General features: G+C 31.6%; 6 protein-coding genes across 7 annotated transcripts; 5 read left to right on the top strand and 1 right to left on the bottom strand.

Annotated features, from left to right (window-relative positions):
* Positions 1-27,035: 27,035 nt before the first annotated feature.
* LOC131851201 (salivary glue protein Sgs-3-like) lies at positions 27,036-36,423 on the top strand. Its single transcript, XM_059201656.1, has 4 exons — positions 27,036-27,203; positions 29,956-30,986; positions 33,507-33,597; positions 34,392-36,423. Exons 1-4 carry the CDS (start codon positions 27,137-27,139, stop codon positions 34,607-34,609), a joined length of 1,407 nt encoding a protein of 468 aa, XP_059057639.1. The 5' UTR covers positions 27,036-27,136; the 3' UTR covers positions 34,610-36,423.
* A 4,801-nt stretch (positions 36,424-41,224) lies between these two features.
* LOC131851314 (uncharacterized) lies at positions 41,225-45,091 on the top strand. Its single transcript, XM_059201801.1, has 3 exons — positions 41,225-41,234; positions 43,210-43,491; positions 44,868-45,091. The coding sequence occupies exons 1-3, from the start codon at positions 41,225-41,227 to the stop codon at positions 45,089-45,091; spliced, it is 516 nt and encodes a 171-aa protein (XP_059057784.1).
* A 7,199-nt stretch (positions 45,092-52,290) lies between these two features.
* Positions 52,291-72,873, top strand: LOC131851283 (uncharacterized). The gene is made up of 3 exons (XM_059201766.1): positions 52,291-52,471; positions 70,368-70,550; positions 71,673-72,873. The coding sequence occupies exons 1-3, from the start codon at positions 52,414-52,416 to the stop codon at positions 71,876-71,878; spliced, it is 447 nt and encodes a 148-aa protein (XP_059057749.1). The 5' UTR covers positions 52,291-52,413; the 3' UTR covers positions 71,879-72,873.
* A 2,493-nt stretch (positions 72,874-75,366) lies between these two features.
* On the bottom strand, positions 75,367-78,038 carry LOC131851285 (uncharacterized). The gene is made up of 3 exons (XM_059201767.1): positions 77,896-78,038; positions 77,658-77,819; positions 75,367-76,592 (listed from the first exon to the last, which is right to left on the bottom strand). The coding sequence occupies exons 1-3, from the start codon at positions 77,945-77,947 to the stop codon at positions 76,363-76,365; spliced, it is 444 nt and encodes a 147-aa protein (XP_059057750.1). The 5' UTR covers positions 77,948-78,038; the 3' UTR covers positions 75,367-76,362.
* An 881-nt stretch (positions 78,039-78,919) lies between these two features.
* Positions 78,920-80,399, top strand: LOC131851296 (uncharacterized). The gene is made up of 3 exons (XM_059201781.1): positions 78,920-79,124; positions 79,205-79,387; positions 79,842-80,399. The coding sequence occupies exons 1-3, from the start codon at positions 79,076-79,078 to the stop codon at positions 80,057-80,059; spliced, it is 450 nt and encodes a 149-aa protein (XP_059057764.1). The 5' UTR covers positions 78,920-79,075; the 3' UTR covers positions 80,060-80,399.
* A 3,212-nt stretch (positions 80,400-83,611) lies between these two features.
* On the top strand, positions 83,612-125,727 carry LOC131851210 (probable G-protein coupled receptor CG31760). 2 transcript variants are annotated; one of them, XM_059201665.1, is made up of 17 exons: positions 83,612-83,964; positions 111,795-111,923; positions 116,488-116,671; positions 117,274-117,469; positions 118,033-118,191; positions 118,625-118,760; positions 119,411-119,543; positions 120,457-120,589; positions 121,074-121,227; positions 121,549-121,658; positions 121,902-122,046; positions 122,329-122,398; positions 122,530-122,668; positions 123,184-123,289; positions 123,565-123,708; positions 124,209-124,376; positions 125,214-125,727. In XM_059201665.1, the coding sequence occupies exons 2-17, from the start codon at positions 111,828-111,830 to the stop codon at positions 125,241-125,243; spliced, it is 2,103 nt and encodes a 700-aa protein (XP_059057648.1). In that variant the 5' UTR covers positions 83,612-83,964; positions 111,795-111,827; the 3' UTR covers positions 125,244-125,727. The 2 variants fall into 2 exon arrangements, with proteins under 2 accessions (XP_059057648.1, XP_059057649.1); XM_059201666.1 differs by lacking the exons at positions 124,209-124,376; positions 125,214-125,727 and having other exon boundaries at positions 123,554-123,633.
* Positions 125,728-128,098: the final 2,371 nt, after the last annotated feature.

The raw sequence follows: 128,098 nt of genomic DNA, 5'->3' as shown, positions 1-128,098 counted from the left end.
TATTCCAATAATGTAAAAAAATAGTATTCGGGATGGCTGATAACAAGATAAAAAACCAGCAGTACGTAGACATGGGTAATTTCGCTTAATACTAACTGGCATTGAATAATTATGTAGGATTGAAAGACTTGTCTTATTGAATAGGTAAAAAATATATTTTAATATCTATTGTTGTTAATAATCGCTATCGAAAATATACGATATTCAATATCAGCATTGATACACTTATAATCCACGTAGTATGTACGAATATCATTGATATCAAGCAATGTCTAATCTATTCTCTAGCTGCGTTAGCGTAGCTGAGTAATGGATCGGTATATAAATATAGTTAAATAGAATTGCGAACTATCCAAAAGAACAATATGAGAGAATGATACAATAAAGTGAAGTATATCAAATAACATGACATATAAAAAAGAACTCTTCAAAAATATAAATTTAATAATAATAAAAATATCAAAAGAGTTTGTGGCGGTCGATCACCAAAATATCGGGCCCCCAGTGGAACACTAATTACCGGTAGTAACCGACCGCGGCTCTGCTTTCATTAAAGTGAACTTAACTATGAGCACCACATTGCCTCGACTATGGTCCAGCCCGCGACAAAAATGTATACTAATAAATACAAATGTATACGACAAAACCTACATACTTTTTTTATTTATAAACCGATTAGAATTTAACAAACGAAATAAGAGATACTTTAGTGAAAAGTACACACATATTGAATATGCCCATTCTAGCTTTAGCGCGTGATAAGAGAAACAGACAAAAATTGAAATAAATAGATTCAGATAATACGCTAAATTGCATTGAATGCCAGTGCGTTGTTATCTATTTGTAGACATGTGATATCTGTATTATGGCGCATTATCAAATTCAAATCCAAATTCGAAAATCATTAATTCATGTAGGACATTTTAGTCGCTCATGAACATCAAGTTTTTACATTATAATTTTTTTTCCCTACCGTCCAGTTCGGTATATAGATCCAATTGAGTAGAACTGGCAAGAAACTCAATTGAATTTTTTTTTTAAAAGCCAGTTTATTTACAATGCATAGGTATTTATATAGGTGTCTATGTCTAACATTAAATGAAAATCCCGTACATGAAAAACTATTGCCATGCACGCTCATCATTCAAGTAATCGTTTAGTGAGTAATAGGCCTTGCTCAGTAAATATGATTTAACAGATGTTTTGAATTAATTTAAGGGTAATTCCAATATATCCCTAGATACCCTTGGTATCTTATTGTAAATTTTTATACCTATTCCCATAAAAGACCTATTGACTTTTTCTAAACGATACTTGGGAACAGCAATTTTGTCTTTAAATCTAGTATTAATATGAATATCTATTAATTTAATATGAAATCTAGTATGAATATTGCTGTTTTTTGGAAATAAGTCAAGATTTTTATGAACATATAGGATATTTGAATATATAAATTGAGAAGCAACGGTGAGAATATTTGCATCTAATACATTTAATACATGTGTATATCAGTATCTAATACACGTGTCGATATATAGATTTCGTAATATTAGTATGCTTAATATTGCCCATGCAATAGTGACAGGCGTTTCATACTCAAGGTTGTCATAAACTCTCTAGCATTGTCTCCAATTCGATGTTGACCTTAGGAAATCGAACATAACTGTAGAACTGTAGTTACAATAATTTATTTATTTTTGATAATAATGATCCATAACATGTTAGTATATATAATACTCACTGATTAAGTTGGTGGAACATAAATTCATTTGCGTCAGATGAGTCACAGTTCACACAACTCACGCAACGAAGACTCTCATAACGAAATATTTTTTCCCAATTTTACAAGTAGTGTTATCTTATATAGCTATATACCAACTTCACCCGACGATAAGCGCGAGTGCAGATGTCACTACAAACTCGCGAAAGGACTTACAGAGCGGCTGAAGGCCAACTCCCGTCTGACGGATACGACGGGGCACTGCTAGGGGTTCGAACCTCGGCTCAGATCGTCATAATTTCGATTTGAATTAGATGGGAGATCGTTCGGATGTCATTTACTTGTTTAATAAGAGTCTGTCTGATTTTCTTGATCAGACGACATACTAGTTGATAAGTGTTAAGTTTTCCATATAGCACGCAAATGATAACTGTGTTTACTTCGTAATGTCTTAACGTAAATCTGAGACATTCAAAGCTGTCTAGTCTGGCACAAAGTAGTTAATCATTTACAAGATAATTAAATTATATCATTATGCAAATTACTATAACAATAATATGTGTAATGTCAATTTTATTATAGTTTCCGAACTAAACTAGATGTAATTGATAACTTATGATTGATGATTAGGTACCTGAACAAGAAGCATAATAGTAAAAAATTATATCGTTTCCAGCTATGAAAATTAAATCAATCTATTATTTATAACAGACAGAGGTCTGTGCATACGCCATAATATTGGACAGTACAGCAAACCAATATATATAATAATATATGTCCCTATAAAGTATAAATTTACAGTTCTTTATTTCCTAATATTTAAAGATGATAATGAACTTATAATTTTCAAAATATAATATTTTCTTTACATGAAACAGAGAGTTCTTACTATACTCCACACCAGAAGATAATTAATTAATCCTTACTAATATTATAAATGCGAAAGTAACTCTGTCTGTTTGTCTGTCTGTCTGTCTCGCTTTGACGCCAAAACTACAGAACCGATTTAAATGAAATTTGGTACACAGATAGCCTAGACCCTGAGAAAGGACATAGGCTATTTTTCATGCGAAAAAAGGGCTGTAAGGGGTTGAAATTGGGGAAGAAAGATTGTATAAAAGAATCGTCATTTTTGAAGCTAGAAGCTTGAACCTTATTTTTGAGGCTGTTGATTAAATATAAATAAATAGGCCATCAAAGTTTGTAAAAATGTTATCCTTAAGGTTAATATGAAATAGGGGATTTAAATTTTTATGTAAATTCGTCATTATTGAAGTTAGAACGATGAAAGTTTTTTACTGTGAAAGCAACTCTGTCTGTCTCACTTACACGCCAAAACTACTGAACAGATTTAAGTGAAATTTGGTACACAATTAGTCTAGATCCTGAGAAAGCACATAGGATACTTTTGAATGTAAAAAAAGGGTTGTAAGGGGGTTGAAATGGTAGATGCAAGGTTGTACGTAAGAATCATCATTTTTAAAGGGAGAAGTTAGAAACTTATATTTTAGGTTGGTGATTAAATATGAATAAATATGTTATTTTTTTAATGAAGTTTTTAAAATTTAATAATATCTATGAAAGTAACTTTATCTGTCTATTTGTCAGTCTCACTTACACGCCAGAACTACTAAACCGATTTAAATGAAATTTGGTTCATAGTTAGTCTAGACCCTGAGATAGATAGACCATAGGCTACTTTCTGAAATATGTATCATAGTATGTATGTAATATGAAGTATAAAATGTTTGTGTGGGTTTCATGTAAGTGTCTATATATGTTTGAACCTGTTTGTGATGATGATTTATTCCATATTATCAGCAAAGCTGAGTGATTGCAGCTCAGATGATGATGATAATCAAAGTTGATAAACATATGACTATTACAAAGATTACAAATAAAATACCAATGATAAACCAAATTTAGTCACATAGAATCTGTTAATTTCTTTATGTCCTGTTCATAACGTATGAAATGTTGTGGTGCACCTTCAGTTTTCCGAAGAAAAATCTTTCCATTTGACACCCAGCAAAAAGCATAGCCATTTGATTTGGCATAGTCACGGGCAAGGTAGAATAGTCTTTTCATTTTTTGGGATAAATTTTCTGATATAAATATTGGCTTAACTTTCCGTGGTTAATTTTCAAGGCCCTTTGTTATACTGTCTATATTTATGGATCAGCTTTTCTTTAGTAAGTACACTAGTGAAGTCAACAATTACAGTTTTAATTGAAGGATCATGTGTGTTTACACGAAAGACATCTTTTATTTCATATGATTCAATATTACTATCGATTTTCTGTGCAATAGAAATTCCTTTCTTTAAAAGTACTAGTTTGGATTCGCCTTTAGCTGGAGGAATATTTTTAATTTCAATGCAAGTCGAGCGACTACTGCTCTCATACTTATCCAATTTTTCTTCCAGAGACGTAATATACAACTGATTTTTACGGCATTCAGAATCTAATTTTTCTACTTGAATCTTCATGCACTCATATTGTTCGGACAAAAAGTCAACTGAATTTTGAATAGATTTATTTTGAGTTTTGATCTCTTCCATAACCACACAAATATTTTCCATTTTAATATCCTGTGTCTCCTGGCGAGCCTTAATCTCTGAAAACATTGCCTTCATCTCGGTCATGTATTCCGACATCCTTTCATCCATACAATCACTCCGTTTGCGTTTAAAGCAGTGAATTAAACCAAGATTTGTATTGTAAGTTTCATTGTTAAGTGGTGTAACGTTTAAATCTGGTTCAGAAGCACAATGGTGCATAGAATGTATAGACGTAGTTTGTCCATCTAAAATATTTTCAACAGTTGACGCCTGCATGCATATTCGTAGTAGTTACGGACTGCGACTGTGACAATGGCGGAGTTCGTTTTAGAGGCATGTTAATACTGTTTAGCCAGTCAAAGTACCAGGAATAGATAAAAATAGATAAAAGTTCAGCTCAATTTCTAAATGACATCGAGGGGTCAATATAAATGGACACCGATCGACAATTTCATACAAAAATTGGATCCGTCCAAGTAACCAAGAGCTCCGGTGCAAAAATTCTAATGAGCGAATAACCATATAATTATTCAGTTGCTGATTACTGAAGTTAGAAAAGGATAGTTATATTTGATTACTTCATGATAAGATGCACTCACACTAGGAAGACGTTTCTTTTCACAGCGAATGAGAGGTACACTGCACTTATGGACTCCTACTATTTATAATTTAATTTTGCTTCACGAATTTAACGCGTTATTTAATTTTAACACAACACGTCTGACCCGTTCAGATGTCCAGAGGGAAGGGGATATTGAATGTAGATAAAATAATATAATAAAAATAATAATATAATATAATAAATAACAAATAGAATATGTAAAAAGATCAATAATAAGATATGTTTACATATAAATAGTTAGTAAGTGCATGTAATATTCTTGTCATTTTAGGAAATAAAAGGCTTTTTTATTTTATTTTTATTTATGGCACCTCTATTATATTTTGTTTGTGTCAATCTGAACTTATGTTTTTATATAGGTGTCTTTGTTCCATTGCATTTTGTCATATTAAACTTTTCTAACATCTTGTCTATCTGTCTTATCTGTGTTATTTTAATTTTATTATTAACTTTTTTAATTTCCATTCCTAGGAATTTCTTTATATGACCAAGACTCTTAGCTTTAAATTCTACATGTAACAGTTGTTTCATTGTTTCGACTGATGTATCTTCTTCCATTAATAAAATGTCATCGACAAATAGCAATAACCATATATTGTTTTTATAATATAAACAAAAATCAAAGTCTGACCTTTTAAGTCCCATTCTTAAACCTAAATTATTAAAACATTAATTCCAACATTTTGGGCTTTGTTTTAAGGGGCACACCTAGAGTGACAACCTAAAAAAAATTTTTGGGAATTAAAAAAAAACTAGTGAATCCATCTATTTAAAATTTTGAGGGTATATTTATACATGTTTTGAGAATACACTGTAAAATTTTTGAAATAAAATATTAAATTTTAAAATGACACGCGATCCCCGGCACCGGTGCCAAAAAAAAAGGTCCTCCACTGAGTGATTGCAGCCTTCTCTGTTGATAAAACCTAAAAAAAAATTCTCGTTAAACTAAAACATATTGTCTGTACGATGACCCTCGAGCGAACAAAAAAATCAAAAATTGACAAAATGGCGGCATGTTGAAAAAAAAAGTTAAATTTTTCCCAAAATTTTGGTCGTTTTTGGCCTGCCAAAATTCGATTTTTGATCAGATCATAAAACTGAAGGGTCATCGTATGGAGAACTATATAGAGGAGATGCAAAAAAAATTGATAGCGATCGGATCATTTGTCTCCGAGTAATCACTCCAGCAAATTCGAAAAGTGCTGTTTCGAGAAAAACGCGTTTAAAGATAAAATCGTTTTCACTGTTATAAATGGATTAAAATCATACTTACAGCTAATCTGCTATTCCAGGCCCATATAATTCACCTTCCTCTTCCTCAAAAAGTGCTTGTTGAGCTAAAGAAGCTCTTCTTCAAGATGATCGACCCTCTTTTGAACAAGCCCGTTGGCGATGATCAGCGATTCCTAGTCTCGTCTCGTCCTTAAGAGCTGTATAATCTCTTGCTGCAGGTCCAACTTTTACTCCCATTACATTAAATATCTTTAAAATTGAGGAGTAACCGTCATTGAATATTGAAGTTGCAAAAAAATTTGCTAATTCAATAGTTTTCAATCCATTATGAAGGTGCTTTGGTGAAAAGTGCCAAAGTAAACCGTTGTAACTTCTTTTGATCGGTATCTGGGAACATCGTGAGTTCCTTTTTTATCTGAATAGGAAGATTGTTCACTCATTTTAGAATAAATAAAACGCGCTAACTTATGAAGTGCGCGATACAACGGTCACAATAAAACTAAATGTATCTGGCTCCGAAAATACGTGACGTGGCAGTAAACGAAAAATATACCGAAATAATTATACTTATATACTTCTGTATACCTGGAGACTCACAATAGAAACCGGAATCGTATTACAAGGGTTGGAAGAGACGGCAGACTCCGAACAATAGCTCAGGTATATCCCGTAGCCAATGCAACTATCTAATATTGTAATAATGTCCATATTTATTTATTATAACTGTATTTTGTGTAAATGTTATACTGAATCCTTTTCTTGATATTACATCAAAAATTGTAAATTATGAGTTAAATTTTTCACTATAACCGCTTCAATTCTAATTTTTTTTATTGTTAATAAAACATTTCAAAACACCTTTTTCATTTGCAATAAGCTTTTCTCCATTAGCAATATATATTTCTGTTGGCTGTATTTTCTCAATATTATTCATATACTCTTTCATGTTCGTAGTAACCATATGATTTCAACAAATCATATGGACTCGAGAGTCCAAGATAAAAATATTCTCATTATTTATCTGTCTTGACACGGCATTCATGGCAATGAAGTTATAATATAATCCCCTTCTATTATTAAAATTTCCATATGATCTACCTCTAGCTCTATCTCGAGAACCACGGTATACCAATCTACCTTTAGATGATAGATAGATAGATAGATATATCGTTTATTTGTTTGTTACTAGTCACACACATAACATGTTCATAAGAATATAAAAATACATAATACAACATAAGATTTATAAAATTGTGTTATTATGTGTGATCTGTAGCAATACAAAAAGGTCGAAGCTCAGCGTGGAACATTGTTCAGGGAACAAAACACTGATTTTCAGCTTCAACCCATTTGAGGGTACGTGAAAATAATAATTAAAATAAATATAAAATAAAAAGGAGCAATATTATTAGTGATTGTCTGTGTGGTGTGTTTATAATAAAAATAATGTAAATAGTTCAGAGTTAGAATTTTAACTGAGTGGTAAGGATCAACAAAAAGAAAAAAAAGAAAATATTAATAAGAGTAACATAGAGAAATAAAAAAAAAAAATTTTTTTTTTTAGAACCTTTACCGGAGATTACAACCGCTAGCCAAGAAATTTCTGTGGAATGCCTAAAATTTGTTTTTCTAATAAGTATTCTTTGTGATGTTTTTTAAAACTGTGTACGGTAGTCAGATGCCTAAATGGTGGCGGGATGTTGTTCCAACATTTTGTTGCTTGGTAGCGGAAGCTGCCAGTAAATGCCACAGTTCTGTGTACTTGAAATGATAATTTCGAACAAATGAATCTGCATCCATACATACGAGAAGAGAAATTTAGTTTTTTAAAGAGATAAACTGGCTGTTCACTTTTTATTACATCGAACAATAGACTAGCCAGGTGTAACTATCTTCGCGATTCCATATTTAAAATTGAAGCATTGTTTAAATAGGGACTAATATGGCTTCGGGGGGGAACATTAAAGCAAAAACGACAACATGCATTTTGCACTCTTTGAGTCAGGCGTTGAGTTCTGGCCAATAGTCGTGGCCCATACACAATGTCTCCATAATTAAATTTGGATAAGATTAATGATTCGCATAGTGTAATACGAACTCTTTCCGATAATAAATTACGAATTTTATATAGGACCTTAAGGCGATAAAAACATTGTTGTACTACATTTAAAATATGCTTTTCTAATAATTATTATATTTCTAATTCGTTTATTACATTTTCAATGTCAGCACAATAAATAATGAAAAGAATTGGCCCAAGTATCGAACCCTGAGGTACTCCACGGTCTACCAGCTTAGGCTCCGACACTGAGTAGGAACCATCCAGCTTTTGTATTTTTACCGATTGGTATCGGTTGCTAAGGTAACTATGAAACCATCCCACAGAGTGCCGATCCAAACCATAATATGTCAGCTTAGAAAGCAAAAGAGGTACATTTAAACAATCAAAAGCGCGAGAGTAGTCGAGTAAAATTAAAATAGTACCATTCCCAACATCTTGTGAAGCAAGAATATTATCTACAACATCCAGTAAAGCAGTGGTAGTGCTTTTACCTTTACGGAATCCTGACTGATACTTTGGCAGGATGTTGTTTGTTTCAACGTATTTCAGCAACTGAGTATGAACGGCTTTCTCCAAGACTTTGGACAGAAAGGATAGTATACTTATAGGTCTGAGATCATTAAACTCGACAGGATTATTAATTTTGGATAAAGGAGTAACCAATGCATGTTTCCATTGACTAGGAACTTTTGACGTAACAATAAATTTATTAATTATGTTGGTTATAATTCCTAGTGTACGAGGAAGAGTCAGTAGTATAATGTCTCTACTCACCCGATCACTACCCAATGCATTAGATTTTATTGCCGAGATATACCTAGCGACATCACTCTCTGACACCGGCTGCAATTGAAAAGTAGCTGTACCATACCTATGAAACTCAAAGTAAGTGAGTTTTGATAAAGACACATTATTTGGTCCAGGTACATTTAAAAAATGTGCATTAATGTTATCGGGGTTATTGAAAAAGAACGGTAGTATGTCACTTTTAGTGGAGTCCACGGAAATATTTTCCTTTAACTTTTTCCAGAAAATTTTATTACTTTGTTGAGAGTTTATATGATAATTATAGTAAGCTCGCTGTTCGCAAGATCTGTAGACATTTCTTTGGTTGTTATTATGGACATGTGCTTTAAATATTTGCTCTGACGACTCTGTACTCATTGTTTCATTATTTTTAATTTTTATTTCTTCGTCTAATAATCTTGATTTAACAAATTCTAATGTGATTTCTGTGTTTAGGGTTTCTATGGCTGTTATGACATACTTTATTTAAAGTTAATAATAAGTGACATATTTTGTCCTGTTCGTCAATTAAATTTTCAATATTTTCTAATTCTCTTAAAATCTGATCAAATTATTGAAAACGGTCTTCGAGTTTTGTGCATCTCTTTAATTTTAATGATAGTAGTTTTCTTTTTAATGTTAATTTCGAAAATACACTTTTTCTTTCAAATATGGCGTCCAATTTAGGGAACATTTCTTTGGCGGATTTACAATCTTGAACATGATGCAAATATTTATCAGATATGCGCTGTATGATTATTGATTTTGCTGTCGCCTCTCTTCTTATTCTAGTACATTCTTCATTTTTATCATCTTTAATTTCATCATCACTTAAAACATTTAAAACTTGTTTTTCGTCCAACAAAGCCCGTAATCTGAATTTCCATTAAGCGTAATTGTTGCCTTTTAATTGTGGAAGTAAGTTAACACTTGTCATTTTTTCTATATAATTTTGTTAATTTATTTATATTATTTATATATCTGCCCATAACCTTTGTTGTTGTGGGAATTTAATTTTTATTAGAATATCTAATAACTTTACTACGTTGTTTTATTCATTTCTCTTTTTCCACAGTAAATACTTATATATTGTTTTAATTACCATAGACAGGGTTTATGTAAAAGCATAAAGCTATACATTCTTAACACTTTGGTCTATATGGCGCTGTGTAAATTGTCCTGAGAGTATTATTATTACTGATAGGTGTAACACTGTCTTCATTAATTCATTCTCATATTTAATATTTTACGTCATAAAAGAGTGTTTCGAAGTGTCACTGTATGCCTACTCTGAATCCTCACCGTCACAAATGCTTATATTTTTGACACGATATTTACTTAAGACTTTTGCAATCATAAGGATGTAGGTATATAGACATTTGTACTTTTCTTATATCTGCATAAGAATGTACACTTTTTGTATGTTTGTTCGTATTTTATGGGCTGTCATAGCATTTATCTCATTGCGATAAAACTTATTGCTCATACTTTCGGGAAGTTTACAGTATACCTAGTACAATTAACTTACAGTATATAGCGGGCATGTCGTCCCAGTAGATGTATTTAAATGAAGAGTATTTTCGTTTAAGTAATTAGAGGTTTGATAGTGTTTACAGCAGCAATACCCCAAGTACCAGATAGTGTTTTATAAATAAAATAGATAAAATTTCCTGATAAAATAATATAAATCCCTTTTATGTACCAAGATAATTTTCATTTAAATGTGATAATTCGGCATATGTCATATTATACTTGTAACAGTTACACATTGCGATACACGATTAGAACAGGAAAATATTGAATGAAACTAAAATGGAAAAAACATTCATTATTTCTTTCGTCATACTGATTTGTGCATTTTCTGAAGGTAAGCAAAAGATTTCTTTTATATACGTATAATTGTAAAAAATGTGTATTAGCTATACAAAAATATTGTAATTTAACTAATAAGTTAAATTACAATATTTAATAATAATAATATACTCTTATAACTTTTGTCCATTAGTCTGACGGAGTAGTTAGAGGCATTGTTAATTTCACATGTCCATATGATATGCTGCATATATTAGAAACCAATCGGTAGAAAAAGACCCTATCCCTTTTTTCGGATTAATTTGGTTTTGTACCACTGTTTCCATCACGGAAGATTTAGTCAGAAATACAGTAAAAACACGAAAATATTTAATTTTGACCAAATTGTAATTTAGGACTTTTAGACCCAAGTCGATGACATAAATCGCTAGGCTTCGATGCTTACTCGTTTATGTTATTTTGACAAAAACTATTTTAATACGAAAGGACATATTTAAAACAGTTTCACAAATGACGAAGGAAAAGGGTAATAAAAAATATATATAATGTTAACAGAAGCACTAGTAGAAAATATATTTCGTCATTTAATAAACGAAGTGTTCAGATATCCGTATCTCTCTCTCTCTATCTCTGTCCCTAAAAGTTAACAGTTACCTTCATACTTTTGTACAAGTCCTTTTTATTAAGCTATTTAATAAACTTATATACATATACAACTTAACTGACTAGTATCTTCTTCCATTAATAATGAAATAATAACTTCCAGTTTGTCATTGAGAAACTTCGCATTGTATTGCACTTAGTCATAAATGTTTGTCAATGTCTACACAGTTTTCAATTGGTGGTTGATAACTTATCATAAAACATATTATTATTTTTCAACTAATGCTTAGAAGGTGTTAAAACATTATAAATATTTTCCCATTGTCTATGCCGATACCGATTCATTTGTTGTGTGATCTTTAATGTTTTTTAGAACTATTCTAATACTGTTGGCTCTAGCTTTACAGCTTCGCCAAATGAAAATGGGGGCAAATTTAATAGGAACTCCAAATTCGAGGAAGATCTTATGAATCGGCTGAAGGTTAACTCCTGCTTAGATTCGATTAGATTAGAGGATAGATTAGAGTGTCATGAATATGTCACTATCTACCTAGAAGTCAGGGATTTAGAATAATTTGATACCTCGCTTATATATTAATATTATGGTGTGTTTATTCTTACCTTAAAGTTTTTTTCAGTCAGTAGCTTACAGTGTTATATGTGCAGAGATTGCACACAAGTAAAAAATGAACACCTGCGTACTTGCGGAAATTTAATCCAAATTACGACACCAACACCAAATATTACCACACCCATATATAATAATACAACTCCTATATATAATAATACAACTCCCGCATACAATAATTCAACTCCAATTGAAAATGCTACAAATCCGCTCTCACATGCTGTATACAACGCGCCACTGGTCAAACTTGAAACTGAAAATAATGGCCGTTGTTTATGTAAAGACGTAAGTATTATGACATTAATAGCTAAATCCCATTTGTACTTTTTCGCATATTCGTGACTTTAAACTCTCCTACTTTCGATTTAATTCATTCAAAGTGAGACTTCTGATATATATTTTTTAGTTTAGCAAACAATCTAATGGCGCACCGTTGCTTATTATACATAAATTGAGGCCGAACTGTATATCACGGACATCCCGTCATATACAGTTCGGCCTCTCAGAAATTGCTTTTTTGGTTCTGTTTATCGTTTAACGGAAAGGAAACTTGATCAGAGATTGCGTTTCTGACAGGTCGGTACCGAATGAGCGATGTAACTTTGCGCTGACGTATAATTTACGCCAAAATTTTAAATATCTTTAACAATGATTACAACTTCCAACAATAAAAGTATTCATTTTGGGCTAAAATTATTAATTATACTACTTAACATCAAATATGAAGACAATAGTTTTTAAAAGACAACCCACGTCAAACTGCACTGTTTCAAGGTTATTTGGTCACATCACTACAAAGACAAACAGTTGATTGGTTTGCTATCCCGACCTGTCAGAAATGCAAACTCTGAACGGCCGGACTGTAGGGACGCCCGCGATGCGCCTCATGCGTTGCCATTACGGAATAAGGTGGCATCCTAAGACTTCACTGCTATACCTGACATCAAAATCGATTCACAGCTTACAAAGCATCTTACTTATCGGCTGAATCATTTAAGATAGATGTACCTACACAGACGACTTTGTATAAACTTGTACTTATCTGGGTTTCCCCGCACTATAGGAAACTACTATATCTGCACAGGTGTTTAGATTACCTTCTTCTCTTTTTTTCGAATTCTATCTGTGATCAGCTTTTATCAGATTTAATTACTTTTCATTGTGGTTTTGACTTTACACACACCCAGTGATGTGGATTCTGTGGTTTATATTAAATGTTTTACGAAATTTATGTTTTTTTTTCATACTAAACGCTTTATAATATATCTAATTACAGATAAATAATTGCAACTGTAATGAACCATCTTCTCGAGTAGAAAGTGTTCAATCTACCTCCACTGTATCATTTGTCTGCGTTAGAGAACAAATAACTGGTATGTTTTATCCTTAGTATACAATATAATTAAATACATTTCAAACCCTGTACCTTAGAGTAAACAGTCGTATCCACAGTTATATTATCAGTCAATCCTATGTTTTAACAGAAATAACGAACTACTAAGTAGCTGAAATTTATTTATTTATTACTTGACAATGTTTCGCTTATAAATTAAAATCGTTATTAAAAAATAGGGGTTGATGGTAGAACGGTGGAAATTTTGGGTTGTATATATTTTTAATGCCATATTATAAAAAATATAGGAAATAAAAACATTGTCGAAAAATTAAAAAAGAATGTTAGGAGTGGACAACCCTTATTACTTAGAGATATGCAAGTAGCAAAGATAGCAGCTGATTCTCAGACCTACTGTATATGCTTATAAAGTTTCATAAAAACGGTCAAGCCGTTTTGGAGAAGTATGATAACTAACATTTTGACACGAGAATTTTATATATAAGATTAGCATACAGACACAAAGGGACAAAACTAGATTGTTATTATAATTGGCAAGCTAGTAGAGTAGTGTAGAGGACTTCGTATAAAATCTACATTTATACATATGTCCACACAATGTTTATGAGTCCTTCATAGAGAAGATTAGTATTAGCACATCATATACAGTTACCTATATTGTAATAAAACCTATCTAACTATATTTATCTCAAATTGTTCTTATTTTATTTCAGAAAGCGGGAGGACGATTGTAAATAGGGGTTGTGCGATTTTGCAAAACACAACACAGGCAACATGTTTAGGCGCATACTTCACATCCAATTGTACTACGTGTAACGTTAACAGATGTAACTCCGCAGTATCATACAAATGCTCATTGATTGTTCTAATTACCACATATTTGTTATTGTTGGTACAATTTTATTAATTACTAGCTGACTCGCAACTTCATCTGCATAATATAAACTTGATATTTATACTTATATTTCGCCCAATTTACATAATATATTTTTAAATTATAGCCTAGGTGTTATTCTGATGTAAAAGCTATATTACTGTAAAATTTCATTAAAATCCGTCCAATAGTTTTTACGTGAAAGATTAACAAACATCCATCTATACTCACCAACTTTCGCGTTTATAATACCTATTAGTAAGATTAAGACATTTTTCTTCTTTATTTATAATTTACGTAAATATGATTACGTAAATTATAAATAACTACGTATTATATACTAATTCATTGATAATGTATAATTATGTATGATATGGCTTATACCTCAGTTATGCACCTTATGCACTGTCAATAGTATTATGCTCATTAATAATAATAATAATAATAATAATCATCTCAGGACAATTCACACAGCGCCATCTAGGCCCAAGTTAAGCTAGCTAAAGCTTGTGTTATGGGTACTAGACAACTGATACAAATAGATAGATATTTTTTTTTGTAAATATATACATATTATACATAGAAAATACCCAGACCGATACAAACAATCATACTCATATATACAAATGTTTGTGCCGTGCGAGGAATCGAACCCGCGACCAAGGGTCGTAAAGCGGTGTGCTAGACCGCTAGACCACCGAGGTCGTCAAACCAATCATTACCATTGTTACTATTATTATTTATATTATGTGGTACTATATATCTATCTATTCGCTCATATTTTGTTGTAAATATATATATAGCTGACTAGATTTTAAATTTGTGTGAACTATTTTCATAAAAAAAGTTCTAACCTTATATAATAAATATGAAATAAAAATCGTAATGTAGTAATCCTTATGTAATATTTTTAAGTTTGAATGTATTCTTGGTATTTTAAGCGTACGAAAAATTACAATGTTATACGCATATAGGATTTATATGACATTGTCATTTTTTATACAACATTCTACAATAATTGAATAGATTTAAATAGGAAAGTAAAATATAATCAAGTATATCTTAATTAAAATTATAATAAAGATAAGAAAATTTTACATTACTTTCACGAGGTATTAATAAAATTTGTTTTATATGTACTATTATTTTATTTTAATTATATTAGAATACCTAATATATCTATTTTAGATTTATGTAAGTATCTGTTGCAAAAATAAAAAATATATAAATAATACACATTAAAATAAACGTACTTAAATTCAATGAAAGTTCTCCTTGAATGAGCATTGAATTTTAAATATTCATACGAACATTACTACAGAAATATAAGAGATATTGTTAATTATCTGTTGTGTCGTTGTGTATTATCCTTAGGGGATTGGAAATAATCACACACACGTAAAATAATTTCTTAGTAGAAGTATGTGATATTATGTTATCTGTGGTAGTAGCATCCAACTATGTCTACTCATTGCTTCCATATAGAAGATAATCGCTAATTGCTGAGTTGTGTGGTTGTCAATTTTTACCAGCTACGGAGTGCTGTTTTGGCCGTTTCAGTTATTGAACGTTTTATTTCGTCAATATAAGAGCTACTACAACTACAGACAATTCTATAGACTGCTGGATCTTCGTAATGTAGGTGATACTTTGGAGAACGTAAATTGTTCGTCGTCGACACATAATATAGTCTTTATTAAGTATTTATGTATGTAAGTATTTCATGTATGCTGGCATGCTATACATTCAGTGATACAAAGATCTCTGTTTGTGAGAGTAGTAACTACTGATTTTAGGATTTGGGGGTGATGGTGTAATGAAGCTGGAAACGAAGAGAGAAAGAGATTTATACGTAACGATTATTTAATAACTCAGCTGCTAAGTGTTCGCTAAATTAATATCTAAATAACAAAGTTTTAATAAACTTGTTGGTGAAAAATCTTTTTAAAGAGGAATTATAGAAATGCTATATTTATTAAGACACTTATGTGCTAATAAAAATAATCTGTGTTAATTTTCTTTCAAAGTGTATACATATAGATATAAAACTAACAACGCAAAGTTTTGTTAAAACACATAATTGCCAGTAAATAAAGTTAAGGTGTATTGATATTTAATAATAATAACAATCTCAGGACAATTAACACAGCGCCATCTAGACCCAAGTCAAACTAGCTAAAGCTTGTGTCATGGATACTAGATAGCTGATACAATTACATAGATATTTTTATTTGTAAATACACACATAGAAAACACCCAGACCGATATAAACAAGCATACTCATTAATACAAATATTTGTGCCGTGCAAGGAATGGAAGCCGCGATCATGGACGTAAAGTGATGTGCTAGACCGCTAGACCACCGAAGTCGTCAAATTTATATTTGTCTGATATATTGTTACATGACGCGTCAGAACAGAACAGGTTTAGTGATTTAGTAAGGTAACGTGCATACTAGTATTGTTTAATGTGTTGTTTTGGCTTCTGTTGTGTCTCATCATTAACGATCCCAGTTGAGTCAGAGAGTATTGATTTAAATTTATATTCAAGGCGATATATGAATACTTGCTCAAGTACACGCCATGACACGATACGTCACGACACATCAGACAGATATAAATCCAACTTAATTTTTTTTTGTTTTGCACGATCTTTTTTTTACACTTTTGTATAAATTAAAACTTTTGTATAATATGCCAGTCCTATTGTACCTTAAAATAATTAACTACTTCACTTCACCAGGATGTTTCCTTAGTAGCACTCTCACAAGGCTCGGCTAAAATACGTTAAGTGACATATTAGTACATTGAATATGTTTACTTTGGTGTTGACCTAATTCTCTGTCATCCTCCATTGCTCCTGACACACTTCATCATATACGGAATGACGAAGAGATGAATGTATGAAAATCTAGAACGAATGCAATTTTTTCTTTCTGATCGCAGAACATAGAACACAGTACCAAATTTCCTTAAAATGAGATATGGTATCAAAATGATTTTATAATATCTCAAACACGATTCGTCCAAAGATTTGCATGAAATAATACTCTGCCATTTAGGTCCACTGATTTGGATAACTGATCTGCTCGTTACCATTTATATCTATATGAGATGGAATCCACTGAAATTTCAGGCTGTTCTGATTACACCAAAAAAAAAATATACATAGATATAAAACTATCAAAGCAAAGTTTTATTACCGCTTAATTGCTGTTAATAAAAGTGTACTACGTTATATTTTTTTCTAAATGAATAGCAACTAATTGAGGGTTACACGGATCTCACATGACAACTTGTCGTCCTTGTTGCTGTTTACGAGTTACAGTTGCGATTACTATTGTTACCATACCAGTTACATAGAAAAAATACTTGCGTTCACAACCTGACTGCATTGGCTTCTTAACGTAAAAATTGGAATGTAAAATGGACTAAAATTAATACTGACACTTAATGAAAAAACTCTTATGTGTGGGTAGAAGCTGTAATTATAGAAATACAGTAAGATACTACTCTCAATGTAGAGCCAGTCATATCTAGAAGCTTTTGTATCTAGAGATCTTCACTATAATATGGGTATATAAGTATCGATGACAAGTTTAAATTCTTAAATTCAGAAAACTACAAACCCACATTAAATTCATAGTGATAAAAAGTCAAAATCACTGAATCAAAAGTCAATAAGAAAAATACAAAAAGTCAAAATTACTTAATCATATATTATTCCGTGAAATTATGAAATTGAAAAGGATGTTGGCGGGAATCGCTTACCATCAGATATTTTATATAAAAAAGGATGTGGCATAACATCCTAGACCTCTAAAATGGTAACGCGTAATTGGTAACATGGGCGTCACGTAATAATGTGATGTCGTAATACTGTTAATATATATATTCGACTGTTACCACTTACCATATTATTATTATTTTTATAGATGGCAATGGTGATAATGGAATGGTCACCCGCCTGCGCTAATGGCAAAATAGGATGGGATATAGGATATAGGAGGATGATAAGATAAACATGAGGTCAGGTCAGTTATCCGGTCATGAGGTCAGGCCCATCGTAACCAATTCACCACGAATTTATCACGATGGTTTCCAGGTAAAACCGCGTGGAGATCAAGCTGACATCGCACATTGCTAGCAATAAGATCATCAATTCACATTACAAACAATCTCCTTTCCACCCTACTTAAATATTACAACCTTACGTGCCCTTAAGAGAAAACAGTTTCCCACGACACAGTTGTAGCATTTGGTTACTGTAGATACGAGAGGTCCGATCTAGATGCCATAACATCCACATCTTCTGAGATTCTATAGTGCTTTTCATACATGTTTATTGAAATAGTCCAATCAATTTAGGATTTTTTTATATTATTTAGGTATATTTATAATTTATATAGTTTTGGAATTTATACTATGAATAAAGAACAACAAAACAAATCGCGTACCAGATAACATATAATAACTATGTATGATATTGTTCATTTTGTATTGTTGTAATGTCTGTCAGAATTCGAATTACTCAACAAAGGTAACTGTTAATAAAATTGTTACATACTTAACATCTTTTAAACTTTCATTTTATCGACGCGGCGACGTAGACTTTCAATAAAGTGGTATCTCCCATTAACATATATCAGCTGAAAGCAGCTTGCCTTATAAACTGTGTTTCTGGTCAAAGCTAAATTACATAATATCTATGAAGGCATGACATCTTAAACTTCCAGAATGGCACCAGAGGGGTACTACGAGCGATAAATGATGTGATATTTGTGATGCTGTTGTATGTAGGACTAAGTTCGCTTGCCCTTCCATTTAGATAAAAAAGTTTAATACACATAATTATCAATGAAGTACATTAATCAAAGTATGTATTTTAAACTGATAGGGCATTTTTTATCTAAATGATGATAGAATGCAGACGCCCCTGAATAAACATTGTACTCTGGCGCCAGTGAAGTATGAAAAAATGACAATGATATTAAGTTATTTACCAGGTACCAAGTAACGTTCAAATGCCCCATTTGTATAGCGGTTTAGCACACGGCTTTACTTCCGATGGTCGCGTGTCCGGTCGCGTTCCCCGCACGGTATAAACATATAAATATTGTATTCATGAGTAGGAATGTTTGTATTAAAAAAAAATTGTGTCAATAAATCAGTTCATCTAGTACCCTGCTAGTCACAAGTTCTGCTTAGCTTAGACGTCAGACTACATAGCGTAGTGTGATTTGTCCAAAGATATCATTATTTTTATTGTTAATTCAGTTACCAGGAATTAACAGAATTGGTTGGTAATGCGAACAACGTGATATTAACCCAGTATTATAATAATGGTACTCAACTTCATCTATTTGCAGAACGCTCCATAAAGGAAACCAATCACTACATATACCTCGGTTCAATTATATGTAGTGATGGGGCAATACATGCAGATATAACCCACCGCATATAGACCGGATGGATGAAGTGGAGGGAGCTCTCTGGGGTAATCAGCGATAAAAGAATGCCCATTCACACTAAGGGCAAAGTATATATATAGTATATAAAGCAGCAGTGCGTTCGGCCATGACGTATTGCGCTGAATGTTGGGCACTAAAAGGATACAAAGAATAGAAACTCAATGTCGCAGAAATAAGAATGCTAAGATGGGTTGGTGGCGTAACAACGCTGGACATAACAAACATCCACGTTCGAAGTAGTTTTAAGATGACATCTATACTGGAGAAGATTTTGGAGAGCCGTCTAAGGTGGTACGGTCATGTCATGCGGCGACCAGCATACCACATGACAAGATCAGTACTTAACATAAGTACCCAGCCCAGAAGACGCTGCAGACCCCGTCTCATATGGATGTCTGTTATTGAGAGGGATTTAAAAAGCGCGGAAATAACACCCCAGACGTTCTAGGACAGACCGTCCTGGCGAAGACTGACCAGACCGGCCGACTCCATATAAATGGGACCAAGGCCAGGCAAAAAAAGATTATAATAATGGCACTATTTATAGGACATGATGATCCTCATTTTTTTTTATTAATAATTATTTATATTTACTGATAAAACCTAGCTTAGCTACTCGTACTTATCTAGTGATTTATATACTATTGTAAATATTTATTTTAGGAGGACTGTATTTAATATAATGTTCTTAAGCTTTATTCTGTCTATCCTCCGTAGCCAGCTCCTGCCGTGACTGTGCCCTTGTCTTTCGTATTTGAACGCCCTTTTTGGATCAACCCTGAAGGCGAGCTAATCCCAATTTTTTCTTTTGCCCACGCTAAAAAACAAAATAGGGTTATAAATCTTTATTGTTAAATTTTAACTAATTAAAAAATTTGAATTTAAACAGTTAGTTCTACTTTATCACTTTTATAATAATCCACTTATATCATGTTTTAAGGGATTGTTCTAATTGGAAAGAACCTATTCTTTCCTAAATGCCTTATTACAAATATGTCTATCTATACCTATATAGCAGAAAAAATCAGAAATAATAATTAGTATAAGATAAAATTGAAGAGTCTACCTCTAGATCATAAATGCAAATTGGTGAAACCATAATGTAGCGAAATGGGTCAATAGATTTCCTAAAATATGTTTGAACGCAAACTCAAACTCTGAAAACTCAGATGATGACTGATTTATTTCGGTACTCAAATATCATATATAGTTATATTTATTTACTTCTCTCAATCTTGCTATTTAGTAGTTCGTATCTGTACAAAATCTTAAATATGTAATGTAAACTGAACAACATTTATTTAAAAGAGCAATACGCAACTATTTCTAGTAATGTTTGATTTGGTCTTATTCTGAATGGGCGGTAGAATAAATTAAGATTATTTAATTAAAGATTTATTTCTATTAAAAAATATATGGAAGAGAAGTAAAATAACGAATCTGTAATTATGTAATTGCAGTCTTGTAAATTACCTGAATGATATGCCGCTTATTATTAAATTCTATGCAACAATAAAGTGCGGTGTGACGATTACAACAACAGGTTTGTAGAAACTGTCCGTGCGGCACTTCAAAACCCGCCGCGCAGAAAGAACCGGAAAAATATCTATCTCTACCCTCAAACTCATGGATGAAAGGCGAAGTATGGTCCTGCAGTCTCCGACTGACGGTTCCCAGTATCGGCAACTTAGCAGGCAGATCTCTAAGTCCTTGACTCGAGACTTACGCCACTTTAACACAAATTGTGTAAAGGAGGCTATTGAGAGAAACAAGGGCTCAAAAGTCTTTAACAGGGATCTGGCTGCCGGACAGAGCCAGCTGACGCGACTTAAGACGGATGACGGCAGGATCGTATCGTCTAAACCCGAACTTTTGAGGGAAATTGAGAAGTTCTATAGACAGTTATACACGACAACACGGGTACCTGTTAACAACACGGCGAAAGACCCTAGAGCCAAATTAACCCGACACTATACCGAAGATATCCCGGACGTCAGCCTGTACGAGACAACAAGGCGCCGGGCGATGATGGAGTTACTGCTGAGCTTCTGAGGGCTGGAGGTAGACCTGTTTTACGAATCCTCCAGAAGCTATTCAACTCCGTCATCCTCGAGGGCAGAACGCCTCAAGCATGGCAAAGGGGTGTGGTGGTTCTGTTCTTCAAGAAGGGAGACAAATCTCTTCTGAAGAATTTCAGACCCGTAACACTGCTGAGCCATGTTTATAAGTTGTTTTCGAGAGTCATCACGAATCGTCTCGCGCACAGGTTTGACGACTTCCAGCCTCCCGAACAAGCCGGGTTCCAAAAAGACTTCAGTACCATAGACCACTTCATACGCTGCGGCAGGTAATTCAGAAGACCGAAGAATACAACCTGCCACTTTGCTTGGCGTTTGTGGACTATGAAAAAGCCTTTGATTCGATCGAGACGTGGGCTGTGTTACAGTCTCTCCAGCGGTGCCAAATTGACTATCGATATATCGAAGCGTTGAAATGTTTGTATGAAAACGCCACTATGTCAGTTCGCCTCCATGACCAGAATTCGAAGCCTATCCAACTGCAGCGAGGTGTCAGACAAGGCGATGTCATATCGCCAAAGCTGTTTACCACTGCGTTGGAAGATGTCTTCAAGCTTCTGGACTGGAGCGGGCTGGGCATCAACATTAACGGCGAGTACATCAATCACCTTCGATTTGCCGACGATATCGTGGTCATGGCTGAGACCCTGGAAGACCTTAGCAAAATGCTCGAAGACCTCAGTAGAGTCTCACAAGGAGTAGGTGCCGAAAATTATGTCAAAAGTCCATGTCGTACCTTTTCCCGTAAAAATCGGAGATTCTACACTCGAAATTGTCGATCACTACGTATACTTAGGGCAAACAATCCAGCTAGGTAGATCCAATTTCGAGAAAGAGGTCAATCGTCGAATCCATCTCGGATGGGCAGCGTTCGGGAAGCTCCGATATATCTTTTCGTCCAAATTTCCGCAGTGTCTCAAGACGAAGGTTTACGACCAATATGTATTGCCAGTAATGGCTTACGGAACAGAGACGTGGTCGCTAACTATGGGCCCCATCAATAAGCTCAGAGTCACTCAGAGGGCAATGGAGAGGGCTATGCTCGGAGTTACTCTGCGTGATCGAATCAGAAATGAGGAGATCCGCAGAAGAACCAGAGTGACCGACATAGCCCGAAGAATTGCGACTCTGAAGTGGCAATGGGCAGGGCACATAGCTCGTAGGACAGATGGCCGTTGGGGCAGTAAAGTCTTCGAGTGGCGACCACGGACCGGAAGACGCAGCGTGGGAAGGCCTCCAGCAAGGTGGACCGACGATCTGGTCAAGATCGCTGGAAGGCATTGGATGCGAGCAGCGCAGGACCAATCGTCGTGGAGATCTTTGGGGGAGGCCTATGTCCAGCAGTGGACGTCTTCCGGGCTGCGATGATGATGATGATGAATAAAGTGCGGAAGTTACATTATATTACCTAATGATATACATGGCATAAAAGATAGAGTAACTTGTAAGGATGATCCGGAGGTTATTAAATTGTTGGAAGCAACTTGACCAACATGAAAATCTGATCCAAAATTACGTAAGAATAATGGGAACTATATATTTTTCATTAATAAGTGTATACTTATTGTACTGTAGCAACAATGTCTAGTGATGTCAATTAGATATATTGTTATTATAGTACAGTAGAAATACTGATCTAATTATCACGTCAAAAGACATAAATATTTGTTTTGTATATCCCATAATCATCCTGTTTAATGATAACATTAATCATAAACAGGCCTAGCTGTGCGTGCTTGATATAACACACATTGAACGAATATAAAGCGAAGTGACTTTGCCGTATATATAATGAACAAGAAAGTTCTATAAATGCATATTGCATTACTAGAACTTAAAAGGCAATAATAAATTACGATGTATAGTTAAGTAGCTGTGTCCGCGAATTGGACGAAGACGTATTTCTTTAATCATTAATTAATGTAGGTAATTATAAAATAATGTATTATAATAAATAAGGATGAATCATTGCTACCTAGGTGTATGTATAGATTACAAATTATAATACATACCAAAGTTGATAATCTTAATATATACATATGTATATAATTGGTTTAAAAGCGTCTTTGGACCAATTTTAATGAAGTTTCGTGTATATTTTAATGGGTTCCTAAATGCTTTGAAAACACAATTGAACCCTCTGGCCAAGTGAACCGATTGCGCTATGTACTTTTCCTGGCCGGACGAAGTATGCCGGTTCTACTAATATCGGTGTAAACAGTTCATGTACTTTACACATTACCTAACAACTTTATTTTAAAATTTGTTATTAAACTATACTGCAAATATAATTTCGATATGAGTTTATTTCTTATCTCTTGATGTTTGACGGCTTCAATGGTCTAGCGATTTAGCACACCACGTTGCATCCGATTGCCGCAGGTTCGGTTCCTCGCACAGCGCGAACATTTGTATTCATGAGCACGATTGTTTATATTGGTCTAAAGAATATGTACAAAATAAATATATTCAAATATTTATATTAGTTGTCTAGTACCTATTACATAGGCCCTGCTGGACGTATGACTGGATGGCGCTGTGTGGATTGTCTAGGATTATTATTATTAATGAATACGATAATCTTTGTAAAAGCCATATGTAGTAGGTATGAAAAGAATGTTATATGAGGACGGCGTATGTGCTCTAAACTAGTTAAATTGTAAAATAAATGTTTTTTTAAAGTCGTTTGAATGGGTAAACAAGCTAACGGGCCTCATGGTAAGCGTTACCCATCGCCTATATACTACGGACATCACGTTATCATGTAACACCCTTAATACCATGTGTAGCATGTTGTAATTTCTCTACCTAATCTGACTCCACAACCGAAACACAGCTTTAAAAGCGGCTGAAAAAAGTGAGACTAAGAATGCAGTTAACATTTTACAATCTTCCTCTTGTGTAATAATACTATTTGCTGAAACGTGCTTATCTAAATATGTTTGCTTGAAATTTTTAAAATATCTTTTCAATATATTTTGCATGATAAAGTCCATATACCGATACGATAAAATCAATTATCGATACTTTATCACTGCCGGCATTCATTTATTCCGGTTTGATTTAATTCTATATAATTCCATAAATACATAAATGAGTAACCTACATGACTCTGACCTAGTAAATAATAGATATTAGAGCGTTGAAAATTTATTTAATTAAAACGAAATGGACACGTCTTAGCACGAAATGTGCACGAAATAGGCATGGTTTCCTACTGCCCCTTATACCGGACGGTCGAGAATTTAAATCTAGTAGACACCAAACTTAGTGTCAATATGACGCTCGATGTTGTTTTTCTGCGTGAGTGGCGGATGGCACAATACTGAAATCTGACTGAGAAACATTTATTTAAAATTTTCTTCTTCTTCTGTAGTTTTACAATTTAATTAGAGAAGCATGTAATTGTTGTCAAGAAGAACGAATAAACAGAGAGTGTAGCCAGCTAGTTTAGTTGCAAGTATAAATATAGCAATGCCAACATAACTGATTTTCATGATAAATACCGACCCGATTAGAATAGTTTTACCCACCGATTAGAAACCAAACTAAATCTAAAGACGGTAGCTGACGAATTTCATGGCGCATTGAAATATGAATATATTTATCGACTTATGAATACTTTATAATTTATAGCCTATATGTTATTCTGATGTATAAGCTATATTACTGTGAAGTTTCATATACATTTGACGTAAATTGATGGAACATGGACAAATATTTTGGTTGACTGACTTACACAGGAGAAAGCTACATAGAGCTCACCGTGCGAGAAATAGCTGACAGTGATATCTACGCCCGCAATACGCAGCGTCTGTCCTTGGGTTTCGTTAATTGACACGTCTTGGGTGTTACACAATACAACAATTTTTAACAAAAAATAAGAAAAATCCTGTGCATTTGTGTTTCCTGCTTTTCACGCCCTCATGTTCACAGTTAAGTGCATCTTTGTGATTTGTCGCCAAAGGATTGAGGTCTTGAACCATGCATTTATCTCATCGGTCTTTGTTGCCCGTGGCACTACTGTCAAAGTTTGTTTAAAATCCCCATAAAACAGCATCATTTTCGTTGTGCCATAGTGTACTCTTCCCAGATTATAAAATAGTATTCGTCTTCGCCTAACTTAAAACCTTCGATTTATCACTATATGTAGAGATACCACAGTCAGGATGTACACTTGTGTCCAAATCTATGGGGAATTTGAACACTGTACAAGCAGTTTTGCCGCCGGGTAACAAAGTGGCCGATATTCTAATTTATTTCAATAATATTTTAGCGAGAAAAGCTTTTCCCATCCAACCGGGTGCATCTAGAAAAAGAATTTCTGCTATGGCTAATTCCACTGGATCATAGTTTATTTGCACAGCGTATCTTGTATGGCAACGACTTCAACCCTGAAGAAGATTTTCGGTAGAAGTCGAATGTATTGTTGTGAGAGACGAAAACACTGTGAGTTCATAAAATTAATCTAATGATTTTTTAGAGAATATAGTTTATAATGATTAGTGTATTTGAACTAAATAATTTGATTTAAAGCCTATTTATTATAATAATTATTGCAATAATAATGTCTCTTTTTTTTACTAGACTTGGGAAACCCATCAATGTAGGGTTGAAAGTTGAATACATACGTATCTATTTATTATGTCTGCGAATAATGGACCAAAATTAACAAAAAACGTGTCTCCTCGCCTTTGCCTTGCGTCAAAATTACTTTAATAGATACTCTTTAATTATTTAAAATTAAAAGTATGTTTTTTTAAGTAGTAAGATGTTGTTGACCGGGAGTAAGCTACCTCCACGCAAAATTTCATTTAAATCTGTCCAACAGTTTTGAAGATTAGCCAGTACATAGAAACAATAAATATGAAAAAATCTACATGTGTTCTATTTCACTTGTAACATCCCTTTGACTCAGTTTTTGGTTTTTTTTTCTAAGTACGGTCATTTGTCCTATACAATTTTATTATGTGTATATATATGCATGAGTAGAAAAATATATTTAAGTCGACAGTTGACATTGCCTCTGACTATCCCATTTGAAATTACTGTCGCGAAGGTGTCGTGTGGTCATCATATTTGCGAGTGACGCGTTTTACAGAGATACCTAGCCTAGGCACATAATGTCACTGGACGACTTAGGTAATTGCAATCCTTTTATCTCTGTCTAGTTGAGATAATATACCTGTATAAAATTACTATCAAAATGCCACAATATCATTACCTTTTCCGATATTGCTTCGCGCAGTGTGAACTTATTTATCTATTAATAGATTTACATATATTGTACAAATTACCTTTCTATATTGAATAAGCAAAACGAAAACGGAAATGTTGCGTGTTAAATATCTTTTATGTGTCTTTGCAGTTTTTAGTGTCATTAATTTTAATGGAAATAGTGAGTATACGCAAGTGAAGTTAAATATATCATAAATTAAGTGAAAATGTCATAATCTGTGTAGTGTAAATTTGTGGTTATATTGAAAATGTGTGGTAAATATACCTCCGTCATTGTAGTAGAGAATTCGAAATTTATCAACAACAATCGAAAGAGCATTGGATTTTCAGGGATCAATGACCCATTAATGTCCCATAATCATCCCATAGTACACGATTTTCACCATGATTAGTAGTCTCGTGTAGCGATCATGTACTTAGACACTATCTACCAACACTATTCTTTGAAAGCTAATACATAGGGCAAAGGCATTATTATTAAAATAGACTGTTGACCCTATTGCTAGCAATGTACCATGTCAGGTTAGGTTTCAGTCTAAGAGTTTCTGTTCAGTCAGTGTTCCAAGAACGCATTCCTTTTATTTAGTTCTTTGTTATTATATTTTAAATTTTAACATTGATTACATACATCTTTATTGAATTGATATATAATAATATAGTTTTCTATAGATAAAAAAATAATTAACAACGTTTATATGTACATTAGGTATGTTAGGTATTTTTTTTAATTTCTCCATTATGTTGTTCCTAATGGCTAAATTTAAAAAAAACTTCATACATTCATAATAACATACTATTCTCCTTTATAATATTAGTATATAACAAAAAATATTTATAATTATTATTAGATATTTCCGAGATTCCTCCCTAAGGTAGGTACCGAATGTCCGCTTCGGTAAACTTCTTTTTTTAATTTTTGTATTTTGTTACTTCATATATATTTTGATTATATTGAAGCAATTTATTTTGTCACGATTTATATCAATTTTGGAAAGATAACATACTAACTGATACACGGCATATTGAAGCCGCAAAATAAATAATTGTGCCACTGTTCAAGCTAAATCATTTGAAATGCTGATTGACGTTTGCTATTTATCATTTACTGATTACATATTTATTATTAATATTTAAAATATGATAAATGGAAATAAAATATTGTAGAATAACAAATACATTGCCACTAGGGACGGAGGGGATTGCAAGTAATGGAAACTAGTAGCCACATTCCTCGCAATATCAGGTCATAAACAACTGTGTCTAGTCGACCTCCATGGACCCAGGAATCTATCGTAGTTAATTCGTCACTGGTATGAAGTCAGGTTATCCAATCATCCTCCACTGGCGGCCTGCCAGTTTATACCTTTAACGCAGGAGTGTGCATCAATCTATTGTTTACCATGAAAAAAATACATTCCCACTTCATTCGGTACATCTATTATAAGAAGTAATAATTAAACATAATTTTATGGTGGTGGTTAAAAATGACCGAGGCAGACTTTGTAGGAAGTAGTTTGCGTAGCTAGCGCAGTCTCGCCTATTTCAGTCGGTAAGCAATTGTAAGCTGTTTCGATTCGATGGTGAGATAGGGCAGAGAAATTACATGGTAGAAGCATAACGTCGTATTTCTCCGGAAGGGCAACGTATGAAAAATGCCACGGAAGTTACACGGTTCTATCCCTTTTCTGTATAATATATAAGCAACCGTCACCACTTGCGTTACACTTATGGATCACCCGATGGTAATCAGGTGATCCATGGACTTAAATTAGGTCAGGCCATTGCAATTTCACAAAAAAAGAAATACAAACATATATAGATTTTTACATATTCGATTATTTAATTATCTGTATATATGCCTAAGTTTAGGCTAATATTTCATGTGAAAATGTAGTGGCCTTTCAGTTCATACTATTTATCACATATATACTATTAATGTTATATAAGAAATAAAAAGTATCAAATTACTTATAGACGAAATATGTACTCCCCCGTCTAAAAATAATAACAACAAATAATAGCATATATGAAACGAATGATAGTGAAATCTGGAAATGCTAAAATAATATATATTTCATTATTATTATAAGTTGCCCGCCCCGGCTTTGAACGGGTGCTTTAAACTTTGTAGGTTCAGTACATGTATCTATACATATAAATATTATTGAAGTGTCTGTTTGTAATATTGATATAAACGTTTTTTACTACATGCATATGAATATAATTACGGTACATACACCAAAATAACATTTTTTTAAGTTTTTGGATGTCTGTCTGTCTGTTTGTTCTTAATCAATTGGTTACTAATCAATAATAAAAAAAATATGTTTAACAAAATAGCGTCTATTTAAAAAAAATTGTTGTTGTGACTTATAATAAATAAAAACTGTTTCTATAAAAAAATCATAAAGAGACTTTTTTTATTCCTCGCAACTGCGTATAACCCCTTAATTATACACTTAAGATATGAATACAAGATTTTTTGGCTTTATAAGAGGGTTGTCTTCCACAGCCTTCGGAACTTGAAACCGCTAAACCAGCGCAAAAGTGAAGTTAGCACGAATTGAACGAATAGTTAGAATAGGTTAAACCGATGCTCTTTCATTTCATGCGATAGAGTCTTTACTTTAAACGACTAATTACACAACATTAGCAATTGATGCCTAGTTACACGGACATTTTTACTTGCACCATATAGAACAAATACATGTACATATATTATTTTTAATTGCATCGTTATATTATTATCAATATTTTAATATTGAGTGATATCGATCATTTTTCTAATCTAATTGTTATCTTTTAATCAAGTGTAAATTTTTTTGTTTGTTTTAGATACCTACGGCTTCCGATATGTTAATTTATCGTACAGTACTCCATTACTAATATTTTAATTTTCTAAATATTTGCAGCAAGTGCTTTGGAATGCTACGTCTGCCGCGGATGTCACGATGTGACTGAAGACGATATTAAGACTTGTTATCCGCGGACAACCACGCAAGCACCAACCACAAAATCTACGACCACGGAATCTACGACCACGGAATCTACGACCACGGAATCTACGACCACGGAATCTACGACCACGGAATCTGCGACCACGGAAACTACAACCACAGAAACTACATCCACGCCTACGACCACGCCTACAACCACGCCTACAACGACGTCTACCACCACAGAAACAACAACCACGCCTACAACGACGTCTACCACCACAGAAACAACAACCACGCCTACGACCACGTCTACCACCACAGAAACAACAACCACGCCTACGACCACGGAGTCTACGACCACGGAGTCTACGACAACGGAGTCTACGACCACGGAGTCTACGACCACGGAGTCTACGACCACGGAGTCTACGACCACGGAGTCTACGACCACGGAGTCTACGACCACGGAGTCTACGACCACGGAATCTACGACCACGTCTACCACCACAGAAACAACAACCACGCCTACAACGACGCCTACGACTACAGAACCTACGACCACGTCTACCACCACAGAAACAACAACCACGCCTACAACCACGGAAGATACGACCACGGAGTCTACGTCCACGTCCACGACCACGGAGTCCACGACCACGTCTACCACCACAGAAACAACAACCACACCTACGACCACGGATGATACGACCACGGAGTCTACGTCCACGTCCACGACCACGGAGTCTACGTTCACGTCCACGACCACGGAATCTACGTCCACGTCCACGACCACGGAGTCTACTTCCACGTCTACGACCACGGAATCTACAATCACTCCTACGACCACGGAAGATACGACCACGGAATCTACGTCCACGTCCACGACCACGGAGTCTTCTTCCACGTCTACGACCACGGAATCTACGACCACGGAAGATACGACCACGGAAGATACGACCAGGGAATCTACAAACACGACAGATACGCCACAAAGTCGGCTCTTGGTGAGTTTGTTTATCCTACATACGCATAAATAAAAGTTTTCTAAAATAATAAAGACAGTTTGCAATTAATCTATGAAATAGTACAGACATATTTTTTTTATTTTTAGAATAGGAACCATGCCATTATAACGTAACTAAACTGTATTAGAAATTTATAACATACTATGTATATATGTAGATATACCCTCGGTAGTAGATATAGTGGTCGATAGCACACCTCCTTACTTCCGATGATTGCGGGTTCGATTCCTCGCATAGTATAAACATTTATATTCGTACGTATAAGTATTATTTTTTGTATCGTAATATTGCGTCTAATAAAATATACTCAATAATTTAAAATGTTTTCGTATATTCTATTTCAAGTAACGGCTTTTAATTTTTTGAAACAAAAATATACAAAGGTTACAGTTATCAATTGAAGTGTTAATATAAATAAAATATACAATATACGTTATGAATAAAATATGTCTACGTTACTACTAAATAGTCTACGTTTGAAATACCTATAAGATAATGAGACTGTCTTATCATCATACTTTACAATTACATCAATACATATTAATAGTACACAATAGTACATTAGTAACAGATAACCTTGATAAAGGGAGAAAATGTCTCTCTGTTTTCATGGATTTGAAAAACTATCTCTCTACCGGTCCTTGTGAAGAAACTGGAAAAGATTGGTGTTTTTTGGATTGTGATTGGTTGGGGTTTACAACTTTCTATATTCAAACATTACCTATACAACAGAAAACAAAGGGTAAAACTGGAGCAATATAACAGCGGAGATGTAAACGTGTCATGTGGAGTCCCGCAAGGAAGTGTCTTAGGATCTACTTTATTCCTTATTTATATTAATGATCTCTTCAACATAAATCTTAAAAATGCCAAAATTTTATCCTATGCCGATGATACTGTCATTGTCTTCACTGGTCCTACCTGGAGTATTGTAAAAAGGAACACCGAGCTTGGTATGGCTAAAGTTGCTAAGTGGTTAAAGTACAATCTTCTTACCCTAAATACTAGTAAAACAAATTGTGTTTGTTTTTGGTATTTATAATAACTCGCAGCCAGAACAAGATTACAATATAAAAATCCATAATTGTAATTCTTACTCTATTGATATTAGGTGGTTCTGCTATTTTCAACACTGCATCTAAGTCGCCGCGATAAAGTGTAGTTGCCCTACTATAAACAAAGTGAGTAATATAAAATACTTAGGTGTTATAGTTGACCATCGTTTATCTTGGTATCCCCAAATAGAACAAGTCTCCACAAGGATTCGGAAGTTTATTTGGATTTTCAAAACATTGAGACATATAGTACCAAGTAATCAGACATCCCCACACAGCTCACCCAATCTTTTAAATAAAATATATATTGCTTTGATACAATCCATAATTATGTATTGTATTCCTGTATGGGGCGGTGCATTCAAGTCGCGTTTCCTAGAAATACAAAGAGCTCTGCTCAAGGTAATGTACTTGAAAAACCGACGATTTCCTACTGATGACTTATACCGGATCACGGATCTATTGTCTGTGAGAAAATTGTACATATTAAACGCAGTTTTAAAAAAGCATAAAGAATTTACATACGACCCAGCTTTAAAAAATAAAAGAAGAAAACTTAAAGTTGTATCAGTGCCAAAAACAAAAACCAAATTCGTGAGTATAAAATGTGAAAAGCAAACTGCACTCTTGTTTAATACAATAAATGAAATATACCCTAAAAGTTATCGTGAGTGTAAAAATATACTGATAGATTGGATAAAACATTAAATTATAATGAAACTGAATTACTACTGCATCATTATCGTCACTGCTAAAACTGTTATGCAAGATTACATACACACACACACACATATGTATATATATTCCTATAATGTATGTATTTAATATTGAATTATATAACTAATTATAGTATAATAAACAAGAAACATTTTACAAATGTTTGATGTAAGCTATGGAAGAGTGGAGCCTCCTGGCACAGGTATCTTTATGCTTAAAAGAAGTCTTCAACAACTGTAAAATGTAATTGTAAAATTGTGTTAACTAAATAAAGAATTTTGAATTTAGAATATATGAATTTTAAACATATATATAAATTAAATTTTAATATTTTTATATCAATTAAATAATCATAATAAATATCATAAAGAAAGAAAAATTACCATTTGCATAAGTTCCCCATTACTCTCAATATACACCATCATGCATGGTATTGCCAAGCATTTTATATTTTAATTCATTAGAATCCTCCAGAATGGCAACCTGTCCAGTCCTTAGTTTGTCACTTAAATTACTGCCTGTCTGTAAAAGTAAACTATTATTGTTTTCACTTTTCATCAGATAGGCCGCCAGCTTGTTTGCCATTCTAGTAATATAAAAGAATTACATGAAACACTCTATTATCTAGCCTTGCTGACAATGTAACAAAATTAATAATTCGTAATTCGAATGAGATAGGGTATATAAAGGTAAAAGCCTTTGTTATAATTGCGCCTTCTTGTTTCAGCGCCATGTTCGTTCTTATTCAAGAAAAACTGTATTAAACCGAGAAGAAAACGGCGACAATGAGCCACGATGCTTTGTTTCAGTCTTCCAAAGTAAGTAGATTAAGTAGATTGTTATCGATACATACTTACTATTTATATCACAAGAGCGATCATAGGATACTTTTGAGCCGAATTCATGCTAGCAACGTTGCGGGTATGATTGTTACTCTTTTACTCAATAATAACTAAACGGATAATATTTGGTACACAATAGATACCATAAACTAACATGTCGGATAATTTTTACCCGATTTCAAGTATCAAGTCCCACAAGATATAAGTTGCAGAAACAGAGCAAATGTGTTTTCTAGTGAAATATAATTAAGTTTATCACAATAACGGCCGGTCCGTAACACTTGTGATTGGCTTCTTTTTGTTTGGAGTACAATTCCAATATTACCTATATAAACAGAACAATGTTATTTATAAGGTTTCGATATTTGTCGCGGATAAACCAGCGAGAAATATCGTATATAAAATATTTATAACAATGTTTCATTTCTGTAGACAACTGTAACATTCAATTCAGGGCATCCCTATGGACAATCGGGATGGAATATTACAGTTGTAATGTATAATACGTAATAATTTCAGTGTACATTAGTAATTCAAGTGTAAACTCGTCTACAACCTGATTTCAACTTTATTTTTATAAACATTAAGTTGAATGTATATATGTCATTAAGCTTTAAAATGTAGTCAAAATTTTCGCTTTCGAGAATATTTCGAATTTATGACAAAATATGACATAACAGTGTCAAACTTTGTTACAATTATTCCAGTATGTCATAATTTATGAATAGCCCCCAACATGTCTGTTATTTCAATAATTAATCTTATTTCAGTAAACGGCGAGACTGATGTGATCCGTGGCTGCGCGTACGCATCTGATGTTGATGAGGGTGACAATTCTCGGTGTAGCCAGGCATTACTGGAGGAAAACCTCAGCGATGCGGATTTGCAAAGTTGTAGAATTTGCGACGAAGGTCTTTGCAACAGATCCACGAAAACAGTCATCGGTTTCGTGATTCTTGTTGCCAGTAGTCTAGTTCACTTTTTATAAATTAACATTTAGAATAATGGATTTAAATCATGTGCGTGTCATTTTAACTATGAATTCGTTACGATACTATATCTTAAATATCGTACTTCCGAACCGCGTGGAGGTCGACCTGACATTGTACATTAGGTACTATCAATGGGGTCCTAGTCCTTACTTACTATTACAACTAACAATCTCTTTCCTCTCTGCATAAGTATATCTGATTGTTTGTTATCTTTTCACAAGTATAACTCAAGATATTAATAAAATTTCACGAGAAACATACATAAAAACTTCAACTTCTGATTTTTTAAATATATTTAAAAAAATATATTATACAGTCATAGATTTCATATAAGTAACGGATACTTTCCACATACACAAATCTTAATATTAAGTAATTATTAGTGTTTCTACAATATAAGACACGACACAAATATCAATCTCATTGATTTTTGTCTAGAATCGATATAGAGATTATGTATTTATTAATAAAAACTATGAATCATGGAGGCATTATTTATCTATGTGACGCAATTTAACGACAGTAATTTATTTCATACATTAAACTGTTTATGTCCTCTTTTTTCAAACTACGTTCTTTATTTAAAAGAAAGTGACAAAACATTGTTTCACTTTTTATGAACAAGATAGAGATAATAAATCTTCTTGCAAACTCTTTACTTTTAGGAAAAAGATCACTCTCTGGTGTTATACAAATATAGTATAGTAGTATTTAAAACTAACAAATGTTACCTGTGTAAAATATGCATACATATGTATTTAAGTATATAACCCGTACATGAAATACAATTTTTGTGTGCAGTCTCTCTTTTATCTGATACGTTAATAGATACATTATACCTCAATGAAAGTAATTTTATTATCGTCGTATTTTATTTATTTATTATAAATAATTTATATTACACTTTATATGAATAAGTGTATCTATAAATTTATTGTTTGCCATCACTTAGTTTTTTAAAACATATTAGTTAAATGAAAATTAGTGCTTGTTGCAAAATACGTGTATGTAAACATATATGTGAAAATGAATACCGACAAGAAATGTTATCTGTGTATACGATATCCAATAAGTTTGTACCCCTTTTTAGGATAATTACGTGGACGAAAGAGTACAAAAATTAATTTGGTACAGTTGAAGTTTATGTGGAAACAGAGTGCAGAAAGTTATATTTTTTTATTAATAAAAAAAACATCCACACACCATCATAGAAATAGAAATAGAAATAATCTTTATTCAAATAAACTTAATATAAGCACTTTTGAATAGTCATATATTTTTTAATTATTCGGAATGCAGACTCATCACAAGAAGAATGAGCAATAAACTTCTGGTTTCTTTTTTAAATAAATATTGTTTTAATTAGATTTGCATTAACAAGGATTAGGCATGCGGCAATTAACATAGAAACCGCTATGCACTTAATCTCTGTTAAGTTACATAATAGTTTAGACAAACTGACAATAGAACTGTAATATCGATCAAACATAAAATTTTATTAAATTTCCACCACTGGTTATAATTATTCTGCCCTAATTGATTAGCAGCTAGTGACAAGCATGTACTATCAAAACAATCTCATATGTGACAGTCAAACATTAGATAACAGGTACTTACATATAAAAGGAAGCCAAACCAAACAAAGGAAATCACTAAGCTTGTAAATCAATTATCATTAATGTATACTTTTACGTAAGTATAAAAAGTGGTCTGCGTGGGTACCTCAGTCTCACCTATTTCTATATTTGTAAATTAATAAAATAATTTAATATATTTCTTTATTTTAAAATATTTATAATAAGTATTGAAAATGGTAATGAATTTTTTTATTACATCTAATTTATGTATTTTATTTTAACTCCTATGAATAGTCATAAGAAACATTGTTTGTCATTATTTATTCTGTCCGACCGAAGTCAAATTATAAACGATGTGATAGTGAGGAGCAATCTAGATCGCTTCCTGTTTCACTATGTGCGTAGAGCAATCTAGAACGATTTTTATGAGCTAAAAAAAAGGCCGGCTGTAAACATCTCTAAGAATGAGTCACCGCTACAGAAGTGGCGGTAGAATGCAAAAATACTTCCCGTGGCTTGCTTACTTGATGTACAGATCAACACCGTGGAGTTTTAGTAAGTAAGAATCTCACATAAGATCTCAAGAAGATTTGCTCTACGTTAGAAAAAGGTCATTTTTTTGTTGGTGGATGAACGTGAAATGACTGAGCCGCCTGTGGTAATGGTATACACTGGCGGTTAGATGATGGAATGAAGTTAGGTCAGTCAGTCCATCAGCAGAACTGATAGGTCACATTGTGCCAACACGGGAGCCGCTAGTCCTTATTACTAACAACCAACCCCCATCCCCCCCCCCCCCCTATTCAAGGACGCTTTCTCATAGTTTCATTTTATCCCTATCACAACTACAATATTGTGTGTCTACACAATTTTAAGAACATAAATTACAAGTGCAGTTTTTAAGATCTCTTCGCACACACTTAACAAATTAATGAAGCCATTCAAAGATGGACGATAGATTATAATGTGTACATGTATTTCTGTACTTTTATCCCATAGAATTTCAAACTCTACTACTGTTTTCAGTTCCTATAAATAAATGTATATGCGTCAGTGAACGTTATACCACTTATTAATTAGATAGATAAAAGATAATTCTTGAATATCAAAAAGTATAGATAATATTAATGGGAAAAACATAAAACTAATTATAGGCAAGGAAATACTGCATGAATAACATATAATATAAAATATCTTAAATCTTTATTATGTGTTATCTTGAATACTATTTCAGAAAGGATGTAAACTTAGGCATTTTGCAGATCATCCTCAAGTGTCATTTGGATATGGGTTTATCTACAGATATGACGTAATTCTTTCCGAGAACTAATTTGATTTTTTAATCTAATTCACGTTGACAGTTTTTTAAAATTCAGTTCATACAAATATAAAACTGTGTTAAAGCTTAAGTATTAGACATGAACTAACCATATACGAGGGTAGTAGGAAGATAGTTAATCATCAAAAGTATCTTCTTCGTCTTCTTCGGCAGGTCGTTTCCAGGCGGCACGGCTCGTGGTCAGGTGTTGGTGCCATAGCTTGTCTATTGTAATTATTGCATAAGCGGACCATTTGGCTGTGATCTACTTCCACTTCTTATTGTCCACTCCACTCCAGAACACACTCGTTCCATCTACAATCGTTACGGCGACATACGTATACGGTCCATAACCATTTTAACTTAATTATCTGGTATCCTACAACAATTACCTACCTCAGTTTTACTCGATTTGATGTACCTACATATTTTGAATTCCACTGCGACCTAGATTTTATGTATAACCCCAAAGTGAGAGTCCACATCAAGCATGCGTAGATACATATGTACATAATGACTTAAAGAACATATCTATCCTAGTCTTCAATAAGTGCCAATGAACTGGCATTGGCACATTTTGGCAAATTTGAATAGAGCATATATATGTATTTAAAATCGAATGTATATATCTATACTAATACTATAAAGAGGAAAGATTAGTATTTTTGTGTGAATGTATGTATGTTTGTAATGAATAAACTCAAAAACTACTTTCCAGATTCTAAAAATTCTTTCACCATTAGAAAGCTACATTCATCCTGAGTAATATAGGATAGGAGTATATTTATTGCTAGAAAATGTTAGGAATCCTTACTAAAACTTTAGTAACGAAACTCAAGGTGTAAAAAAATGGCATAAAATATCTTTCGTCGCGTGCGCTGCGGAAACTATTGCTGATAGAATAAAATCTACAATATTGAAGAACATATCGATAATTATAAAAAACTTCGTGAGCCTGTATGTCTAACTATTATCGTCATATCACAATAACCACTTTTTACATTTTAAAAGTTGGTAGAAATACCGACCAAACTTACACCATGTTATTCATACTTCTGTTTAAATCCTTATCTAGATAAATCATATTGTTTTCAAAACTGTTTCAATTTGTGTACATTACTTTTAAATTGTTCAAATCCGCTACTCTATTCAGTAGATATTACGAATTTAATAAGTTATAGAAATAGAAAAAATAACGCTGTCCCGTTATACATGTTATTCATACCTATTTATTAATCCTTATTCAAATAAATTATTTTGTATTCAAAATTGTTTCAATACCTGCAGATTACTTTTTGAATTTTTCAAGTCGTAGGTGTATATTCCATTCATCGGATCAAGCAATTTTCTGTGTCAGAAATGCTCATGACGAAATTGAAAATTATTTAAAAGGCCGATATATCAATACATCTGAACAGTGTGGAGATTGTTAGAGTTTCCTATCCATGACAGACACTCTACTGTAGTACACTTAGGCAACGGACAACGAGTAGACTTCCCAGCGGAAAACAGTAGAAAATCCACCAAAAACGACACTCACGGCATTTTTGACCTATGCAGTAATAACGGATTTGCTACAATACTACTCAATGCTAACAATATATTTTCTAGAAGGAAACGTGGGCAAGACGTAGTTGGACACCCCGGCATAAAAAAGGATGTGGCATTGGGAAGAATATACAGTATTCATCCTTCCCAGTCAGAACGTTTTTATCTCTGGATACTACTTCATCATGTACGTAGCCCAACATCGTTTCAGGATTTAAAAACAGTTGATAAAAAACTTACGAAGCCGCTTGTCAAGGTAGAGGTTTGCTAGAAGATCAGATAAAAAAAACCCGTACGAAGCCGGGACGGACCACTAGTATATATATTCAGATTTTATATCTTATACTAATTTGAGTTATGTGTGTTGTAAATGTTGTAAGGCATTATTTAATAATTAGTATTTTATGATTTACAAGTTGCAAACTAATAGTATTATGTTATAAATTTATAAATTCTTTATTATATTATTAACCGGGTCTCAACACATCATGACTTAAGAATACAAATAATTTATATTAAACACGAAGGTTTAAAAATAACTATAATAAATACTTGTTGCGATCTACTGCACTAATAACATAATTTAATATTTATTTATTGGCAGAATTGAATCTGAGATAATTTATTGTATTAAGTAATGTTTTACTTGATAATTCATCGGCCCTGACAATTCAATAGTTAACTTCCCAAAATTAATCTGGTTTATCATTTTAATCATGATAACCCTAAAACCCATATTCAATTCAAAATAATAAACTTGTCCATGCGTATTAGCCTTATCTACAATTGAAGTGTTCATATATATGTATATATATATAATATTAACCATCTGCTTCTTCTGTATCCTATTTATTTGGGGACGGCGTAATATATTTATCTCTTTCATTCATCCCTCTTCGCAGTCATCTCGTTATTTACTCCCTATCTTATCATATGAATAAAAGAAATGTATAGACAGATGGAATAATAGTCCTCAAGCCAGAAACAGATTTTGTGATGACCAGATGACCAAATTACTCTCAGCCAAAAACTTCTAAAAGAATGAAAATACTAGATTATTATTAGCATTATGTACTCTAGTGAACAACAATAATTACCATTTAAGTCTTTAGCCGATAGGAAATGATTAACCAAATTTTGCTGGCTCTCGAGCCATATAAATATAAATGCTAGGATTCATTTTAAAGTAAATTACAAAAAAAATTGATACATTTGTTAAGTACGAATATTACACCCATAGCTGCAATTATTCGATTTGTATAGGTACATAATACTCAAAGTAATATAATTTAATTAGATCTATCAACGGTATTTGCAATCAACTTACAATTACTGAATAGGTCTTAAACTACTTAAGATAAAACTATAATAGCTATCTACAGTAATCTCCACTGAACTTAAAACAAAGTATGAAAATAGTGTAAGTATCTACATCAATACTGATTTGCATTTACAATGTCCCAATTTATAATTGAAGGAATTTCTAAATCTAGGCTTTCGTAATGTAATATTGTAATCTTTCCGCACAGAGAATAAAAAAATTGCATCAATATAGAGTAAATTAAAACCTTTTGTATTATAAACAATACAATTGCAAAATTGCTGACGGTCTAACTGATAACAAGAGATCGCCTATGTACCTACATAGATGTCATAGATGTGACGCTCATGATTCCCCTTATGCTAATAAAATTAATAATAATAACCCATGACAATTCACACAACGCCATAAAGTCCCACACAAAACATTGTTTCGAGAGGAATTGCATCCGCGACCATCGGAAGTTAAGCGGTGTAATCAACCCCTAGATCACAGAAGCCGTCAACCAGTAAGTTAGGGTAACTTAACCTTAATACAACCTTCAAAGCAAATTGAGTGGCAGCAGAAATATCTAATACAGAAATACCCACATAGACTACTTTATATAAAGTATAGGTTACCTCTGACTTTGTACAACGTCTATTGTAACTTCTTCTTATAGTCGTTGAGTACGAGATACGTATTCGTATTTTTTTATCAATAAATGGTTTAGTAGTAGTATTTAATATTCTCATATCTGTGTTAGTGTGAAAGTGTATATTTATTCTACATACCTATTATTTTTAATTGAAACATGTTCTAGGAAAGTAGGTGCCATTTGCTAATCAAGTGATGATAACACGTTATCATGTCAGAAGGTAATTGACACAATTAATTAAGGGACATTACACGTCCATAAACAAAAGCAACTAATACATGAATGAATGCTACTTAGTACTAAAACAATAGTAGTAGTCTTTGGTTTCAACTTCGATTTTATTTACAATTCAAATCTTGCCATAGTTTGATATAACTATGTACTCATGTTTTGTCATTCATTCTTAATCGGTTTTATCAATTACAAGTAAGAAATATTTTTATCGTCATAGAGTAGCAGCAAATCTACTGACATATATTTAAAAAAAAGACGCTGAAACTACTGCAGGCTCGGAAATAATGGTTCATTAATTTGACTGTCAATTGTTTTATCACATTGCTTCAGTGAAAGGAACATTAAAAATAAAAATTATTAAAAGTTAAAATTAGTACATTATTAAAGCAAAAGTGATCACAGGCCCTGTTTCGCACGAATTCGCATTATTATTGTGATTTTCTTTCTTTTCGAAAATAAAATGAGCAGTAACGGCAGCATTACATTTGCTTTATCTACGAAATGAGATGAATTTTTTTTATATCTATACATTACAAACAAATTAAGTAACTGAATAATATTAAGTAAAAAATACTTATTGAAAAAATTATTTAACATATTAATTTTGTCACATCCGAATCTCTATGTAAATAGTACGTCACAAATTATGTCCAACAGCTAGCTGGTATTTACTTTATTACCAATAAATTAGAAATACCTTTGTCTATTATCTTATCCACTATCTAACTGTCATATAATAAAACTTAATACAATGAAATTTTCCTGCAACTATAAAGTAGTAAAATTAGCCGTCAATATGCCTATTTCTTTACGTACGTTACTGTCATAATAGACGAAAGGATTAAAAAATATGCGAAACAATATATTATATTAACAAAACTATATACAAATTCTATTCATTGTCTATTACTACCCATAATAACATTTTAAATGCGAAATTATATTTATCTATTTTTTAATAAAATTTAACAGTAAGATAAATTGAATCAGAATTGACAGTTCTCATCTCAAAAAAACATACAAATTACGCGGATAACAGCTAGTGTAAATGCTACATGTCTAGGAGCACATATTCTTTTATCTATGATATATAGTAATATTGATGTAGTGACTGATATCTGATATCTGACTTTGTGTTTTACCGTAACTCCGTTGCGATTCGCACGAGTGATTGCATACTTTTAGGGTCACTCAAGCATGCTGAATCTGTTGATTGCGATAACATGCAAATATAAATTATTGCTACTACCTATACTCTCAGTCGTCATTTAGTTTATAAGAAAAAATGTTCACACTTGTCATTTTCAATTATTTTACCTTTTGTTTGATATGTCGTGTCGAATCTTCAGGTAGATAATAAAGTGTATACTATATTTTAAATGAGGGAACTTGTTATTATGATCTGATTAGTTACTATTGTGGTCGCGCCTCTACGATCAGAATGGCTCAAATGAGTTAATATTACATTTACATATATACTTAATTAAATATGTATTTATATATACAAGCAGAACCGGCCACGCGTTGTTGTGGTTAATGTTCTTGAATAAAATAATATTGCAGTCAGTATCAGTATCAAGTTTGATCACACTGCTTACAATGTGGAAATCAAATTTGCAATCGGTTCAGCAGTTTAGGAGTCCATCGCGAACAAACAACGTGATATGTAATTTTTGTTTATAAAGATATTTTGAGGTATATTAAAACATTATGCGAGGTATTGGTACCAGCGTTTTGGGAATAGTTTTTGTATCAATTGTGACCGCACTTATTTAGACTTTATAATAAAATATATCAATATTACTAAATTTGTATCTATTTTATGTCTTCTTTCTACTATTTAATGTAAACTTACAAAAATAAGAAAATGCTCGGAACCGCTGATACATGTCACGTCTACTATATATTTACTTTCTGTATGTTACTTTATGTAACCCTTTTAAAAATCACTTTCACAACAGACGGTGGTATTTTACTGACAAAGGATGCAAATCAAGATAACGTGAATTTAGAGCGAACTGACAAAGATGCCGAGGACAGATCTTTGGTTTTAGCACAAGCAAATACCGGAACGAACCAATACATGGCTGGAATAAGACCAGTTCCATACTTAACACCAGTAGAATGCTATGCCTGTACCGACTGCCCAGTTATACATCTGAACACGACAACAAAACAATGCCCATATAGTAATGATTACACCAAACGAAATAAGTGTGTTGTATATGTTGAGAAATATAAACGTAAGTATAATACCGATATGAATGACTAATGTAAAGGAGGAGACTATGTCGATAAGAAAGGGAATCAGTTGAAATTTATTAACAAAAATAGAGTCGAATCAAATGTTTATTGTATGTAATTAGTGCGCTGAAATGTATGAATACTTATTGTATTCATAGTTGAAAAACATCAAAATTTGTTCATTCTTATTTAGTATGTATGTTAATAGATAATAATAACCTTGTACACTTCACACAGCGCTATCAAGTCCTAAGCTAAGCAGAGCTTAGGTTATAGATACTAGACAACTGATATGATATATATATCTAATTATATTACCAAACAATATCTAAGTATGTATTAGTTGTCTAGCATATATATGTATATATATATATATTATATATAATATAAATAGAAAATACCCAGACCGAAACAAACTCAAGAATTAATAATAATATTTGAATCGTGCGAGGACTCAAACCCCCGACCATCAAAAGAAAAGCGGTGTACTAAACCGGTAGACCGCCTAGGTCATCGTATATAATCAAATATATACCCAATACATATAATAAGAATGTCAGCTACATTCTCGCCTTCATCGCCATCTATCCACGATTAGGAGCGATATGAGAACGTAATAGTACCCACAATTATTGTTAGAATTTTTGTATAGTATTTGTTTCGTCATTATTTTTATTAATTTATATATACGTTTCACACACGCAGTCTAAGTGAATTGAAATGACCAATCACTGACCAGTTTCTTGACTGGTCGTACTATAGCCAATCGTAATAGCAATCAACTGATCACGTGACAATTTTCGTGATCAGAAATCTTGTCTCTCGATTCGATGCGAACGGCGGTTGCAACGTAGCTAAGTGTTATAAAATTCAAATTTAAGCCAAAGAACTGTTGAACCATTATCATTCCTGAAGTTGTGAAACTTGAAGTGGACAGCAGATCCGAAGTGGAAACCCGAAGAGCAATACGCAACAAAGGATCGATCCCCGGCTCTTCCAGGGGAATATACGACGATCCGGCTATATGTAAGTAGTGCTTGGTCAATATCTTTCCATAAAGACTGGCGTGTGTAATCGTCTTACATAAGCTGGGTCTCCCAAAGTGTCATCGGTTCTACCGAATTGATACACTATTTGTGTGCGCTAATCTCAGAAACGGATTAATTGATTGAATTGGTACGGTTTTTACCAAAGAATTATCGTAAGCTTTTCTTACAGTTGAATGTTTCTATATTCAAGTGAAGTTATACCGTACCGTAGGTACCGATGTTAATAAGTCTATAGTAGATTGCTCAGAACAAAGCTACAATCGCGTATTTGTATTGGTTGTGTACTATAATTTTATTACCCATATTATTCTACAATATTCTTACAGACACGAAGAAACCCTGGTACATAAGAGGATGTGCATCCGAGCGCAGTTCTTGTACCGAAATAAGGAGAGCTCACAATCAACTTTCAGATATTGTCAAATTAGTAAGCTGTCAGGAATGTGAAGGAGACAGGTGTAATGCAAGTATATCCTGCTCACTCTCCGATTTTTTGATGGCATTTTTCGTCTTAGTATTTACTCCGTTTTCTTTAAACAAATTGATTTAGTGATTTTATTATAAACACTGCATTATAAAGTCAGACACGTTTGCTACTGGTATTAGAAAGGCTTGATAAATTACAAGTGTATAATAAATATACTATGGATATGGATACTCATACATTACCACTATAATCAAATGTTTCATTAATTTCTACAAATACTTTGAAGAAAAATTATAGATTTGTAACATTTGTTGTTTTATTCGTAGATATATGATAATGAGTATCTACTTATTATCTTATTAACCAAAATACTTAAATAGCTTTAGTAAAATTAAGAGTTACAAAATTAAAAAGGAGAATAAAATAATGTTCCTATAAATTTCATAAATTTTTTTACAACTTAAACTTATATCTTACTTGGGTATTGATCTGATGAAAAGTAAAACCCTTATTTTTAAAAGTAAGGTACCTACTACTAGTATTTTTAATCACGTTACTTTAAAACAGAAAAATGGATCTACAAGTCTATTTTGGAGCCAAATCACAATATGTATTTCAATACAATACAGTTTTACTGCTCTTTTAAAATGTAATCAAAAATAAACTAAAGAAATTTATAACAATTTCTGTTAGTTCTTTCACAAAATGTGAAATTAATATGTTGCCAGTATGTAATTCAAGAGTTAAAAGTTGAGCAAAACTAATGTCATAAAATCGAAATTCGGATGCAGAGTAGACTGACTGAATGTGATTATTAAGAATTATTGAAAATCATCACATGTATATATAAAATGTCTTGTGTGGTCTTCCCCTAGAGAATACTGTTTATGTTGAACTCAGAAAAATTGAAATATTAGAAAGTAAATTAACGTCGAGATTGTAAAAAACAATCAAGAAATTACACAGCTGCGTGAATAGACATTTCTTGGAAATTTCTAATCGTTTTTGATAAGCATTAATCCTATGATTGCATCATTTTATTTCTTTGAGGCTTGTTTGCTAGGTAGAAATCTGAATTAGTCACTTTTTTAAGGTCAGCATCGTAATTCCAACCTGTCGTCATCCACTGTTGATGATGCTCCCTAGAAAGTTATATGATTCTCTAGGCAAGTGTATTCTTTATTACGATAAGGTCTAAAAACTTCAGTGTGAAAGGAATATTATTTTACATAAATTGCATAAAGCAGGTTTATGTTTACATAAGTGTTGTACTTTTTTGCTTTAACATTTCTTTTTTCTTTAACTTTCGCAACTATGTAAATAAATATTAAATATTTATTTCTGCCTAATAAGATACCTTATTGTTTATTATCAAATTGGTACACAGAAATAACTATAAAATATATAGAAATTGTTATTCACTGAAGCAATGTGTGTCATTAACAACATTTGACAAAGGTAAATAAATATACTAATAGGTAATTCCCTGGACAGATGTAGTCATAAGAATATATATGTTATCTACATACCAGTTGATGAGGATTAGCAAAATAGATATTGACAAAATGTTTTATGTGCTAATGACAGAATACAGAATGGATTTCTCGCCTGGTTAACGGTATACTCTGTCGAAGCACCAGTGAAGGATGATAGGACAGGAATCATTATGGTCAATTCATAAGTAATAATCATGAAAGTTTCCAGGAGTAACCACGTGGAAGTCGATCCGAAGAGGTAAATTATTTATAATAGGGCCACTAATCCCCATTACGCAACTTTATTTTCTGGAGTCGAGCGAGCGTAGTAGCATTAGGCTACTATGCTCTCATTGTATATAGTTTATACAGGGGGGAAGGGGATTGTTGCCCATTGCTAGCAATGTAGGTCCATGTCAGGTCGACCTCCACGCGGTTCCCCCTGGAAACCATCGTGTTCAATTCCTAGTGAATTTTGTCACGATGGGCTAACTGACCTGACCTCATTCTCTCATCTTATCATCCTCCACTGGTGCTCCAGCGTATGCCATTAGCGCAGGGTGCACCATTCGATTGTCATCCACAACAAAAAAAAAGGTTTATACAGCTTAACAAAGTTCTGAATTCAAATGTTACAGCAATATTTAGCATGGACAAATCAACGGCATTCCTCATGCCTCATTTAGTTTCGAGTAGTAAAGACTATCGTTGAAATTCGTCCGTCCGTAGACCGAGCCCTTATTTATAATTTCTTAAAAAAAGAGTTCGGGTAGGCGAATGCATGGTCGGTGTAATTTCATATTATCATTAAACAGAAAATAATGCAGCAAACCTATATTTTTTATTCCGATAGATTACTTTTCTAGATATCTTAATATGTATTGATAATATGTGGTATGCATTGATAATATAATAATATATCAACAGCAGTGTATAATCTGATAATTTCGCAATAATGCAGATATACTACAATTAAATCACTGTCTGTGTGATTTTTTAATCTCGTTAAATTATCTAATACTATATTATTTAAAATCTTGTGCTTTAATTCCAGAGTATTTAGTGGTAAATTTTACAGTAAACTATTATTATGTATAGAGTATTATTTGTGTGCTAATAAAAGTAGTAAGAAAATATAAAATATACTAAAAAACATTTATGCTATTTAAGAAAATACCGTGAGGCAACTGCATTAAAAAAGGTTTTGTTTTTTTTAATTACATATTCTTCATGTAATTAAAAAAAACAATTATACAACACTAGTTAATAGAAATTCGTTTAAAAATTTTAATAATTGAACCTACAACTGAAACACAGCTTACAAAGCAAGGTGCCTAGCGATTGAAATATATGAAACTGAGGCACCCACAAAAGATACGTGAGGCTATATCTCTGACTATTGACTATTATTATATTATAATTAAGTCACTATAACCATTTCTCGAAATATGGATAGAATCTAAAGATTAAGTTAATAATAATAATCAATGTAATGTACATTGACTTGTCCGAATAAATACTTTTTATAATCAAAGTTGTTTGTATTGATGCTACAGTAAGTATCATGTACCTAAGAATTCATGAACTAGTACAAAATATATGACTTAAACTAATATTCATCCTGTTATAACCTAATATAGCAGTCATTTACTAACGTGATATGTGTCACAATATTCGAAATATTACATTTGAAATAAAATAAACTGTTACAATTAAGAAACAATTTGAAATCCATAAGTCCACTACATATTTTATATAAACTAGAATATATATGTTATGTAAACTAGAACCAATGATAAACTGGAACAAAAGGATTTTTTTTTTATTTACACACAACAATTAAGTCGTTATTAAATTATAAATAGTCTTTATTCATTAATATACCTACCATAAATGATCATTTATGTCTACAGGTATTAAGAAAAGGAATGAGTTTGATAACCCTATGTGGGTCCATAAATGGCTAATAGTCTCGTTTCAGTATTCTTTAAACTGAACAATTTACCGTAAAAATAATTGCCGACATCTTATTATTTTGAGCATTGCATATAAATCTATTGATCATGTATATTTAGTAAGAGGAATCCAAAATATTTTCCGAACATTTCAGGGTGTCGACATAAATTCTTCAGTTTCATGAAGTATCACTAGTGTTGTCTTACTATTCTGGTATGACTAACTCTGTGTACATACTTAGCATTTTTTGTTTCAAAACACTTGGTTGCTTCAATATATATTTTTCTTCTAATTAAATGGCCTGTAAGTCAGAATATTTCGTATGTATTATATCTATATTTGTACCAGTATTTTAGTGAGAATAAAGTCGTACTAACTTGCAATTTCAAAACAGAATTGTTCGCATACAAAGTGTATAGAATATAGAATGCTAAATACAAAATATCAAAAACCACGTTATCTTAAAGTTTGCTATTGTTATTTCAGAAGGCGCTTCTAATTTATTCACGCGTATTATTAGCAATAATCAATAACAAAACATGTAAACTTATGTAAAGTTTACATGTTTTGTTATTGTTTATTTTGTTTATATAACATGTTATTATTTTTATTCAGTAATTATCTTATTACATTTTATTTAACATTACAAAAAATATTGCTACTGTGCCTCTTTTCCGTTGCTCTATTTCAGAAGATTAAATGTTTTTATGAACTATTGTAATGCTGATGCCTGTAGTAAAAGGGATAAGTGCAGAGGATGCCATGAAAAAACGTATGGTGTGGAGTTAAATTATATCCTGCCTGACAAATACGACTTCAGCCTGGTTGCATCGGTTCCAACCTTGGCCCGGGTCGTCGTGATGGAACAGAGGATCGAAAGGTGTAATACCTCTGCACTTGATTGATTCAGAATTGTTCTTACATCGTTCTTCAAAATGCTACACAATACATACATAAAATCTTTTGAATGATATACACCACGAAGACTATACATATATACACATTGTAGTCTCTACTAAAATGTACCTATGTTACTAGACGATGTTACGTTGAGATGTACTTATTTTTTTTTCGATCATCTCAAAAATCCGTCTTTTTATACTGTACCATTCATGTTCTATCCAATAAAGAAGAACAAACTATATGCAAGTGCTAACGCTAGGCATGTATGTATTAATATATTGTAAATGAAATTAACAAACGCTGAAGAGCAGAGTAGGCAGGTACCTATAATTTATTTTTATCTCTGAACTATTTCGATCTAAATATTTGAACACGAATTCAGCACAATGTAGGAAGTTCCCGATATGAGGATGACAATTGTAAAAATAAAACAGACCGTCAAATTGGAACAAACAACACCACGGGAGCATAGTAGTTTGTAAAAAAGTCAGAAGTCGCTTTTACCATATAACGATATTTGATTTATTTCTTTGCACAAACCTGATAAACTTGCGTAAGCATATCAGCAAAAAGTTAAGGACTTAACTCATCTCATATTGTTAATATATCTTGTTGACACATACCTACACAAGATAGGTAGGTACTAACTAAGATGTACAACATCTTATTACATGAACTTGACAATGCGTGACCGCCACAGTCTCTTAATTCCTTTACTTATCACATATTCTGTCGTATGTCATGTTAGACGAATCAGATTTTACCAAACTTCACTGACAATCAATTTAAAATTATGATAATGCGTGATGATTTAATTTGAGTATGACACAGAATGTTTTTGTTTTGTTTTATTGTCACAAATAATGCAATTATTTAAATAATGATTTTAGATCTAAAGACAATTTAGGATAGATATATATTTGGAATAGGATTTGAACTGATGGTTTATCTAGTTACTGACGTCACCTATATTAAGAGATAGGGTACAATCAATAGAAATTAATTACTAATGGAGTCTCAGGTGTCATTCCTCTGTGCCCTGTAACTTCACTACCATATCTCATTTAGACGGTGCGGCGCGACGTCTCATTTAGAATAAAGCGGTGTGCTAACCATCGCTTTACCTTATACAAATATTAAATAATTAGAAACGTTATTTAAATACGAATTCTAACAAGCTGTACAGGCCAGCTACAGCCAACAGCATAAGAGTAGTCCGAAAAAAAACATTTATCTATTTAGAATATAAACATTTTTCTATTAGAAACAAATAAAATAACCATGATATAAGAATTAAATGCTTGCTGTAACAAAAATATTCGTTCCCAAGACAGTGGCGACGATAGTCTTTCGTAATCCAAATCTTGAGTCAACTGTACCATAGAATAATTAGAATAATACTACAGACTGGACATGATAATATACCTTCTCATATTTGGCTTTGAATGTTATAAAAAACACGTTTTTGTCCCCTTTGTTCGTTTGCACAAACTTGCATCTATTATATTCCGCAATTCCATTATATTGGTTATACATTCTATCTTTATATTAAATTGCATTAAGATCCGTTCCGCCGTTTAATGGTGAATAGGTAACAAACAAACATACAAAGAGACTTTTGCATTTATAACATTAATATAACTTTATGAATATATATTTGTGAAAATTATCATTACTAGATACACGTACTGAAGCAGTAGTTTAATCAAGAAAGCTGCAAACAGATAATGTTAGTTGCTTTATTACTGTAGGTATATGTAAACATTTTAATTTAGGTATTGGCTATATATATATCTATGAAAAAAAAAAAAAAAAATACGATGATAAAATTATATTAATTAAAAACATATTTATTAAAGTACTCCAAGAATTTATTATGTTATTTTATTTCACCAATGATGTAATTTGAATTTGTATGAATATACTTCTGTTAATGACAGAAGCTCCACTTCATTAGAATACTCTATGTCATATTTTTTTTATGATTGTTTGATTATATTGATTATATATTGTCGTTTATCTACAAAGATAACCGGAATTATTATGCAGTAATTATAATTATGATAATTACTCGTATGAACAGGAATAATTAATAAAAACAATTATTATTACCACGAATCACTAAACAATGTACAGTCTATTTCACAATGATCTTTGATACGCCTTGTAGTAAACGCAATAAATAGACAGCGTAGGGTATTCGCGCCAAACGCTGCGCCCATAAAATAGCCACAAAAATGCGGTTGAAACGTCGAGCGTTTCAACCGCATTTTGAATTTACTTGAACATAACTATTATTATTGCTTAAGAATTAAGAAATCGATAAAATAGTATATAAATATAAATATAATAATAAATTATATATATACATTTCTAACAAAAGTGTCTAATTATAACTACTATAATAAAATTGGCCTTTTTCCTTGATTTCGCGATTAGATGTAATTTTTTTGTAATCTGAATAAGTTCTATTTAATTTATGAAACAGACTAAACATGATCTATCATTTCATGTTGATAACAAATTCGTGATAAATTATTTATTAGTCATGTTTATGATACTGAATAGCAATTTATCATAAGTATATATATCCCAGGTTATTAAAGTTCATCAATTTTAAGATATAAGAGGGACTAAATTTGTATTGTTCATCATATTCATTAATATGTATGTATATTATATTGTATGTATAGCAGTTAACCTTCAAAGGATGACATTACTAATGTAAGTCTTCCAAATTATAGCAAATACGCTTTATAGAATTGGAATTTCATCTCCAAGCGTGTACGGTTTAAGTCTAAATTGTGAAATTTACGAAATTAAAGAAAAATATAACCTTAGGACTAGTAATAAAAAGCACTTCGTTGCAAACATTGTATGTACAGTATTTTTAATACTAAACCAATATAATATTAGACTTTGCAAACCAATAAGCGGTCGGAACAAAATAAACGCAAGTTTGTTTCTCACTCCCATCTAAGTACAGATCCGCTGAGCCCGTGAGCCGTTCACTCGCCATTCGTTCGTCGTCACACTCACGGGTCGTTCGCTGATAAACTAATTAAATATTTCGGAAATAGTGATAGTGATCTATATTTAACAACTCTCAAAATGGCAAATCTCGCGCTATTAGTGCCTGTACTGTTCCTAGCATTGTTTGTTGAATATGGTGAGTTTCTTATTATATACTTTGTTTTAAATAAAGCGCCGAGTTGTGTTTTGCTAACCCTCGACGTAAAAGGAAAAGACGAAGGCTTTGAAGTACAAAGCCTTCGTCCGTAAAACACGCAAATAAACATAAGTGTTATTTTAGCCCGTAAAATAAACACAAACACCTAATTTTAGTGTTCCTATTTTTATAGAAAAAAAGTCAAACTTTGGGATTAGTTATTAAAATTTATTTTAGTAGTTTATTGTACTTTTATATTGTACCTATTGTCTAAAATTTATAGAAAAAGGTATCAGTCGTGGCTATATTAATATGATATCAATATTAAAATAGAGTTATCCGAATAAAAAAAAGAATATCGATTTATATTATAAATAAGCAAATAAACATAATAGGATTCGACTAACGGCCACTTCATAAAGAAGGTTCTCAAAAGAAAACCTTTTTCTTTTTAAAGTTGTTTGATAAGACGCAATATATTTTCAAATTTCAAGGTCATTTGTATCAAGACTTCAAATAAAAAATAATTTTAATATTAGGTACTAATAGGTATTATGTATGATTTATATATATATTTATATAATATAACTAGTCCTGACTAACTGACCTTGATATATGCGTTAGGTTAGCCTACAGGTCGCTGCAGTTAGAGCCTAGGTGAATATAGGTTTAGAATTCGAGCATTTACGTACTACGAATTTTTTTTCCAGAACTTTTCTTAAGATATAAAGATTTATACCGGTGAAGATTTCGGAAATATCTAGTACTATATAGATAAACGTACAATATATTTTCTATATGAAGAAAAAACTTAAAAAAATGTATATACTTTAATGAGCTTGTTATTGTTATTTGATAAAGGAATGGAGACTCAACAGTTTTTTAACAGGAGATAAACAACACGTATATCGTAACTTAGCCCATTTACCTTACTCGTATTAATGTATGCGTACCAATTTTCTAAAAAAAATCCGCTTTGAAAACTTGATTAGGGTTTATTATAGGAACGTATTATGGAAAGATATTAAAAAAATCCATGTGTAAACAAAAATGTGTTCGTTATTTTATTAGCAGCATAGTAATGCGCATACCTATGTACAATAATTGATTTATAAATAGACAAGTGTTATTACTTAATCTATACCTAATTACCAATTGGAAATCGAGAATTCGTTCGTTTATCACAAAACACACGTTTAAAATCACTTGTTGTAATGTATCTTGACTTCTATGGACGTAAATCATTATGTCCATAAAAAAATAATTTAAGAATCATACTTCGGTTAAGTAATACGTTCATACGGATCTTATATTTTCAAGCCAACTTCAAAAAAGAAGGTTATTAATTCGACTACGTTTTCGATTGCGAAAATTACGAGATATCATTGCTAATTTGAAACTGACTTCGATTTTTCATATCTATTAAATTAGCTTAGGTGTCCATATAAATATTAAAATTTGTCTGTCTGTCTGTTTGCGAATTTTTACAACTCAACGACTGAATGAAGTTTAATGAAATTTGACGAAGTAAAATTCGATACGGGAATTAGACATAGGCTATCTTCTACCTTAAAAAAGGGAGACTAAGTTGCAAGGTTGTAAGGTTATAATTAGAGTGTTACATATTACGCTTCATTTTACTACTTATTTATTTACAACTTGTGGAATTTTGTGCTTACCTAAGGGCCAATCTGTAGAACGAAACCAAACCTGTTTAACCAGTTTGCACATTCAACGTTATAACTGCGAGAGGTACCTACCACCTACCGCTAAGGAAAGTTTATACACGAAGTTTTACTTTTAAATTCACATCGACATATTCCATTTACATTTATTGATAATCAAATAATTATATTATATTAATCAGGTTTACAAATCTTTAATTCTGGTTTTGAACAAGCCCTTGCTGTGGTAGTTGAGCAATTTGAAATATTAATAGAGTTAGGTATCTAAATACGTGACTGGAGTAAAATTAATTGAATTCAAAATAGTATCGATACGTTATGTTTTCTAATTCTACATTATAATTTGGATTTTTCTTTAGATTATATTTAGATAATCAGATATCATAATACTGTGAATAGCGTAACGATAAAAGGTTTTTTAGGCTTTTTATTCTTGTATTTAGAAAACTATACATATAATCTTTCTAATAACTTTATGTCAGCAAGTGGATGCTAATTACAAAATTTTATTCCTGTTTTAATTCAAGCAAATAAGTAACGATATTTTTTAGAAATTTACTTTAAGTCAATTTGAAACTAGTAAGTTAATTCCAAACCCCAAATTTAAAATAATTTTGGCATTGAAAACTTTATTATAATTAATGTATTATTTTTCGGCTTACGAATGATTTGTTACATGCTTTGATCAAATTCGAATTTCGAATTCATATTTAAAATCCTATACCTATCTACACTCACTTCCATTGTATGGATTCCTATTGTTATAGATTGTTATAATAACATTTTGTTTTATCGACAGATCTGTATACTGTGGTGTACTGTGATAGGTTATATAACTACGTGTGTTACAGCTGCTCTAAACAAGAAGTTTTAGAAAGCTATACTACCCATAACGTAGAACGAATCGAATCAATTTACAATCATCGTGTTTTGTATAATTTTCTATAGTAAGAAGTCAACTATTTCTATTGTTGTGTTTATTTATAACAATACCTATCTATTTTGTTCTGTAGAATAAAATTACACACCGGAAAATAGAATTATTCCAAAGCAAATTACATAACATGTCATGTCTATCTACAGAGACTGTTTCATGGCAATGTATGTTTACTCTCTGACTATACTATGGCATACGCTGTGGCAATAAAACCTTGAATGAGATAGACAACAAGACAACCTCTATATTATGTATCGTATGTTAATAGCGTAATATTAGTTCATATATACTGCTGCGTAGTAAGTAAATGACTAGATATTTACCTGATGCGGCATAGTTGTTTGTGCAAAATTATTGTTTTTTTTTCCTTATTATAAAAACATGTTTTATCCCCGACGTGACTAGTTTACAAAATTTACTAATATTTTGATTCCATAAGATTTGTAAATGGTATACCAACCAAAAGAGAAATTTGTTTTGATTGTACCAAATCGATCACTTGACTGAGCAGTTTTTGAAAAGTTAAAAATATTATTAATACTAGCCGTTATTCGCGATTTCATCCTTTTTTGATAAATATTAACCTTACCTTATCCCTACTTGTGATAGAATCTATGTATATTTACAATAATTTTATTAAGACCGGCTGTGAGAAGGTAATAAACATTCAGACTCACTTCACTTTTCCATTTCGCCTTCGTGGCGAAAGTTGATCGCTAAGTAGGGACTCTTATATTAACAATTTTATCATTACATAGTACAAAATAAAATCACTTCCACTATCTGTTCACTTAAATCTTTTAAACTACGCAACGGATTTTAATTCAGTTTTTAGTATTACTAATACTATAGAGTGATTCAAGAGGATGATTTATATGAATACATGTACTCGCGAAGCCGCAGCGGATAGCTAATATTATACATATAAAATATACATTAACTTATTAGTAAGTCTCAATAATATGACAGGAATAAACATTGAATTTATTATAACACGTATATACCTATATAAACTAATATTTTATACTTAGGAATATGCTTACCTGATTTGGATCCTGTTTCTTTTTTCTAAATGCCAAATACAATTCAAGTTTAATTTACCTAATGAACTTCAACAGAACCAACAATAACACCTATGATATAATTATATAAAACCTAACTATATTGTCTTGTTACCAAAATTAGACATGACGTGTTATGAATGGATTTTGAAGTAAATATTAAGTTTGTTAAAAACTATCGGATGTAATATGTTTTCACGTAAAGTTATTTATTGAGTAGTTTATTTTTTAAAGTAATTATAAAATCATCTATCTGCCTATAGAAGACTGGAACGAATCTTTGTAATTAAACAACAATCATATTCTTTCTTTTTAAATCAATCAGATATAGGTAATATATTAAAATACGTATACAGATACATTATGGAATTTATTAGTACTATAAATTTAAATACCTGGATCTGTATATGTATTATATACAATAAATACGACATATTATTCAATCATCTGCCATAAGAAAGAGATTTTCATATGGATAACATTTTCTTTCATGTGTGTAGGTCATAGATCTTCAAAATGCTTTGGATATAAATACATATTTTTAAAGAGGATTAAAATGATAGAGGATTCTACTTTATTACTTAATTATCTTTAATATAATAAAAACTTTTTTTTTTAAAATAAACATATTTATTCATGACACGCTTAATATTATACAATACTGCATTTAATCAAAAATTTTAGGAATTAGACTTTAAATTAAATTAAATTAAGAGTCGATTTCTCAAAATTTGGAAATTTTAGGATTTACTCTTAAATATTTAAGAGTAAAGATAAGAGAATATTTAACACAACGCAAAACACGAATGAACTTTCACTCGGTCATGGTTTGACATACTTTTGAAGCCCTTTATTATTGTGAGCGCGAACGAAGGGACCGCTTTCTAGCGTGACGAAACATTCCAAACTCACACAATGACATAATTAAAACAACATATAGGTATACATTGTGTATACAGTTGTGTACAAACACTGTATCGTACCTACTTGCAATTTTAAAATAACAAAACAAAGATTTTAGATAATTATATGATTGTTTTAAAAATACGGTATATGGGTACGTACTGGCGATGGTACATCACACGCTAATTATATTGTACTGGTAATAGTCTTCTGCGTTAAATCAAAATATTAAAATTTTTGGAATTATCCTTTGACTTTAAAGTAGATTTCCCATTTCTAATGATTGAGTTGGTTTTAAGTGTCAAATGTATAATTTAAGTGACCTGAAGAAATCAAAACAAGTCAAGCTATAAAAATTAAAATACCAATATTATATGGTATACTTTGCTAGTACTACTGTCGATTTTTTTATTCGGGATATATTCTTTAATAACTGATATTTAGGGAAATTTGGGGGCATCTGTGGGGAAAGCGATCGTCTGGCAAACACTGATTACGACAAAGTAATAAACTCTAACCTAAGTTCCTGCGATAAATTAATATCTGGCAGTTAACACACCCAACCAGCAAGTAAACAAATAAAAATACATAATACAGTACCAACCTACCTACCTATTAAAAGCGAATGTATGAGATAATGTTTTAAAATACAATCATCCTTATTACCTAGGTACCCACGTATTTTATAACAAACCGCTTATGTATCAGCGCGTGCTCTGATATGTAAATATTTTTGTACCTTGTCATTTCATTACTGAATTGCAAACAATTTTATGTAATGGAATTTACTTGCCACAATGTACAGAAGTGATTGACTGACAAAAAACACCACGAGTGTGTTGAAACTTGAATTTTATTGGATAAAACTCATTTTCGTTGACGACTTTCTTTTGGTAAGTATATAACAAGAAATACTTACCAAAAGAAAGTCGTCGTATACATAGTAATTGCAAAAAGCAACATTATGTTACGTTTTTAATGATTGCGATATTGTGATCATGAAGATACATGTAATAAAATTTTGTTTAGAAGAAACATCTTGATATTTAATAAAATGATTACATAAGATAAAACCCTACTGGGTTTTATCTTATGTAATCATTTTAATTGCAAAAATAATTATGAAAATGAATCCAAAATTATTATAGAAAGTTTCGTCCAATACATACATATAAATACACAACAATAGAGTCCCAAAATTAAAGTCAGTTAAAATAATATATCCATTATGAATTTTAGTTTTTAATTTACGGATCACGCCCCGTTTCGTTCTAAAAAATACTAAAAAAATAAGTAGATTTTTTCATGTATATTGTTAATCAATCAATAAATTCACAGGCTAAATTAAAAGTAATTTCCAAAATGAAGTGATATCCTTGAATTTATACCCGCATAATTCTTAATGGGATTCAATAAAAAAGTCATGACCCCCATAAGAACCGTTGACCGTAGCTATTGTGACGCCAAATCACACCATTGATTTGTGTTTGACGCTGTAATAGCATTTAAAATAGGATATTCGAATTAGATTTGTTTGTATTAATGAACAATGTTACGTTAATTGACATGATTTTAGCAAAAAGGTACAAAACATTTTGACAAATTTATCTAAAACGTATGAAGGCAATCGGAATATTTTATATCTATCATTGATTATAGCAATTGTATTCGATTTTACTTTAACGATTATTCTTAATTTTTGTTCAAATTTTAATTCCACGTAATTCATGTCAAGATGTTACAATTTTACTCAGTTTTTCATAGAACAGAATAATTGTTAGATGTAGGACTTATTATATTACTACCCACATGGTTTTTTTTAATTGGATGTTAAGTCCCTCCTCTGTTTTATTTATTTCAATAGTGTGAATACATAATGCTTCATTAGGCGTTGAAATATTTGAATTAAAAATAATGCCTAAAGACCTTTATGTTACAATGAGCTTTTATATTTACGTATATATTATCTTACTTTTTGTGTCACAATGTAATGCCGTCTTAAATGCAATTGGTAATTTTATGATAATTCTAGATACGTTGTAATTAGGTCATGAATGACTGTGTTTATAGTATAATAAATAGTATATCTATTATTATTACTGACCACGCCTCTCTATCATTTATTCATAATAAATGATGAGACATAACTTTTACCCGTGGGTTTCCAGCAGTGGGATCATTAAGTTGATTTTATAATAATCCTACTGGATGCTTGCTTTTTAAAATATACACATGTCCCAAATGTCAGTTTCGTAGACAGTAGTTTGGGCTGTGAGTTGACACTCAGTAATAATTTGTATGTATCTTTGGATTAAGAAATGTGGTATAATAAATAATATTTTTGCAACACTCTTCCTTTAGTTTAATTTGATAGACATGACCAGTAATTTTGGCACTAACAGCCAATGTGTTGTCTTATTTATTTTTATCTATGAGTCTTTCCCAGTAGCAGTGCAGTTCACACGAGCATCGGTCTAATTTCATCTGCATTGCGTTCGCGATGAGTAAGATGGCCTGTGGCCTCAGACCGTTGTTATGGGGTCAGAGGGTCACGGCTGCGATGAGCCAGGCCACTTACAAGTACGTCCGATTAGTTAGAGAATAGATGACACCGTAATTATATTATGTCCTGTTAATTACTACGATTGTGAAATTACGCTTGGTATAACAGTCATTTTTGTAAGTACTTCGACTAGTTGTTTGTAACATACATTTATTTTTTCATATTCACTTTAATGTATAAATATGCATATCGTGTGTCTATCACATGTTAGTTTAGGTATAATGAGGTTTTAGGTTGACTTTTCCCAGGTACTCGCATTTAAATAGTTGTACTGGTGGGGCAGAATTTGCTATATTTGTAGTTAAGCTTGCCTTCATAGTGAAATAATATACACAATCAGACTATTTTATATTTATCATTAATTTATAGCAATTGTATTTATTTGTCTATATTCTAGTCTATATGTCGTTTTGTGATTTTTCCTAACTGAAATTAGTAAACATTATTGTATAGATACATAAATAATTACGAGAAATTTGCTTTATCTAGGCGATATTTGACCGATTCACCAGGATACTTTTTCCATAGACTATTTTCTACACAATGAATTGAATAAGGGTCTTAAACACCGGAAATGAACAAATTGCCCCTTTCGTCATTGTTGTCTAATTATATAATAAAATGACCCCTCTTAAATGGTTGGTCATAAAATGACGAATTTATTATCGACTACAAATAATCAGTTTTATAAGTACAGCGCTTATGGTCAGTGCTTATTACAATATTGTCGTAATTTTCCGATGATATTGTGATTATAAAGTATTTTTATAACATAAAATATATTTTGTTCTTCTTAGCTACACACTTACTAGAAAAGTATAGATCATCCAATTAAAAGAAACCTATTTTAAAACTACCCAGTAATGTGAATTTTATACACTTACTTCTACTCATAGGACACTCAATAAAAATGTATCTACAAACATTCGATCTAAAAAATACGAAAATATTTACAGACACTGTGTATTAGTAATACATGGCGAGTTTTATTCTTTTATATGTCATAAACAGTAGGTACAAAGAAACTATAGGGCATAATAAAATTTGCACTCCCAAATTAATTAAGTTACATTACATGGGACCAATGGGGCCCTATGATAGATCAAACTGCATGGTACGACTGGTCTGGGTGGTCTGCTCTGATCAATATGATTTATTTATATAGTTACTCAACCAACTGTACTTTTAATATTTTGACTGTAATGAATTCGCACTATTTGATAGTTTTATTCCGACAAATCGTATTTTTACAAATAATCGTTTATGAGAGCAACACGCAGGTTTCTTGCACGCTTTATTCATTTATTTAAACTTTATTGATTTTTTTAGAATAGGCCTGCTTAATGCTCATATCATTTAGCATTCTCGTTCTTCTTGTCTTAAGACTACTTTTCGAAATGAGTTGTAGATTAAAATAAAAGTTTGACTAATCAAAAGTCCTTAAATTTAAGTTTATTTGAATAAAGACCTATTTCTAATAAGAACAAAAAGAGTCTAGTCAAAATAAATAAAGTTAATGTAACTAGTTCTATAAATCAGCTTACTACATCTACTATTAAAATCATTACTCGATTAATTTCTATGTTTCCTTAAGCATTTACACCATGAAATGAGATACTATATAAGATGCTAGTTTATTGTACAATCGCGGTTAACACAAAAGGTTTTTTGTCGTTCTTATTCGGATCCGCATCGAATTGAGGTCAAATCGATGACACATATTCGAAGGTACTTGCCCTTATTATCAAATTACAAATATATAGTTTACTTCAATCCACTTATTTTTTCCTGCAAAAGATTGACATTATTTTATTTGATTCAATCAATGTAGGAATATAATCATAATTTTTCTTTATTTTGTCATACTAGAATAGTCAGTCATCTTGGTATCGTGAAAATAATACTTAATTCGCTATGTATTAGCGAATGTAGAAAATATGCTTGTGAAACTAATTTCAAGATACTAGAGACAACTATGTCAAGAATAACTAAAAAAGAATAAATATATGTAGTAGATGTTCTATATCATTAAATACTACGAACGCATTATAAAAATACGCACAAATAGTGATGGGAAACGTCGTTTTGTTCGTTCATTGTGCTGTAGAATAAATAAGGGTGATTCATGATAAAATCATTAATCACCCTTATTTATTCAATGGATCCAACTAGATCAATAAGGCAGAATACTATTTAGCGACAACTACAATTTAAAACCTTATTTTAAAAATCTTTTTTAATGGATTAATAAAAATAATAACACGCTTACTTAAGTTACTTTTCAAGTAACAATGTAATGTGAGTTATAAAATTAATTATAATCATACAATCTAACACACATGTTTGTAATTCTTAGTCATAGAAATCATAGTAACTAAACGTTGGTAGTACGTGCCTTAATTGGCCTCTAAACAATTTAAAATATACATTTTCTTCTTAACCATATTATGTTCATTGTAGGTACATTTTTTGTTTTTTTTTAATATTCATGAGATCATGAGATTCATGACTCTAACAAAAAATATTTTCCTTGATGCGATAACCTCAGCGCACGAGGCCGATTCACACTTGGCCGGTTATTGTTTCACTACCTAATACGTAAATACCTTCAGTACACCTCAGACCTTGGCAAGTTTGAGTTCCTAAATCAAACTTTAGATTTTTTTAATTGATATAACTAGATCAAAACTATTGATGTTTTATAAACCTATTTGGGAAGAGGATTGTTAGTAATGAGGACTTCATAGCTAGCAAGCAAACGAAGGTGATAAATTCATGGTGAATTTGTAACGATGAGCTCAAAGACGTGCCCTAATGAGGTCCAGTGTAAACCGTGCACCATTCCATTATCGTCCATTAAAATATATATTTGGCATTTAAATAAAAATCGCTACTTGGTCCACGTGAAACTATTTTGACATTGTTAGAATGATTGAATGGTTGAATTGTATGATAGCTGTAGGCGTAGACTAAAAAATCTAATAAACCTTGATGATTTTTTGTAAGTCAGTCATTGAATTGTACAACTGTTGAATCATAAAATTACTACTTAATTTACAGAGGTTATTTGATCTGATCTGACTGACAACATAACTTTATAGGTCTAATTTAATTTCACATTATCTCTTCATTTGACAAAAATTACGAAAATACTTACCATATAACGAACCATATTAATTCAAGACACTAAACTTGCTACTACCACGTTCGATTCATGTTGTGAAATGTTAAGTGATGCTTTCATCATAACGTCGACAGTTACAAACAATGCCTCTGATTACCCCAACGCGGATAATAGTGTTGAAGATATATAAACTAGATTTTATAAAAAGTAAAAAGCTTTTGTAAAAAGTCGTCTGCGAAATACAGACTATTTCAATTGAAAGTAGTGAAATTACAGGACAAGAGACTTAACAACTTAGTCCTTAAGAAATGGCAAACCATAAGTAGTTCACATAATAACGTGATATCGTGCTTTTCTATGTGATGTAGTGCTTTTCTATGGGCGACGATAACCACTTACTATCAGATGGACCGCCAACTTCTTTGTCATTTCAATTATATTAAATAATGCAGTTTTCACACAACGATTGCCCTGGAAGTTTGGCTTAGAATATAGACCTTCTTTTACTACAGAAAATTATTTATTCCGTGTGAAACAATTGCTTGTTTTTTCAACTTTTTTATTCAACTTATTAATGAAATATGGAAGTTAGGGTCGACGAACCCGCGTTAAAAACTTTAGAAAGTGAAAGCAACTGCGTTATTACTGGAGGAATATATATTTGATTAGTTGATTGGCTATTAGATTTCTATATCTTATATAACTATTTATACATATTGTACTGATATAAATATTTTATACTGTCTTTTTTAAAATGTATAGTCAGATGTTTGTATTTATCTACATTTTTTATTAGCTGTATCTATAACCAGCAGGAGCTGTAAAATTAGATGGAGAAGTCACATGTTCATACATAATTTTAGTAAATTAATGTTTGAAAAAATCCATATGGAATGATAATCCATTTATACTTCTACATTTTAGTATTATAAAAACATAAATTTTATGAGGATTATATGTTCTGGGTTATATCCGATATTATATGCTTCAGAACTCTTTTTTTAAGGTTGGTAGCCCATTTTTGGGAAAAGCTGTATCCTAAATAACATAATACTACAACCAATAGGACCAATGGGTTTTTTTTCGAATATTATAATCGAAATTGGTGCAGAATTAGCGAAGTTAACATTAGAAACATTTTCCTATACTATGTTTTTAAATCGTGCGTTCATGGCGGATATGTGTCACGTAGAAATAACTTTTAATTAGCGACTAAATTAAGGTCTGTGCACAGCAGATGAATAAAAGTATCTCGATATATTATCGCGAGTGACAGGAAATAGATAGAGTAGTCGAAAGTTAGAAAGTGTAATGGATTAGAGATTCATAATATAAAGTATAGTAAATCTACTTATGTACCTACTAGCTCAATTATAACTTCCTTAGCGTTTCCTCAATGCAATTTTCTATAGGTAAATTGGTGGGACCTATTACTCTTGATATTATGAATGTTATCTGATAAACAAATTTGGTAGAGACGCTGGTTGACTTTTTTTATTACAAAATCAACCACAAAATGACGAATATGGAGTTGCCCTTGGAGACTAATGTGGTTAATTTCTGAACAATTCGCCACAGTGGACTTATTATGCTTTGAATATTGTTTTCCATATTCCATGGTTACGTTTTTCAAAATTATTGTCTTATTTAAACCGTAATAAGTTGATACTCCTATTTGTACCTATATTTATAGAAGTGTTATTACACTTACACAACAACAGATCTATTTAAATAATAATTTTATTACATACTTTCATTTGCTAAAATAAAGAATAAGACGCTAGAATAGTTATATTCAAATATTCGTTTATTTTACTGATAAATAAGTCGCACAGAATTATTACAGCGTGTGTTATGAGCTTTACGATTGTTATAAATAGGAGATACCGATAAAGAACCAACTGACATCACTGCTCATTTAGGCCCTTCTTCCTTTACGTCGGGTGTTAAGAAATAAGGTACACATTAGTGACGCAAGATTCCAGTTTGGTACAAGATAAATACTCAGTATGATAAGGTCACTTTGATGGTTACGAAAAGTTATTGGGTTTGCGCATTTTGCAATAAAGTAAGTATACTATTAAACAAAAATAAACATGATATTATAAAACGTATGTTTTGATTAGTTAGAAAATATTTTTTATATATACATAAATGTTTTTAATAGATTTCTTATAAATTAGGTTATTGTCACTAATATGTGGTATGGAGCCCATATAAAAGCAAAAGGAATTTTAGTAAATGGAATAGATATTATCGTTCAGCATTACGATAATACCGACATAACTAGTATACCAGATGGTACAGTCAGAGGCATTGTCAACTGACGTCGAAATGAACACTTAATGACATTATTCAATTTCAACATGATATGAAGAATCCTTCATCTTGGATTAATTTGCCTTTACATCAGTGTCTATATCATCAGAGAGTCAGTATAAAATATAAATTGATGTGTGTTGTACCAGCCAGATACAAATTCAGGACCTTTGTGTCCAAATCGGGGTAGTAAACCACTAGGCCACGACGTTCTCTACCGACAAAAATGCTGTCGAATTAATAACCTCCTTTTTAAATTCAGTTGAAAACAAACGTTTACATTAAATGAGCACGAGTACATTCGTATTCATTCTTATAGTGCGTACAAAAGGTGTAATGTTCCGAATATTTAACAGGCGTGTTACGTCATTCATAGTACGTATAGTACCTACATACTGAAGTAAAGACTGTGGTAAGGTATGGCCCGAATTTAAATATTGTATTGATGTATTATAGGTCGATGTTATTATTCATGACAAGACAATATACCAGAAAATGTTTTAGACTTTCCTGTTTAATGATGTCATTTATAATGTACACTACGGATTCATAAATTTAAAAAAAATATGAAAGCAACTTTGCTATTACTTATAGCAAATAGAAGTTATTTATAGTAATAGTAAAAACAGTTTTTTTTCGACAATAATAAAATGAAAACCGTCCATAATAAGTTAAGGTTGTGCAAATATGCTACGACGATACTTAATACATCAACAATAAAAGATCCTCATCTAACCAAATTATTTCCAATGTCAGTAGTAGCAAAAAGCATAAGAACACTTTTTATAAATTCCTAATGATAGCTCTTTTAATTTTCCGTTCTAATGAATTTAGAAAAAATAGATGGATTATTGTACTATCTATATTGATTATCTATTCCAAACTCACACAATGAAATCAACCGAACAATTTATTATTGAAATTATGTTGTAAACTAAAAAATCTTACGATAAACGTTTATAATAAAATTTCTTTAAATATGACATTACGATAATTACATACCTACCTGGCTACCTCTACCCACGCTTTCAACCGTCAAAATATTGCATAATGTCATCCCTCTACATGCTGTCGAATAATAAAATATGTACTTTTAGATGCCAAACTGTCTCATTACATTACGAGGAATGTTTCGAGTTTTTTTCATGTCATGAAAATTTACTTGCTTTTCCGCCAATATCATAAAAGAATATTCACAATTCCTATATAAAATACATATTTTCTAAATCAAATGTACTACTCATTTTAGTATCCAAATTTTTTATCAAAACAATATCCTAAATGTCCTTGTATTGTCTTGTCCGAAATTAATTTACCAGTTAGTAATCTGATTATATCATTGTCACATCAACATAAAAAAACTTAACAATTCAAATATTAATTCTTATTATGATATATTGATAGGCTACTAAGATTTTTCTGTGGAAGTTTGGAAGCCAGCTTAACATAAAGATACATTTATAACATTATTTACAACGTACATAGTGAATACCAAATATAGGGGGAACATTACAAAGGCTGAGAAAGATCCATTAACGCCAAATTTCCCAATAAACGAAAGCCATCAATGTGTGAGAGCGTGTCAGTAAAAGTGACCTTCTGTACTCATATTAAACCAACAAATTAGGTATCTTCGTGCCAGTGTCACGACCTGGTGCCCTAATTGCAAATAATAAAACACCATAACTAAGCAGGGATACATTATATAGCATAGTTATATCTCCAATATGTCTTTCATTGAATGAAATATTGTAGTATGCCATGTTTCTAATCACGTACGAGTAGCTACTTATTTATTTGATTTAAGTGATTATCAAATAAATTAACAGATATTAAAACAAGTATTTATAATTGTTTACAGATGTCTAAAACGCCCTAATCCTTCTTTAAATTAGTATTATTTAGATATAGATAAAAATGTACATACCGTTTAATTTTCTTTAAAATAAGCAGGTATTGCTGATTGTGACTGCTCCTATTGTGAAATACATTTTTACAAAAGAACAACTACATGAGCCTGTAGGTCTCTTTTGCCATTACGTTTAATATGGTTTCTTTAATAATTTGCCTAAATGAAAATCTCCGTTTATATCACGTTGTTAATTTAGTACAGAATCTTTAAGATAACACTGTGTGTAAAGAAATTTTAGAATGTTTCGTATACATTTGTGGAATTTGCATTTTTATAAAACAAATAGGTATCTTTACAATCTAAACTTGAAAGGCAAATGTTATCAAATTACAAATATTTCAGTAGCCGCTTTCGCGATAATGTTTATCTATAAAATGTAGTAAATATACACACTCCGCACGTTATAGCACAATGTCGATGATAGACATACAAATCCGTATCTGTAATGAAGTACATACCTCATTTAAATAGGCATACTTTATTCAGCATAACATCTGGTCATGGTATAATACATATTTGTGACTATTAAATTGACTTTACCCTCTAAAATCTCATTTTAGTACAGTTGTATATATGTTATAAAACATTAGCTGTCAACCGTAACATGAAAGTAACAACAACAAATTTTACATATACTTATAGTAAAATTCATGATTCTTATGGAAAATTCTATAGGTACTATTACGCGGCTCTACAAGTAACATAGCGGTTAACGTTTATCGTAACTCTATGAAGTTCTTACTGGGTATGTACCTCAGTAAGTCGGTCAATGCACTATTCGTGCTTGAGTAACTCCATATACGACTCAAACTGGAAAATTATACTACTCAACAAGTAACACTTAGATCTGTTGTTTAGACTAAAAATAACACTATAACTGGTAACAACATGCTATTCATGTAATGACTAGTATCATGGCTGCCACATGATAACGTGATGTTCTAAACACTGTTCACCTACATAGGCGACGGTTACCACCACACGTCCCCTCCGATGGATCCCCGTCCGATTCAAACGGGGATCGAAACGACGCTCAGAGCCCATAGTGGTATCCCCAGACTAAATACGTATTCGTCAAGTTGGCCTTCAGGAGCCTCATAAGTTATTCCGGGTTTGGAGTATCATCTGCATTCGCCACCTATCATTAGGAGGGCTGTAAGATTGTTTTCCATTGTACACCACTTAAATAATAGGCGTGGTGATATGTGTGTCTGCATTTTACTGTTTTAATACATAAGTAAATCCGACACTAAACTAAGGTAGAGTCAAACTATTTATCACAAGGTCTCTCTATTTTTTAGACAATATGTCTAATAAGTACAGTCATGAGTATGTGTTATCTCTGTGTATACACAAAGAGGCTTGTCCAAGCTCATTGACTTATATTACATGTAGATATGGTATATTCCGCTAGAACTATGGATAATCTTGAATTGTTGTCATACATAGTAAACTGTTTAAAGCATATTATAATGTTCTGTACCGATATATTTAATTGTCATTCATAAAATATTTGTCTAATTTGCTCATTATATGCAAGTCCCAGAATATCGTCACTGAAAAAGATTTGAGTTACGCATTCGGTGGACGATCAATCTTTGTCTAGTTTTCTGTTCCCAGATGCTTCTCTCCACAATTTTGGACCAGAGACTTGAAGCGCAGCCGCAGAAGATGTATTTTAAAAAAGAATTCAATCTATAATATTCCTAAAATTGCAAGTCTCATTAATGGTCTAATAGTTATATGTAGCTATAATTGATTTCGTACATCAATGTGTCTTTCAATGGACTTGAACCGTTCTCAAGTTTTTCAATCTAGATTATTGTATGCAACTAGTTCCACATTCATCTTCAAGCCAAGTAAACAAAAGAATTGTCTTCCTCATAAAAACATCGAGACGTTTCCCACGCACGCAGAAAAACAATAGCAAGTGGTGAATGACGTTATTCATTTAGTGTAATCTACTTACTCGACTATGTACTGACTCATTTACTGTAATTATGAATTCACGTGTGTGTGCACACCTTTGTTGACTTCCTACATAAATCTAGCAAATGTTGTGTCCAATGAACATTTCAGCGCAATTTAAATATTAAAATTGTTAATATCCCACTTCTAAAATAATTTTGACTTAAACTCTACTACACTGGAGAGCATTTCTTATCTTTATTGATTTATGATCATGCAATGAAAACGGTTGTTGTGCTATAATATCTTTATCGTTTTAACCTAGCCATCTAACATCAAACAACTGCATATTAAAATTCACATATCATTGTTACGAAACATGTCTGGGAAAGTAAATATTAGGAGAGGTCGGTAATATTAATGTGAAATAACAGATAAATATTGTAACACCAGTTTTGTTCCTTAAATTAGCCAAAACTACCATATGGCTTTATTCACCTGAATAGATTCATACAATTCCCATCAATTACAAATATTAATGATCTGCATACACGTAGATCCTCTTTTTGCGCATTGCGCGTGATTATTATCTACTATTAGGTACTTGTGTTATTACGAGTACCTACAGTATCAGTCGCTACCTACCATTATGTATTCTGTGCTTAGAGTAAGTACCTTCGACCATTGTCAGAGAGCGGCATAGCGTGTCAAATGCGACTACCGATTCACTGACTGAAAGGGCCTTGTGAGACAACTATTAAGTTTTTATCACTATTTACTTATTTCTGAAGGCTAGCACGGTAGTATACAAAAAACATTTCTAGGTTAGTTTATGAAAAACAAACTAGATAATATACTATCCATTCGAATATAAATAGAACTAAACCAAAACACTGTCACTAACCTAATTTTAAATTATGTCATCCACATAATTTAAAATTAGGTTAATAAATATATTAGGTTTATAAATATAATAATTATTTATATTAAGTTAATAAATAATTATTCAGATAACTAATAACACAGAATATGAAGAGGAGCTACTTTCTCAGACCTTTGACCTTATAGTTCCCTAAGCCGTAGCCACTAAGCTTTCTCTTAACACAAAGTACGCGCCTACAGAGGTTTTATTCTCATGTTGTAATTATAAGCTAAGTTAAAAAAAATCTTAAAAAAAATCTTATTCGTATCGACGGCATTGGTGGTTAGCAGTTTAGCACACCGCCTTATTTCCAATGGTCGCGGGGTCAGTTCCTCGATACAAACATTTCTATTCACGAGTATGATTGTTTCTATGAGCCAGGGTGTTTTCTATGTATAATATGTATGTATTTAAGAAAAAACATCTGTGCATTTGTAGAAGTTAAACTCTAGCTAGCTTAGCATGGGACTAAATGGCGCTGTTTGAATTGCCGTGAGATATTATTATTATATTATGGTTCTGTGGAAGAAATACACAAAATATTTAATCTTTGTATTTCCAGGTGACTCAGTGAGCTGTTGGACATGCTCATCGGACATAAACCCGTTCTGCAATGATCCATTCCTCGCTGGCCGAGGTGAATACTCTGGACAATTCCAGTTGGAAAACTGCGACGGTAGAACAGGAGTCACTTTCCCTTACCTGTCGTCTTCTAAGTCTGCTTGTAAGAAGCAGAAGAAATACAGTAAGTCAAACCTATTGTACTATTAGATTATTTTAAGTATTGTAGCTACATGAGCAACCATTTTTCGTAGTTTCTATAACTAATATTCATTGTTGGTTCCCAATTTATTTATAAATTCGGATCATAACTTAGAAGTTCATAAACTAGAAGTTGTGGCAGCATATTAAAATACATAATACAGTATTACTATTGTATTCTTTTGTTGTTCATCTTGGTCTAAGTATATACATATATTTCCAATGCCATCTTGGTACTAAGTAGTGACGTAACTATATTTACTTCAATGTCACTCCGAACTCCAATTACCTACATCACGTATGAAGGTTGTATGTCCTTAAACTTCTATTGTTCTTGTTAATCAACAGTTATTAATTGACAACAACGCAATATGTAACGCGGTTAAATAATATTAAGTTCCCTTCTGGAGGGATAAACATATTACAGATGGGAACTTAAAAAATGACTATACTGCCGTGTTTCTATAACCTGTTCACACTAGTCATTTAAAATACATTTAGATATGTCAATATAACTATACCTACAAATGTATCTGAGTAGAGAAGACACATATGCATTTATCACGTACGCTATATTATGATAGCATGTTTGACTATGTATTTACATAATCAAATCTTTATATAAAAATAATAAGCCCATTAGCCTACCTAATAAATAGCAGGAGCATTATACTATATAGGAACTAATAATTTGTACCTACAATTAGATAATTGTAGGGAGCTGGATTTATAGACTATTTTGTAAATAAAAAAAAATATATAAAGAGTCTCTTTATATATTTTTTTTTATTTACAAAATTTATTATTCCTGTTTTGTGTATGTGTCTTGTAACATTGGTTAAAATAAAATTGAGTTAAAAAAATAAACCCACTTAATCCTTGTTTTTATGGGACCAATACAAAAATCATTAAAGACAAGTTACATTAAGTTACTCACGTACAAATACGAGTTTTGTATTATATAAAATTTACTTTATGTAATAAAAAACTACTATCTATACAAAACAAATTAGTAGACGATACCCAAAATAGTTAATACTAAAAAAAGTATTCATAAATAAGAGTAATGTAAATTTTTAAAACCGTTTTTGCTTACTTTTCACAGTCAACGGACTATTGGTAGTAACCCGAGGCTGCACTTGGAAGCGAACTGACGACTACGGAAGCCAATGCCCTAACTACTCGAGCGGAACGAACGAGATCCCATCCTTCTGCGAGACTTGCGACTACGACGGCTGCAATGGTGCTGCTACTGTTGGCAAGACTCTGGCCTTACTTCTGGCACCACTCGGCCTACTTCTCTTCAAATAACTTAATTTAACATTAAACTTCCATTAATATAGTACAAATTTCTTTGTTATTACCTATTATGCATTAAATAGAAATACAAAAGGTCCAGTCACTATTATAAACATAAACGTCTTCATATCTAATAATAACCTGAATCTCTAAGTTAATTTTACCATATATTCCGAAAACAGATTTAACATAATCTGTGTCACACACAAGAAAGCTTAGAGCTGATTTAAAAAATTCATGTTCTAAATTAGCAGGATCTACAGTCAACCTTGAAGCCTCCAGTGTAGGGAAATATGCATACCACATACGCTATCATTAAAAGAATCTTAATTTTTTTATGTTTCAGTAAGAAATGCAATTAGAGGGTAATGATTAAAGTTCTTGCAAAAATAGATGCAAACAGCTGATAAACTATAAATGTTTTATGTGAGTGGACTCTTTAGCTTATTTTATTTAATGTAGCATGGGACCACTTGCAATATATCTGTACCCACCGGCTGTTACCGAAGCTACAGACAACTTGTATATCTGTGTATTAAAATATACTGAAGAAAAGTTACCGACAGAAATTATAAAATAGGTGCATAATTTTACATCGTTAAAAATATTTCGTATTGAAATAAAAATTATATTTGTAGTGTATTTTTTTAGTTGCTACTTAACATTATTTTAGATGTCTATCACTTGGTTTTTAAGCAGATACTGTCTACACTAGTTTCATAGTTGAGTTTATGTATTTTTAACTGTAAATATTTTTTTTATTTTTAATGGATTAACAAACTCGAATTACTTGTATTTTTAGTATTAAAATAAGGGCGTCTTTGACAATGATATTATTAACACTTAAACGGACCATTCTGCATGTGCCTTTACTTCAGACAGTTTAAAATATATTTGAGATAATATTGTATTTATTTATAGCATTTAAATTCATGACATTTGAATCTCATGATGGTCACGAAGAAAATAATTATTAGGTCACTGCTATATATTTAAATAAAGTTGTTTCCCAACATTGTTTTTAATTTCCAACACTGTTTCGCATTAATTAAAGTTAATACTTAGGTGCAATTATAATTTTACACCACTAAAAACTCACCAGTCTCGAGACATGGGACTTACGCTAATTCCACATATGCAAAAAATCCTGACGTCCAGCATAGAGGTAATCGATGGCACCTACCAATCGAAAGTAATTACAAAGTGTTCATATTCGTTGGCCAGTTACTTCTCATGCCTACTTAAAATCTCTAACATAATATAATATTAATATACGTACATACGTATATTAATCTTCTAGGCATGAGAAGTAACTGCATACATATGTACCTATATATTTTAAAAATGTTTCCCTTTCTTTAAAAAAGCTTTAGGATAAGTTATTATTACCCCTGAAGTGTCAATTGTTCAGTAAATACCTACAACATAATGGAGAGCATAGTTAGTAATAGCACAATTAACAATCCTCTTATCCTACCATACCTTGGTAAAGACTCCACACGGTACCACTAGAAACCAATGCTGTTAATTCCTAGTGAATTAGCCGCGATAGAGGTACACTAATTAACATCATTCTCTAGTTTCCACTTTTGGAATTGCTTATCTGGCTATTTTAGTCATTCCAGTCCAAATGTGAAGAGGGAGTGAACTCCCATTAAAGTTTATTTTCCACTTTTACCACTTCTTTATTGGAGAATATCATTTCACCAACAGCAATAAGAAAATATACAGCTATGCAAGTACGCAGCAAACACAAAGAAAATTGTGATCGCTGCCTTTAATCGTAAACAAAACCTCCCTCGGTCGCGAAGGTCATTAGGGGGTGAACACGCGTGCTATAGTACTATTATAGAGGTAGGGAGATATATAAACAATTCAATAAACAGACACAATGCTTTTAGCATCAACGATCGTTGCTTTCTGATCGATATTCAAACAAAGTTTTGTTTTACATTTCTCTATTCTTTATTCATTTTCGTTTTTACATTTCTGACTCTTCGATAATTAAAACACCGATAAAATATCGAGTGTTGCGATCTGCAACCCAATGAAAGTTAAGAATACTTCTTACTGAATCTGGAATAACAGTCGTGACAGGCTAAACAAGAGCTATCTCTAGAACGGTGGATATCGATAAGCTACTACTACAGCCTGGTTTGAATGATGCTCACATTTTACTAGTTCTTACTGTAAAATAAATGTTTGTACAAGGCCTTTTTGAGATACTGAATTAACGAACACTTTGACGGTATAGGTAAAGGATGACAGGATAAACACAAAGTTAGGTCAGTTAGCCCATTAAGTTGATTTCATCAGGAATAAACCATGGTTTCCAGAAGGGACCGCATGGATGTCGATCTAATATCGTACGTTACTATTCATAGAGCTTCTTTCTTCCCAATTGTTTACAATCCACACCCCTCAGTAATAATGTAAATATCACGTAACTATTTGATATATCGGAATAGACAGTACACAGACAGTATTTTTCAACGTCAGCTTGCAGGCATAAACTCACAGTCGCCCATGCTAAAAGCATCGTGATTGCTTAGAATCTATATGTAATTGCGGATGACGTCATCAAAATAGAACCGCTGCGCCGAATCGTATGACGTAATTTTCTCGTGTAGGTGGATATTGAAATATACAGGAACCTAGGATATTCAGGACAATGAGGCATGTATAGGTTACATACGAAGCGCACATAATAATGAGATCGAATATATAATGTCGTACACTGAGAAAAACTATAAACTAAACTATGTTTAGATACTCATTTGCTGTAGGATTTGGGCTAGCATTTATAACAAAAAGTGTAATAAATGTTAAAAAAAGTATTTATTTTTAGTGGACGGGTACACATACAATGCAATACTCAATACACTTTATACATAACAATATTGTAAAGTTAATTTCACGTGGACGGATACATATTCAGTCTTATAAGTAGCTACGTACGCTATATCAAGAATTATCTCCACAAAACAAAAGCTACTTAAATCACGAACTTACCAAGTTAGCGAATAAGAAATCTTTACGGGAGGTAATCCTTGTTACTAGCCATAGTTATATTCAATACGTCACAATAACATTTCAGATAATGAATTGCAAGAATACAGACGAAACCATAATCTCTTCTTTTATGAATATTACATTTATATACATAGTATTTATAATTCTGTCATAAAAAGACTCAGACTGTACACGTAAAATGGTGATGTCTTTGTAAATTATGTTTAAATATTTCTAACTCAATCATGTCTGAAATGCCACAACTGAACTAATAAAGTGGTCAAACCTGTGGATTATAGCTTGTTTATTAATAACTTCCGACAAATAACAATCTCTTTGCCTACCCAGTGAGGTAATTAGCGTATATACACAGATTTGTTTATAGTCAAAACAAGTAAATAACAATTTTTACAAAAACTAATTGAAATCGGTTCATTTAATTTTTGTAATGCTAGAACATAGTTCAATTATGTTACACTATGACCTTTAATAAGTAATATATTATTAAAAAGAATTATTATAATTATACATAGGATATTAATTGTAAAGGCTATACCAGGACAAGAAATATTATAGAATAATTTTTAAGGTATAAAAAACAATTTTTAAACCTTCATAGAAATTTCGTGATAACTTGATCAATTTAATACGAAGTTTCAAAATTATTTTTATTATTTCCACTTTTTCCTTTTTGATACAGTTTCACAAGTATATAACGATATACCTACTTATAAAATAGTAGATATATATATATATTTAATGGTAAATGACGTAATATTTTTGTTTAACTGTGTTTGCAGTTTCGCCTGCGTTACCCACTATTTCTGAATGCGTCACTACATCAGTGAATAGGATAAATCTCCGTTCTAAATATAAATTCCTTGTAATTTAACAATTGTAAGAAACTATAAATCTGTATACATTAAAAAAAATTGTCTCTGAATTTTTACATGATATTCACATTTCACACATGATTCTTAACCCTTTTATTATCTTAGATATCAGTACTGAAGTTTTATAAATGCAAAGACCAACATACACCCTCTACAATCATAATCTGTCGATATACAGTCATATGGTATTTACATCAAATGAACTCCACTCAAAAAGGTCTATTTTTTTTTCATTTACTTCAAAGAAAGATAATTCTCACTCAGATCTTTGCTCAGATTGAGTATTATTTTAGAAAATATCAATTTGAGTATAACAATAATAGATATTCATAGCTATTCATTGTAGTTTCCATAAACTAATGCTGTTATTCCTGCATACATATCAAAGGTGAAAATATAGTATTATATATTTGAGATTCAAATCTTTTTTAAATGACACACTTGGTTACTTAAAAAACTAGATCATTTTCTTACAAGTGAAACTGTCTTATTAACTGGGTTTTATTTTTTGGAAACATGATTCTAAGTTTCAATTTTTGTTTGTACTCGACATAATATAATATCATTCAATTGATTCCATCAGGTTTATGCTTAGAAACTAAAGAACTTAAATATTACTGTAAATGTAGCAGTCACTAGTAATAATAGAGGAATAGGGCTGAATAATGATGAAGAATTGCATCCATCCTTACTGTTGCATGTGCAGTACTCTATAAATATGTTATATGTACCAGTTCGCATAAGGCAAAATCTCTCATCTCCTTGTAAACCCACTTCACCTAGATATGCACATCCTCTGAAGTAACGCCATACACCATTTACTGTAAATAAAAATTATATATCAATTAGTGACATATGATCATACTACTTGACTCTCCTCAAGCTTGGATGCTCTGTGTTATGAGAAGCCAGAGACTAACTCCTTATATTCTATGCATTCACTGTATGGGTGTTGGGTCAATTATATGACAGATAGGGAAATTGAATAGGGAAATTTGATCAGATCCCTGGAATTCTGAGCCGGGTGAAGGTTTAAGAGGCCTTGCCCATGTTTCTCAACACTGGCAAGTTTCTTTCCCTGTCTACTAGTGCTGTTATAGTCACACATTCTAGTATAGAAGTCATTGCAGTTTTAGACAGGCCTCAATCTTTTAGAACATTGTAGACAGATTTAGCTTGCTGTAAAACCCCAAATACTAAGAGAAAAGAGTCTACATCCTACATTGTCCAAACCAAGAATTAAATGTGAGAACTTCATATATATACATATAACTAGTAAAAATCATTGGATCTAAAATGTGGTGGAATGATAACCTCATCAAATTTAAAACAATATATTTCATATATCTACCAATGATATACTAATATTATAAATAAGAAAATTTTGATGCTTGTTACTCAATGACAATCACATGGAACTAAGTTTGTTACATTAACCCAAATAGACAGAACACATTGCCTTATAACACCACACCCGAATCTGTATATTGTCCTTTTTAGTGAAATCATACCAGATTAAAATAAAACAAAAAGTTATGAGCATATCATAAAAATATAGGTTTCCTCTTTTCCCTGCATAGAAGTGTTCTCTTTCTGTTTATATCCATAAAGTTTATATATGCTAGGCGAGGGGATTCTATGTAATGAGAAAGCCATAATAGGCTGACTGACCTAACTTCATACTCATCTTCTTAAACCGTCAGTGCAGATCCCGCCTGCACCAACCCATTATCATCCATAAAAAAATAATTCTATTAACCAAATAAAATACCTTACAGCATCGCGCGTCAATACTCGTAGCATGACCTACCAATCAAGCCATTTGTTGCAAAGAAGTGATGTCTGGTATAATATAGATAAAAAATACAAAAGTTAGGTTATAATACCTTTTTGTCTAATTTTCCGGCACATTTGAGGCGTTACCCCCGGCAAATGGATAAGGCCCTTTTCCTGCTTGCAATCGGTGATAGGAACTGTACTGTTGTCAAAAGGATCCGCACATTTCGGATCATTATTAGACCGGCAATCCCAACATTTTATGCTGAAAGCTAAAATTTAACGTTTAGTTCAAATTCAGGGCGTGCCCATGAATGTTTCAACTTTATAAAGAAACTTAGTACTTACTAGAAGTCACAATACTTAAAACGATTAATAAAATTAATAAACATTTGATCATTATGGCAAAGAAAGAAATTTACTATATAAATTAAAAACCGTAAAAAGTTATCTAACGACCTATAGTAAACATACACACAAAACAATTTTGATTGAAGTGATACTGAATACTAACTGACAATCTGACATTTAACAATAAACAACCAAATGACAATTGTTAATCTAAACGTTAAAGTTGCAATTGATTCAATCATTCGGTCCAATCAGTAGTAAAAAATAAAAACATTAATTATCCGATATGTAATGCTTTAAGTACAGTTGTTACAGTTTATTACAGATATGGTTCTCACAATCAGTCAACCTACCCGCGAGCAATTTCGCGCTTAAAAAGATACCGAAAACAGTTTAAAATACATGTTTTTATTAGGTACAGATAATAGGCGTATGTACCAGCTTCTAACTATGATGAATACGACCATGGAAAAATGTATAAGTTATTTTATCTAACTCTCATCGCATTCAGTCTGAATTCGAAATTACGACGGCTTTGAGTCGAGATTCAATATCTGCGTTGTCCCCTAGCTCTGTCCTCAGACAGTCATACAAGAGTTGATCTACTACTCTATAAATCCTTCAGCAGGTTTGGAATGCCATCTGCAAACAGATTAGGCAATCAATCGGCATTAGTATAATTGTAAAAAAAGCATAAATTGCATTCGAAGACTATGGAACTAAAAACGTAACAATACAGGCGTTCCACTATCAAAAAACAAGATTTTTTACTTATGTTATAAAATATCAATATAAAGTAGTACTTTCAGTTTACTAAATAGTTATTGTTTTTTCTCGTAAGTAATCGAACACTATGGACTAATCGATTACAATGAATTTAGTTCGGCAACGAAGTGTGGGTGCGAAATTAATCGAATCGATATGGTTATGTAACGAATATAATAAAAGTGTACGAAATAAATTAGTACAATTCGTTTCATACATTCGTATAGTATTCTTGTGTCATCTGTGCAGTTTTCTTGTGTCATCTGTGGTGTCGTTTCGTTCGTTGAATTATGTTTTGGATGGGTTGGGTCGGTGTTTTTGCTGGATAGCTCGTTATATTTTGAGTGTATTTTAAAAAGTTATCTACAGAACTCATAACATTTTTTAAATCTATTAATATAGAATTGTAAAAATGATTGCAAAAGTCTGTATATTATTAACGATATATGTATTACCCACTGGTAAGTGTACACAATTTATACGGCATTCAGTGGTTACTAAATAATTCCTTTATTTTATATAAATGTATTTTAATTTCCAGTGTTAAGCGTTAGGTGTTATCAATGCGCATCATCACAAGACAACAAGGGCGAAGACACATGCGGCGCTTACAAGAAATTCGACAGAGACAGCCATGTAGCAGTGGAGTGTAACAGTGATGAATCTCATATGCCTGGATCATTTTGTATGAAATTAACACAACAAGGACCTAAAGGCTTTATATGTAAGTGCTGGAATAACCATTAATTATATTATTTGAATATTTGAGTAAATTACATTAGGTAGTTTAGATTATCAAACACAACAAATTTACATACATAACAAGTAATAACAATAATATAAAGGGACCAATGATTTTATATGTATTAAAACAATGCCTAATGTCCATGATGAACCTAATAGCAAAGTAAACAGTATATAAAAAATAAATAACAATTACAAATATTAAAATAGAAAATAAACTGTATTATAAATTATACATTAATTACTATTAAAAAACAAATTAATCCACTCTGGTTTTTATGCAAGCAATTTATGTATAAGATTGCGTTTTTAAAATTGGTTGAGTATTTTATGATTCATATAAATATTTCATATACTTACATATTTCTATTATTTTTATAAGTTACTATATATTATAATTATATATATTAATACTATCTCTATCATATTTTCAGGGGATGGTAGGTGGCGACAAGTAATTAGAAGATGTGCGTCTGTTGCCGATACGGGTGTGACTGGAGTATGCAACTGGGGTGTTTATCCTAACGGAGTGTACTGGGAGGAATGCTACTGTTCCTCTGATGAATGTAACAATTCATCATATTTAAAGGAATCACTAACTCTCATATTTAGTACTATTATGATTGTATTTTACTTGCAGAAATTATTATAAAAGCAATATTAGTATCAACTTATTTTTGTATTAGATTCTTCATAAGATTAAGTGACATGAATATGACAATATAAGTGCCTTTGACACAAGCATATTTTGATTTTTCTTGAATATTTTATAGTTAAAAAAAAACATATTTTTGTTCTTATGATGTAGTGACTGAATTTGAATCTCAAATAAGTGTAAAATTATTCTAGTATAAAATAAATTAGGATTTCCACTAACTGTCAAGGAAAGGAAGTTTCTGTTTAGGAGTATTTATGTTGTTAACCATTATTTTTGTAATTGTAATTAATAATAGTCTGCAATGTTTGTAGAACTCTATGCTTTCTAACATGTTCAACTTCTTTTTTTCCATATCTATATCTTGCAATCAGCTCACCAAGCCTTCAACAAATTTGTTGTTGTACTGTTGACATGTTCAACTTGGAGAGACTTTTATCTCCAATTCAAATTCTCACTCCCATTTCAGTCCTTTTGGACATAATTGTACAGTATAGGAAATACCAGTCGTTTTTATATAAATAATTATATTTATGAATAAAAGGATTAACCTGTTATTTACTATTGAAATATTAATTATATTGCAATTTTAGTATGTACTACAGTTTATAATTCTATTTCTTTCCAATGGACTGTTATATTGTATATATTGATATTGATGTAATGGATGTAATGGATGGATAATCCGAAATAATTGAAAATATGATATATTTATTAATGTTAAATAAAACTATAAACTAAGATACTTATTACTAAATTAAAATATATGAATAATGTTTCATATGATGTTAAGAATTAACCGTCCACATCTTTGTATGTAAGTATTAATATGCCCTATTGCTTTTAAGAATCTCATACATTTCCATTAAAATAATTATCCATAGCGTGTTAAAAATACAATTGCCTCATTATAATGTGTGTAACATAAGCCTATGTAAATTTATTTTGTATTAGACTGTCTGTAGTGTAGACACTAAATGTTTAATGAAAATGAAATAAAATGAAATAACCTGAAATATAAGCGAAATAAATAATTATGTTAGAAAAGATAGAGTACATAAATTAACAATTGAATTGTTTTTTAGAAGTCTTTTGTATTTAAAATGTAGTTATGGCTAAACTACAAAAACTTTTTTTTTTAATTTTGACTAGTTGTGTTACACAAGTACAAAAAGTCAACAATTTCAAATTAGTAAAGTTTACATCTGATTGTCTATACCAATGTGTAACTTTAAAATTAACAACAATTTATAATATAGACTATTGTCTTACAGAACCTGACCACTTAGCACCTAAATTAGTACGTATGTCTAAGTGTGAATGTCAGTCAACAGATTGGCAAATTGAATTATTAAATATGTGAAACAAAGTCTTTTCTATTGGAGTGAATTTTTAAGCAATTTACTGCTGTTGGTACTACATTTCAATTGTAGTTGTTCATTACTAGAAAGTATTAAATAATATCACTTAATAGCTCTTGATATTAAGATTATATTTACACATTTTTTTAAATATAAGAACAAGTTTTCTGTTTCTACATTACCACGCGTAGAGGCTATCTTCAATTCAATTTCAGGAATTACTTTCTTCGTGAAAGCTTACACATATTATTGCATCATAATTCGAAACTAAGTTTCTTAAGACTGTATATTGAGAAATAATAGTAAATATATGTTTCTGATGTTAAGGACCTTTTTGGATATTAAGATAAATTATCATAAATTTTGTCTGTAGAAAAATATTTCTTTTTACTTTTCTACGTAAGTTAATAAGAATCCCATTTATATGGCACCAATTTCACCAATAATTAAGAAGAAGCCATGAAACTAAAATTGTTCGTAAATAACACGCTTCAAATAAATATGTTAGATTAAAAAAAACAATTGAATGTTTCGAATGAGAATGTAAATGTAACAATGCCGCATGTTACATAGTCTTAATTTAATTGTAACATATCCGTCCATTAAGCCTTTATTAAGAATTTTTTATAATAAAAATATTAGATATTATCTCAGTATATTATTTTAATAACATCTATCATCACACCATCGATAACGTTTTTGGTACAAATAATTACGATTTGACAGTTTCGCTGGTCTAACGGTTAACACAGAACCTTGCTTTGATGATCGCGGATTCGATTCTGGCCCAAAAGTTTTGATCTTTTCTATGTATATTATGTGTGTATTATTAAAAAACGTATTTAAGTATTTCTAACAGATTTTTAGTACCTAGCCATAAGCTCATTTATAGGTATAGATGGCCTCACGACCTTTCGGCGTACTAAGTCGAGTAACCACTAAGCCGAGACTATCAATCATAGATACTGTAATAATAATAATAAAAAGATAAACTCTAACCATTAAAAACTAATGCATAATTTCTATGCGGATAATGTCAGAGTTTTTGCATAGTGAAAATGACTTGATTTTCATTTCACCGATTTATTCAATATCCCAAAATTGATAATGAAACCTTTGTCACACAAAATCTCAAGTAGAGGGTAATGAAGTAGATAATTTTGTGACGTAATGAAATCCATGTAATCATCCTAATTGCTAATTGAATAGCAAACATTAATTTTTTTGATAAGTAAGTACTACTGTAATATTATATTATCTGTGGTACTACCAAATATCAATCGATTTTATTTGCTAACTATGACGTAAATTTAATGTTATAATGAGCGCAAAATATTAGTGTACATTATTATATCGATACATATAAATAAAATTCGAGTGTCGGTTTGTAATATTGAAATAACCGTTTTTTACTACATGCATATAAATATAAATACGGTACATACACCAAAACTACATTTTTATCATTTTTGTCTGTTCCGGCTAATGTCTGAAATGGCTGGACCGATTTTAGCGGGACTTTTTTTGGCAGGTAGCTGATGTAATAAGGAGTACCTTAGGCTACTTTTATTTTAGAAAAATAAAGTTAAATTCCACGCGGACGAAGTCGCGGGAACAGCTAGTCGTAAATAATATAATGAATGAGTGTTGCTTGTGCATTTAAATTACACAACGAGTGTCTCGTAATTACTTTGTTGTAGTGTAATGTTTATTTATAAACATTTACTAATTACTTCCCTGACTAAAATTCTAGAAATATCAGGGTTAATTTTGTAACTTAGTAGATTTCATAATATTTTGCCTAACAAAGAAAACGCTGTCATTTGTTATTAATGTTTACAGTCCTGAATACACTTATTACTATAGACTTGCAAATGAATAAACTTGTGTTGGATATAAACATAATTAAGGCACCGAGAAAATGAAATTAATCACACAAATTCTTGAAAGCTTTCATAAATCCCAAATGTCTAAAGCGACAGTTACCATAGGTACGTATGTAGCGGGAAATGTCCTTTTCCATAGTAAAATGAATTATCGTCTCTCATTGAGCTTTCGCCGACGATCGCCTGTCGTCGATCAACTTCGGAAAACGTCGTGACCACTCGGTACAGAAAAGGAGGGTCTGTGCGTTGTAATTCTGATTTCTTCTGATTCATGTCTGAGTCACTTGCGCGAGGGAGTCAGTATGCGCTCGACCCCTGCTCTGTTTTCATTGGAATCCCGGTCGAGGCTTTACATTTTCCCGTAGCTCCAACCCTCAGTCCTCCGGCTGGCAGTAGCGAGGAAAATTTCGCATTTCCACCGACTTTCGACCGGCTACGCAATTTCATGTGGGATGATTAAGTAACCATTTTTAGACCGATTCCTAGCAAGCTAAAAGTGTTGTAAAAAAGAATCCGTGTAGATTTTTAGTGTCAGTGTGGTTTTTATTATATTTAATTCCATAAATGTTTTTTAATTGACGATTTGTGGCTGGGTGTACGAATTCGTCATTTTGGAGTAATTCATGCTGAAGAGGCTGTTAGTTGAATAGGCGCCGTGAGTACCTTTAATTATTTTTATTAAACGTAATAATCAATGTTTATTTCATAGATATATTTAATAAACTACATCACCGTGTAATCGGTTAAAGGTTATGACCCTTAACCCGTAAAGAAGTGGACCTACTGACTACATAGGCTCTTTCAAATTCCAATAAGTATCTTGTTTATTAATAAATAAAGGAATTTATTTTTAAATTATACGCATCCAATGTATTTTAATTACCTGTTTATTACAATGGCAGTAGTACCTATCTATTAAGTACAATAAACTTTATCCGTGTTTTAATATTCCTTGTATTATATTGGTATTATTATTAAGTATTGTTTATCCTGTTTATGTAAAAATCATAATGTTATAAACTTTTCATGTAGGTATTAATATAATATTTCAGTATTAACGATAGATAAAGTTAATATGTTTATAGGTACATATAACTACCGATTTCTTTATTTTATATTATTTGTTTACCTATTTCTGATGATTCAAATATTCAACGAAATTATTCTAGTCATTACGTAATAAAATATGCGTGCAATGTCATTAATAATATCTATGATAGAAATTGGAATAGGTATTTAAGTACCTACGGGCGCTACATATAACTAAATTATAAATATTAGTAATAATAGATTTTTTAAATTTAATTTCGATACAACTAGTAATTTAAAGGAAAGAGTAGATTGATATTTAATTAAAGCGAAATAAGGTAAGAAGTAGAGTACGAATATAAATACGCGGAATATGTATGAGTAAGTATTTCGATATAATTAATTACATAATTGATCAAACAAGGTCAGTTAAACATTTATTCGATTATATCACACGCAATATATTCCTCAAACAGTACTTTTATGAAATCTATAAGGTACTAGTAATAATACTGCCCTGAATAACAACGAAAGTGAAAGAATATGCAACATCTCACAATAAAGCCATTGATTTAACGTAAAAAGGAGCCTTTATTATGGTTTCTATCTTCTAAATGCTAAGCTAAAAATACCGCAAGGGGATGATAGATTTATTGATTTTTCTTATTTTATTGGAACTTCAGTTCGACTGAGAGATCATAAGAGTCGCGTTACCATTAATTATGATGTTTATATACTTATTTCTACTACTCTTTTCTCTCCATATTCATTATTTTTCTATATCATCGCTATTGACTACTGATGATAAACAGAGAAAGACAGATTTGATTTTAATGTCTTTATATCGTTTATACGTGATAATATAATATTTTTGTGTACCTATTTCTTTTTATAAATGGAGAGATTTCGTAAATATTATTGTATGGGCCGATGTTTGAAAGTATCTAAATTAATTAAAGCGGGCAAAACTTTGAAATAAAACTAGTCCATACTAATATTATAAATTCGAAATTATTGTCTATACAGTTTCATATGTCTATAATGAAACTGTATGTATGTATAGTACTATCACGAGGACGGATTGTCTATCTTTTATGTCGTGTATGAAGTCACGGCTAATTTATACACACATTACGCTAATTGTTATGTGCCCATAGCTAAATATTTTATTACTGCTAATACTAGTTATACAGAAATTCTTATATAAACAAGATGCTCACTAATTAGTTTAAAATTTTAAACTGATTAGGTAAATATTCATTGACTTAACTATGTATTCTAGTGGAATTGACACTCCACTTCTCATTCTATATAATCTCATCAATTAGTACGTAACTACCACTAAGTACTTAAGTTTAAATGCATAATATGAAACTATGTCTGTATCGCAAACTTTGACTACCAGATAATGAAGGGGAAAGAGAGACAGACCCTGCATTTCTACAATGAGCATATTCTTATTAGGTAAGTATATATTTGTGAATACTGGCCTGCCAAACGTTGTATTATCATATAAATTAAAATCCATATTAAAAAATAGGCGTTGATGGTGGACGGGTGAAAACATACCCTATGTTTGTATTTATAATGATTAATAATTTTGAAAAAAATAATATAAAAAGAATTGGAAATATATAAATAAAAATTTTTAGGGATGGGTCAACCTTATCATTGAAGGAAATGAAAAATAGTTGTTTCCTATTCTGAAACCTACCCGAAAAATCAGTAAAGCCGTTTCAGAGGAGTTTGGTAACAAACCGCGAAACGAGAAATTTTTTATACGTATATGTATATCTTAGTTTCAAGTTATATAAATATTAACAAATACTTACAAAATATAAGTACTTAAAGTTTGGCCTTTATGTTAATACTATAAGTTAAATCCTTACAACGGACAGAGATTTGTCCAAGTCTAGGGATGGACTGTTATGGTGATGATGACGGTTACATAACAATAACGACCAAGGATAATTAATATACAGCCAGCTGGTCCAGATTTTTTATCATGGGTACCAGACCGCTGATAGAAGTAATTTAATATGTAAATATACACTAAATATGCATATGAAACAAACCAATACAAACAATTATACATACAATACTTAAGACCCGTAGCCATAGGACATAAAGTCTTGTGGTAAACCGCCAGACCACCTAGGTTGCCTTGATTTTAATAATTTATGATGGCATTTTCATCTACTTAAGGATTAAATAATTTTGTGTAACAAAATAATAATACATATTCAATGTAGTTTAAAACACACATTATTACCTTGTCACGACCAGAGGCTTTAATAGAAAATCTTTTAATGGAATCAGCTCGGTTTGATAAGTTCTATGTATAGATTCGGAATTTCCTACATATTTTTCTGCTTTATAGTATTTATAGATATATAAGTCGTCGTCGTCGACTCGGTCGTAGTCTCTAATTTTTTTACTTGTTCATCACAGTTTATCACACAATCCACAATGCCTCTGACTATTCTGTCTAGGGTAACAGACATGAAGGTACATAATTTCATTACTATTATTATAACTTCATGAGATAGCGTATCAAGGGAATTAAAAATATAACGCACAACGATGTGATTATACCTTGATATCTCAGATTAATGTGGTAGTTAGTCACTTAAGTACGTACTTACCGTTTAGATGGAAACTTTAGATGATAAGAAATCTGTGATGGTAAGACAGTTTACTCGAAAATCGTTCTTATTGTACACCTATTGCCTACCTGTCTATATGGCTAAGTAGTATTTTAGGGTTCGAACCATAAAGAAATCATAAAAAATATGTTGTTGTACGAATTTCAGATACATACTTACTTGCAATTTACACATTTATATAAAACAATACCTACATATTACTTACTGTAAGATGATATAAAAATCTTTTGAGGTAGATGTACAAGTCACATACATTTTTCTAAAATGCTTTTGGAATTTTTGCAACATTAAAAGTACTAGAAAATTCAAAAGTCGTCGTGCCCGCAAAATCGGTCCAACCGTTTGGGAGTTAATTGACTTAATGTAAAAGACATAGAAGAATTATCTGTATTTTAAGACAGGTATATAGATATAAACACCTAATATGTAAGTATATATACTAGATATATCAGCATAGACCAACTTCAAGTCTATATATAACAATCCAGTCTAAATTGCCAATGCAATTGCAACTGTCCTCTCTATTGAAGCCACACAATGTTACATAGATAGATATTAGGTATTAACAATGACAAAGTTCAAATCAATTTATTAGATTGCTCCAACGAATTACTCGTTAAATTGAACAATGTGGTCTGAAGCAGTAACAATTATCTTTATAGATAGATATATAGTGCATTTTAAAGTATTATAGAATAATCAAAAAAGTATGCGTGAAGAAAAAAATCCAAGTAAGAATGTGTGTCTATGAGATTCCTTTTTGCCAGAAAAAAGTTCAATTAGTCAGTCATTCAATGGTTGGAAACACCAAGAGACACATTTATGCTGCTAACCAAACAATAGAACGATCAATAGGCATCATTTATATATATTTAAAATAAATAATTAGCTATATTATTCACCACCCACGAACTAATTATCTTTTCCTTTGTCTTTAAAATGTCGGACCACATAGATAATAGATAGATAGATAAAGTATGTTTAAACACAAAGTATTACCACAGATTTATTATTTATATTGTTAATTGGGTCATAACAGGAATATTTTTATGGTAAATAAAGGTTAATATAGTATTTACCTCTCGGCGACGTTTCAACTAGGTTGCACTTAGCCATGATCACGAGCTCACGCTGAGAGAGGTAAATACCTTTATTTACCATAAAATTATTCATATTAAGACACGGTTATTAATATAACCATTGACATACTTTGTAGAATGTTATGTTAATCACTTCGAAACCAAATAACTAGTTTGAAACAGTAATGAAGCTCTCCACTTGCCATTACATATTATACATTACTATTATAGCCGTACTTCAGATAATAGTAGTAGTCCCCAAAAATCTTTATATAGAAATCTAACTGCCGAAAGAAAACATTACCGATCAGCGTCGTCATTTGGGCGTGCTCTCAAGCTGTGGGTTATTTGAGTATACGCTTCCCTGAACAATATTCCATAGGTACAAGGTCTAACGGACCTACTAATTAAATAAAACACGCTCGAACGAACATCTAAGCTTAAAGCAAAATATAGCCGACAATAATACGCCAAAACAGCCGGATAACGAGGAAAACAATACAGTTATTAGACTTAACGTGAAACTCAAGTATATTTCTCACAGGAAAAATATTTTTTTCTAATGTTATAATTCGTTTATTTATTTTTTTCTAATACTGAATACTCTCTAAAATAATTGATATAAATCATAGGCATTAGTTCATCACAACTTGGCCAACGATTACTTTAATACAAGAAGACCTTTACACACGCAATGTGTGGTTCTAAGTTGAGTTTTCCTTCTCTTGTGCTAGTGTATTCGCGGTTTATTTCCACAATTACCTCTTAGGATATGTTGGGTTGAATTATAGTAGTAACACATTATATTCTTACCCTTCGCAATATGTGAGTGCACTACCTGAGCCCGTGACTTCGTGCCTATTCGTCATTGCATTTGGAATATTACAATACAACTTTTTTTTCATAGCCTTGGGGTGTCAACTGTTCTGTTTATATGTAGATATATATTCACACAAGAAATTACTTAAATATGTCTATTCCTTATTTTATTTATCATTATTATGACAAGAGCGTAGCTCTTAAATTATTAATGAAATGATATTATAATGATGTTAGTCCTAGCTGGCGTTTACATGTTCACCAGACGAAAATACGAGCAGTGCGTATAAATATTTTTTTCTATGTGGTCTGTATCTAGATTTCATTAGTATGTTTATAGTTTTAAAAATTACTCAATAAATAACCAGAAAATAGTTTAAAAATATTTGTACCTATAACTATTGGACGGTCGTATTTCATGTTTTCCCACTCATTTCCATTACGAGTTCGATCGTAGTTCAATACAAACAATTATATTCAAGAGTACCTATGACTGACAGTATTGAAGCGGTTTATTTCAATACTCGTGATATTATTTATAACTAGCTATTCCCGCGATTTCGTCCGCGTGGAATTTAACTTTATATTTCAAAAATAAAAGTAGCCTAAGTTACTCCTTATTCATCAGCTACCTGCCAAAAAAAGTTCTGTCTAAATCGGGTCAGCCATTTCAGAGATAAGCCGGAACAAACAGACCCACAGACAGACAGACAAAAATTATAAAAATTGTTATTTTGGTATATGTACCGTATATATATTCATATGCATGTAGTAAAAAACGGTTATTTCAATATTACAAACATACATTCTAATTTTATTTATGTGTATAGACTAGCTATTGTCGCGACTTCGTTTGGTTTTGTTGTTTAAGATAAAAGATTATCTATGTTTATCCTAGTGACACAATCTATCTTTTTAGAACTCGTTCAGGCGTTTAGCCGTGAAAAGGTAACAGTCAGACAAAAATACTTTCAAAATTATAACATTAGTATATATTCTAAATATTTTGTTACATGATTTTTTTGTAAAGTATTTTAGTTACTTTTATCACAGATAATATAATATTACATACTTTTATTATGCCAACAGTCCTATTTCCTATCATTACACTTAAGCTCTGTGTTTAAAACCTATGTTCTTTGCCCCGTCTTGTATACACCTCAATATAAGTTTATTCTACACATTGTTCAAATTATTTTATATTTATTTTTCCATTTGCTTTAGATATCGTTTTAAGAACACCCTTCGTCAATTCTAAAAATATATGTCTATATTAATCTTCAAACGGACGGTTTTCTATTTTATATTATGCATCTAAGGTGTTTTTATAATATTTTATTACATTAGCTTCATAGAGATATTGACAAGGTACATAACTGTTTAATTGTTGGCGCAGTCATGTACTTCTATAGTACCAGCTTGGTTTGGAGCTAGAGGGCATTTGCGAAGTCTAGAAGTATTTAATTACCTAATTTGTTAGTATAATAATAAATAAAAGTAAATACCTTACCCAGTATATTGAAAAGTAAATATTTTCTTTATGGATGAACCTTCATAGCTCACATCAGCTGTAGAAATTCCCAAGAGGCACAAAGAAATTTCTTTATTATGATTAATTTTTATACTTTTTTACGCGACGTAGATTCGCTTCAATTATAATAATTTATTTTGACGAAGTCAATAAATTGCAAAATATTCATAGTTTACGTTATAATTTCTGACTAGGTCATTCACATAGGATTGAGTCGAATAAATAAATAAATACTTTCAGTATTTTGGTCGTAAATAAAATACTTTATTTAGGTAATAATATGCGACAGATATATCAATAAATAAATAACCCTAGATAATCCGTACAGTATCATTTAGCTCCAAACTACATCAGACCTTGTACTGTAGATACTGGATAATGAATAGAGCTCTACCTCTATTCATTATCCAGTATCTTTGCTAGAGTATAGTGATTTATACAAGTTTAACTGTTCTTTGTGTCACAAAAAAAATATACCATACAATTTAACCTTTTTTCATCGATTTACTTTATAAGTCTACAATATATGAAATAGTTTTCTGTACATAAGGAACTGACAAAGAAACATACAATAATATAATATTATCCATCACAAGGGTTAACATTGTATCGTAATAATCCAATGACTTCGATAATAATACTGATCCTTTACTTAAGTGAGCACTTGAAATTGTTACTGCAAAGCAAGGCGAGTAAGAACGTTATTAGGACCCGATGGAGTGGAAAGCAAAGCTGAATTCCCTGCTGACATTGCTATTGCGATGTACTGTTATTGAATCTAAAGCTCAGTTCGTGCTTACTCGACAATTCACAACAGTTTACTTGTTTCTATAAATGAAAAATAAGTGCTCGGGCTTTTGCCTATAAAATAAGACATTATTGTCTTTCAGGTAGTACTCTTGTTGTACGTAAATAATATAATGTTGTCAATTGTTGTTTGTGGTAATTTCAAATATTTTGAATAGTTTAGGAATAACCGATACTAAAATTATAAATGCAAAAGTTTGTCTATCTGTTTGTGTATTAGCAGTATTAGTATTTTTATTACCTTTACTTTGCTGAATGGACCTTAAAGTACTTTAATACAATGATGTATTACGAGGAAGGACACATGCTATGTTTTACAAATAAATAGTCTGTTAGAGGTAAAATTGTAAATGCATATGGCACATATTATTTTAATATTTCTATTAACATATGTTCGATTATTCCTATTATCCACTACACCAACACTAGAGTAGGTACTTATTGAAAATAAAATTTTGAGAAGGCTGGTTAAATATATTATAAGTATAAGTATAATATTAGTATCGTTTAGAAAAAGTCAATAGATCTTTTATGGGAATAGGTATAAAAATTACAATAATAATAATTCAAAACATCTGTTAAATCATATTTACTGAGCAAGGCCTATTACTCACTAAACGATTACTTGAATGACGAGCGTGCATGGCAATAGTTTTCATGTTCGGGATTTTCATTTAATGTTAGACATAGACACCTATATAAATGCATTGTAAATAAACTGGATTTAAAAAAAAAAGTAATTCAATTGAGTTTCTTGCCAGTTCTTCTCAATTGGATCTATATACCGAACTGGACGTTAGGGAAAAAATATTATAATGTAAAACTTGACGTTCATAAGCGGCTAAAATGTCGTACATGAATAAATGATTTTTGAATTTGAATTTATTATTACTATTATATATTAGTATTGTTACACGCGATTTCTTTCTTATTAAGATAAAAAGTAGTGGGCTATTAGCCAGTCCAGCAGTATGAATTTGCTTGAAATTCTTGAAACTCTATCTGTTGCAAGTAGCGGTAACATGTTCAATTAATATACATGTAAAATGCGTGCCCAATGAAGTTTATTTCTGCGTACTACATCGGAAAACCTTTGATATGTATATCTATATTTACACTTATAAAGATTTTAACATGCCGGTACTTTGATAACTAGGACAAAGACATCACAAACGTCATACTGTAATACGGGGACGGAAACTGATGTCGCATGTATCGTATCTCTTCACGCGACTTTGTATTCTAAACGTTACCTACTGTGTCATGGGGTATACTATTGGACATAGTAACTATAAATAACTAATTAAGCTAGGATATTTAGAGTTGGAAAGAACTCACTGGTTTAGAAAATTAAATAATATAAAATATTTATCATTTCTAAAATGTATGTCTGTGTGTTTGTTACATTTTTACAACTAAACTTGAAAAAATTAAACGATGTCCTTGTTGACATCTAGTTGCCCATAAATAATCATTACATAGTATAAAATGAAGACGTTTCCGCTGTCTGTTCGCTTAGATCTTTTATACTACGCAACAAGCACAATAAAAAAGAATAATCAAAATCGATGAATTTAACAGATTAGAAGTTGTAATAAATAAAAAAGATCTAGGTAAATAGAGAGCTACGTCCTTTTGTAAAGTCGGTTGCAAAGAAAATTCTCGGGAAAATTCCAAAAATAACTCGATGCGTCTCTCCTGAACTGCGGATTTTCCATTATAGCATGAACGTGGAATACTTTTACTTGTGTTTACATTGTTTTAAATGTTTGAATTAAATATGTATATTCATTCATGCTAATGTTATGTATAAATGCGAATGTGTTACCTTCATTAAACCACTAAACCGCTGAACTGATATGAAGGAATTTTAACGTAAAGATAGATTGTACCACTAAGATGGATGTTATTTTAGGTTAATTTTAATTTAAAAAAGCCAACGAAGTAGCTGGTAATAGCTAGTATTATACTATAAATAAGAAAGTATGTTTATCTGTTTCGTCTAAACAGCTGAACGGATCGTAATTAAATTTGAGCTGAAAATCATGAAAACAGACTAAGGTTACTTTTCTATAAAAATAACCCCTATACGCCGTACTCAGAGACGTGAAATAGTTAGGCAGTTCCTTAGTGTAGATTTAAAAAAAATACGTACTCAGAGAGATAATAATGTATGATTAGCAGCAGATAATGAAAGTTTATACAGACGAAGTCGCGGATAATTGCTAGTTTGAAACCGTGTGCCCGTGTATGTAGACGACAGAGAAAATAAGATTGCTTTTTCTCAGTTACGGGACTAGGTATATTTACATAATAATGGCCATTGAATTATGCATAGTGGGTTCTGACGAACCACGCTTTCAGGGAGCGAATATGGTCGCGACATTACATGCGGCGGACTTTAGGTAAACTTAGAGACATGGAAGTTTAACTCTTTTAAGCTAATTAATAAAAATAACTCAATTTATACAGCGCCATCTAGTCCTAAAGTGAACAGAACCTGAACTATGGGTACTCAATGGTACCATTCTTCACTTCGATACTAGACCAGAATTCCGAAATTTGTGATTTTGATCACATATATCTATTTGTATCTACAAAAAAATAATAAACGAATAAATTTAAGTAAATAATATCATCTCAGATCGCAGAAATAAACAAATGTTTGATTTCTTATAACTAATAAAAAAAATCTTTGTTAATAGAAATATATATTAAAATATATAATATAAATAATAATAATAATAATATAAAAATTAATATTAAAATTTTTGTATGATACATTTTCCAGTTCAGAAGAAAAGGAAAATGTTAAAGTTTTGGAACATTTTTTGTAAATATGCAAATTTCAGATTACTCACAACTTCATCTGTTTTTTTTTTTGGCTATTTAAAAAAAGCGTTCGTGATCATGATACAATTTACCAAAACGACAAAATTAATTAACTCAACTCTTGAGTCGTGAAAAGATAAAAACGAGACAGACGGACACACATTAAATGTTATAACATTAGTATGGTTTCAATTCCTTATTTTATCGTAAATTCATTCGGACACAGTTGCGGCGAAATAAACTTTTCTCATAACTCCACTCAAGAGTTCCACTCCACTTGTTTTGCATAATAATATAGCCGTATTATTTTTATTTTAGAATTCATGTAGCCGTTTAAAATAGAATAAACAGAAATAAATATTTAAAATATATTCGTATAGATTATCATCATCTTTACATTACAATATACATAAATTAGACATTTTTCTATTTCCCTTCACGACTGTTATCCCTGCTGGAGCAGTTAGAAGTATGCGGCTAATGTCTTCAAGCCGTTGACGTGACAAAAAAATTGAGTTCAAATTCATAAGCGAGGATCAGCAAAATTTATCTACTTTCAAAAATCAAGAACTAAAATATGGTACATACTATTCACCTATCAATTTAGGCAGGTAATATTTTAAGAAGTTCAGCTACTGTTAATTGTAAAAACTTCATATTTCTTATTCAGTACAAAGTGAGTAGATGTCAAAAATGTAAAGTTGGATGGAATCATGGGCCAACTTTACTTTTTTTACATCGATTCACAACAAATTTCCATAGTTAGATCTAATCTTCATATTTTTTGTCGAGTTTTGAAAATGGTAGAAATATAGGTGGAGGGGGTCCATCGGTACCAACTAAATTTTGAAAATGGTCTATGAGAAAAAGGTTCTGGTAACCTCGCTCTAGATAATAATTCAACGTGCATAAGAAACAAACAAACAAGCTACTTATGGTTGAAAAGCTTTTAATCTTGAAGATATAGGACGAACGACGAGAATACTAATAAGAAATTCAGCGATAGTGATCAAGAAACTGAATTTTTTTTCCAAGGGACATGTGCCATTGGAAAACGGTAATAATATGAAATTTATACTTTAACTTCTTTATACTTAGGTTATTGACCTGAAGGTTCGAAATATAAAAGCAATTTTAAATTATACACATTTCACCGATGTCGTCTTTAAAGATATTTTCTAAAATAAAATAAGTTGTAAGTTGTATTGGGAAGAATAATGGAAGGTATCGTTATAACAGGTAATAACAATATTTTTTACTAGCGTTTTTCAAAGATAATATTACACTTATATCTAATCTTAACTTCAAGGCATCGTTACCCTAAGTAACATCACTCAGAAAACAAATTATTGAAAGCGGAAGATCCCAAACTTGATACATCCAGTATTGTTTTATAAATAGTTCCAACGGAAACTCACTCACCATTAAACCAAAAATATTGTGGTATAGACATACGTGTCTATATATGACATTCAGCTCAATCTGAATGCATCAAATGATATTTAATTGTAACTAGAAGTAAATTGTTCTATCTAGGAACATCGTTATATTTTAAACCACAGCTATACTAAAATAATAAGTGATGAGAGTTCTGTATAACCGCGAGGAAGGTGGCCTTTTATGTGGAAAATCTCGGAAGGATCGGATTACTGGTTAATAGAGGTCTAAAGGCTTCCATATCCGCAACCCTCGCCGGGTCTCAAATTCTCTATAGTGGAATAAATTGTTAGGTACTGCTTCAACCGAATGGTAGCAAGAATTTGCTCAGAAATCGTTTAAGAGAGTTCATACGAAAGCGGGAAAAGAATCATTATGTAGATACTATATAGTATATCTGTTACTGTTCAAAATCAATTATTATTATTTCTAAATCTTTAATTACTTTAACGTGTGAGCAGGGTTATACAATATTGATAAAAAATTCAATTCTTAAGTGACTAAAAATTTCGTATATATGAATGAATGCTTTTAATTTATATCCCGTATTATGTAAGTAAAATTTACAGGTGAAAAACGGCGTAACATAAGTCTTTTGTCATAGTGAACAAATTGCTTAGCACATATTAAAGATGTTGCCTGTTCTCTCCCTCGTGATCGTTATTATTTTGTAGAACTTTCGATATACATAGATAGATATAAGTGCTTATAAAATAGACTAAAAGATACTACACGAAATGTTATTTTGAAGAAATATTATTTGGAATTCAATTTAAATGATTCAGACTAAATAAAGAACGTTAGTGTTGTTATTTTATTCTGTAAACATGTGAAAATGTATTTACTTAAAATATCTATTCATTACTCTACTAACTATACTCAATCTTACGAAACGTTTGAAACATTTTATTGGTAAAGTAGAGATGATTGTATGTTATAAACACGTGAAAAAAATCATTTGTGTAAGCGTATAAGTACTTATTTTCATTCAATATTTGGCGATATATTCTATTAGCAATTAAATATATTTTTGTGTTTTTAACAAGAGTACTTTTTTATATAATTACAATGGCAAACAAACCTACGGCCGATCTGATGGAAAGTGGTAACCGTCGCCTGTATACATGAATATCATCACTGATGTCAGAAATTAGATTATGATGGCCATGGTATCTCCCATACTTAGTCATTCTTCTGGGCTAAACCCATTGTGCTAGTGGCAGTAGTAGTACTGCCACAGCTTACTAATATTGCTGTTGCGGACAGAATTAGTTGAATACAAATATCTGCATTCATATGAAAAAATGTAAGAATGTGAAAATATGTAACGGAATATCTTTTGAAACTTAATAAAACGTTTCTAATTTAATGGAAAAGCTTTCATATTCCCACGTATGTGAGAGCGGGTAAAATTACTTTTTACATCGCTCCGTCACGACTCTTGAGGAAGTAAAATCATTTGTTTTTGTTCCAAAATCTTTAGCGTATACAGCTTCCTTGAGCCGGTGTTTTCAGAAGGCGGTGCAAAATAATACTTTGTTGAAATCCATCTCTTTAGGAACATATCATAAGAATATACGAACCAAACTTGGTGATTACAATAATATATTGATAGGTATTCTAAATCATCATTAAGAAATTAAAAGATCCTCTTTATTTCAGGAAATTTATACCAAATACCAAACAATATGTACAGTATCAGTGAAAAATGAACAATTCAGAACAAAAACAAAACAAACCTAACTTAATATTATTTCCATATAAATAGATGTCATTTTTCACTATGTAATCCCAGCTTGTATGTATCTATTGAATATAAGCCTTCTTCAATGCCTTATATCATGCTCCTATTTCCAGTTCCAACTACCTTCTTATTGTCATCGATTCATCTATTGAGCAGTTGGCATGTAAACGAAATTATGGCTGCGAAGTAGGTATTGTCTTACCTAGTTTCCAATATGAAATTGCAATACGGTCTGAAGAATAAAATAACAAATGCAACTTTGTGACACAAGAATTAATATCAGGAGTGACATGGCACAATTTCAAACTTTTATCTCAACACATTGTATGTACTTATCATAAACTTTGTCGTTTCTAGCACACACAGGATATTTCAAACCCTATGCGCATAAGCTTATTACAACAGCCTTTGCTTTTGGAACAAATGTGTGCAATCAAAGAAACTCACTAAAGATTCAATTGCAGAAAAAAGTGCAAAAATGCAGAAAAAAGATGATAGATTTTTATATAACATTGCCTATGGACATGCACACATATAAATGTATCTCTTGTTCCCATGTAACTGGAAATTAATTATTATTATCATATTGAATAGCCACAAACTATTCTTGCAAGGACAAATGTACATATTCTACGGGAAATACACTATTATAATACCAAATAGACTGACTCATAATTTATTGTTCCTTCCTTTGTCAAGATTGGCTGGCTACGAATGACTATCTTATCGAAGGTATACTATCTCTAATTTATTCATGCGGCCTTAGTAAATTTGGAGTTAAGAAATATGATATAAAAAAATATAGAAGGATTTTTCTTTCATTTATACTAGGGAACATTATAAACAGAGAGAGACTCTGTTTTATAATGTTCCCTATATTATATTCTATCTACAAAGTCATCTGCGTGGGTACGTACCTCTGTAAACTATTATTCTAATGCGGACAGCGTTAGAATAAGTTGAAAAGAATCTAAATTCTTATTTTGAACACTTTACATAATACACTGTTGTATGATATTGTTATTATAACGTAGAGACATTTTATTTCAATTTCGTTATCCAAGTGTATAAAATATTAACATTTCTAAACTCTGCTGTTAAAGTATTCATCTTGCAGATAATTTTAAAATAAACGATACACGAATTTCTACTATTAGATATATTTTTTTAGAATAAGTAGTAGAATTATTTGATTTAACATTCGTGTTTTTTACACGAATGTTAAGTCAACAATATCGAACCGGAAACACCGGATCACTTTTTAATTACTAAACTCAAAACTGTATCAAAATATAGATATGTACTTTAATAATAATATAGATATAGGAAAGTGTAATTAGAAAGGGTTTATTATTTCTGAAGAAGTTTTACTATTTAATGACATTAAAAAAGACTTGTGATAAATACCTAGTATGTATGTACGTTATAAAGCTATTATCGCAATGTAAGGTACCTATATTGATATTATTATTCCTAATTCTATTCATTTGTTCTATATTCATTTCAACATCCATATACTTTACACTTATTCGGCGTATGATCCATTAAATCGAAGGGTTTCGTCGGAGCATTTCGATCCTGACCTAATTTAGTTTCCTACATCTGGGCCATTACTTTTTCTTTGATTCGTTATAACGACATCAATGTTCATACAAATATCGATAATGTTGTTTACAAAACTGAAGTTATATTAGCCGAAGTCGAGAAAATTCCGCGACTTACGCTCACACGTGCCATGATCTTCGATATATTTATGTAGATAATCTTAAAATGCATTAACATTCAGCTTATACGGGTATCAATCTACGAAGATTGATGCCTGCTATAAGAATCAATCTTCATAGACTGACAATCAGCGTTGTTCAGTTCTTTATTGAAACAAATATCTAAAACGTCGTTATATCAGTAGAAGTTAGAAAATAAACTCGAGCATAATCATAAAGACCAATGTCAAGTTAGTAGACCTTTATACTTTAGTTTTTCTCTTTAGCTCTAAGTACGAAGTCGATCTGGGGTCCGGAAGAAAAAATAACATAGATATAATTTCCTTTAATCAGTCCCAAAATCCGTTCGATAGCTGGAAATGCTCTGACTATCTCATCTAGAACCCGTATGCTGAATGTAGAGAATGCTTAGAACGCTTTCTTACGTACAGACATTCTTACGAGATTTATTCTTACGATACTTTGCCATACAATTTATTTTGTACTCTTTTATTAGATTATTTACTCATTTTAAACTAGACATTTAGATTTTCAAATACATGTTTTTTTATACTCTTCTACATTTTATGACTAAGTATAATATCAGGTTTACTTACTGTGCCTTATGATGTGGAATATCTCTAATATAAACATCTGTGTTCAATGAGCTATAAAGTAGATACAAAACAACAATCGTCACACTAGCGGCAAAAGATTTATCAGTCTCGCCGCACCGTTGCGCTGTTGACTGTTAGGTACGACATTTCCAATTTTTCCTTGCTTATTTCAGCAGGGAATTTTAATCTATATAATAGCTTTTATACCACTCTACTGTACACTTTGTCTAATTTGACGTTATTCTGTTTTGACGTCTGTGTAACTATCAACTAATAGTTGTGGTTGTTTTAATATTTATAATTTGTGTTATTTTATCTACGAGAAAGCCTTTGTTATTATTCGATTTGTATTTTTTAGTCTCAACCAGAGTCATGTTTATGTCATATGTCCTGATAATAAAGCTACGTAGCAGTAAAGCTGCAATGGTTTCATAAAAACTAAAAGCTATAATTCCATTTTAACTATTCGAGTGGTTCGTACCTATATTTGAAATGAAGATCATTATCTTTATTTGAAAAATAGGCTCGAAAGGAAACGATAAAACAGTTCAACACTTATACCTAAAAGTTTAATCGATTTTGTTATTTCTTTGAACAACTTGTAACTTAAAATTATTTCTGATTAAAAAAATCTCGTTAATAATGACACTTGAATAAAATTTTAAGCACTTAAAGTAAGAATATTTTTAGTCTTAATTCAAGCGAGTAAAACAGCGAGATACAACGAGTTTTAGTTGTATAGTAATATTGTTGTTCAGATGATATATGAAACAATTGAAGTATACTTACGAGTATATCGAAAAACTATTAAATTTCGTCGGCGCCGCTCTACTGAGATTGAAGTTCTATAAATTGTTTAAGTTTCGCGGCAGTAGGAAATAGACTTCTGCGGCGCCTCCGCCATTTCCAATAAACGGTTCGTGGCCATCTCTAAAATGAATTTTGTAGCTACCTATAATCAATCACTGCGACTGTTTATTCGATTTACTCGATTAAGGAAAATATATTCTGTTTGATTTACAAAGTTCCTAATGCTGTTTACTATTTATTTGTAGGTATTAAATCGTTTTTAAGATTCCGATCTTTTTTAGGCATCGACTTTGTAACTAACAGATTAATATTTTCATGTTCTTGATTTCTTCTTTACCTCTACATACAACAAAACCGTAAAATTTTTATGGAGAAAACCGGCTTGAAATTTTGCTGAAATTTTCATATGATATCTTATTAAATAGGGCTCAATATATACACCAAAGAAATTTGAGAAATATATCCTCTGGGATATGATAATTAACTTTATGTATAGCTTTACTATTACAAATAGGTATATTTTTAGAATTAGTACGCCACCTATGTTGCATTACAGTTTTAAACTCTTGCACATAATTATTCGCGAGTCGGGACCTTGTTTTATCATTTGGAAACAGGCGCTAAGTAGATGTAACCAGAAGCAACTTTCTGTTTTATATGTAATATATTGTACATATTTTTAACAAATGATCCAATGGGATACGTGAGAATTGCGAAGAAGTTGATACGCGAATTACTAGATATGATTATAAATCAAAAACACAATCTAGAAAGCGTGTATACGAAAGGGCTTGCCAATTTTGATATCCACTAAAAGTATATTCATTACACAGTAAAAAAATATATATTTCCTAGCCAGGAAGAACACCCGTTGATTTTGAAAAAAGATCACGTCCTGTATTATTGCGTCAGCCTGAAGGGTCGCTTATAATGTTAAGTAGTTTGAGTAGGAGGTATAATTTTATGGAAACTAAAGAAACCCCCTTTTACTTTCTTGTGGAAAACGCCTCTCATTTTCAGAATATATATAATTTATAAATAAAATAAACTATAAATGAAATATATAAAATTTTACTTCAGGACAGTTACACTAGATGGGGCAGGGTAATGATTTTCAATTGTTAATGACTATGCAACACTTGACATAGTCGCATTGCTCTCGACATACCTACTTACTTACATACTTGTGACATAGTTATTGGTATTTCTATCACTCTAAATTCAGTCCAAAATATTACTCGTAAGCTTTTGGTCACGGACAGATTTGAATTCATTTTAAGTCGTAATAGTAAACCACTATTGTACGACGCTATCCACTATATCTATCATATTTAATTATAGTACTTGATAACATATAAAAGAATAAGGATATTTTTAATCATTGGAAAACAACTTCAGTTTACAAAATTAACTCAACCCACTTTCCTTAATAATCAATTTCTTAATTACGGAGAAACAAGCTCAAAGGATAATAACCAATATTTAACTAATTCTTAATTGAACTTCCACCTTTTCAATATTAAAAAGGTTTCTAAAGAAATAATTAAGGTACAGTGTATATTTTATTTAAGTATAGATCCTCACTCTTGTTTATTCTCAGGTTTTATTTTATGTAATAGGAGTGGCAAACAAGCTGACGGTGATCAATATATATATACATGAATATCACTATGTATATTACATTATCATGTGATGTCCGTTATACTGCTAATGCATTGCCATTCCAGAGAACCAAGATGTTGTTTGTGCCTTTTATACTGTAATAATTTCACTGCTTTTTCTCACTCTACAACCAAAATAAGAACGATACCATACTACAAGATATACCATCATAAAGTCCACGACCACTCTGCCTAAAGTGAACGACTGAAGAAGAAGAACAACCAAAATACATATTACAAAGTAGTTAAATAATAGGTGAGACTGTGGTAACACATGGTAGACATTTTACAAAATCTACGATGAAACGAACTGAAAAGAAAACAGTCTGGTACAAAGTTTTCTTACTAAAATAAAAAAGCTTATAATCTAAATAATTTATTTCATATGAGAAGTTTCTCTAAAATGAAATAAATTTCCTATTGCCTCAGCCATTCCTTCCCAAGTTTGTATAAAGCCATAACGACAAACAGAGACAATAATATTAAAAAAGTATCCCACTCGCGTTAGGTATTCCCTGATCCTATTTACTGTAACGTTGTATCTACAGTTGTTGGTTTGTTTTATGAAATTCTTGAGTGAGTGACTCTCGTTCCTCGATTTTGTTTACTTCAGAAAAAATACTTTATGAACATAATAAATATCTATTGTTACTTCGTTTTTATTGATACACATAAATTAATTTATTTCTATCTGATTATACATTATGCCACATTTTAACGGGCAGGCAGAATAGTAGTATGAATAATAAATTTTTAATGTTTTATGCAAACTCCACGGTCACCATAGTCGATACAATATAGAGGTATACAGCACATTAACATTGTCAACTAGCGACGATGCGGTTCCATTTTTATTGCATGTGCTTAAAATTGCATATAAAGATATTCGATGTTTGCTTCAACACGTTCAGAGATTAGGAAGAAGAGATTATATAGGGTTCCGAAATAGTATTTTTTAACTCATAAAGAACATCATATGAACGAATTGAAAATTAATTAAAATGAGTTTGCAAGGTACCAGTGAATTGTATTCCAATCCATTTAGTAGTAACAAATTTGTTTTAAAGTTTTCATTATTTTTGAACGAACCGTATTTAAAACTATTCCAAATTTTGTATTGGTGGTAATCTGTACCAGACGCGAAATGTCGCACCATAAAAGTCCTGTTATTTTGTGCAAACAAAATAACATAGTTTTATGTCAAATGAAAGCTACTGTAAATAGAATATTAATCAGTGTAATGAGTTCCAGGAAATCTACAATCAGTACAAAGCCAAATTATTATTTAGAACCTCAACTCAGTATTAAAACATACATATGGTATGATACATAAAATATCATACCATATTTACCAAGATTATCTACATATTTTAGCCGTTTTCTAAACTAGTGTGAGGAATAATATAAAGTAGCGAGAAAGGACATCTTAGTCCTGTGGAATAGAACAGAATATGTCAGAACATGAACAGATGTTCATGTAACATATATGTGATGCAACGGTTGTCACTTTCGATCAAGTAGGCTATCAATTTTATTGTTGTTCAGATATATAAAACAAAATACTTATAGTTTTTAATAGTTTTATCTAGTGACACCCCTGGTGTTTCAGGCGTCGAATCAAACATATGGTACCAACGTAGTAGTATAAAACTATGCACTAGTTAATATATAACTTTATTTTTGTAAGTAGGTGGTATAATATTAAGAAAGTTGTGAAAGCGAGTTAAAATAAACAACGCTCTTTTAGACGATCAACAATCATATTCATAAAATTTAGTTCCATTTTTCCTTAATTTCAAAGTTGAAAAAATCAAAGTATAAAAACAATCCTTTTATCCTTGTGGGTGTGGGATATGTCTTTTATCTACAAGCGTCTACATATGACACGATTTGACATCCAAGCGTTGTGTCTGATTTTGACAAATTGAGATATGATGAGGTTAAGTAGGCTTTGCTAGGGTGACAAGTTTGTGTGTTATGAAAAACCGTACGATTTCATATCGACAAATCGGTTGCAAAACCGTCACGTGTATAGACGCTTTAAGAAGACAGTTGCCAAGGTGGAATTTTGGAACTGTGCCCATTCTGTCTAGATACTGGTATATCAGGTACTATATGCAATGGTATGTGTTGTAATTTGCTAAAATAAAATTTATGGCTTAACAAATTATTTAGTTTAACACGTCTTGGCAAACAAAAATCAAACATAAATAAATAAATCACGAAATAAAATTTTATTTGTAGTCATTACTCTCTTCAAGCTGGCGATTAAGTACAAAATCATTACAAATATACAGTCATAGGTGTAGACCTAAATAATGAAATATATAGTTAACAATAATAATTAGTAACAATATTTTTCATGATGAATACATTACTATCAATTTCTATGAAAATATGCTGGCTAGGCAGTCAATGATGAAAGGATGAAAGCCTAATAAAACCCAGGAATTAACCAAGATTGTTTCCAACAGGGACTGTATGGAGGTCGATAATCGATAATATACATTGTGTGGGACTGTGTATAGGGTGCTGGGGTCGGTGCAGCCAACGATGGTGGTAATTAAAAGCGCAATATGTAAAAGTAACAGTATATTATTAAAATACGAGTATATATCGTAACAAACTATATAAGAAAACAAGAGCAATAGAAGGAAGAAAAAAAAATCCATAGCAACCAATGTAAAAATATAAATATTTAAAAATAGAATTGTCGTGCCAACCAGCGACCCGGATGTAAGGAGTTCTCTACATAAATTTCTCCTAAATTATAGCTTCAATAGTTTTCATTACTAATAGTCCCCTCCTAGTGCATACGGAGTTTAAAAAATATATTTTACAATAAACAATAAATAGTACACGTATAACATTTAGTAAACAGACTACGGAATCCTAAAATATTACAAATTATATAATACCAGATCGGAGTCTCATAATTTATTTATAAATCTTTAGAGACAATGCGAAAAAAATAAGTTTACTTTGTCTTTGCTTACCCCGGAGGTACCTACCGTGAGTAGGGTACGGTTTGACAGGTTTTCACTTGCCTAGACAGGCAATTTGCTGAAAAAATATTGCTTTCACAGTTTAAGGACATAAAATCATGACTAAGTTTGTATTTCAGGTCTATATATAATATTTTATATATAATCACATAATAATTATATTTGATGTATGTCCGTATTAATACAATTATCGTGTCTTTTCTAGAAAATATCGTCTTCAAATAGGTAATAAATAAGGAAATTAGTATAAAACCTACCCCGTAATAATGCCTGCCAAATAAAGAGAATCATCAAAATTGTCACAAGTACATACGTACAAAAAATATAGTCTAATTCATAATCTTCTAGTATTAGTCAAAAGTCCTGACATGTGTTAACATTTCGTAATAACGCCAAGCATTTGAAGTGGGACGGAAATTGCGAGTATGACAGAAATTTTAACCCACCGGTCCTGGGTCCGGAAGAAAGAAGAAGATGTAATTTCCTCTAATCATACCCAATTCCCAGTCGACAATGTTAACAATATCTCTGACTATCTCATCTGGAATAAAAATCATGAGAACCTGTATGTTAAAAACAAGAGGTGCGAACGTCCTGATTAGACTATAGGTACTATTTTTTTGGTTATATTATGCAATATCTTCGCCTAAAAGTACGAATTCCTATCAATTTTAATGGATTATAATGCATTCAGCACCAGCCTACGCTAACGGCTATGCGTTTCCGGGTCACCAGTAGATGACAAGATAAGGACAAAGTCAGCTCAGGTCTAGTTAGACCTGAGCTGACTAGATATGGAAAATTGACCAGGAATTAGTTGGTTAATAGTATAGGTATAATCAAGGAAGACAATAACGAGAATCCGCTGATATCATCATGAAAGTCACAATCACTGTTGACAGAGTGATTGTGACTACCTACAGTTGAGACACAACTGGAGTTGCTTATCTTTTTCAGTATAAGATCATTATATAAATACTTCATCATTACCTACCTTTCGATTTCACATGCTTTTGATAGGATTAATACCTATCTTAATTATTTAGCAATAAGCGTTACAGTTCATTTCGAATGAACGAGAAACGAACACAAAGACTATTTTAACATTCTAAGAACGCTGGCAACTTTGTGTCGAGCAAATGCAGTTATCCCCTCAGGACAAGATGTCTCAGCAATATTAAACGTGTGAAGATGCTATCTACGTAATCTACGTATGTAAATAATAGCATGAACATAGTAGGTACGTACTGAAATAATATCCTTGTAATTTCGTGGTTTACAGTAAATAATGCAAACTTTTTAAAGATAGTTGTTAGTTGGCTTGTAGTTTTTATGGTTAGTGTTTACAAATTGTTTCTATACCATTACATACTGTGAATGACTAATCGTTCAAACAGAACCGACTATATTACAAATTAAAAAAAGGTGTAGATATTGTGTATAAAAAAATACCTGTGCACGACGATTTATATGTATATTATTTATGTTTTTTACCTATTATTTGATATAGAAAAATGTTATATGTCATTGTCATTCTTCGGTGGTTTGCTGTTTTACTTGTACGTGTTACTTTGTACGTAAATTTATATTATTTCTTCCTAAAACCGTCTTTCCATAATTATATTTACCAGCCCAATATATATACAGTCCTTCGCTTACAGACCAATAAATTATTTGATATAGCGAGTGGCAAATAGAGACAACATAAACATAATTCAGTGTTTTACTGTCATTCCATACAAATTTTATTAAAATTAAAATTCAACACTAAATATAGATAGAACATACCATTATGTAAGTAAAAAGATTATAAAATAAAAATTTATGATATAAAATCAATAGCCGCAATATTAATAATACAGGAGATATTATAGTAATATTACCATCACTATTAACTCTTGATGTCAATATAAACATGTATAAACAAATAGTGCTATAAATTTCATACTATCTGTTGTATATATAGACACTAAAGAACCAATGAAACGCGCCGTTCCCACTGCGGAAATACCCTGCATCGGCAATAGATACGGTTCAACAACCCTTTAGAATATAGGGTTATATCGAACAGCAGACTCAATATACAGAGTTCAAAGGCAATCTTTAACAATAACAACATATCTGATTTGATTTAACGGTCTCGGTTATATAGAGCATACCGAGTTTCTTTCCATATTAACAGTTTCGATTCTCGCGCAATATACAATTTCTGAATATGTTATTTAATAGTCATAGCACAAGCACTTCTTTGTTTGGAACTAGATGGCACTATGTGAATTTTCCTGAGTTTTTCTATTATTTCTCATCTTATCTCTCTCAAAGCAAACAAAGTTGTACCAGGAAATATGATAGACACAAAAAAGATTCGTGTAGGTATTCATCTGTTAGATTTATATATACTTTATTCATCGTTGATAAGCTCGCATGAATTAGGAATGGCAATAACCGAAACCTTTTTGTATACGAAAAAGTTGTTCATTTAAACGACCCAGTATGTTTATAAATGGTCAGCGTCAAATGGTAAATAGACGAGAATTTTAAAATGCCGATATTTACGCCGCTTACAAAATGGTAGTGCCTATCTACACGCAGTAATACAATCAGGGATGCCAATTGTACTAAAACCCTCCTTTAAATAAAATAATTTTGGCCTTTAGTAGTAGCATTTTCATCATCAAAAAAGTTTGTACGAGATTTTAACTTAAGAAAATCCGCCAAAATACGATGTACAAGGTACGATACAAATTGAGATTTTAACAAATGTTTATTTTTATCATAGGCTGTGTTTTTATGTTGGCAACCCTGTATACAGCATTATATAAGAGATTCGTTTTATCTAATTTACTTAGATACCTAATGTAGGTATCTTGTCTTTTGTTCACCACAATAGTTTACTGTTAGCACAGATAACTGCTAGAGACAGCTCAGCTGCTTAGTTGTGTATCTATTCCAACAAGTTTACGTAATGCCCGGACAAAGAAATACAGATATAGACTTAACTTTATTCTAAGCTAACTAACCCACGCAACTTTGTCTGCATCACATAAGAGAGAAAACACTCTCAAATGGAATAAATTTTACACAATTTTACAATATTTTTCATTAATTCTCCTCTTCTAAGTGTCGTAGTGTAAAGTTATATGGTCATAACTATCCAACACTTTTTTTTTTATTTGAACTAGTGTTCCTATTATTAGCGCTTTCAAGCCGACTTACTCTCCAGCTTTTTAATAATAATACTAAACGTTTGTTGTAGATCTATTTAGTATATATATTTATTTATCTCAATACTCTATTTTTATGAAAATCTATTCCTTTTGCGAGCTTCCTTTCGTACGCGATTCAGCTAAACTGACATATTTGCGTCTAATATGAAAACTCTACAATTTCATCCCAGTGGCTCTCATTACATTGCTGACCTAAAAACCCAGCAGCGCGCACATCACCTGTTATTTTACCTTTTTTATTTATTAGCTTTGCTTTCTGACAACACTAATATTTCCACAGACATTTTTGTTATCTGTCGGATATAAAAGCATAAAAACAAAACTTAAGCTAGAGTTGATGCAATTTTCACAAATAAAACACAGTAGGTAAATATAGCATTCAATATCTATAGTCTATTTCTGAAATCTTCACAATGAAATTGTTAAGACTTTTGTGTTAATTGAAACATTTAGGATTTATCTTTAATATATAAAATATTATGAATTCATATTAATTATAAGACTAAGTACTGAAAAAAACAACCGCCATATTTTTACTCGACTCTGACGTCAAAAGATGGACGTCAGAAGATCTCTATTTGGATGTCTGTTGGAAATATTTTTGGATCTTATCTCTATTCTCTGTGAAATATATCTAGTATAGAGATTACAGGATAGTGACTTTAAGATAAACTTTTAGAAGCCACAGTTGAAGTATGGATAAAATAAAAAAAGTTCTAGACACCATCTTGTACGAATGGTCTGTAAAGAATTATAACTTGAAGATTATTAAGGATTGTAAGGATTCTTGTAGACGCGCAAACACAACTATTCTATGAAGGCAAAGTTATAAAACAGGCCGGCATTCCAAGTGGGCGGAGTTCCTTTCAATTGTTACCATTTGCCATCGCAAAACTTTGACGGCTGTCGCTGAAAGTGAAATGAGTATAACTGAACCCGAGTAAAGCAATTCATATCTTCATCTATATAGTAGGTACATAAGCGGACATCTATAAAATACGTCACAAGTATGGGGGGAGATAGTGGATTATCATTCTATGACAGAGATTCCTAAATCCGTGATATAAAATTTTAAAACACGATATTTTATTGATATTTGAATTGCAATATATTTGAAGTTACATTAGAGAGTTTCAGAAATATGATCAGCAGTGACATAGACGATGGGAGGCGAAAAAAAAATTAGTATATATAATGTATTTTGTGGATGACCCCTAATTAGAAAGCCATACCATTACCATCTTTTTGTAGTATCTTGCACTATATATGGTGAATATAAATTATTTAAATAGTTTCACCACAGATAAAATTTAATAATTAAAAAATATTAACACCGCAAGTATGGAAGTAAGAAGCCGTTAAATGTTCTCTATAGATAATTCTATGATACTTCGACGATAAAGAGATGGATTATACCTTTTCAATTCAAGTGGCATGTATAATGATATTCACTTGAGCCTTCTCTTATGTATATCCTAATGGTCTCTTGTACCGATTTTTGCAACATACATATTTTCACGACTGTAAACCAAAGTGGAGTTACAAATAAAATATAGTCGACTTAATGATGAACGCTGTTATAATATTTTAATACTACGTAACAGAAGACACTACTTACAGCTATCTCTCGTCATAATTAGTTTTTTTTTATGAATAGAATAGAATAGAATAGAAAATCATTTATTCAAATAAACTTACATTGAAGCACTTTTGAATAGTCATTACATTTTTTAATCTACCGCTCGTTCGGAAAGCTGTCTCATCACAAGAAGAACGAGAAAGAAACTTGCGTGTTGCTCTTTTAAATAATTTATTATTACTTTACATTTTTAAGTTTAAGTGTGTGAATACAAACCACCAATTAGCACTAATTCTATTAAATACTCAAATAGAAATAATATTGAATATATAACCAACTGGTTAAACAATGAATAAGAGGAAATCAGTCATAGTGATTAGAGTAGACCAGTCCCTACAAGCAGCACCCGTTCACGAGTATGACGGATGAGCCAGCCATCACTGTGCTCGACCATATTTTAGGGAGCCCAATGACCCGGCCCACCACGCCGCCACAAGTCTGGACATTTTAGTGAGCATGACTACTCAAAACACTAGACTACGTCAAAGCTACTTACAATTGCTATCTGATAGTTATAGTATTCACATTTTACATAAGAATGCATGCGGCAATCAATACAAAAACCGCTACGCTTTCATATTTCTAAAATCAATCAATTAAATCAAGAAAGCAATGAGAAAATTAAATTATAACGTTGTATGCTAATAAACTAGTTATTTACTTAATATGTTGTCGTCTATGAATTCGTCTATCCTGTAATAGGCTTTCTTACACAAAAATTGTTTAATATAAGATTTGAATTGCCTCTCTGTCAGATTTAGTGCAGATTCTGGCAGTTTATTATAAAATCTTACGCAATTACCATAGAATGAATTACTGACTTTGTGCAGGCGGCATTTAGGTAAAATTAGCTCATTTTTATTGCGTAAGTTTCTATTTGTACAGTCTTTAAGTTTTCTAAAACTCTCTAAATTCTTCCGTGTATACATGATATTCTCATAAATGTATTGTGAAGTAACGGTGAGGATATTTGAATCTTTAAAACACTGACGTAATGACTCTCTTGAACCCATACCATAAATAGAACGTATGGCTCTCTTTTGTAAAATAAATATAGTATTTATATCGGCTGCTTTACCCCACAGTAGTATACCATATGACATAATGCTATGGAAATAACTAAAGTATACAAGTTTAGCCGTCGCCACGTCTGTTAATTGCCTAATTCTTCTAATTGCATATGCAGCTGAACTGAGTCTATTGGCCAATTTTGAAATATGGGGCCCCCATTGTAATTTCGAGTCCACTGTTATACCTAAAAAAACTGTATCATTAACAAAATTTACTATTTCATCATTAAGCAATAACTGTGTATTTATTGGTCTTACATTAGGAAGTGTAAATTTTATACACTTTGTTTTGCTGGAATTTAATAATAGGTTATTACATGTAAACCAATTTAATATAGCAGACATAGCACAATTTACATCGTCTAATTGATTAGTTATATATGATAACGAAATGCTGCCCCTGCCTGTGCTAACGGTTTACGGTGGGATCAATGGAGGATGATAAGATGAGCATGAGGTCAGGTCAGTTAGCCCATCGTGACAAATTCACCAAGAATTATTACGATAGTTTCCAGGGGCAACCGCATGGAGGTCAACCTGATATTGGAAGCAATAAGATCGTCAATCCACATTACTAACGATCCCTTTTCCCCCTCATAATTTGGTTTGTTATCGGTGTTTCCATCACTGATAACTTACTAGACTAGATACGACCTTTAAGCTCTAAAAGTCAGATCAGTAAACCACTAGGCCAATATGCTGGTCGGTATTATCAAGTAGCTTGTAGTCTAGGATGAAGAGGTTATTAAAGTTGGCCCTGACACTTACAATGGCCTTTTAAAAAGTTATTTATATTTTTTTTCTTGCAGGGGAGCGCGTTCAGGCGCGAATGGTGCGCAGAAATGGGGGGGCCGCGGCGCATGTCGAGTGCGCTGCTGTTGCCCTTCGCACTGCTGTCCCTGCCGCGGGCAGACACCACCAATGCCACCATTTATCGGGTACCATCCTGTGTAATATAATTAGATGTAAAATTTAATGTCTTGTTTCGTAAAAGATGGCATTAAATAATAAGTAGAGAAACAACAACAAACAAGAGAGTGCATAAGATGTATAAGTTTCCGTATTAGTATTAGTTAGTTTCTATCTCTTATCTTTTCAGAACTAAACCATTAACGGTGTAGCGAAGAAAATATTGACTCAGTATTTGTAGACATCTAAGTCTTTGCGAATTATGTAACAATTTTTATTGCAAATGCATGAACATTGTACAACAGTCTTTAATAGTGGAAAACTGTCCTAAAATATCCAAAATCTTTGAACTACATCTTATAGACTCATTTTATATAATAGTTTTGTATTATTTTTGGTTAGAATATTTCAATTTTGGCTAGAATATTCAAAATTGTTAAAGTGTTCACTGTACGACCTAGTTAAAACATGACCTAAAAGCTTTGACTGTACGATATCGACTCGTATATTAAGTAATATACACTTTGTTCCTCTCAAATTAAAATGATAACATTGTTTTAATATTAACTCTTGTTCCTTATTATTCATTTACATCTTTATTTATATCTCTAGTTATAAACTGCAACAATATTAAACCCTTAAGCAGTTTGGAGTCTAAAATGTGGTTGACCATCTGTGCCCGGCTTGCGGATTATAATCCCATAAACCGAAGCCTTACTAATCTCAAGTGTCACACTTATTTAAGCTTGCTTTGACTATCAACGCAATATACATAGTCTATAGTTATGATAAGTACAAACTGAGCCCCAACTTCGTACCCATGCGCCGTGTTATTTGGAATAACTATACTTTATAACTATTTGTAAACCAATTGAAATAAAATACACACAAAATTTTATTTGAATCTTGTCCAAATTCATTAGTGAAAACAGCGCCCAAAATTGTACTTCCTTTACTGAAATTAGCGCGCACAATCTCATAGATAAACAAACAAAAATTATAACATTTTTTGTCTTGTCGTAACGAACCTCTAATTATAATTTATCTTATATAATTAGGTATTTCCCATGTCCAGACAGCAATGAGTAACATTTTTATAAAGTGACCGGCAGAAAAATATCTACTGCGTCAATTTTTTATTTCTGCAATGTTTAAGATTAAAATATTTAACATAAAGGGGTATGAAGCCGTAAATATTCCAGTTGTTTATGAAAATGAAATCATCATCATTGCCTTGCCATTATCCCATTATTTGGGGTCGGCGCAGTATGTCATTCTCTTCCACTGCTCTCTATCATTCGTCATATCTGAGCATACTCTTCTTTTATGTATATCATCTTTCACACAATCCATCCATCTTTTCTTAGGAATATCTTGGTTCTCCAGTAGGTAAGCAGGTAGATACACTGAAAGTTGCTTGTAATAGCAGACGCCTCGTATCCCGTAATTTATAGAAGCAGTTTTGAATAAAATTTCCAACAACATGACATTGTTGTTGAAACCCCAATAAGATTTACTTAGGAATTCTACTTCATTTGGTATTGTTTAATTGAAAATACATATAGTCTGCAATACTTATTTTAAAATATTCGCGATTAGTACACATTATTAATACAGTTAAATATCTCGACATACAGTACTCACCGTGAATGCTGTGTAATGCGATTTTTCGTCAGACAATTTAATGACGGTAGATGAACAAACTGTCGGCACCTATCAATATTAACATTTGATGTTACTCCAGTCAGCTCGTGACCACGGCTATTTCAATATAGTCGAAACGTGATGAGAGGTAAATAACTGTATTTACCATAAAATTACTACTCGTACTTGGATATTCGAATTCTCTTAAAGTTTTTAATTTATTGATAAATAATAAATTAGAAACAAGTAACTTTGCTTGTATTTAATTAAGTATTTAAAAGCAAGAAAGTTCTTATATTCACTTCATGATTATAATATATATTCACTCACTGTGGCCCCTACCACAAATTACAGAGAGAACATTTAAAAACTTTCCGTATTCACTATATGTATTACTGCTACAATAAAAGTTTAATTGCTAAGAAGCCATACTAATCTTTTACTAACTTTATCAATAGTGGAATTGTAACTTTGTATTAATGATGACGTTCAATGTGCTGTAAGTATTTTGTGTATAAATTGCAATAATTTCATTATTGGCATTTTGGATAACCAGATTCTGAGATTCCTTTTCCTTACTTTCATAAATAATGTATAAATTAAAATATCGTTAATTATATAGTTCAATAGGTCGTAAAACGAATAATGAGAATAATGACAGTGGTATAGAATAGAATAGAATAGAATAGAAAATCATTTATTCAAATAAACTTACATTGAAGCACTTTTGAATAGTCATTACATTTTTTAATCTACCGCTCGTTCGGAAAGCTGTCTCATCACAAGAAGAACGAGCAAGAAACTTGCGTGTTGCTCTTTTAAATAATTTTATTATTACTTTACATTTTTAAGTTTAAGTGTGTGAATACAAACCACCAATTAGCACTAATTCTATTAAATACTCAAATAGAAATAATATTGAATATATAACCAACTGGTTAAACAATTAATAAGAGGAAATCAGTCATAGTGATTAGAGCAGACCAGTCCCTACAAGCAGCACCCGTGGTAAATGTACCATTCTCACATATGTTTACTTTGTTTGTAGTTTTGGTTTGTGGTTTATAATTTATCATGCTATCGTCGTCGTCGATCTCTTATTATATTAATTTACTGGTAAAGACTATAACAGACTAGCAGAGACCCTCTCTGAAAGACTCACTGCCCCCTCTGAGTTATAGACCATTTTGTCACCTTCATTAGTTTTAAATTTTATAATTGTATGCCCATACAATTATAAATTTTGTAGTAGTTTGGCAGCAATTGTATTAGTTTTTGTTTGTGACAAATAACGATGATTATTATTATTATATAGAGCACAAAATCTCTGTGACCCTGAATTTGTGGAAGATGAATTTATTATTAATATTTTAGGTTCAAGTACCTTTGTAGCTACTTCAGAAACGAAACGAGTGCATAATAAATGGAAGGCATAACAATTGTATACGTAACGCTAAAAATAATATATTATGTCTTAAAACCCGATTTACTATATTAATTACTTAACACGAATATTTACATTATATAGAGAGCAAATCCACGATTATCACAAAGTTAAGCTATACCGATAGACTATATAATTCTCATTTTGGCTACATACATTACAGACCAAATATAATTTAAATGAACTGTCATAACAGGTATCCAACATAACTTAACTCGTGTCATAAACATCTCTACATTGCGGTTGCGGTGAAATTTGGATCGTAATAGCGGCATATATTTCAGATGAGACCACAGGCTCGCCATTACACCGCTTATAAATTTTGCGTCCAGTCATACTGTCTCCTTCCTTAATTAGGGCCTGTTGTTACAAATGGGGCCCCTGTTGACATGGCCGCATTGTACGCATCATTTGATTAACCGCATTCCATTGAATACCCCTCTATAAATCAAATTCTCTCAACAACTGCTCGTTTGTGAATTAAATTCCCATTATTTACCTGTAGCTAGCCTGAAAGATATAACTGAGAAATTATCTCATAAAAAATGGGGACTTTTGTGATGCTAAGGGCTCTTCATTATTCAGTGCGGATGCCTTTCAAAGGACGCGTGCCTAATTGAAAATTTTGTACAGGACAGGACTCTACCAAAAACCGTAAACTAGAAAAATCGTTTACTTTTACAAACATAAAGGTCCTTTAATTACATATCTACCGGATCTGTAAAAAAATCTTGACGTAGCTCATTGATGTGAGATGACACACTTTGAGAATTTTATTAATGCTTTTTGTTCACTTATGCACCAACTCACTTTAACTTCTTCGCGCCCCTATAAAACAAATAATCTGATTGAAATTCGGCAACTTATAGTATCTTCAAATTATGTTATAATTATATATTATATAATTTTACAACGAAGATGACAATAAGGCAAAGAATGCGATAACTTTTCGTCTGTGGCTTTTCGTACGACTGATTAATATGCAGATATCACCTACAGAATATTAAATATAAATCTTATAAATGAGCTTACAAAGATGTCTTCGAAAGTTGGTTACATAATGGCTGCACATATTTGAAAGAACTTCAGTAAACAGACAAACTTTATTTTAGAAAAATAATTAATCTTCTGGTGCGTTATAAACAATCAGTTCAGCATGAAATATTAAGCTTCATCAAATATCATATGATCAACCATCCCGCGGCAACGTCTTAAAAATGTATAATAGATTATTAGAGGGTGAGGATTGTTAGTCATGGGAACTAGTAGTACCATTGCTAGTAATACACCATGTCAGGGTGACCTCCACATTGTACTCTTGGAAACATCGTGGTTAATTTCAGATGAAATGGCCAATATGTGCTAACTTATTTGTTACTCATCCTATCATCCTCCACAGGTGCACCATCAGCATAAACTGCTAGAGCGAGCTGGCACACCATACGGTTATCGTCCATTAAAAAATAGATCTATTAATAATATGAAACTATTTGTAACATCAACAGGAAGAACTAGAATCCTCACTGCGTCTGGTGCATGCCGTCGCAACGGGTGCCACCGGAGCATTGTGCGTCACGCAGCGGTATGGTCGCCTGCTAGCGCCGCTGCACGCTGCTCGTTGGGACTCGGCGAGAGCACGGGCGGATCTGGCTGCAAATCTGCTGCATCAATTAGGACTAGAAACTGCTGGTTAGTAATGAATAAGGTTTTATTTTAGTTTTTAACGCACTTATGTTTTTAATAGTGCGTGTAACGAACCAGTGATCGCTAATGGTATAATATACTTTTTTTGATATATTCATTTTATAACCGAGTTGTTAGTGACTCAGTGGGTAATAGAATGAAAAGGTTAAATTCTCGAAATTCTATTGCGTTATCACAACTGCAATATGCAGATTTTTTATACAACATTGATAGTAATCAAAGAAAGTGTCCATCTGATGGTAATCAGTTACCGTAGCCTACAGAGACGTAAAACACGTAATCATTATATACTCGTATATTAGTAATTTGGACTAACAACCCCATTACCTATTACTAGCAATGTTCGCGGTTCCCCATTGTGATAAATATCTAAATTAGCCATCCGAAGTGGCAGTCTCGTAGCTGATGCTCTATATAGTAGAGAGTTGCGAATACCTAAAATGACTATGATAGTAACAACTACAATTATACAAACATAGATTTGCTTACTGTGTGTATCAAATCAGTTTAATAACTATAGTTAGAATAATAAGAATATTTAAAAATAAGTTGATAAGTAGTGGTAATGTATTAATATTATCTTTCAGAGATCCTCATGGCGGTATCGCAAGGTCTTGTGATGGGGGCTAGTCCAACAGAACGCGCAGTGGGTGCACGCGCATTGGCGCTACGGACTGATGGAGTGGTAAACAGCGCAGTGGCATGGGAGAGATATGGCACAGCAGACCCGGTAGCTGTAGTATCACCACAATTAGAAAAACCACCTGACCCTGACTTTCCATGGTTAGTCTTTTACAATTCTCCAGTATATTTATTACTTCAACTAAGTAAAGTATTTAAACTACTTTATATTTAATTAATCATGGTGTTATTCATTGATTTATCACGATTTTTAAGTTTTAAGAACTAATTTTCCATAGAGATTCCTACTATTCAGAATATGTCAACTTCCTTTACATGTGGATATCATCTAAATTGCAAGCTGTATTCGGGTTTGAAATGTAAGATTTGCCATCGAAATTACAGGTTATGAATGAATTACGAAGTTACAAGTACCTTGTACTTATTTTTAAACTTTTACGTTTAGTACACTTTAATATTGTAGTCAAACGGGTTTTAACAAATAATTTTATGGCAAATAAAGGTACCACGACTGGTACAAGTGCAACGGCTAGTACGTCGGTAGAGTAAATACCTTTATTTATCATAAAATTATTTACGAGTAGTACCTACTCAAGTAAGGCAAAGCATGAATGGTACAACGATCTTGTACAATACGACGATGTTTGCTTTTAATTAGCCTTAGAATTGAAATAAACATACATATTGTGTTTTTTTTTCATTAGGTATGTTTCAGCACATAACAGTGATACACTCCGATCGTCCAAGTTCATGCCGTCTCCACCTGGCGCAACTATGGAGGGTTGGTGGACTTACCCATATTATAGCTGCGAAGCGAAAAGATGGCTGCTATCATATACTGTGCCTGTTGCTACGATTCGCGGGTAATTTCATATTTTTGCTGGTATTCCAAACCGCATTAATATTTGTATAACTGCACATGTCAAATGCAACCCAGGCTACCTACTGAGTTGTTATTAAAATTATTTTAATTCGCTTAGTCTGCTTTGTGCTACAGTGTACATATCTCTCTTATGTATATTAAACATTTTAAATTGATTATTTAAATCTCTTACTAGTTACTTATATTATGTAATATTATACTATCTGTGGTTATATAGAGAGTAGTGTAAAATATTATCTTTTTTTATGTTCCTTATTATTTAATTTTTATCCGTAAATATCTTGCATGTGAAAATTTAAAAAAAGAATCTGTTGTATTTTATCTGTAATTCATGATTATTAAAATCTAACAAGTTACGTCTCATAATAACAAGAACTCATAACAAGTTACGTTTCATTGTTTTTTATTTCCAGTCTTAAAGGTGTCGTTTCACTCGATATAGATATATCTAATTTGGAAATAAATCAATGCGAGGACTCCGAAGACGGCAGCGATAACCAAATATACTCTTTTCATGGAACCCACAAGTGCCCTAATGAAACAACATATGTAAGGACTTACTTAACATCCATTTTGAAACATCTATGAATCTAAGTTTTGTGATCTACATGATAATAAACATATTTAGAATGTTTATGGAAGGCCTACACAGTTTCTATATACCTTTCAAGTAATAGGTATATACAATTTGTTGACTGGTTTTGTAAATTATCCATGAAATCATCTAAGTTTTGTGATCTGCATGATAGTAAACATATTTAGACTGTTCGTGTAAGACATACACGGTTTCAATAGTTAGGTACTTTTTATCATATACAATTTGTTATTGGTTTTGTAACTTTCCTCAACTTTCTGTTATGGCCGGGGTTTTTTATCGACGGTAATGTAATAGTACAGTCCAGTGGAGAAAGATAAGATGAGAATGAGGTCAGGTCAGTTAGTCCGTAGTGACAAATTCATCAATAATTTATGACAATAGTTTCCGGGGGGAACCGCGTGGAGGTCAACCTGACATGGTTCATTACTAACAATTTCCATCCTCCTTTTATATCCGGGATCAATCTACCGATGTAAGTCACGTCTATAGCGTATATAGTATAACCCGGAATAGGAATATAAGAGAATTAAAGAATCAGACTTATTATTTATTTTTCATATACACTGTACATACGAGTAATTAAGATTTTTTTCTGTTACAGTGTGAATATAAGCCAAATAGAGATGTGGGCGTTCGTCACTCAGGGTGGGCGCGTGGGATGTACAACTGCCGGTGTCGACCTGGATATTACTCCACAAATCACCCTGAAGGATTTAATGGATCCGTAGTCGAAGGTAAATCTAATCAGAATCTAAGGAGGTAGGCAATTACGTAATTAGTACTAATTAGCTACCGATTCAGTGTATCCGTTTTTTTAGTAGGTACCTTTCTTTAATTTCTATTCTGCTAATCCACAACCGTCAGAGGCGTATGACATTTGATATGTGACAACGAAGTCTGGGTTGAATATTATTAGCATTCTTCACTGACAGAAAAAATGTAATAATTTTATGGATGGATATAGGTATATTATGTTTTTGTTAATGTCACAACAAGTGTTTAAAAAAATATTTATTTAAATAAATAATAGTAATTTAAACACGCCCCCTAGGATAATTCACAATGCCATTAAGTTCCAAGTTTCTGCTATGGAACCTACTTAAGAAATGATACAAATACTTAAATAATTTTCTTTATATTTACACAGAAAATATCCAGACCGGTACTAACAATCATGCTCCTGTATACAAATAATTGCACCATGCGAGGAATCGAACCCGTGACCATCTAAAGTTAAAGAATATTCTATATGTTCTGTGGTCATTATGTACATAGTAAATAGATCATTATGTACTAGATTGATGGTGTGATTGATACGTTTATAACTCTATATCGTTACGTCAATCATCAGTATAAATGACAGCGAATGAGATACATCACATAACTTCAACAAACTCGATGTAAATTTCAAACTTGAGTTTATCAGTATATATAATATAAACAGTTGAACGATTTTAATAACATTGAACAAAAAAAGAAATAATTTGTAATGAAAAATAGCTTCTCAGAATTTGATATGAATACAAAGATTAATTTAAACGTTCCTATTTTAAAAAGACTTATAAAGAAAATATGTTGTACAATGTAATTTGCAATCACATTCCAAAATGTAAATTAATATTATACATGCAATAATATACTTTCCAGTTGCTTACCAAGAATATGAAGAAAGTCATTTAGAAAATTGGAACGAGCCATATGAATGTTTAAAGTGCCAGCCGGGCTGCGAAACATGTAGGGGTCCTGAGCCTTGTCTTGCCACTTATAATTGGCCATTTCGGTAAGTTTAAATGATTACAATAGTGAAGAACTAATTGTCCAACTTTTTGTATAATGTAAATGCATATGCATATATATAGAACGTTGCCATATTAGCAATTTATCTATAGTATCATAGTTACTGACAACATTTTACACACGAATCTATATAATATTAAAAATCCATCAAAATTACAGCATATGATAATAGTTTGGTAATTAATCTTCTTGTTTTCCCGTCTTGTGTCTATGAATAAAAACTGTACTATTTTTCTGCCACATTCATCTTCTGTGTATTTTATGGGTGAATATGGAATTGTGTACTCCTGTCATAATGGTCGATGCTGGAGGGGAAGATGATGAGAGTGAAATTAGGTCCATTAGTAACAAATTCACCAAGAATTATGCCATTACAGATCCCTTCGGTGTGTTGACATTATGCTAATTTTATATTTAAACTTGGTTGTTTACTTTATGGGGTAAAATTCTTGGACTTTCTCTTTCAGGATATCTTTGCTGGTGATCTCTGTGACCTGTGCAGTGATGACAGTCTGCCTCACTATATATACGCGTCATCACCGCCGTGTGAAGGTGTTCCGTGTTGCAAGCCCTGTTTTCCTTTCTATTACCCTCCTTGGATGCGCAATAATGTATATGGAGGTAAATAAAAATAATTTTAAAGTACATTTAGGTTCTATTTGTCTCTTTAGAATAGGAGTATACAATACTGTTTCCAAAGTTATTAACTGTGAATGATAGATCTCCATATAGAACATATGAGAATACAGAAAGGAATATATCAGTATCTTTTAAAATACAGTAAAGTTATATAAGGTGGACCCTCACTTAGCAGTCTCAGACTTCACATAGCATATGTACCATTATTTTATCTGCATTTTAAATCATCCATTATTAGAGTAAAAACACTAAGTAAGCAAATAAAACAATAATATTAATATGATTATAATATCTTTACATCAGATGGCTGCTATATTTCCAGTATTGGATAGATATTCGTGTATTGCTACAAAATGGACTCGTCACATGGGTTTCTGCATTACATACACTGCATTGCTGATGAAAACTTGGAGGTAATAAAATATATTAGATAGGTTTTTATCCCAAATTATCTCTGTGCATTTCAGCAACTTTCATTTGGTACAAAATATATTTATTGTAATTCTATTGTAATAAATTTTTTCTATGTTACATATAGTATCATGAAAAACAATAATACATTCATTTTTAAGTCTCAGTATCTTCGTGAAGCCAAAATTCAATTTAATGAGTAAGTAGGTAAACAAGTAAAATTGACACATACTATAAATTTTCAGGGTCTCACTGACATACCGTGTGAAATCTGCTCATAAACTTAAATTAACAGACAAACAGCTACTACAATGGATGGCGCCTATTTTACTCATAATGCTGGTATATCTTGGAACTTGGACACTATCTTCACCACCAGATGCTGAAGTTGTATGTATAAATTTGTACAAATTGAATTAAACTATTTTGTCTAATTATCTATACATATAAATAAAATTGTAGTGTCTGTTTTTAATATTGAATTAACTGTTTTTTACATTTGCTACTTTTATTTTAAAAAATAAAGTCCCAGGAATAGCTGGTAATAAATAATAATATAATCAATAATATTTAACTTTTTACTATTTAATTTATATTATATATATATAAATTTGAAGTAGATTAAAATTTTGGTTTGTAATTAGTTTATTGGATTATATATATTTTTTTCAGATAACTGACAATAGAGGACTAAAATTCAAGCAATGTACATATAACTGGTGGGATCACAGTTTAGCAATTGGTAATGAATTAATATGTTTATAATGTATTCATTAATTCCCTTTAATTAATAAAAATAACAAAATAATTAATCGTTTCTTTTCATTTCTTTAAACTAAATGATAGCAGATGATTTTTTAACTATTTTTTTAGGTGAAATTTTGTTCCTGTTATGGGGTGTCCGAGTATGCTATCGTGTACGACACGCTGAGAGTTTATACAACGAAGCAAAACTCATCTCCATTGCTATATATAACATATTCACCGTAAACTCGTTGATGATAGCATTCCAGTAAGTATTAATAGAATATTTCTACCTACTTAAATAAATACAAATCAGATATACTAAATAAATACTAAAATAAAATACAGGTTTATAAAACATTCCAAAAGTGAAACTATGATTACATTTTACACATTATTAAAAGCAATTTTTATTAGTACTGAAATAATCTTATTAACTAACTACTGTGAGTAATAATGAAGCGGGTATCTGTCGTTAATTTGCTGCTTGAACGTTTTAATTCTCTCATCCCCAAATTTATAAACCCCGGCCCCCAATCTCAATAAGGGCTTTCTGTATTTCAAACCGCCACGTCTATTAGATGTCGTCCCTGTAGTATTCTTCAGATAGGAGTTGTAGTAGATTTTTAAGGCCAAATTTTGGGTTTGTAATGTCATATGGATTTAACACGCCTACTACTATCATTGTGAAAAAATCTAGTCTGAAAAAATCTCAGATTATGATTATTAGACAGTATAATATTAGTGAAAAGTAATACAAACTATTTATTATATCTATTTCAGTTTACTAATCCTGCCCCGGGCCGGACCAGATATAAAATATCTACTTGGTTTTATTAGAACACAACTTTCAACTTCCACAACGGTGCTTCTTGTTTTCTTGCCGAAGGTTGGTACATATTGTAATTTGATAATACAGACGGTAATAGTTCCGTAAATTAAGGCATGATTCATCTATGTAACATCTCTTCTATTTGAGTTTGTTCTTAATATAACAACCTAAAATATCATCTAAGATAGGAGATAAACTTTTAATAATTTTAAACTAAGATATCTCCTAAATGTTTGTTGCAATCATATTATTTAAATAACAATTCGTTAAAAATTAAATACTTATAACTGTGACATATAATAACTACAGTAATAATACAAGACTTCTTGCAGGTAGTAAGAGTAGCGCGAGGTACCGGCGACACTTGGGACAGTAGATCGCGGGCGCGAGGCCTACCTGCCGCCTCCTCTCTCAACGGCGTCGGCCTCGTTCCTGACGAGCCGCCCGACCTATATCAAGAGAACGAGGAGCTTAAGGTACATCATAAACTACTCTTACCATAATGCAGTATTTTTTAATTAGATGATAATAGAATGGTGCAGGCACGCAATAATGGTATACACTGGCGGGGCACCAGTGGAGGATGATAGCTAGTTACCTAGCCCATCGCAACAAATTCACAAGGGATTTATCACGATGGTTTCCAATGTGATCCACTTGGAGGTCAACCTTACATTGTACATTGCTAGCAATAGAGTCGACAGTCCTCATTACTAACTGCTGCTGCTGTTTGGCGGCAGAAATGGGCGAGTATCGACACAGATGACTGAAAAAAATCCACCTCTGATAGCTCTGGTGGTTTTGACTGCTGAACTATCTGTTACCAGGAGATAGAGAGAAACTGAAGATACATGTGGGTAGCAATAGCAGCAGCGGTATCATCTAAATTTTGATGATGAATTTTAATGTTAAAAATAAGATATATAAATATTATACTAAGATATATGAATAATAGTAATAATAATTGGTGCTACAGGAAGAAGTACAAAAGCTAGCAGCACAGATAGAGTTCATGAAGATAGTCCAAATGGAGATGCACAATAGGCACTTGCGGCCACGGCCAGGCGGCTACTTCACTGCGAACACCACTAGTGCGGGTGCACCACAGAGTCCTATGCATCCGAAGACTGTTAACATTGCGCAGGTATTGTCATATATCATTTATACTACCGTGATGGGAAACGAGCTGATTATTCACTTAGTTGAAAGCAAAGTTTATTCACTGTTTATACAGACCAATTGTTTTATCTACGAATACACCATATATCATACTATGACACAGTAGACCTCAAGCATTTTTGTTTGCACCTTTGACTTTCCAGACCACTAATATTATGTTTTATACCCAATTCTGGAATCACTAATAGAATATCAGTGGACAATACACACAAAGCAGTCTAGTCCCTATCTAAGCAGAGCTTGTGTTATGGGTACTAAAGTACTGATAGAATACTTAGATACATTTTTTTGTACATACTTAAATCATATTGACGGCCTCGGTGGTCTAGCGGTTAAGCACACCGCTTTACTTCCGATGGTCGCGGGTTCGATTCCTCGCACGGTACAAACATTTGTTCATTCATAAGTCAAACATTCATAAGTATGATTGTATCGGTATGGATGTTTTCTATGTATATTATGTATGTATTTACAAAAAAAAAGTATCTATGTATTTATATCAGTTCTTTAGTATCCATAAAACAAGATCTGCTTACTTGGTACTAGATGACGCTGTGTGAATTTTCCAAGGATATTATTATTATTATTATTATATATGTATATAAAAAACACCCAGATCGGTACAAACAATCATACTCATTAATACACGTTTGTGCCGTGCGAGGAATTGAATCCGCGACCATCGGAAGTAAAACGGTGTGTTAAACCACTAGACCACCGAGGCCGTTAAACACTTGAGGAAAGTGTTTAATTTGTAGTTATTATTTTAGCTTAATATTAGTGCCAATTTATATTATTACAGGAAAATACAGAATGGGCTGGGCCGGTGTGACTGGTGGCGGTTAGCGAAAGTGGTTGGTCGTGGCCGGGGCCCACTGCTGAACGAGTGCGGACTGCCATTGATCCTCGGCCCCCAACGTTTGTCTGACAACCAATATAGCTATCGTTTTGTAGATGCTTCATAAACTTTACTTTATGATATTTGTGTGCTAGTGCTATTCAAGCTTGGAAGACATTTATCAGACCTGATATTTTAATATTTATATTTTAGTATACACAATTGTGGAAATCAAATACGAATAGAGGTAATGGTCAGACTCTGTATGAGTTCATTTTCTACCGCGTATTACCTCTTAAATGTTTAATAAATTTATATTCCAGATAAAACTTTCTGTGAATGTTAGCAAAGCATAAAATGTAGTATAAAATAATATGAGATTATATTTTGTATATGTCAAATAATACTGGTATGTTTACATTTTTGTTATAATAATGTATTAATTTTTCACTCAGATGTTGACTAAAAGCAAATTGATAAAAAATGTAATTACGACTAGCACACAAGGATGTCGAACAAAAATGTAAACAAACACGAATTGTTTTTTTAAAACTAAAATTTATTACTGGTCAATAATTATAAAAATAATAGCTGAAATATTTGCAATGTGTCATTATTTTTTAGTCATTAAAAATACATTTACGTTCAAGTTTACTTTACTGTAGTAATTTATTTTTTATTACGGTATATCGAAGAGTAATGTGTGAATCATTTAGATAGGAATTAGAATTTTAAAATATGTGTGGGGTGGTTGGAGTCTAGAAATTTAATAATAACAGATTTAATTAAGGTGATCGAGGGCGTCGAAATATATACCTTCATTTAAGCTGCATAAATGAAGATACCCACTATATCAAAGCATAACTAAATGGCATAAAGTAGAAAAAATCCGCACTACATATTTAAAATGTCAGAAATATATTAATAGTACATATAATATTATATATATTAATAGTAGGTATATAATAACTTCGTATATTTCCGAAGTATTTATAATACCTCGGAAATATAAATCAGATTGACCCATGTAGAAGTACAAAAAATCACACTTGGACGAGTCATTTTTAGAAATGTGACGTTTTCGATAGGTAATAGAAAATATTTCATTCTGTACACGATAAACTTTCATAACATTTATTTGCAACTATGTGTTCTCACAAGACTTATTTAAATATTTATATCACAGAAACATTTTAGTACTGATGTGTATTGATAGGTAGTATACCGTACACAGGGGTGTAAAATAATGCCTACTATTGCGACGGTTTGAGTATTCCAAGAATGTAGATGTAGTCATGGGCGTACCCAGCTTCTAACCCATAGGAGTCAAGCTTCTGCTCCAAAGCTACTTAGGAAGACAGATTTTTTTTCTGACCCAGGAAGGAGTGCTAATTTTATTTAATCTTATATTTTCGAAATTCGATGCATTATGCAAGTAATAAAATTTTGAGGGACTCTGGCTCCATCTGCGTACGCCCATGTACATAAGTAGTATTCAATTATAAAAAATAAGATGCAAGATGTATGGAATAAATGCCATTATAACATTTACTCGATGAAATTTACTATAGCTACAAATCTAGTCAATCGATTATAATTAATAATCGTTATAGTATGGTATTAGGAATATTGAATGAAGTAGTTATTTTCATTGTATTATAGGTATTTTTAAATGTTGAACACAAGGTGTTCATCATTAGGGCAGACAATAAAAGTTGCAAGTTCTTTCTCTCTTAGATAATTTTACTCAGTAGAATATTTGGGCCATTTGAGTTAAATATAAATTTATAATTATATGATAAAATATATTAATCAGATGGCAAGTCAGCGTGTTTATTATTCCAATTACATAGAAAAGCAGGCTAAAATATGAAAAATATTATGAAGAATATAGGCTCTTTTTTGCTTTAATTTGTATGGACTCCAATTGATAATAAATGACATGCTTAAATTATAATCATTATTCAAAGATCCAAATATTCTGTTGAAAAAAACAATTATGTAGTTGTTTTATTGAAAATAAACTAGACAATTATTTGGATCAGTTTTAATATTATGAATCATGAAAAGAAATAAATAGTGATTATAATTACTCATATTTGAATAGTATTAAGTATATAATTAAAATGTATGTAAATATGAATCGTAAAGCATAAATTCTAAAGTATTGTACATAGATTTATTAGAGATTATTTTATTAAATTTTGTTTACTATCTGTGATAATGGATACAGTATTCATCAATTATTAATGTTGTGCGGTAAATGTGCACACTTATTAAACTAGAAATTTTATACTATTATTTTATTACTAATTGTCATGTGCATGAAAATAGTATATCTTATAGTATTACTAGAGTTCTTCATTTCAAACGTTTCTCCCTTTTCTAGTGTTTAGATTTAAGAGCTAAATATCTTCTAGTTTCTTATTTGATGAATACCAATTAATATTGGAAAGCTTTATCTAATATGGCTAGTGTACTTAACAAAGTATATCATGGGATATCACATTTATGTGAATAACTATGGTATGCTGTTTACTAGCCTATAATCATTAGGATGTTTAATGCTATTAGCTCCTTTAAAACTTCCAAATTGATTTTCTTCCAATTATCCACTTTTTCAGAAACATTTTTCCTATAAAATCTTTTAGTTAATATACGTAGTAGAATTAATTTAAATGTTGTTTGCATATTGAATATCCTAGTTTTGTAGAGCCAAGCTCACTAATAAAAACAACTGTAGTGTAAGTCATAAATGTGATACCAAATAATAGTATTATTGTATAGCAAGTACCATGTCTTTACTTTTAACAAAATGTCCTTTATTTTAGCAAAATTAATAAGTAATA

The sequence above is a fragment of the Achroia grisella genome, unplaced genomic scaffold, assembly GCF_030625045.1.
Source record: "Achroia grisella isolate CSIRO2021 unplaced genomic scaffold, CSIRO_AGI_Agris_v1 utg782, whole genome shotgun sequence".
NCBI classification, from domain to species: Eukaryota; Metazoa; Arthropoda; class Insecta; order Lepidoptera; family Pyralidae; genus Achroia; species Achroia grisella.
Note: the sequence above shows the minus strand (reverse complement) of the source record. Positions and strands in the feature narration are given on the sequence as shown.

Coding starts and splice junctions, on each gene's coding strand:
- LOC131851201 (XM_059201656.1), top strand. CDS start 27,137: ATGTTGCGTGTTAAATATCTTTTATGTGTCTTTGCAGTTTTTAGTGTC. Junction 27,204..29,955: donor CATTAATTTTAATGGAAATA/GTGAGTATACGC, acceptor AAATATTTGCAG/CAAGTGCTTTGGAATGCTAC. Junction 30,987..33,506: donor CGCCACAAAGTCGGCTCTTG/GTGAGTTTGTTT, acceptor TTCTTGTTTCAG/CGCCATGTTCGTTCTTATTC.
- LOC131851314 (XM_059201801.1), top strand. Junction 43,492..44,867: donor ATATGTTGAGAAATATAAAC/GTAAGTATAATA, acceptor ATATTCTTACAG/ACACGAAGAAACCCTGGTAC.
- LOC131851283 (XM_059201766.1), top strand. CDS start 52,414: ATGGCAAATCTCGCGCTATTAGTGCCTGTACTGTTCCTAGCATTGTTT. Junction 52,472..70,367: donor AGCATTGTTTGTTGAATATG/GTGAGTTTCTTA, acceptor TTGTATTTCCAG/GTGACTCAGTGAGCTGTTGG. Junction 70,551..71,672: donor TAAGAAGCAGAAGAAATACA/GTAAGTCAAACC, acceptor TACTTTTCACAG/TCAACGGACTATTGGTAGTA.
- LOC131851285 (XM_059201767.1), bottom strand. CDS start 77,947: ATGATCAAATGTTTATTAATTTTATTAATCGTTTTAAGTATTGTGACT. Junction 77,820..77,895: donor TTTAAGTATTGTGACTTCTA/GTAAGTACTAAG, acceptor GTTAAATTTTAG/CTTTCAGCATAAAATGTTGG. Junction 76,593..77,657: donor CCGGAAAATTAGACAAAAAG/GTATTATAACCT, acceptor TTTTATTTACAG/TAAATGGTGTATGGCGTTAC.
- LOC131851296 (XM_059201781.1), top strand. CDS start 79,076: ATGATTGCAAAAGTCTGTATATTATTAACGATATATGTATTACCCACT. Junction 79,125..79,204: donor GATATATGTATTACCCACTG/GTAAGTGTACAC, acceptor TTTAATTTCCAG/TGTTAAGCGTTAGGTGTTAT. Junction 79,388..79,841: donor AGGACCTAAAGGCTTTATAT/GTAAGTGCTGGA, acceptor TCATATTTTCAG/GGGATGGTAGGTGGCGACAA.
- LOC131851210 (XM_059201665.1), top strand. CDS start 111,828: ATGGGGGGGCCGCGGCGCATGTCGAGTGCGCTGCTGTTGCCCTTCGCA. Junction 117,470..118,032: donor CCTGACCCTGACTTTCCATG/GTTAGTCTTTTA, acceptor TTTTTTCATTAG/GTATGTTTCAGCACATAACA. Junction 118,761..119,410: donor GCCCTAATGAAACAACATAT/GTAAGGACTTAC, acceptor TTTCTGTTACAG/TGTGAATATAAGCCAAATAG.